The 144179-nt window shown below is 35.8% G+C and overlaps 7 protein-coding genes across 8 annotated transcripts in view; 6 read left to right on the forward strand and 1 right to left on the reverse strand.

Annotated features, from left to right (window-relative positions):
• LOC142338586 (sodium-dependent glucose transporter 1A-like) overlaps positions 1–20908 on the forward strand; it is a 79247-nt gene extending 58339 nt beyond the window's left edge. Inside the window, exons 1-8 of one of the 2 annotated variants that reach the window (XM_075388402.1) lie at positions 7151–7290; positions 7464–7631; positions 9894–10052; positions 10190–10387; positions 16904–17131; positions 17681–17908; positions 20026–20201; positions 20585–20907. In XM_075388402.1, coding sequence (XP_075244517.1) covers positions 7263–7290; positions 7464–7631; positions 9894–10052; positions 10190–10387; positions 16904–17131; positions 17681–17908; positions 20026–20201; positions 20585–20791 — 1392 coding nt within the window. In that variant the 5' untranslated portion in view covers positions 7151–7262 and the 3' untranslated portion in view covers positions 20792–20907. Of the gene's footprint in view, positions 1–7150; positions 7291–7463; positions 7632–9893; positions 10053–10189; positions 10388–16903; positions 17132–17680; positions 17909–20025; positions 20202–20584 lie in introns of those variants that run through there. The other variant, XM_075388403.1, reaches the window with a different exon arrangement.
• A 10996-nt stretch (positions 20909–31904) lies between these two features.
• LOC142337802 (sodium-dependent glucose transporter 1A-like) lies at positions 31905–81081 on the forward strand. Its single transcript, XM_075387324.1, has 8 exons — positions 31905–32029; positions 32308–32475; positions 35528–35686; positions 35973–36167; positions 38109–38342; positions 79745–79975; positions 80208–80383; positions 80779–81081. The coding sequence occupies exons 1-8, from the start codon at positions 32002–32004 to the stop codon at positions 80983–80985; spliced, it is 1398 nt and encodes a 465-aa protein (XP_075243439.1). The 5' UTR covers positions 31905–32001; the 3' UTR covers positions 80986–81081.
• A 3253-nt stretch (positions 81082–84334) lies between these two features.
• On the reverse strand, positions 84335–88588 carry LOC142338587 (uncharacterized). Its single transcript, XM_075388404.1, has 5 exons — positions 86813–88588; positions 86162–86479; positions 85655–85868; positions 84818–85025; positions 84335–84556 (listed from the first exon to the last, which is right to left on the reverse strand). Exons 1-5 carry the CDS (start codon positions 87396–87398, stop codon positions 84458–84460), a joined length of 1425 nt encoding a protein of 474 aa, XP_075244519.1. The 5' UTR covers positions 87399–88588; the 3' UTR covers positions 84335–84457.
• A 3616-nt stretch (positions 88589–92204) lies between these two features.
• On the forward strand, positions 92205–104356 carry LOC142338588 (mitochondrial inner membrane protease subunit 1-like). Its single transcript, XM_075388406.1, has 2 exons — positions 92205–92470; positions 102540–104356. The coding sequence occupies exons 1-2, from the start codon at positions 92270–92272 to the stop codon at positions 102831–102833; spliced, it is 495 nt and encodes a 164-aa protein (XP_075244521.1). The 5' UTR covers positions 92205–92269; the 3' UTR covers positions 102834–104356.
• Positions 104357–115483: 11127 nt separating this feature from the next.
• LOC142338126 (uncharacterized) lies at positions 115484–116650 on the forward strand. The gene has a single exon (XM_075387761.1). The coding sequence runs from the start codon at positions 115484–115486 to the stop codon at positions 116648–116650; it is 1167 nt and encodes a 388-aa protein (XP_075243876.1).
• An 11007-nt stretch (positions 116651–127657) lies between these two features.
• LOC142338589 (uncharacterized) lies at positions 127658–130541 on the forward strand. The gene is made up of 2 exons (XM_075388407.1): positions 127658–129201; positions 129994–130541. Exons 1-2 carry the CDS (start codon positions 128318–128320, stop codon positions 130436–130438), a joined length of 1329 nt encoding a protein of 442 aa, XP_075244522.1. The 5' UTR covers positions 127658–128317; the 3' UTR covers positions 130439–130541.
• Positions 130542–137474: 6933 nt separating this feature from the next.
• LOC142338590 (rab-like protein 3) overlaps positions 137475–144179 on the forward strand; it is an 8879-nt gene continuing 2174 nt past the window's right edge. Inside the window, exons 1-3 of the mRNA XM_075388408.1 lie at positions 137475–137707; positions 138091–138227; positions 138572–138733. Coding sequence (XP_075244523.1) covers positions 137522–137707; positions 138091–138227; positions 138572–138733 — 485 coding nt within the window. The 5' untranslated portion in view covers positions 137475–137521. The remainder of the gene's footprint in view (positions 137708–138090; positions 138228–138571; positions 138734–144179) is intronic.

Here is a 144179-nt window from a genome sequence, read left to right on the forward strand (position 1 = left end):
GAAAAACTATGAGAAATTCCCGAACGGATTTGAGAAAATGGTAAAAATAAACGAAGATAAATTAACCATTGATTGGAAAACAATTAACAACTATAATTAAAACCTCAATTCATTTATTCGGCTGCCTTTCTCCAAGCAATAAAACTTCTTATTAATCTCTTTAACTACAGTTTTTATAAATTTATTCTTCAAACCTTTAACTCTGTAACTTTTAACACTAACAATTATTTAACATTTCTAATTCTTGAATAAATTAAAATCTTTGACTTTAAAAGTTTTAACTAGCTCACACCCGAGAAGTAAAATGCTTTAGAAAATCCCCAGCAAAACAACCGTATCAGCATAAAATGCAAGGATATTTTAGTATGTGGTCCCTGTAGTTTCTCAGCTTTAATTTCCAAATAAAGCGGAAACAAGATGTATAGAACAGTAACAAAAGCGTGCAAATTTCTGGATTCCTAACACTTGCGATACCAGAAATTAATGCGTAAAGCTTGAGACACCAGATATCTTTCTGATTACAGTTTATCACGAGTTTCACCATCTTTTAAATCTCAACGCAGAAAGTGCGATATGAAACATCCTGAGACTCGACGGAGTATGAAGCGTCCTAAGTCACCTATTCGGAAACGAATTAATCCTTCAAGATACTGAACTAAAAAGGGGGATAATGAATATTACCACACAGTTTTTTTTGACACCAAGACGTTACACACCCACGTACGCACACACACACACACACACACATACACACACACACACACACATGAGGACGCACACACAAAACACATCTTACACTCACCACACACATTTACGCACGCACACAAACGCACGCACACTATCACGGTTGCACACAAACACACACACCCACGAACACACACATAAATACACCACACACACCACACAAACATCACACGCACCACACCACACAGCACACAAATTTTTTTAGACTACACGTTAATCAAACTGTTTCCATCATTAGACTACAAGTCTCACCACTCTTTTATTGCCAGTGTTTTCGTAGTAACAGTGGCGATAAAAGAGTGTGATAAACTCGTAGTCTAATGATGACGTAATTTTCCAGTGTCGATCGGGCATTAAAATTTATTACAATAGCAGTTTATTTAACGTCCAATAAAAGATATGTAGTACCCTTGACGCAGCTTCAAACACCCAATATCGTGGACAGAGCCGCCATCAGTGTGATGGAACTGAATGAAATGCGAGGCAAAATTGAAGAGCAACAGAAAAAGATAAATAACAGCGAAATGCTGGGAACTGCTGGGGCTCTGCTCGTAGAGGAGCTTCGGCAGTTAAAGCTAGAACGTCAAAGGATACATGTGCAAATTCTAAAGACGAAAAGGTTACTTGTAAACTCTGAGAATCAGCGGGAGTCCTGCAGGAGGCAGGTTGAAATGTTGAAGGGACAGTTGGAGGATGCAAAAAGCGAAGCAGAAAACAAAACAAAGGAATGTGTCGCCCTAGTATATGAGCGGGAGTGTTTAGCTTGAGAGCTGGAAAATACCAAGGACAATATCAGAAAGATTAGGAGCAGGGTGAAAACTGAGCGGATGTAAAGAAATGTCATCCATCTATAAATGCACAAAGCCCTTTCAGTCGACCACGCAATCTATACGAGCTGCTGTACCTGCCGCAGGTTCAACAGCCACCACAATTTTGAAATAATACAAAGCGTTGTCTTTGCTCTGTCATCCGGACGAGGGTTGCCGGGATGACTTCTTCAAGAATATTTTGCAGGCGAGAAATTTTATGGAGGACGAGAAAGCCAGAAGTATTATGATAAAAACGGAAAACAAAAAACAGGAGAAATTTTGATCTCAAAAATGGACTAATAAAAAGACTTCTGAGTGAGTGGAACACTAATCTTTGTTAGAAGGAGGCAGTATAATAAGCCCTACTTAGAACGTATGACATGCTTGTAAATTACAAAATGCAAAAACCATTCGAAATTTTCCTAATTTATTTTAAACAACCGAAACAAATTGAAATCGACAATAAACGGGATTTTAAAAGAAAAGCAAAGGCATCATAAATTATGATGGGAAACATCACAGATTTAGACCTTGACGGGATACATCAAGGAATCTTTGTTCTTGGCGGGATTTTTCAAGCTGATAAACCTTTTACCTGTTAGTTGAACTAACAGGGACCCATGCGGTTAAGAATAACTATGAGAAATTCCCGAACGGGTTTGAGAAACTGGTAAAAATAAACCAAGATAAATTAAGCATTGATTCGAAAACAGTTAACAACTATAATTAAAACCTCAACTTCATTATTCGGCTGCCTTTCTCCAAGCAATAAAACTTCTTATTAAGCTCTTTAACAACAGTTTTCATAAATTTATTCTTCAAACCTTTAACTCTGTAACTTTTAACTCTAACAATTATTTAACATTTCTAATTCTTGGATAAAATAAAATCTTTGACATTAAACGTTTTAACTAGCTCACACCCGAGAAGTGAAATGCTTTAGAAAATCCCCAGCAAAAAAAAACAGTATCAGCATAAAATGCATGGATATTATAGTATGTGGTCCCTGTAGCTTCACAAGTTTGATTTCCAAACAAAGCGGAAACAAAAAAAGACGTATAGAACAGTAACAAAAGAGTGCAAATTTCTGGATTCCTAACACTTGCGATACCAGTTATTAATGCTTAACGCTTGAGACACCAGATATCTTCCTGATTTCAGTCTATCACGATTTTCACCATCTTTTACTTCTCAACGCAGAAAGTACAATATGAAACATCCTGATATCTTTGACTCGACGGAGTATGAAGCGTCTTAAGTCACCCACTCGAAAACGAATTAATCCTTCAAGATACTGAACTAAAAAGGGGGATAATGAATATTACCACACGGTTGTTATCGCCACCGAGAAGTTACACACGCATGTACGCACAGACACATACAGTCACACGCTCACACAAACGCACGCACACCACTAACACACACCGGCACACACACGAACAAACACACACAAGGAGGCACACACAACACATCTCACACTCACCACACACGCACGCACACAAACGCACGCACTCAAGCACGATCGCACACAAACACACACACCCACGAACACACACATAAATACACCACACACACCACACAAATATCACACGCACCACACAGCACACAAATTTTTTTAGACTACAAGTTTATCAAACTGTTTCCATCATTAGACTACTAGTTTCACCACTCTTTTATCGCCACTGTTTACTTAGTAACAGTGGCGATAAAAGAGTGTGATAAACTCGTAGTCTAATGATGAAGTAATTTTCCAGTGTCGATCGGGCATTAAAATTTATTACACTAGCAGTTTATTTAACTGCTATTAACGCAACAGGTGTTGATTAAAAGTTTTTGAGCAGGATCATGTAAGTGTTTAAGCCTAATTAAAGGACAAACTCTCGAAAGCTACTTCAGTAAAACTGAAGTTTGACGTACTACAGAGACAGAATCCAGTACCACTTCTGCTGTTACTAGATCACAAACACTTAATATTTACTTTTCATCTTTGGTTTAAAAAAGATTTATGTGAGATGCTTTTTTTATATATAAACTCTTGTACAACCAGCTTCAGCATGTCTCCAGCTAACAGCAATTCAAGCTGATTTATTAGAAAGATTTGTTGTCACTTAGACAAAATTGGGAACACATTTTTGCGACGATTTTTATTTCATTAATTTGCTTTTCCTTGGCTGCATTTTTGACTCTTCGACACAGAAAGGGTATAATTTGATACGGCCCGTTGGCATTAAATCACGGGGAACTGCTTAGAACTTTACTGGTCTCTAAATCTATGTAGTATGAACTTATTGGATCTTTATGAAAACAGTGTACCGTACCACTTCTATGCAGGTTACTAGGCAGTTCTTTGAACTTACCCTTGGTGAGAAAAGTTGCCGTTTTGAAAAAGATTGAAGATTTATGCGCACAGCTTCACTTAAGCCAATTTATTGCAATTTATTGATTGTAATAAATTGGCTACCGAACTACAAATTTGAGATGTGAACCAACAATTGACTAGATTCTAATTAATTGCAATCGTCGAAATCAAATTTTTTAAAATCAGAACATAACAGTAGTCAAGTCGCATGTACCTCATCATACTCCTGTGCTGTAGACGGAAAGTAGAACCGAAACGTTATATTGTATTCAAGGATCGATTCTGTTTTGCTTCCCCCCCTCCTTGCTTAGTTAGCATAAATCTTTTATGACTCCCAGGCACACGTGCTATTGTCTTACATAGTAAAGTGCCATATAAAAACATGTAATTTGTAACGGGGGGTCATAAAAAACACCGGGGGGGGGGGGGACAGTATAGATCCGTAATCAATAGTGAGCTTTAGTCGTTTCAAAATAATTGATCGGGCATTTTTTGACAAATTTTGTTGGATCAGGTGTTAGTTCTCACGATATAGTTTAACTATTAGCTGTGAAAATGTCAGTTAATTGGTGTTTTGCCTATAAATTAATGGTTTTGGAAAGGCCTCACAAACAATTAATTGCTAGCCATAATTGTTAATAATTAAACATAACTGGTTTTTGCCGCTCAATACTCAGTCGGTCTAGACTGTTTGTAGTTAAAGTAGCTTAGTCAAAAGAAGGCATGCTTGATCGTTTAAGAGCATTGCGTCCGACGTTAGTTTCTAGTTTTCTTTGAATACATCATTCAAATTAAGAAACATGCCTTTGATACAATTGACCATCACTTATCATTAATAATTTAATTCTCAAGAACAAAGTTGGACTTACTGGTACTGTGAATTGTTTTAAGTCATACCTGGAAAATAGAAATGTGCAAGTCATGGTCGATGGGAAATACTCCAGCAAGATCTCAATTGGAACTGGAGTGCCTCAGTGATCCGTTGGTTGAGCCAATATCCTGTAGCCTGTACCTATTGGATTTTTTTAATGAAAGCAGTGTACCTTACCACTTCTATGCAGATTACTCTCAGAAGTTCTTTGAACGTACCATCGGCGAGAAAAGTAGCCGTTTTGATAAAGGTTTAGGAACTATGCTCACAGCTTCACTTAAATTACACTGTAGTAATTTTCATCGGAAGACAACTCACCGATTCCTTCTCGATTTTGTTTAATGCTTTTGTCTGAACTTTCACCCACAATTTCGAGCAAGATTTTTGGAGCTCACTTGGATTATAAAATGAATTCTGAGAAACAATCCACATGTATTGCAAGTTATGTTATCTAGAGCTTAGGAGACTCTACAGCCTGTGTCGAGCAAACGTGTGTTACCGAGTTTTCTTCTCTCCTGACTTGATTACTGCATTTCCTTATTCCTGAAATTAAAAAAAGCTTGTTGGTAAACTGCAAAGTTTTCAAAATGCTGCGGCCAGATGTTTGAGGAGTTCGCCGGAGCTTTAAGTCATCCAATGGACTTCTGAAGAAATTGCACTGGCTACCTATCGAGCAAGGAATAAAGTTAGAGTCGTGCTCTTTAATGTTTCGTGTTTTTCGCAATTGGACCTGTGCAGATTACCTATTTGAACTGTTTACAAAAATTGCATCCTCTGTTTACCCTCCCACTGTAAAAAGTTTGTCGTGCCGAGATCATGAACAAAACTGGGAAGAAGAGCTTTATCTTATCAAGGCGCTGTGTTTTGAAACTCGCTTCCTTCTTTTGTGACTTTCATCAATGATTTTTCAGCTTTCAAACGTGCTCTGAAGACGTTTCCCTTCTCTCAATCCTTCTGAAATTTTCGCACTCTTGAGTTTAGGAAGGCTTTTTTGAACAAATCAACATCACTGTAGGGTTAAACACGTTTTTTTTAAATAAAGCAATTATCAAAAGGTTTTAAAATTAATTGATTTCTCCATCGACGTTTATGCGCCTCATTGATGTTTTACAAGAATGTTAGCTTTCGGCACTTTATAGCAAGCTGCAGCCGTTATATTGTGGTTTGTTTTGTTGTCCTCAATCATTGTACGATTCGAAAATGCATATTTTTTTATCAACCTCATGTCAAGACTCTTCGTTGTGTCCACTCGTTGACACCAACGTTTACATCAACTTTCTTATTGAAAGGCTTTTTTGACTTTTCTGAAGATTGCAGCATGAGCCCAGTGCGCTTCGTCAAAAGTATATGCTTAAAAGTAATTATATTCTAAAAATTTTCAAGGCTCATTCAGTCTCTTGAAAAAGGCGTTCATATTACTCGTGTAAGTGGACAAGCTGGGTAGAGCAAATATAGAGCAAATATCATTGATTCAAATGTTAAATTCTTTCAACCAGTCGGACTCAAAAATCGAATCTTAAACTTGATGTGGAAGTACTTCAATATTTATTTCAGCATCGAAAATTCGTGTTCCATAACATTTATCTGTCTCTGCGAAAAATGTCGGTCCTCCAACGAAATAAACTTAACAAACTTAAACTAGTATGACTCATCTATTTATATAAATTTTGCGGGAGCAGTCCCTCACGTTTGTGGAAGCCATAATAATAATAATAATAATAGAGGGAGGCATCCATGACATTCATGTTTTGCCTTTTTAAATTATACCGCTAAAATTATGTTAACCGATAAATAAAACAATTTTTCGTTACTTGATGAACGTTTGACTTAATTAAGTCAGTGAAGTTCTTCTCAATGTTTACTCATTTTGGTTTTAAGTAAATTGAGAAGATGTTATGAGCTATTTGATCCCTGGTATGAAGATAAAGGTATTAACTGTTACCATCGGTGCGAGGTTCACTTTTTGGCCAATTTGTTTAGTTTCTCCAATACTATGAAATGATGTCAATGACCCACTATTTCAAGGACACGATAATAGTACCCGACTCAACTGGTGGGTATTCTTTTGATAAAACTGAGGGATTTGAATTCTCAAAATTAAAACTGCTAAATGGAAGATTGTATATGCTTTTCTCCAGCGTTGCTTGCGTGCTCATAAAGTTGTGTGTTCTAGCTGAAAGATTGTGGTGCTTCATCTGCTTTGAGATAGGATTTCTTAGCCTTAATCCGTGATTTTATCGCAAGATAAACTTCGTAGTTCACTTAATAAATGTACAATAGCAGTCATATGTTGGTGTTACTCTAATGTTTGACTGCATTCTTTTGGGCTAAAATCCCTTTCCGCCCAAATTTAGATGGTCTTTATTATTGATAAGAAACATCTTGGTGTTTGTTCTTTGCTTATTATACGAATTTCTGAAACGAGCTTCTTTTCGACGCTAAACCTCTCAGCGTTCAGTTGACTACAACTTTGATATCGATGGATCCGAAGGAGAAATATTACATAGGTAATCCAATTGTTGTTTTTTACAGTGTTGTTTGGTTGTCAGTGTAGCATTAACTTTTTGTATAACCTCCAAATAGATTGAAAAAGCTATTGTAGAAGTTGAATCTGCCATGTGGTTCTTGCTGATATTTAATTGAAAAATTGAACAATTCCATGTGTTAAATGTTGTTTCAGTTTTGTATGTACCGATAACATGGTGCCTACATATCGCACATGGGATGATGAATACGGTGATTGGACCCAGTCAGTTGTACCTTGCCCAGAATGTAGGGCTGGATCTAAGCCAGATTAACTTTGTCTGGACTTTTGGATTCATTGGATTTGTCGCGGGAAGCTTCACAGGTTTGTTTATTACCTAAACTTGAAAAATCCTGATGTATTTATGGTTAAAAGGATCAAGGGGGTTTCACGTTATGTATATATGTTATATATGGCAAATCATAATTTATAAATGGTTAAAAAGATCAAGGTAGCTTCACTTTGCGCTTTTTTGGAGATTCACTCTATCGATGTCTTTGGAGCATTGTTACACACTAAACAAGTCCATTTATTAACCTATTTATCAGCAAAATTTAATGCGGATCTTTTTTGAAACTTGACTGTTTGCTCAGTTTTAAGACTTTTGGCCTCCACAAAAACGGAACGGAAGATTTTTACATTAGTTGATCCCCATTTTTGAACAGTTTGTCTTTATATTAATTTTTTGTTGTTCTGATTTTCATTCAGTGTTATACTCTATTGTATTGCGTGCTAATTTAGTTACAGAATGATACAAAACAAATTTTCCTTAACTTTGAATTGAAAATAACACGAATCTGTTGTCTATTTTCCTCGTGCTTTTGAATGTCTTCACTTTCAATATTGAGACTGGTCATGCGACCTTTTTTCGTCAATCGCAAACTTTTTGTTGCTACTGATGATCTTAAACTGATTTATCAAAATGACATGTGCACTTTGAAGCTTTAAATATACAGAAATTCATTGGAGGTCAGCAAAGTCCAACTGCACTGAGTTGGACATTTAAATAAAGTACTACTGACAGTAGTACTTGAGAATGTTTAACATATCTATTACTCAAGAAATTTGAAGTTAAAATTGTTTAATTACTCTCAAACGAGCTTTATATCAATTATTTGGGTCACTGTTTGTCTGCCTCTAATGCTATGTTTGCTTGATCTTTTTTTTTCGTCTGAGTTTTTGAAGTCACAAGATGAATAGGAAAAGTACGAAAGTACGAGGGTGTTACATTGTTTTCAGTGGTCTTAGAGATTTAAATCCGAGTGTACGTTCCTTCAAAACTACCGAGGAGCCATCAATATGGTGTATGAGTTATTTTTTAGTTTTGGACTCCCCGCGTCCATTTTTATTCCGCTTCCCTATTTATCCCCCCCCCCCACTTTTTGCGAGTTTTACCCTGTGAGCAAAATCTCCCCAGTAAGTTATCTAGAAACAATGACAGTGCCACACCAGTCGTTTACGAGCAATTCGTCCGAGGTTTTTAAAATTGGTTTGGTAATTTTTATAAATTGTTGATGAGGCAAACCAATTGTGTAGAAACACAACGGTCTGGTGACCAATTTTTTTTCTCAGTGGAAAGGTAGAACCGTTAATTTCTCAGTTTTATGCCAATGTCTCGATTCCCAATAATCGGTTTACCAAATTGGTTCTCTTTTAGAATTTCACTATTGTTATAAAATATTATAGCAAAGAACAAAGATTTGAGTTAGTCCACCAAGGCGAGCGCAATGGAAGCCGAAGTAAAAGTAAGCCGACAGAAAAGCAAGCCGAAAGTTATGTAATAGTTATGTAATCTATCAGAAATAATACATTGGTAGACGTTACAATCAATACTGCGCGTAGTATTATTGAATAATGTATTCCAACGCACCAAAGAAACAAAAATACGTCAATTTTTAGACATCTAGTGGGTACGGGCCTCAGCAGACCGCTGTCCATTGCCATGCCGCTCATCCGCTGTGGGATGTAATCCGAAAACCGCGGGCCGGTTATCGCGGCGAGAGCCCACCGGCCCGCCAGGGGCAACTTAAAATACGGGTATCCCAAAATTTTTCGGCTTACTTGACCTCATTTTCAAAATTCGGCTTGCTTGACCACCACCGTCCACCAATGCCTGATAACTGTCCTAAATATTACATCAATTCACTGCTTAAGGTTGTCACTCACATCTTAGCAAAGCAATTTGAAGCGAGAAAAATTGTAACATTTTCCCCAAAAATCTAAACTATTTTCTGCAACGCAAAAGTTTAGAAGATCAATTTACCGGTTTTGTCTGTAATTACGATATGTGATGCGATTATTTTTTAAAATTAATGTAAACTGTTCGTGAGGTGAAAAAACTGTCTACTTATTTTTCTCATTTGTTTTCTCTCACTAAGTAGCATGCATTTTTCTGTCTGCATAACTATAGTTTTTATATTATTCCCACTTCAGAAAACTTGGTTATCACCGTTTCCGATGTGAAAGAGTAAAAATGGAATTTTAAGGCCCAAAATTGGAGAAATTTAGCTGCTTTCAAAAACCTTCAGCGGCCCATTCCTGCTTCGTTTTAAACGCTATTGCGGTCATGGATTATCTTATTTTTAGCGGGGGCTGTGATGAAGACGTGGTTGAAGAAATCATGGATGAAAGTGTCAGTAATGGTAATCTGTGGCCTTGTCAGTGGCACCTGCATGATATTCCTGCCCTTCATTACAGATGCAACGTTGCTCTTCGGATGCAGGCTCATACAGTTTTTCGTTTTAGGTTAGTAAAAGGTGGCCATTTTCCCCACACACTTTTTTGATTGTATTAATGAAAAGCATGCTCTTCCTTAACTGTTGTAGGTAAAATGGTCAGGATTACTTTCCATTTTCAGTTATTTTATAGAGTTTTTGTTCTAGCCGCCTTGATCACCGCGGACACATCTATGCTGGTATACATGTTGGGCGCTGTCAAGGCTAGACCCTTCATAATGGCGCTGCATGCATTCATAGGAGTAGGGTTTTTGATTGCAACCCTGCTTGTGAAGCCTTTTCTACCAGAAGCTAGGGGTACTGTCTGTCACGGGGACGCTTCACCTCAAGGTCACAATTCTAGCAGTAAGTTGCGGTTCTATACTTGTTATAGCTATGAGATGAAATTTAGCTTTGGTTAAATGGTTTTAATGTTCTGATCCGCATGTTAAATGTTTTTCTGTGCAACCAGACCAGGAGAGGTAGTCAAGTACTATTTTATTATTGTCCAAAACTTGAAAGTATTTAATTGCTTCTGTCTTTTTGATAGTTTTTAATTGCTCTCAAACGAAGTATGTAGCAATTATATTAGTCCTGTCGGTCTTTTTGTAATGCGATTTTTCGCTTGACTGATTTTTCGTCTGACGCATTTGACTTTTCGTCCTCAAAAACGGGATAATCAGGTAGCGCCCAGTGGGCCTTATGTATTCTTTGAGTCTTTCAGCTGTTTCAGCTCAAACTCTTTTGGAGGCTCTTACTTATGGTGTGAAGAGCGGTTCTTAGAGGTTGAAGACCCCCCCCCCCCCCACTATTGCCCCCAACGCGTTTTTCCCACCCCACTGTTACCCCCATCAGTTCCCCGGTGCATCCCCCCTGTGGCTATCTACTGATGAACAACCGCTCGCTGAAAACACGCAAATTTATAATTTTCACAATTTTTTTGTGCACTAGGGGCCCAGGGACCTGATAGTTTCTAGAGTTAATGGAATGGTTATCAATATTTTAATGACTCGAGTTTTAGCAATTTTTTTTAAGATTAAATTTAAAATTTTTTAAAAAAATTTTGTTCCAACAAGTTTTTGGATCTTTATGAATCAGTGAAATTGTTTAAGGCTTAAAAAGGGATACTGGATAGTCTCTTGAGACAATTAAAATGGTCTAAAGATATTAATATCACGAATTTCGTCAAGATTTTGTTAAAATGTGCAATTGTTTTTGATTTTTGATTAATTTTGTCCTTTTCTTATCATTACTGGCCAACGAAGCTTTATAAGTCTTGCAGATGGGTTACATGATAGAAATCCCGAGTCAGACAATGTTTTTGAACTTTGATGAGTTTTGCACTTTCAGTTTTTTGTATATGATTTATTTAGTAACAAGCCATGACAACTCAAAGTTGCAGAGTCGAATCTCACCATGGAAAATATTCCTAGCTCTCTCTCTCTCTCGCTGTGTTGGTTGGGGTTTAGTTTCTTCTGTTCGTCGTTAGCGTTTTATCTCTAGCACTCTCTCTCTCTCTCTCTCTCTCTCTCTCTCCTTAACTCTTGTCGATGACGCGCTTCAGCGGCTGTTATGTGGCGTCATGTCATCGTCTCTTACCCAAACCTAACGCCCCTTCAAGCTAAAGCTAGCCTCACTAAACAGTGGCTAGGTACTGACAAAGCCAACCTCTCGCGGGTCTTTTGAGAGCCATTCGCACAACATTAGTCGGTTACGTTTTTTAATTGATCGAAGTTCGAAGCAATTTTTGTTGCTGTGTGTGGTTTTGAGCAAAATTTTCGCTTGACTGTTTCGACTCTCCGAGTAACTTTTTTGGCGCTTAATGAGTTTTCAGGGCTCTAAACTTCCCTCCCATTCACAATTTTAAGCAGCCGAAATCAATTGGCGGAAGCTTAGTACAAAAAGTCAATTAAAAGATGCATCAAAATTGGCGTCTTTTTTTCACTACTTAATTGTAGTATAATAACAAGTTTAATAAGTCTTGATAGTTGTATATAACATCTAATGAAGAACATTTGTGAATTTCTTAGTACCTATCTCCTTGGCTAACACCCAACACCCCCACCCCCTACTGAAGCAGGCTGCAATAGATAAGTGCTCCCTTTACTCATTCTATTACTTATTAATATGCTATTTCTTATTAATAGCCACCTCAGCCGTCTATTATACCGCTCCATTTTGTTACAATTCAATCAATTTGAATTGTATTGGGGCGATTTTTTTTTAAAAGATCTGTTCTTACATTTTCATGATTGTTGAAGTCAGATTGGAGTAGTGATTTTGGTCTCGCCGAAACAGGAATTGGAGCGAAGAAGCGAGTGGTTTTGCGGAGTGGAAATTTTTCACTCTAATTTTAAAGAGTGAAAAAAGGGTGTTTGAACAAAAATTCGCTAGTGATTTTTTGTTCACATGTGGCAATTTCACTTTAATTTTAACTTTTTTCGATTTTTTTGGATCGGATTTTTTTCTTAATGGTTTTCCCAATCCATTCATAGTCATATGATACGAGCCTCTGTAGTGTCTCACTATGAAACAGGAGTGTTGAACAACAGAATGTCATCAAAATAATTCGCACTTTAAAATTGTTTTTCTACAATAATCATGTTGTCCCTTTTTTTCTTTCAATCGCAATCGTGTTTATGGGAATCAACGGTGGCTATTTTCCGGCAATCTGCCGGGTATGTTTTTAATGTGCAAATCTTTCAGAAGTTCGAATTTGTTGATATTGATTTTGACAACGTATCTCTTGAACTTGGGAGTTTTACCTGCTTCTTTTGATATTTTTGTTATTTTGTTTGTAATATTTTTATTTGGTGGAACTGATTAAGGGTTCTCAGTTTTGCTGATAAAAGCTGCACTGCCTTCTTTGAAAAGCTGCTAATAAATTTTTTGCTTTCCATTAGAAACAGTATGGGTCATAGTTGCAAGTGATTTTGAGTCACGCTGTAATACTAAATGGGGTGAAAAAGTGAGTAATTTAACAAGCGTTTGAACAAATTTTTGGTTTTGAGGTTATGAAATTTTTTCCAGGTACGGCTATTTGGCTTTGTTCTCAATGTTTCGCTTTAGTAAAAGTATCCTATGTTCTAATTGTTCCTATTTGCAGTTTGGATACCTTAATAGACAACTGATGCTATTTATGAGTTTTTGGTTTATGCGCATCTTTTTAATTGCTGCGATAGTAATCTATTATTGAACTTCTCTTTTTTACGTACTTCATTTCTGTTGCGACCGTATGACGCCCCGCCCTCTTCAGACATGATTTCTGTTCATTCCTTCATCAATTTCAACTGCTGGATTGCGTGCGTGACGTCAGTTTTCACTCTTTGTGGAGCGAGTTTTTCGGTTAATTGCGCAATTAAATTTTGGTCAATCGTGACATACATAACTCTTGCGTTTTTCTCAATTGAATTCAATGAGATTCTCTACTAAATATGGGTCACTCGAAGTTTATTTGAGGGCAGCTGATACAAACAAAGCTTAAGTTGTATAATTTTTTCCTCATTGAAATTCTGCATCTCATCAATTAATCAAAAATATTGAATTTTGTTTCTTTGATCAATTTTTTTTATCGTTTTGAGACTGCAGTTTTTCGAATCTTTTGCCGCTTTTTTCTGGCAACCTAACAGCTCATGAATGACAGGTCTGATTGATCGGTAATGAGTCATAACTAGGTCGAATTAATCGTTTCAGTCTAAAGCTAATGGTTTCTTTGATGCTAACTGTTTTTTTTTAAAAATTAGTAGCGAATTTTCGAGTTTCACCCCTTTTTGGTGTTCGTTTTGTGGTCTTTTTACTTGGTCTCATGAATGACCGGTCTCAACTTTGCAAATGAGGCCTGCGTGGATTCAATTAAACGTTTCAGCTCAAACATTTTAGATTGCGTCTACACTATTTGCCTTCAAAATTTTTATAAGTATTTTATTTTTGTCGTTTAATGGAATTTTCTTATTTAAAATGGCTGTATTGGGCTGCTAATGAGGCATAGGAAGTTATATAATAGTTTCAGTTCATAGTAGTTGTTTTTATTATTAAAACTATCTGTTCTCGAAAAGATATGATTGACTTTTTGAGTTTCTGCTGTTTTTTTTGCTTTTCTTGTGATTTTGGTTATTTTATTTGCTTCTTAGCTTACATTTTGACTTATATATCATTTGTTTTTTTTTAAAGTTTTTGAGTCCTTCATTTTTCTTGTGTACCTTTTTCACCATATGAAATTAAAAAAGTTGTTTCATAACTTCTAAAGCTCTATGGTGATGTGTTTCTGGAGTCTTGGTATGTAATTATGTGTTTGTTCTTACATTGACGGCCCCTAGTTTTCAACAAGTTTCTGGTTTTTGTCAAGTTATATGTTTGTTTTCTTTTTTTTCCTCTCCTTGATTTCCACAAGATTGTATGGTTACATGGTGTGCTAACCTTGAGGACTTACTTTCGTTACTAAGTGTGGTTTTTATTATTGACTTTTACCAGTTTTACTAGTTTTTGATTTTTTTGAATTCTCAAGTTTATTCACTGCTATAGGATAGCGTGCTTTGTTGACTCAATATTTGATGTTGGTATAAGTTCTTATCATTAGTTGATGTTAATGTAATATGTTAATTCAATTCTTGGACTCTAATTCAGGACATGCTTCCCTATGTTTTTATTTCTTCGTCAAAATTTTTGTTGTGCGTCGTCACGTTTACTTGAAATTTATTTTCATTTTTTCTACGCAATTGTTTGACCGAATTGCGTAATGACATTTCAAACTTATTGGAATAGTTTTATGTTCATGCGTGTGAATATTTGTTTTTTGACTTACAATTTTCCGCACCCATAGAGAGACTCGTTCTTACTTTAATTGAAGGAGAGAAGGTCAATTGACAATAACCTACTCGAATTGATGTTTACGTGAGGGCAGCTCAAAAGACGCCAGTTCACCGAATTTTACTGTTTATTTTAAATTTCAAAAGCTTATAAAATACATAACATGATAATAGAATAATTTTAAGTTTCCAGAAGTGAAAAATTGATGTTTCTCGCACCGTTATTTAATATGTCCCTGATTTTTTAAGGCTCAATTAATTTGGTTGTTGCTGCTAAGCGAAGTGTTCGGACGTCAAAATTTTGATAGCAAGTCTATTCTGATTAATTGCTCTCAAAGAAAAGCCGTTGCAATTATTTGTCTTGTTGGTCTATTGTTGGCCGATTTTTTTTGTTCAATCCAAAAAAAATGCATTGTACCTGGACGGTGACTCACAATGAAGAAGCGACTGGTTTTGCCGCGTTTTATTTTGTTCTCTTTTTTAAAATTAGTGATCGAACGAGGATTTCGTTTTCTCAAAATTTTGGTTTTTGGTTGCGTGCGGCCTATTTTAATCTGACTTCTATTTTAATCTTTTTAGTGCTGTTTTCGCCAGTTTTTTCCATATTCATTGCTGGCGACCTGTAGATGTAATTTTTTGTTCATTCAATGAAAATTGTTTGAATTGTGATTTATGAATTGTCTCCCTATACTTTTGTGGTTTTAGACGTTTACGATATGTGAAGTTATGCCCTATCAAAATTAGCTTTCCTTTAATCAGGGAGTTTTGTGCGTCAACTCATTGTTCACCACTCTATTTGCACAGGCTTTGTTCAAGCGCGGGACTAAGTTTTTGGTCACACATGACTTACCTCACTCTTAAATGAGTTTCCTTACTCTCAATTACTTTTATTTGAAGTTAAAGAAAATTGAAGATTTCTGTCTAATTGGAGATTACACCAGGGGAGCTTATGTAAAGAAGTTTCAAGTCTTAGTCAAACTGAGACGCCACATTCTTTTGATTTTTCATAGATTTTCATATTTTTTCAGTTCGGATTGACTATACTTCTGCTAAGCTATTTTCTGCCAATCAGCCTGCTTTGTTTCTGTAGGTTTTTGCTTGGCGATTTTTTGTCGGATTGACTTGACTCTTCGCGCTTGAGTTCTTGATTTTTGCGTGATCTATTTTGCTCTCTTTTATAACCCAATTGGTGGCACTTTATCAAAAGTCAAATAGGAAGTGTTCTGAAATTGTTTTCATTTTTTCTATTGTTTCTATTTTTCGGCTTTTAACCCTTAGTCAATGAAATCTTACACTCCTAGCACTTGGGTGAAGCAGGCTACAGTTGAGCCGCCGTAGTTTGAAAACATTTACTCCGACGTTAGTCAATTAATTATCACAAAGTCGTTAAGATAAGATTTGATTTTTTAAATTGCTCTCAAACGAAGTTTGTAGCAATTATTTTAGTGCTGCGGTTCTTTTTTTGCGATTTTTTGCTTGACCGATTTTTCGTTGGAAACATTTTACTTTTCCTCAAGAACGGGATAAACAGGTAACGCCCGGTAGGCAATCAGTTCTCGTAGAGCCTCTCGGTTTACTAGTATGCGATTCACCGAAACTATTTTTGAGATTTATTTTCAATGGGTGAAGGGTGGTTCTTAGAGTCTGACTGCTAGCTTTTCAAGCTTTCCAATCGTTTGGGAGCCATTGGCCGACTTTTCGTCTTATAGTTATTCTTCTGAAAATTTGTCTCTTTGTCCACAAAACGGTATAAACAGGTAAAGTGCGGAGGTAATTAAGTCGCCGTGAAATTTTCTTTTAGACTTACGCCTCAATAGTCTAAGTATGCGATTCGTTGAAACTGTTGAGGAGATTCAATTCTTGGTGTGAAGGACCGTTCTTAGAGTATGAACTCCAGTCCCAACCTCCTCCTACAGCAGTATAGGAGCCGAATAATCATTGGCACTTTGTATCGTTGTTTTTTTTAATAAGCAAATAACTGTTAATGCCTCAGTACTGATTATTTCGAATTGGGTTATAACATGTCAAAGGTATCAATTGATCTTTCTTTTGTGTGAACTATTCATGATTTTTTCAGGCTCAGTTGTGGACGCCAGTGGAGAGTCAGAAGTAATAGACACTAGCATGATCCATTGGCCATTTGTGATTGTGGGCTCATTCTCAATATTTGCTTCTCTGCTGTTGGCTTTCCTGCTTTGTCTTCCATTTCACATTCCAGTTTTCGAAGAAACACGCAAGTCGCAGGTACTCAAAGAGGTAAACGGAAGTGGAGATTTCAAGGAGTCGAAGTTGGCAGACATTGAAGGTCAGTTAGACGTTTTCTCAATTGGCAAAGTCAAATCGTACTCATTTGAAGTTTTAGTTGAAAGATAGATAGCAAAACCTTTGACGTTGTTGACGTTTTAAAAATTTTCATGTTCAATTGAATACACCTAATCTTAGTCAATGGTTTCTCTATTATGTGGAGAAATATTTATGGCTTCTCTCTGCGTAAAATTGTTTATCCTTTTATTGATGCTTTTAGGTAAATAAGTCAATCTTTATTCTTTCGTTTTGAAACCACGTTTTGAGCATTTTTAGCCTTTTCAAGTTTTTGTCGAATACTTGAAAAGTATAGGTGGGATTTTTTGGAAAAAACGCGCTAATTATCCGACTTTTTGGTTTCCAATGATCAGTTTTGACTTGCTTTGAATTTTGTTTAACTGTTCTAGGATAAGTCCTGAAAATTATATCTAAACACCCAATTCAGATCAATCATTTTTTGTCAGTTTATTGATTTTTATTTTTTCAAATATGTGCATTGATAGGTTGTGGCAGTGCAACTATATCAGAATAATTTTTTGTTTTTTTTCAGACGATGAAGCACCACCTGAGGCGACGAATGTTAAGATCCAAGCTATCTTCATAGTTCTCATCTTTGCATATTACGTCACGACCTGTGGAATCGAAAGGATTTTTCAATCAATGACATACTCCTTCGGGCTTTGTGGACCCTTGAAGTTGAGTCCTTCAGCGGCTGTCATTACAGACAATGCTTACAATGGTGGATTCATGTCTGGACGTATTTTGAGCATTCTTATTGGTAAGATATTGATTCGAAGCGAGCCTAATTCTGGCTCGGGCTGTGCTGTTCTTTCAGCGTCAAAAACAACTTAGGAAAAGTTCTTGTTGCTTTCTAAGAGCAGCATAAAAATGCAAAGCATTGAAATCATGAGGCGTAATTTGGGCAAATTTTGGCTGGGTAAATTGTAAGTTATTACGTTGGAAACTGCGAAGTCTAATGAGTGGGCAAAAAGTTTGCTTAAATTTACTGTCCATCAGTCTGTAGCGTTGATACATAGTGATCAGATGTTTTCAGAGAAATTCTATAAAATGTAACAACGTTTTAATGTATATGTGAATATTTGTTCCGACTCCACATTTGTCCGGAGGGTGGGATTTGAAGTATATGCTCAACCTCAACTGGATTTTTGTCCACTAAATTTTGGCCCTTCTGTGTATTTATTGTACAGAGGTGTGTGTGGTATAATCGGAGAGCCCGTCAAGCGTAGAACATAGAATTACAAGTTTTTTTCAAGTTTTGCCTATTAGAGGCGTTATCGAGGTTTTGAAGTTTTGAAATTCGGCTGATTTTCACTATATTTGTTCACTTTGTTGTGTACTGTCTTTTTTAAGATTTGCTCACAATCACTCGATTTTTGTCTATGTAAAAAATTAGTAGAGATTTTAATCACGATGAAAAAGTAAATCGAGATATGAAATGAGTAGTTCTAAAGCGCAAGTATTTCAAACTCCTGTTGAAGTGAATCAAGAAATTGAAGAATTTTGTTTTTCTCTTCATTTGCGCGCAAATGTTGCTAATTTTGGTATTCGTGTTCTTAAGGTGCATGTTTTTCAAATCGATCAACGAGCTGCTACTAATTTTATGGCTTGAATTTGAATCGTATTTTTGTTTGTTTTTTAATAGCCGCACAGCGATAGCTGAGGCTATTATTGGCCTTCTCTTGGTTTTTTTTTTTATTTCGTCGTCATGATTTTTGTTACGACCATATGACGTCACAGCCATTTTTTGTTCATTCGTTCATGCAATTTCAACTGAATTGCATGTGTGACGTCATTTTTCGCTCTTAGTGGAGCGAGTTTTTTTGTTCATGCGCGTGATTAAATTTTTGGTCACACTTGACTTACCTCACTCTCAAAAATGACTTCCTCACTTTGAAATTGACTTTTATTTACTTTAATTCAAAGAGATAAGGTCAAATGGGTGTGTATCACTCTAAATGAAGGTTATTTGAGATCAGCTAATAGAGGCAGCAATAACTTTTACAGATTTTTAGTCAAAATATAACAGATCAGCCTTCAATGAAAAGACGAATTTTTTTGGTCTGTCTTTTTTACTTTTTTTTAGACTGCCGATCTACGAATCTATTGCGGCTATTTTCTGGCAATCTGCCAGCTATGTTTTAAATAAATATGGTCTTATAACTGGCAGGTGGCTCTGAAGTTTGAGGGACGGTCCCTTTGCCTGAGAAAAAATTTTAAATGTTTTGAGTGGCTCATGGTTTTTATGGCTTTAACACTATTTTATGACTGTACCTTCAGTTCTGATCTTATTGGTCCCTTCTGTTTTCTTAGGAATTAAAATTGAATCCGTATATTGGTTTTAATTTTGATCTAGCTGCCTTTGACTTTGATAATAATCCTTATTTGAAAATAGCAAATTTTAGGTTTTTACCGTAATTGTTGGTTTTGTTGTGTAATTGTTGTTATAAGTAGCTTGAGAATAGCGTAATTGTTGGCCCACTAATATGACAATCGTCAAATTATTGTTTTTAGTTTAATGTTAATTACAAAGAGAGTTTCTGCAAATTTATTACAAAATGGTATCTTCTATTTAGCAATGTAATATAGCAATGCACTAGTCGTTCGAGAGTGGTAACCTGAGTGGTATACACGTCTGTCCATATTTGAGAATCCTTCAAGTATCCTTGAGAACCTGTTACTCTGTATTGTATTGAAGTTATCCGTCTCTATTTCATTTGTAAAATGTGCCAAAAATAATGAGGAGTGAACGCACATTGGCGAGCCTCCATGTATCATTATATATTGTGCAGATATTTGTATCGCCATGGTAGAATTTCGATGAAATCATAGTCAAATGAGTCAATGTCAAAATCGAAGTCGTTTTGAATGTTTCAGCCAAATTCATTGAGCCAAGTCGCCTCGTGGTGATCAGCCTGTCAACTTGTCTATTGGCTTCAATCTTTCTTACAATCGTGAGTGACTTCTCTGCCATTGGACTGTATTTGGGAACATTCGTAGTTGGATTCTTCCTGGCTTCTGAATTCGGTGGCTGTGTTAACTGGACTGCAAAGGTAAATTAACCTTTTTATGAATCACTTAATATTGTTAAATTGTTGCTAGTTGATCATTTCAACCCAGCAATAATGCGTATTAATGACACGCATTCGTTGCTCAATTTATTTGGACTTTAGCTCGCCCCCAAACTGCAACTGATTTTCAATCGGAGATAATTTTCAAAGCGCCATGAAACGCATATTGTTGTCTGACGATAATTATGAATAGAAATATGCCATCAAATTCAATTTAATTAGTATGCATAACTGCTGTGAGTTAAAATGTCTCAACTTTTTTCTTTTTTAGTTATTTATTGTTAGTTTGTACGTTCTTGTTCGGCTGCTTATGACCACTCAATCGCCTTTCGAAAAATTATTATTTTGTTTCCTTTATTATTCAGAAGATCGACATCACGGGAAAAGTATCTTCGGCCTTCTTTGCTGGTTGTGGTGTGGGAGGAGCGTTCACGCCTATCTTGTGTGGATACCTCTTCGACTCTTCTCTGGGACCCATGTCCATTATGTATCTCGCATGTTTTTCTTGTGTTCTGCAGTGTGTCATATTCGCGGGAGCCTGGACTGTTGCAAGATACAACCAATTGAAGTGAAAGTACGACTCCTGCGACAACTTAAGATGGCTTTATTTCGATTGTAGTTTGTGTAACTTGTTTGGTAGTGTTTTTGAATTCATTTTTGTATAGCAAACAATGTTTTTCTATATTTTGAATTGTGTCAGACAGTGTTTGTAGCAATTATTTAAGTCCTGTCCGTCTTTTTCTGTATGATTTAAGCTACCATTTTTTTTTTCGCTTGGCTACTATTTTAATTTTTTCAAAGTTAATAGCAATTAGTTGGGTCCCGTGTAACTCCTCTCCAAGAAGTATTTAGCAATTATTTTCGTCCTGTTGGTTCTTTATGCTATTTTTCGTCTGATCACCGATTTTCGGAGAAACCGGATAAACTGTTAAAGCCCGAACGCATGAAGCTATTGACCAGTTCTCTTAGAGCTTTTCTAGTTTCAACGAAGCTGCTGGGGAGACATAGATTCATGAGGTGAAACGCAATTTTTGGAGTTAAGACCCCACAATCCAGCTCTCCCCATACTCTGCTGTATTTGCGTAAACTGAAAGTGTAAAAACACAATTTTGGTGCTTTGGATACCCCCTCACCAAAGACATCACAAGTAGTAGTACAGAAAATTTTGTATTTAACTATCTAAGTTTTTTCTTTGCTCCTTAAGGCTAAAGATCTGTAAAGCTATTGCAGCTTTTTCTCTTAATCTGCAAACTTTTTTGGGTCTTTGCGAAAGCTTGGTTTTGTTCTTGGTTTGTGATGTAGTTTTTATTTGTCTCTGGTAACTCAAATTTTTAAGGCGAAATTTCATTGTTCTGTCCCACTATATTGGGGGGAGGAACTATATACTCAAATGGGTTTATTTTGTTAGTCAATTTTGGCCGATCGATATACTCATCTTTAGAGGGTTGTTAGTGGTATCATTAGAAAGCCCCTCAAGCGTAGAATGTATACTTATAAATTTTTTCAATTTCCTTTTTTCCACGGAGTTATCGTGGTTCAAACGTTTGCAAACATTTGACTGATTTTTATGCAATTTTTTGTCTAATTTCGCTGAAAACACATTAAAATTGTTAACTGTTGTGTTGTTGGTTAATAGCCGCGTCCTCAATTCCAGGTGGCTATTATAGCGCTCCTATTTTTTTTTACAATTCAAATAATTTGAATTGTATTGGGGCGCTGTGTTTTAAGATCTGTTCACACATTTTTCAATGACTTTGATCTTTCAAAACAGGATAAACAGGTAAAGCAGAGCGGGCATTAAGTGTCATTAGAGGCCCAAAGAGGGCTTTAGTAGTCATTCAAGTGCTTAGAGTGGTACAGCTGCTGGGATGGCTTTAATTTAAGGTCATTTTTTGGTGTTTTTGGGCTCAAAATGGTGCAATTTTTCATGTTTTTTTGTGATTTTTTTGTTTTATTAGTTGAGGTTGAAGTTTTTAAAGGTTGATCAAGGTCTTTTGCGAGGGAAATTTACTTGTTATGACCATTTTATGGGCTATATGTTTTGGTACGCCAAACACAAACACGCAAAATGATACTAATTTTTTTTTCAAGTTTTTTTGACAATTTTTGTCATTTTTTGAGTTTTCCAGCCTCTGGGGCCAGGGAATCTCCTTTAATATTTAATATTAGGGCACTCTATAATTGTCTAGATATTCTAGATGTAATGGAATTTCAACATTATAATTTTTTTTCCGAATTTTAGCAAATTTTTTTGATAAAATCTGCGATTTTTTCCTAAAAATTTTCCTAAAGTTTTCCTAAAAATTTTGTCAATTTGATATTTGTCCATTCTCAAGTGCTAGAAAACCTGTTCCACGACCTGACAAAAAGATACTGCTTGGTTGTTAGTGTCAATGGAATTGTTTTCAACAATTTAAAAATTCGAATTTTGGAGTTTTGATAAAGAAAACGTTTTTTATTGGGTTTTTTTGCCTCAGTTGCCAGGTAACCTCCTCCAGGGTTTGATAGTATATAAGCACCTAGTTGTTAGGGGGCAATGGAATGGTTTTCAACATTTAAATAGATGGAATAGGAATTTCAATTTTTAATGTCGAATTTTCTAAAAATTTTTGTAAATCGATCTTTGAGCCATTGAATTAGGGCCTTTAAGCCATTAGGGCTTGGAATAGGATTACTGTATTGCCTCTAGAGACACAGAAATGATCCGGAAGACAATAATATCACGATTTTCAGCAACATTTCATTAACATTTGCGATTGATTTTTAAAAATTTTTCTCATTATCTGAGTTAATCGATCTTCAAGGGCCAGTGATTTTTTTCATGTCTTGCAGATATAATCTTGAAGTGATTCAAGATCAAAAATTGGTTTTGTACATATTTTTGAAATAGGTATATTTAAAGGGATCAGTTGCCTTCGGAGTAAAAGCTTCGTGAGTTTTACTAATGAGTATATTTTTGTTTAGTTTATTTGCGTTTTAACTTCTCAACTTTTTGATGATTTTGTTTGTGTCCGGCTGGCGTTTTTCAATTGAGCTGCTGATCACGCAGAGTACTTCTAAGTTTTTCATTCAATTCTTTGAATTGTATTTCAGGACTTGTCCTGCTATGTTTTTTACTTCTAACAGATTTTTGTTTTGTCTTACTCTGACTTCTTGGAATTGACTTTTTCAATGACTTACATCACTCAAAAAATGACTTCTGAAATCATTTATGGAAATTTTATGAACCTTTACTTGTTAAAGGTCTAGTGTGCTTCTATATAGTACCAAACATATACGCCCTAATTCTTGATTATTAGAGTCTTGAGTTTTTGATTTCGAATTTTAATTTCGGGATCTTCTCCGTTTTTGCCCCAATACTTTATGCGCCCCCCAGTTACAGAGCACGTGCCATTACATAGTAAGTCATTGTGTAAAAAATATTGCACGTGCATCTGAGGGGTGCAAATAATAAGCGCCCACTAAGCTGAGGGGGCCCAAACGGAAAAGATCCTATTTTTGAGAAGCCCTATTAGGGCTTTCTCCTTTTAGAGCTTTTGTGTGTCCAAAGATTGACAGTCCAAAGCTAACCCAAAAAGTCTAGTGGTATATTAAAGGACTTGTCGTCGATCTGTCTATGTAATCTCTTTAGTTGTTTCATTTCATGGAAGGCCCCAAGCGCCTATCGCCGCTATTTTCCGGCAATCTGCCGGCTATGTTTTTACCTATAAAGACAAGATTTTTGTTGAACTGTTTGATCTATATTTTCGGCTAAAATTTTCGTTAATTTTATTCTCTTCGTCCTTTTGTCACAAGTGGCACGAAATAAACTTCTTTAGTCCACTTTTAAAGTTGCCCGATTAACACACCTGAAAACTGCAGACACGACTTCAAAGCGAACTAGTTTTCCTTGAGCTTCCTATGAGAGTGTTTTTGAATTGAAATCATCGTCGGCTTTTGTCTCATCTTTGTTTTTTTACAGTCGTTGTTTTTACAATTAAAAATAAATCGGATTGTAATCAGTCGTAGAACAGCAATTTTAATCGCAGAACAGAACAATTCAAAACAAGGAATACTAATTGCAGGTCCAACAAAGCATACTAATACAGTGTCTTCGACTCCGTCTTCTGTCAAAATTCAAGGAAAGATTTGGTTTTTGTAATCTATTTCTCGTTTTTTTTTGTAGTCGTATAAAAATACTGGATAATTACAGGTCTTAATAGCTTCCCATCGCTAAACAAAGTAATTTACCTGCTGTTTTCAGTTGAAAGCTGAAGTCTTCCATGACTTTGTAATCAAATGTTTTTAATTGCTCTTGAACGTAGTTCATAGCAATTATTGTAAACGTGTCTTTTTTATGCAAAATTTTTCGCTTGACAATTTTGACTTTTGGAGTGACTTTTACGCCCTTGACTTTTTGCATTTCGCGTGATCTAAATTTCCCTCTCAATCACAATTTGAAGCAGCTGAGCTCAATTGGCGGCAATTTAATACTAAAATTCGAATGAAAAGTGCGCCGAAATTGGTGTCATTTTTTACTGTAAATCTTAATAGTGGTATATGTTAACCTCTAATGTGGTTATTTGAAGTCCACTATAGAACTTCTTAGTCCCATTTGCCCCCCCCCCCGACTGAAGCAGGCTGCAATTGATTAGAGCTCCCACTTGTCGTTCAAGAGCAATTCTTCCGACGTTTAGTCGGTTATGTTTTTTAAAAAACACTGTTTTTAAATTTTGCTCTTCGCTGTTCTTTTTTTCTACTTATTACTCAGTCCCATTAATTGTAGGTCAAATATTGTAATTTTGGCAAGGAACACCTGTGCTTATCTAGTATTTTTAGTGCACTGCTTATTGTTTTAATTGCTCGGCGAAAATTTAATTTGATTTTGGTCTCTTTATCGTTTTTTAGACGTATGACGAATTCTGATTGATAACAGATCTGAACGTTTTTGTTTGGAGAAATAAAAGAACCTAAATAGTTGTTCTGAGTTGATAGCTAATTAGCTAATGTTTTTATAACTTTGAATTTAATTGCTTCGAAAGATTGTCCTTTTTGTTTTTGTTCTCTACTTGTTACCTAATTTCATTATTCAGAGGTCTTATATTGGTGTTCACAATCACAGTATTGGTGTTCAAAGAAGGCGCAACTGTTTATACCTTGTCTTTTACCGAATAGATTGTAGTTTTCGACACCGTTTTCTCCCAAAATTTAATTGAATTCTGTTTTTCGTCTGCAATTGTGGTTTGTTTTTTGTAGACGCTGGATATTGACAGGTCTCTGTGACGTGTCACCATATGTAGGAATGATTGAAAGTAAACTTATTCTATGATTTCTGTTGATATCTAATGGTTTTCATTATTTGAAATTATTTGTTTTTAAAAAATTTATACGTTTTTTTTCAAATTTTGTTCTTCTTTGTCTACTTGTTACCGAGTCTCAATAAAGGCTGGCATTATGTTTTTTTGCTGTCAAAGTTTGTTTATTGTAGATTTTATTTCACGATGTTTTTCCTTTGTTCCAGTTTTTTTTCAAAAAAGACTTTTCCTTTTGGATTTAATTAATGCTTGTTTTTAATTGCTCTCAAACGAATTTCTATTCAAGGATTCACGCAATGTAGTGGATATGTTCATGGTCGGAAATCTAATCTTAGGAAACGGGACGGAAAGATAAAGCCTGTTCATTTAGTCATAGTGCATTAGGTCAGCAAATTTTGTTTTGCTTTTGAATGAAGCTTGAGGCAATTATATTGTATCTTTTATCTTGTGTCTTTTTTATGTGAAATCTTAGTAGTATCTTTATTGACTTCCGTCCTTTTTGAGTTTAATTAGTAAAACTAATGGCGATAGATAGAACTAAACCTAGTGTCTTAGTTGAGTGCCTTAGTTGATATTCGCGTATTCAAGTAAGTCAGTGAGAGTACAATTTTGCAAAATATATGGCGCCGATAGATTAAAAAAGTAATTGGGCCACCACAAGGATCAATCAAATCCTAGAACAACAAGGAGGCTCGGTAATGTGCGTTTGCACATAATGTTCCGAACCCGCTCATCTTAATATTTCACTTAATTGTCTACCAAATGAGGAAGAGATTAAAAAAGTGACATATCGTTCAACAAACTACTAAATTAATAAAACAATCTACCTTAGAGGGCCGATGAGACCTGTCATTAATATGACTACCAGAGAAGACGGCGATAAAATCAAATATTTTTTTAATATTAATTACGACCAAAAGTTGTCCATTTTTTTAAACCATTGATAATAAAATCAAAATGGCATCAGATAAAGAAGATTAACCTGTGCTTCATTAGAAAACGATATATGACTTTTCCTCAATGCGACTTGGTAACAAGTCGATAAGAATTGTGCAAAAGAGCAAAGTCTGATAAATCGTTGCTTTTTTGAAACGATTTAACGTCAAACTGATTAGAAACGTTATGCATCCACTGAAGTCGTTGAGAGATTCAATTTTTCTTCCATAGAAGTCAGTGAGAGCTTTCATTATCCAGCATATGATACGGGCAAAAAGAAAAATATTCAAAATTTGCACAAAAAACGTTGTCCCAGCAAATTAGACGTTAGGCTGTTCACTAAGGACATGAAAAATTTTTGATTGCGTTTTTTTTCAAATGGCCAGAGGACCGCTCGTTAATGTGATACTGTGAAAAGAAAACATAAACCTACAAAATTAGCGAATATGCAAACATTACTAATATTTTATATAAAAAACTCGTATCAAGAACAAATATATTTTTGATATTTTGAAGAAACGAAAACCCTTATAAAGTGCAATTTTTAGTTCAATATATAAGGGATGTAACTTGTCTATAGAGATATTAAGGTACAACTTAACAGAAGTAAGATTGGCAAAGCTCAGAAATCCATCGTCTTTTTAAAAACATTTTTTCAAAATTCATGGCCAACATAAGCTTTCGATTAAAAAGTAAACAATTTTTTTTGCAATTTCTTGGAAGGCTAATTGAAACTTTTCATTAATGGGACTAAATCATAAGACTATAAAATAACATTAAATACAAGCAGAACTAAAAAAATCACAAATAACTTAAGAAAACCACATTGTTGAAGCCATTATTTATAGGTACAACTTAGCAGAAGTAAGATTGGCAAAGCTCAGAAATCCATCGTTTTTTTAAAAACATTTTTTCAAAATTCATGGCCAACATAAGCTTTCGATTAAAAAGTAAACAATTTTTTTTTGCAACTTCTTGGAAAGCTAATTGAAACTTTTCATTAATGGGGCTAAATCATAAGACTATAAAATAACATTACATACAAGCAGAACTAAAAAAAATCACATATAATTTTAGAAAACCACATTGTTGAAGCCATTATATATATTAACCCCGGAAAATGAATTCTTCAGTTGCGTCTCCTTAAAGTCATAAAGATTTTTGTAATACAACTTTTTGAAAACGACAAAAAGAACCACAAAATTTAAAAGGTTCCTAAGCTCACAAAATTCTTCTGAAACAAATTGTCTAATCCCTAATGACATCGGTCAAAACGTTTAAACAACAGAAAATTTGTTGTTTGGTTCCACAAAAAATAAGGAGATCTCTTAATAATGACGGTAAATTGCAAAAGTGATACAAAATTGTTAACGAAAATCAGAACAAAAATTGATAAAATGAAAAATGCTTTTACTTTTTTTCAAATAATTAATTTGAAAGTCAATAAAACACCAGCTATATACTGTTATCAGTTATCAAGTTCATTTATATATCCATAGTTGGTCATTGAGACCTTTTAGTACACAATAACAGACATATGAAATCAAAAATTACCAACAACAGGGCAAAAGTAACAAAAAATTATCAAATTCATGCAAGAGAACGGTGTGGCACAACTTAAAACACTAAATATATTCAATTACGACTATTCTAACTCTTTTCTGATTTAGATTGTTAAGTAATGTGACAATTAACAATGAAGCAAAAGGAACAGCAAAAATTGGCAATTGAGCACAAAAATCACAAGTTTTTGTATAAAAACTCGTAGTACCAAAATCAAGAAAGCGATTTAAAATAAAATACGCATCAAAGATAAGTTTTTGTTTTATATGAAAGATTCTTTGACTTGTGTTTACTGAGAATAAGCTAAAAGTTTACAGAAATAAGATAAAAATTTGACAAGTTCTAAAAATCACTGAAAATTTCTTAAAACGAATATATTCAATGTCATAATGCCGAATGCATGTACCGAATGCATTGTAGAGGTTTCCACTACACCTCTTGAAGAAGAAATTTGAATTAGTAATCAGACTGCAAAAAGAATAACAATTGAAGGCTTAGCTCAAGAATATAGTGGAAGTTTTACTAAACTCTTCTTCGAGTAGATATAGTATTGAGATATAGTATGTTTTCAGAGAACTGTTAACATATGTTTACATATGGCCTCAATTTTACGTAAATTGGAGCTCTCATTAATGAAGCTGTGAATTTTAAAACTTTTTCAGTAATCAGACATACAAAAACAAAAAAGTTTTTGAAAAAAAAGCAGCACCAAAATAAAGAATTAAAAAATCCAATTTTAAGGATCCATGGTGATATCAAAACTATCCCTGATATTTGCGCGCGTCCATTAAACTACCCAAGAGTTTCAAATGTTTGCGAGTTAGACCAAGAAGTAATTGAAATTTTTCAAATATCAAAAAACAATTATGCGTTTTGTTTAATTATCGAATTAAATTTGCAAAAAGCGGCAAAATGTTAAATCAAGAAGACTTATGGCGCCTGATTTCAACTAGTTGTTTTGGAGATTACGGAGTCTCCAATTTCGGCAAACTTAAAACAAAGTGGACCAAAAAAGCATTTTGTGCAATTTTTGAAAAGTGTCTGAGTTTTGCAAAAGTTTGATACAAAAGATCTCCAAAGAAACAATTTAGCAACGCACTTTTATATCTAATGGTAACAATAACACTCTACCCTTATTAATTTGAACTTATTTAAATTATATTAGCAAAATTGAACCAAATTTAGCAAAATTTCGGAAAGTGTGAAAACAGTCGAATATTCACAAAATTTTAAACCTCCATAACTTCCTGTAAAAAACAAAATTCGAAATAATCTTCTTAATTGCATATTCTTGAATGTACTTGCTTTTTAATGATACCACTCACAAATCTCTACGATGAATATATCGATCGGCAAAAATTGTCTAAACAAAAAAACCATTTCAGTATATAGTTCCTCCCTCCCCACTAAAGTCGGGGTGGGAACAATTAAATTGTGGGCAGAAACATGCAAATGGATATATAAGAACAATAGGAAAATTATTGTGCGTCTAATGCATTGTTTGATAGCAATTCAAACAAACGTAATCACGAACTTGAAATACCAATTGCTTTTTTCACTCTCAGTTCCATTACAAATCATATTACTACCATTAGAATAAGATTTAAAAAACAAACTGAGATAAAAAAAACCTGTCTCGTTGAATGAGATAAAAAAAACCTGTCTTGTTGATGTTTTTTCTGACATAACTGGCTTTCTCTTCAATTTGAAAAAAGTACTCGTTCATTCACAGTTGAAAACTTTGAGAAAAGGGATATTGGAAAGTGTTCATTGCTTAACGAACAATGTGGCATTACTACTTGTAATGCACAGTTTTTATTTCCTTCAAATTAGTTTTTTTTTGAATGAGATTGTGAGAAATCTATGGGCATACCTGGCGTCAAAATTCAATTGTTCAACATTTTGAATTTTTTTTAAGCCAATTTTGGCTGATTGATGTCTTCTGCCGAGAGATACAAATGTGTTACCATTAAGAAGCCCTCAAAAGGCTGAATCGATTGCTGATTAGTCTTTCTGATTTTTTTAAATTCTCGTAGTATTGATTAGAGTTTTTTAATATAGTTTTCTACTTTTCTGGCTTTTTCATGTCCCCATATAAGCTTAAGTACTGAAAATAGATACCAAATCAAGCATAGTGTATTGATCACTGGATGTATGAGATTTCAAACGAAGAAAGAATTCAAAATAGGTCCAATTAGCAGAAAACATTTTAGTCTGAAGATTTCACTTGCAAGGTGAAAACATTTGAAAAATTGAATTATAATATTTTTATCTAAAAACCTTGTTTCCCGCAGTTGTCTGTGACCAGTAGAAAACACCTGATTTTTTTTTAATTCGCAACGAAAATTGATTTTCAGAATATTTGATTTAATTTTTCACCGAACAATTTTATTGGGATCAAATTTTGGGATTTTTTCGAGCAATAATTGCAATTTTTTCTGATTTTTAGAGCATCAAAGTAGGGGTGATTATAACTTAGCAGTCGCCTTGATTTAAATTGAAATTTTGGTTTTGAAATTGATTAAAATTGAAATGTAAATTTTTCATGAGAATTTGTTTCAAGGTCTTTATTAGGATTTTGTCATATAATGAGAAGTTAGTGATCGGAAGACCTCATATGCTACGGTCTCTTAAATTTCAGTTTTAACTAGAAACTACCTGTTTGAGTCAACTAGTTCTTTGAAACAGTTTTCTGATTAAGTATCAAATTCACTTGAAAAGCAAACAGCTCAATCTTCTCTCAAAGTACATTTGTTCCTCGTGAGCAGCAAAATTCTTTATCTATGTGTAAACGATAGAGGAAACCCACTTTTCTGCTCCAACCAATGAGTCTTTCTTCCATTAGCATAGGCTAGTTAATCATAAAGTAGCGAACTCCTGTCGTTTGAGAGAAGTTGGGCCGACGATAGAAAGCTATGCCCTCTCCTAAATTTTTAATTTTGACTTTATCTGACTTCAATATTTACATAGAACAGTTTTTCTCTCAAAAACCTTCTGTAATGATTTCTTGAACATTGATGATAAGGTGTCAACGATGGAGCCTAAAAAGTGCATGCGGTCGTAACGGTCGTAGTGCATGCGGTCGTAACGGTCGTAGTGCATGCGGTCGTAACGGTCGTAGTGCATGCGGTCGTAACGGTCGTAGTGCATGCGGTCGTTCTATGAGTCTAGGAGTTGTAAAATTCTTCGCAAGTAGGTCTTTCTTGTTAACTTAGGTTTAGAGAAAATTTTGTTGTTTTTTTTTGTAGATTGGCTATATAGATACTGGTCAGCACGCTCTTTTAGTAGGCGCAATACTATATTCGGATCAGTGTTTTTAGATCTGCATCTTAGTTAAACCTCCACAATTTTTTCACATTTTCATAAATGTTATGGCATATAACGGGTTGGAACTCAAGGTGAACGCACATTACCTATTCTCTTTGTGCAAATATTTACCCCTAAGTATCTTCAAACTTTCATTATATAGACTTGTTTTTAAGCATTAGGCAATATATTAGTTTCTTTTGATCGCTACATACGAGCGATTCTGTTTTTTTTTGACATTGGATAATCGTTACACTGATATAGTGTCTATGGGGTACTGTGATAATTCTATTGATTTAGATGGACATCGAAACAAATTTCTTGTTCAAACTTTCAATTATTAACTTTGAAGTTTTAGTTGTTATAGTGGCAAGGCTGTGGTAAATCAGCTGATTTTGAGAAAGGATTGATATTTTGAGAAAGGACCCATAATCCTCAGATATTTATATCTGAATAAAACCTATAGTTCGGCTAATAAATTCGCAACAGTAGTCATGCGATGCTGCTAGCCTGACCTCAAGATGAATTTCGTTACGATCCCTTTTCGGGCCAAATTATGATTACTTTGCTTCTGATAAGACAGATTTCTTTATTTGTTCTTTGCTTGTTCAACGAACTTCTTAAACAAGCTTCTTTTCGACGCTAAATCTCTCAGCGTTCAGTTGGCTACAACTTTCATATCAATGGATTGCAAGGAGAAATACTTCATAGGTAACGAAATCTTGCAATTAACTTTCCTTTTGTTTTCTGTCAGAGGTTTCTTAGAATCCGTTGTTTAATCCCCCCTAGCATAATTTTGTGATAATTAGCTGGATTGAACCAAATAATCCGTGTTCCTTTTATAATAATAGGTATGGTGTAGATCGCCTAATAGAAAAGTCTAGACTCCATAGCAGTTTTTATATAACTTTATGAAGAGGTAAAATAAATTAGACATTATACATTTCAATTTGAACAATCTCGTGGACTCACTGTTTGATTTATTTCAGTTTTGTATGTGCCTATAACATGGTGCTTGCAAATGGCCCTTGGTATGATGAACACGGTCATAGGACCCAGTCAGCTCTATCTGGCCCAGAATGTGGGACTGGATCTAAGCCAGATTAATTTTGTCTGGACTTTTGGATTCATTGGATTTATCGCGGGAAGCTTCGCAAGTAGGTCTTTCTTGTAAGAAAGATCTTTCGTCGACTAAAGAAAGGTGGCCTGAATATGATCGTCAAGTTATTGCTGACCAAGTAGCTTTCCTTCCGTAGTTTTATTTTGAAGTGCCAGCCTTGAAGGATTCTCTTTGGCTGGCGAATTATCTCTTTAGGAATGTGATTTTCGTACGTTTTGCTAACTATAATTCTTATTTATTTTAATAGTTTATTTTAATGATAACTGTGAGGATATTAGGAACAAAAAAGATGTGTCAAGAGAAGCAAACTTGACTATAGAAACGCCTGATTTGCATATATCGTTTTGAGAAAATGTTGGCACACTGAAAGAAAATTGTTACTTGCTTGGAACGTTCCCTCGTGCTTAATTAAGGTAACCTGAAAATTTATAAGTGTGGGACAACGCTGTGAGTAGCTCACCTTTATAAATTTTACCTAGATGTGAAAAACAGTTTTTTTGTTGGGTATGCGAATTCCGTAAGCAATTTTGTATGTTATTGTTCGCAGAATCCTTTGTCGATTTATACTGTTATTATTCCAACCTACTTTATTTGGGGGAGGAACTATATACTCAACTGGTTTTTTTGTTCAACCAATTTTTGCTGATCGATATATTTATTCATTGTACAGAGTAAATAGTTGTGTATGGACATTGTGCATAATTATACATAGTGAATATAAAGATATCATCAGAAAGCTTGTCAAGCGTAGAATTTTATTTTAAAACGATTTATTGCAATTTCGTTCTTTACGAGGAGTTGCGGGGGTTAAAAGTTTTGTGAACGTCATCCTAATTTCCGTTGTTTTGTTCACTTTTTTTGTATTGTTTGCTGAAATTTTGATCAATTTTTGCTATAAAATGATAATATTGTTCAAGAACCTTGGCAAAGTCTCCTTGGATTTACGTTGAAGATGAAAGAGAGCTATTGAATTGCTTGAATCATCTGTTTTGGCTAAAATTTGGCTATTTTTTAAAAATTCGGCATTTTCTTTTATGAAAAATGGCATTAAATATGCTTTTGTCCAGTTGGATCAGTAGCAACCATACAAACTGCTGTTTTAATTGCCATTTTTCGCTTTCCTAAGAAAAGATTCTGGATCAACGTTTTTGGGGTCTTTCGCTAATTTCTAGAGCAGTTTGTGTAATTGCATCATACAAATTCCCTATTTATTGTTGCATTTTTATTTTTGATTTAAGATTTTCGTTTCACAAGTAAATTATTATGCAATTATTTGGCGGCAAATTCTGGTGAAGTGATAGCAAGGTCGGTTTTGGTCTCATCGTTGTTTTTTGCAATGAAAAAGATTCGGATTATACTTTGGAACTTTCTAAAACCGTTTTGGCATATTTTTCATCCGAATTACAGGTAAGTCTGTTTAATGCCTCGAAACAATGTTTGTAGCAATTATATAAGTCCTGTTCGTCCTTTTCATGCAATTTTTTGTTTGATTGATTTTTGCCTTACCCATTTTACTCAAAAACGTGTAGGAACAAGTAGCGCTAGGATGAAATGAAGTGATTGAGCTGCTCTCCTGTTAGTCGCTCAGTATCCGATTCACCAAAACTGTTTTGAGGAGATAATTTTAATGTTGTGAGAGGGTGGTTTTGAGTCTGAAAAGTTTGACCTCTCATTCACCACTTCCGCCTCCCAACATCACCGTACGCTCGCCTCCATCCTGGCTATTGGGACCCCCTCTCGTCAAGCTCTTCCGCGAGCCTACCCCCCATTGCTTGACCCCCCACCCTTTCTTAACCCCCTACCACACACACACACACATACAACTCCCAATGCTAGTAGCATCACTAAGCAGCAGCTGGCTATTACCAAAGCCAACCAATCACCCGTCGTTTGAGAGCAATTCGCCGGACGTTAGTTGGTTGTTTTGGGGTTGCTATGGGGTCAATTAATGGCCTGTCCCATTCATGTTCAAATGAGTTTTGCCATCTCTTTTTCCCATCTTAAGACTGAGTCTGATTAATCAAATGTTTGAGTCTGTAGCTAAAGAGCCATTAGTGAAATTATCTAATGCTTTTAGTTGATACATAATGGTTTTTCGCTATCATAACTCGATATAATCCACATTTTATCATTTATTTTTGATATGTTTACAATGTTTGTCCACTTAGCTATTCCGGTAATATTTGTAAAAATTGTTTGCTTCAATGGACGAGCTGCAATATCAAGACCAACTTTGGTATAAGTGCTGAATTATACAATTCAAAAATTATACTGATTTTAATGTGGCTCTGTGTTTTTCGAAAATGTTTTTGCCTTTTTTGTTCTTTTATGTTGATCACAGACCAGATTGATTTCAATTCAAGGCTCATTTTTGAAGGTCAATAAAGTTATATGGTAATTTCTGAGAACAGTTTATGGCTTCTTTTGTCTTGAACACCGTTGACGCAAAATTTTCCTAATTTTTGAGTTCTGCCTGTATGCATTGATTTTTGTACTCCTTTGATTTGCCTCACCAATGACCAACAGGCTTCCTATGCAATAAGAGGTAATCTGTTTACTATTTTTGAGTTGAAAATTTTTGATTGCTAATTGTTTTGCTACTTTTAATGTTATTTCTGCCACCTTATGGCGCAGTCTCAGCAAAACGAGGTCGCATTCTCTATCAAGTAACTTAGAATTTAGTCTTCATTGCTGATTTATCATTTAGGTTTTTGGCGTTTATACTACTAGTTTTCATGACTTATTAGTATGTAGACGTTTTGCTGTCTGGTCCGATTATCACATGAATGACAATAACATATCAAGTTAATGGCGATAAAAGATGGTGCAATTGATTTCATATAATTTTTTCAGTTAACAGATTGATTTTTGGGCTTCGACACCTTTGCCTTGCAAAATTAATTGACTTTTGCCTCTATTCGTTCTTTTTGTATTCGTATGACGTCCTGGATAATTGAAAATATGTATTTCTTCATCATTTGGTAGACAATTAAGTAGAAAACGTGATTAAACGGGGTGGGAACTTTTTTTGTGAATGCACATTACCGAGACACCTTGTTATTACTGTGGTGGATTGTTGTAATGTTTAGCTGGTGCGTCCATGAAAACTTGGCTGAATAAATCGTGGATGAAAGTGTCTGTCATGATAGCCTGTGGTCTCATCAGTGGAGTATGCATGATCATGTTGCCTTTCATCACAAATGCTACGCTACTGTTCGGGTGCAGGCTTTTTCAGTTCTTCTTTTTAGGTAAGGAGCTCGGTCACGAACGATAATTTTTTAGGTCATTCAGTATTTGAATTGTTTGGCATAACTAGAACGGTTTAAAAAGAAGTCGGGTAAACCACCTGCAAGTCCGGACACCTGCAGTGTTTAGCTGATCTAAAACTTTTAGTGATTGTTGAGTACTTTCTAATTACTCCTATCGTTCATCTTCAAAAATTAAGTTTTACAGTAGACACCATTGCGCTACACGAAAATACGTTAGTTTTTAAATGAAAAACCGTGGAATTTTTTTTTCTAAATAATGTTTTAGCTGCCTATGTTACTGCTGATACGTCTTTGCTGGTGTATATGTTAGGGGCTGTCAGGGCACGACCCTTCATCATGGCTCTTCATGCCTTCATAGGGGTTGGATTTCTCATTGCCACATTTCTTGTGAAGCCGTTTCTACCAGAGGCAAGGGGGACAGTCTGCCACGGGAGTGGCGATGAACGTCAGGATGCTTCTAGTAAGTGGCCATTCGATATTTCAGAAACCTCGTTCTTAGTTGCTTTGTTCATTTAAACTGTTTAATAGCCGCGAAATGTTAATTTTGAGCTGTTTTACGACTCCAAATGGAAAAGTAGCCTCCTATTCGTCTTTTGAAGTCTCTATGCATAGTCAAAATTTGCAACTGAGAAAGATTGCTCTGCAGAGTAAATGTTAGCTGGATAGTGAGTTTTTGTTGTAATAAAATGTTAGTTAATTTATTTATGCGTATTTTTTAAATTTTGCTGTCTTGTCAATTTTTATCATTATTGACAGCTGTCATTGGTTAGTAACGAGTCTTGAAATAATCTTTTTAATACTTTAAGTTCACAGCTAGTGGTTTGCATCACTTTGTCACTATTTTTTTTTTCAAAAATGAATTTCAGTTTGATGAATTTTTGAGTTTGCGAGAGTTGTTCCACCTTTGTTGTCCTTTTATTTAATCTCAGTATGGGTCGGTCCCATAAGTTGCTAATACGGGTTGAAATGTTTGATCTAATTGTTTCATCTCAACGCTTGCATTTTTTATGACTTAACACTAATTGTTTTCAATAAACTTTATTTATTGAATTTATGAGTTTTGCGGTTTTTTATCATTAGCGTTGTTGTCCGATCTCGTAGTTCAATCATGACAGGTCTCCTCTGTCGCTAACAAAGATAATTCGATTCGAAATACTTGTTTCAGTTTAAAGCGGATGCTGTCTGCGACTAAAAACAATGTTTGCGAATTTTTTTTGTTTTGCTGGTGTTTTTTGTATTTATTGCTGTAGATTTTTTGCTCATAGACTACTGGTCTCAATTGTTGATAATGAGTTTTTAGACGATCCAATTAGTTGTATTGCTAATGCTTTATTTGACTTTTACACTATTTGTGTCAAAAAGTATTAGAGAATTTTCGAGTTGTTGCGAGTATTGATTTTTTTTTGTTGTGTTATTACTCAGTCTTATCAATGACAGGTTTCTTTGATTTCTAAGTAGAGTTGAGTAAATAATTTGCGTAAGTTAGTAGGTGATAATAAGCATAAATGAATATAATTAATTGTGTGAGTACGTAGCAAAGTATAATTTCGATCCCCGAATCCATCATCACTCACCCCGCGCCCAAGCTCACACTCATTACTGCATGGCTCCTCTAGTCTCACTAATTGAAACTTGACTGTGGACTTGAGATCTAATTTTGAGGATATGTGGCGCACTCCTTATAGGTCCTAATTACTTTTCACTTTCCCGGATTTTCAGAATTTTCTAATAAACCTTTTCCCATTTTCAATCATCTTGTGAGAGATAATAAGGACTCTGTTTACAAGGAGGTTTCATTTTCGTTTTCAATTTTAAATAGTACGATGCTTCGGTTCGTTTCCGATATCTGCCGAATGTTCTCAAAATTATTTTCCGGTCTCGATTTTTGGATTTTTGTTAAAAACATTGTTCATACATAAGACCGAAAAGATTTTTTCCAAGGACGGCTACCACTCAATAGCTAAATTTAGGTGTATGATGGGTGTATGAGGTCAATTTTCACCTAATAAAATGACTTTAGCGCTCATTCTTTAAATTTAATTTGAGAACGTAGATTTTAATTGAGATCACCATTTTGAGATTACCACTGCTAAATTTTTATGAGGCCATTTTATTTGAAAGATGTTAGTTTTTGAAGTTCGAGTTGAAAAATTAAAATAAAGTTTGAAAGCATAGTTGTTTTTACATTTTTGACTTTGTGCCGAATGGCCTTTTTTTAACGTAGCTTCTCAACAGTTGGCTATACGAGAGTTATTATAGAAATATGAATTTTTAGTGGTACTTTTTTTCAATTGTCTCAAATTTTGATTCAAATTTTTTTAGACGGAGCCTTCAATGCATTACAATTGTTTTTACAAATTGTGTCGAAATTTTGGCAACAATGTTAGAATTTATGTTTCAGTTTCTGCTTCTGACACATCGCATCAAGTTGAGGATGAAATTGTTGACACTAGCATGATTCATTGGCCATTTGTGATCGTGGGCTCATTCTCAATATTCTCCGCTCTTATCTTAGCTATTCTGCTTTGTCTTCCCTTCCGAATTCCAGTTTACGAGGAGACACGACAGTCGCAGATTTCAATGGAGGCGAATGGGAATAGTGACCAGAAACAAAAAAGAGTGACTGTCGCTGAAGGTCAGGCTTTGCTTTTTAGATTATGTTTCAACCTGCAGACCTATAAGGCTCATAGCAGTTCCAGTACAATTTGTGCTAGGCATGTTTCCTGGTTGAATCGATTCTCCTTTGGGGTCGAAAAATATTTTGTTCGTAGTTATTTTGTTCGAAAAATTTTTTGTTCGGCGAGAGAAGTTTTTTGATCATGCGCTGCGTTCAGTGAATGACTTTTGGACTTCGAAAAATATTTTTGACAGAATGGTGCATATAGATAGCTTTTTTTCGAAGTCTTGCCGAATTGCCCCTGGTTTTCTTGCTTATAATTTGTTAATAGGCTCGTCCTCAATTCCAGGCGGCTATTATAGCGCTCCTAATTTTTTACAATCCAAGAATTGGATTGTATTGGTGCTCTGTCTTTTTTTATTTTTGTAAGATGTTTTCACACCTTTTTTCATGACTTTGAGCTTTCAAAGCGGGATAAACAGGTAAAGCTCACTGGGCATCAAGTTTCATTAGAGGCAGTCGCTTTTAGTAGTCCTTCAAGTACTTCAAGTGGTGTAGACCTTTAAGTGGTGAAGCTGCTGGGAAGGCCGTAATTCAAGGTTAAAAGGTCATATTTAGGAGTTTTTGAGCCCAAGATGTGGAAATTTTTGGTATTTTTTCATTTTTCAATTTTTTTTATTCGACCTGTCTATAATTGAGATTTGTAAAAGTTGACAAAGGTCTTCTGCAAGACGTAATTACTGTTTATGGCCGTTTTGAGAGCTATATATTTTTGTACTCCAAACATAAACACTCAAATCTATACTAATTTTTAGGATATCTCGCAAGTTTTTTTGAGAGGTTTTGTCATGTTCTTTGTTTTTTTTTTCAGGCCTTGGTGTCAAGAAACCTCACCATGAGTTTACTAATAGGTCATTGCATAGCTTTTAACATCACGAAGTTCAGCAATTTTCTGATAAAACTTTTGTTTTTATCAAATTGTCTGACATTAATTGTCATTATTCAAGTTTTTTCAACCCCGTCAAGAAACGTTAGGATTTGATAATAGGCTATTAAAAATTTAAAATTGGTCATGGAACTGTTTTCAACTTTTTATTATCACAAATTTTTAGAATTTTTTTTATTTAACTTGCAATTTTTTGAAATTTTTGTCATTTTTTAGGTTTCTCTAACCTGAATGGCCAAGGAATCTCCCAGGTTTTGTTTTTAGATTACTGCACAGTTTGTAGTATTAATGGGGAATGTTTTTCAAAATTTTAATCTCTGAAATTCAGCGATTTGCAATATTTTTCTGAAAATTTAGTATTTTTTCCTCAGTGGCCACGGACTCCACTATAACGTTTGGTAGTATATTACTGCATAGATGTTAGTGGCAATCAAATGTTTTTCAATTTTTAATATCACTAAATTTAGCAAATTTTTGCTATAAAACTTGGAGTTGTTTCAAGTTTTTTATAGCTGCGAAGCTGTAAGATGAGCGAAGCTATATTGCGGTGCTCTTGGTTTTTTTTGTTTCGTCGTCTGACGCTCTTTTTTCGTTTTACATTTGTTCACACAGCAAAGCTGAAAAAGTCAAATTTTGTGAATGAATTCTTCCTCTCACAAACGGCATTTGCGCGCGTGAAGTCACTTCTCACTCGCTTTAGCAAAGGTTTTTAGGTTATTTGCGTGATTAGATTTTGATCATACGTGACTTACCTCACTCAATAGAATGACTTTTGCACTTTAAAACTTAAGTTTGCTCAAGGTCAAAGGAACTCATTTGTGCAGTTAAGGTCCCTAATAAGAGGCTTCTGCGGAATGAATTTTAACAAGCTATATTAATTTATCGCTGAATGTTTTTTACTTAGTTTTTTGAGCGGCGTCGATTTTTTTTTCAATTAAGATCTGTATCTGTTTCTATCTCTATTATATGGCACGCAGGTCTATTCTTTCGCAGCTATTCCGGCAATCTGCCGGCTATGTTTTTCTAATTGTTTATGTTTTTTGAGTTTTTTCCTGCATCAGGGGTCCAGGAACCTGCTCCAGGGTTTAATGACAAGTTACTGCATTGTTTATAGATGCAATGCAATGGTTATCAATGTTTTAATAACACGAGGTTTTGCAATTTGTCGATAATTTTTTTTTCAAATTTTCTTAAATATATTGTCATATTCCAAGTTTATGGATCTTTGAGCCATTGGAACTGGTTAAGGCTTAAAATAAGGATACTGGAGGGTTTTTGGGGACACTAAAATGGTTCTGACTATATTAATATTACCAATTTTAACAAGATTTTGTTAAAGTTTTTGATTTTTAAGATTTTCGAATTTTTGTCTTTTTCTGAGTTTTACGTTATTTATTGGCCAAAAAAATGTATTTAAGTCTTGGAGAGGGGTTAAATGACGGAGCTTCGGAGACAAAAAAGAGGTTTTGATCATTTTATACAGCAGATTTTGGAATTTTTAAATTTTACACTTCTCAGTTTCTTCGGAGCAATTGTCATATTTATCAAGTTTATATACTTTGGTGGCAAAATAGTCCCTTTCAAGGCTTTTGCGTGATTAAATGGGTATATTGAGTTATGTCATACATGGCTTTCAGGTTATAGTCTTCAAGGGTCTTAGCAATAATTATTTCAGTTCTTCAACTTTTGAGATTTTGTCTTTTTGGCTGCGATTATTCCATTGATCTCCTGGTCAGGTACATAAGGTCTTTTTCATTCAATTCTTTGGATTGTATTTGAGGACTTTTCCTGCTACGTTTTTTACTTCGTCTAACAGAGTTTTGTTTCGTCTCACCCTGACTTCTTGGAATTGACTTTTCCAATGACTTACCTCACTCAAAAAAATGACTTCTGATTTCACTTATGGAACTTTAATTTTTATGAAAGTTTACTTGTTAAAGGTCAATAGTGTGCATCTAAGTAGTGCCAAACATATATGCCCTAATTCTTGAATATTAGAGTCTTGAGTTTTTGATTTTGAATATTAATTTTGGGATCGTCTCCGTTTGTGCCCCCCAGTACGTTATGCGCCCCCAGTTACAGAGCACGTGCCATTACATACTAATTCAATATGTAGAAAATATTGCACGTGCATCAGGGGTGCAAATAATATGCGCCCACTAAGCTGAGGGGGCACAAACGGAAAAGATCATAATTTTGAAATGCCCTATTAGGGCTTTCTCCTTATAGAGCTTATGTGTCTCATAACAAATGACAGTCCAAAGCTAACCCATAGTCTAGTGGTCTATAGTCTATTTCTTTAGTTGTTTCAATTCATGGAAGGCCCCAAGCGTCTATCGCGGCTATTTTCCGGCACTCTGCTGGCTATGTTTTAATAGCCGCACAGCGAAAGCTGGGGCTATTATCGGCCTTCTCTTGGTTTTTAATAACCGCACAGCGATGGATGGGGCTATTATTGGGCCTTTTCTTGGTTTTTAATAGCCGCACAGCGATGGCTGGGGCTGTTATTGGCCTTCTCTTGGTTTTTTGTATCGTTGTCGCGATTTTAGCGACCATATGACGTCACAACCACTTCAAATATTCCTTTTGTTCTCTCCTTCATGAAATTTTAACTGAAGTGCGTGTATGACGTCAGTTTTCGCTCTTTGTGAAACGAGTTTTTTGTTCATTTGCGTGATTAAATGTTTGGTCACATTTTCACAAAAATGACTTCATCACTTTGAAATTGACTTTTTTTACTTCAATTCAAAGAGATGAGGTCAAATAGGTGTGTGTCACTCTAAATGAAGGTTATTAGAGAGCAGCTAATAGAGGCAGCAAAAACTTATACAGAGTTTTAATCAAATTATAACATATCAGCCTTCAATGAAAAGACGAATTTTTTGGTCTATCTTATTGTTCTTTTAGACTGCAGATTTACGAAGCCATTGCGGCTATTTTCTGGCAATCTGCCAGCTATCTTTTTTTTCGTCGTCGCAATTTTTGTTACAACCATATGACGTCACAACCACTTCAAATCTACTTTTTGTTCATTCGTTCATGCAATTTTAATTGAAGTGAGTGCATGACGTCATTTTGCACTCTTAGTTGAGCGAGTTTTTTGTTCATTCGCATGATCAAATTGTACCACATTGTTTTTGAGAGCTTTATAATGCCTTTCAAGTTCCCTCTGCACAAATTTTATTTTCTGTTCCACTTTTGGCTTTTTTCGTGAATTCTTTTTTTGCATCTTAAAGTGGACTTTTCAAAAAAAAATCAATGCATATGGCAAATTTCATTCGGAAATTGATGCAATGGATGCCTAGGTATAGAGGTATCTTTTTTGTAAAAACCAATTTATCTGTTTTTTGTGTCGGTTATGATTTTAGATACAAAGAAATTGTTTTTGTGCACCGTCAGAGATTTTAATTTCGTTTTTATCAAAATTGAATCATTCTTTTGCATCTTTAGCTTTATTGTTGAGTTCTTCATAAGCGCATTTTAAGGAATATTTTGACATTTTTTTGCAAAATGGTTTGTTGTTTCGAATCTTTAAATTGTTCTTACTTTCTGATCTAAACGCGAGGAAGGCATGTGAATTTTTTAAAATTTTGAATGGCAAATAATGATTATTTTTCTCTACTTCTGTTTTTATAGCTGCAAAGCTGTAAGTTTGTCGGAGCTATATAGCGGCACTGCTGGTTTTTTGTTTCGTCTTCTGGCGTTGTTTGTCGCTTTCCATTTGTTCACACATCAAAGCTGAAAAAGTCAATTTTTTCGAGTGAGCTCTTCCTCTCACTAACGGCTTTTGCGCGAGTGACGTCTCACTCTCTTAAGCCAACGTTTTTAGCTCATTTGCGTGATTTAATTTTGATCAAACCTGACTTACCATACTCAATAAAAGGACTTTGGCTTTTTAAAATTTAAGCTTAATTTGAATTAGTTTAAAGTCAAAGGAACTGATATCTAATATAGGTCCCTAATCCCTAATGGAAAGGCTTCTGCAATGAATCAGCTTTATAAATTTATCGCTGAATGTCTACATAACTTTTTGAGCGGCGTCACGTTTTCAACTTGCATCTGCATCTGTTTCTTAGTCTTCTTTCGCAGCTATTCGGGCAATCTGCAAGCTATGTTTTATGTTTTTTCAATTTGATTTTAACTTTCAAAAGTCAACGAGAGTTTTTTTCAATGTTTTTTTTTACAATGTAACCTTTTTCTTTATATTATAGCATGTATCACTGTAGCATTTTCTTTGCTCTTATCAGTTCTTAAAAGAGCATTTTAGACTTTTTAGTTTATTCGATTAACATTGATTTCTTTTGATGTAATGCAGCATTCAGACTTTTTTCGAGTTACTTTTAGCAAATTTGACTAAGGATTTATTCCCGCGAATAGTCTTGGTGCCTCGGTTCTGATTTGAAACGATTTTTTGACCTTGAATAATGTTCTGTTTCCTTTTTCCTTTTATTGATCAATTTTTACACTTGTTGGAACTCTTTGTGATATCTTCAACAAGAGAGAAATATGTCTTATTTCTGCCTTAATTGCAGTGACTCCAAAACAAAAGTTTTCGGTTTTTGAGACCGAGAATTAAGTTCTTTTTTCGGTTTAGTTTACGAATGATATCTGCCTAATGCTTTCACGTGTTTTTCACGTGTCTTTGGGTCGAAAAGTTGAAACCGATGTAAGCATTTTTCAGACTAGTATTTTGAGCTATTTCATTACAAATGTTAGACCTGTCAGTTTTTAGAGCCTTTCAATCTTCAAAAGTCCTAATAACCTTGCCAAATCTTTTAATAAAATGATATTTAGTGTTGTCAAGATTTCTGGATTTTATCAAAATTATGTCTTGTTTTAAATCTGTTTCGTGTTTCTTTTTGTTTCTGAACGATATAATTGTATTTATTTTAGCTTGCTCCAATGATGCCTATGCTCGAATCATTTTTGGTGACAGCGGTGAAAGTTTTTAGTTTTTAAATCAAATCTGTAAAAAGATTTTTTCTTGTTTTTAAACAAAAAGTAGTAGTTTCAGCTGCAATTACTGTTTTGCTTGCAAGGTTCGAGTCACTTTTGGATTTCTTCCGGCTATGTTTGTTCAGAATGATTTTCGTTACAACCATATGACGACTCAATCGCTTCCAATCTGCTTTTTTTCTTTTGTTCATGCAATTTCCTCTGAACTGCGTGCGTTTTGTCATTTTTCACTCTTGGCGGAGAGGGTTTGTTGTGCATTTGCGTGATTAAAATGACTTGCCTAACTCTCAAAAATAACTTCCTTTCACTGAAATTGTTTTTTCTATACTTTAACTCAAAGAGACAAGGTCAAATGAGTGCGCGTCACTCTAACTAAGGGATATTTAAGGTCAGCTCATACAAGTAGCAATAAGTTAAGATCCTTAGTGAGAATATAACATCGCAGCATTTCTAGAAAGCAGAATTTTTTTGGGTCCGTTTGATCTTTCTTTTTTAAGTCTGAAAGCCAATGTAGCTCAGTGGTTACGTCGTCTGACCGCTGTCCTGGAGTTATTGTGTTCGAACTCTATGAGGTCCTAATTTTTGCACGCATCCATAAAATTTTTTGAAGCTGATCCCCTATATTAAATTGTCCCCGCCTGTCGTGCGTGAGCAATTCATCTGACGTTAGTCGATTTATGTTCATTAATTGGTGTCATTTATTACGAGGGTCATAGATTTTCAGTTAAAACAAAAGAACTTTTATTGTTGCGGCTAATATTAGTTATTTCGGGAAGATTTGTTCCTATTAAATGGTTGTTGCTTGAGGTTTGGCGGTGCTTGTTATTCTACTTGGGCTCTAGACTCCTCAACTGTTTTCTCAGGTCCCATTGGCTTCCTATTGAGACCATTTTTAATTTTTTAATGGTTCCAACAGTTTGTTGTTTCGAATCTTTAAACTGTTTTTACTTTTATCTAAATTGGAGGAAGGCTTTTTAGTTTTTTTAAGCCTCCAATGCTAAATAATGATTTATTTGTTCTCTATTTGTATTTTTTATAGCTGCGAAACTAAGCTGTTGGGAGCTATGTTGCGGTGCTCTTGGTCTTTTGTTCTGTCGTCCGACGCGCTAGTTGCTTTCCATTTGTTCACGCATCAAAGTTGAACAAGTCAATTTTTCTGATTGACTTCCTCTCACTAACGGCATTTGCGCGCATGGCGTCTCACTCTCTTTAGCCAACGATTTAGACTCATTTGCGTGATTTTAATTTTGATCATTCGTGACTTACCTCACTCAATAAAATGATAATTGCGCTTTGAAATTTAGAATTTGCTTGAATTAGTTTAAAGTCATAGGAACTGATCTCTCTAATATAGGTCCCTAATGAAAAGGCTTCTGCAATGAATTTAAACCATTTTTTTAATTTATCGCTGAATGTCTTTACACATCTCTTTGAGCTTCGTCTGTAACTTTTTCAACTTATATCTGTATCTGTTTCTATCTCTATTATACGGCACGCAAGTCTATTCTTTCGCAGCTATTCCGGCAATCTGATGGCTATGTTTTTCAATTTTATTTTAACTTTCAAAAATCAACCAGAGATTTTTTCCAACGTTTATTTTTTTACAGTGTCACCTTTTCCTCCACATTAAAGCATGTATATCGGTAGCCTTTTCTTAAGACCCGCTGTTTCATTTGTTTTGCATTATCAGTTCTTAAATGAGCATTTTTGGGCCTTTTTTGTTTTTTAACCTTGATTTCATTTGATGTAATGAAACATTGCGACTTGAGTTTCTTTAAAAATTTTTGACTGATAATTATTTTCCGCGAATATTCTTGATGCCTCGGTTCTGATTTGAAACGATATTAGAGTCCTAATAAATTTGGGCATTTTTCAACGTTGCCAAACGTTTTTCATAAAATAAAATTTAGTGTTGTCTAAATTCCAGGAGTTCATTCTATCAAAATTTTGTCTTATGTTTTGAATCTGTTTCATTTCCTCTTTTTGTTACTGAACGGTGTAATTATGTTTAATTTAGCTGGCTCCAATGATGCCTCTGCTCAGATTATTCTCGCTATTTTTAAATCAAATCTGAGTTGAAGAGTTAACGCTTTTAGACAGAACGTAGTGGTTTCAGCTCCAATTACGGTTTTGCTTGCAAGGTTCCGATGCTTCGAGTCACTTCCGGAGTTCTTTCGGCTGTGTTTCTTCGTCAAAAGGGTTTTTGTTACTACCATATGACGACTCAATCAATTGAAATCTGCTTAAATTGACTTTTCTTCGCTTGAATTCAGAGATAAGGTCAAGTGAGTGCACGTCACTCTAATTGAAGGATATTTGAGGGCACGTAATAGAGGTAGCATTAGTAACTGATTCCTAAAGAAAATATTGCATCGCAGTTTTTCTAAAATGTTTTTTTGTTTCTTTGTTTTTTATCTTTTTCTTTTAACCTTAAAGCCAATGTAGCTGAGTGGTTACATTGTCTGACCGCTATCCTGGAGTTATAGGGTTCGAGCCCCCATGAGGTCCGAGTTTTTGGACCCTTATAATTTTTCCAAGCTGAAGCCCTAAATTAAATTGACACCACCTGTCGTTCGTGAGCAATTCATCTGACGTTAGTCGGTTTATGTTTGTTAATTGGTGTTAATAAGTACCAGTGTCACATAATTCTGTTAAAACAAAACTGAAAATATTTCATGGTTGCACTTAGTCGCTGATTTTAGTTTTTCGGGAACATTTGTTTCTAATAAATGGCTGTTACTGGAGTTTGGTGGTGCTTGTTATTTGGGCTTCGTTTTTATTTTTTTTAAATCAAATCTCCTTAGTTGAAGAAGAGTTGATGTTTTTAGGACCTCGGCTGTTTTGTCTCAGGTCCCATTGTCTTCCTTTTGAGACCATTTTTAAATCCTTTTAATGTTTCTAATCTGTATCCTACATTTTTTACCTTTAGAATAATTGCTTTGTAATTTTAGGTCAATTTCGATTGCTGTCTTTTTTGCTATCAGTTTTTTGCTGTCTTTTGATTGTATTTTTCGAAAAGTTTGCTTCTCTTAAATTTTTGTTTTTTTTTCGATCCAACGGTTTAATGCTTTAGTTGCGTTTATTAATGTCTATATTAGCACTTCTTTTGAAGCCTTTTTGAAAAGAATTTTGAAAATCGAAATTCGTCAAGTTGTCTTACTTTTTCTCTCGTTTCTGTTCTACAGAGTTGTTTTATATTTAAAGTCCTATTGTATAAACGGTTACCTAATTTCCTTTAGCTTTTGAAATTTCTCATGAAATAACTTTGCTGAGAGTTATTTTCTTTTTGTGGCTGCGACGCCGTAAGCTGAGCGGAGCTATATTGCGGTGCTCTTTTTTTCGTCATCGGACGGTCTTTTTCGCTATACATTTGTTCACACATCAAAACTGAAAAAATCTCAATTTTCTGAATGACTTCTTCCTCTCACTAACGGCATCTGCGCGCATGACGTCATTTCTCACTCTCTTTAGCGAACGTTTTTAGCTGAATTGCGTGATTGGATTTTGAGAATACGTGACTGACCTCACTCAATAAAGTATTTATTGCCCATTAAAGCTTAAGTTTAATTTGATTTAGTTTTAGTTCAAAGGTACTCATATGTGTAATAAACGTACCCAATAAAAAGGCTTTTGCGGAATGAATTTTAACCATTTTCCTTATTTTTGAACGTAAAAATCTCGAGATTCTTTGAATGTCTATAATTTTGCACCCGCGAGTTCGAGTTCAAACAATTTGAACAAAGTGTTCATTGTCGTAGAACTCATATTCATTGCTAATATTTCAGAGCTCCTGGAGCAACCGAGCCTGTCTTCTGAGCATTTTCTCTATTGTTCTAGCCAGAAAAAGGGATGTTTTTGCGAAAATTCTTCGATGATCGTAATTTTAATTTTTTGATCCAAAGCTCTTTTAGCAGAAACTTATTAAGGACGAAGCGCTACATGTTGGTTATGATACTTACATAAAAATTTGGAACTTGAAAACATTTTTGTATTATAATTTAATTCAGTCCCAATCAACATGTTAGTTTTCGAACAATTAGCAGGGGGGGGGGCTAATCCCTCCAAAAATAATGCTGTAAATTATAACACGTAATCCGCTTGAATTGCTTGGTTGTTTTTGGAAAATAGAAAGAAAAATTAAATTCAAATTATGATTTTATCTTCGAACGAAGCTCAAAGCAATAATTTTTGTAGTCCGTTGTCTTTTTTCGAATTTTTTTCGTGACAGTTTTGATTGGTCTCTTCATTCTTGAAGCTCTTCGTGAATTTTGAAAATAAGAAACTTTTTTGGCAGGGGTTTACTACATAAATTCAAATGAAAAATGGACAAAATTGGTTTCTATCTGCAATTTAAACAATTTTGGTGGGTCTATAATAAGCTCTAATTACACTACAAAAAGAATAAAGTCTGCTCTTTCATTCGAGAGCAAATTGTCTGACGTTAGTTGATTGTGTTTCCGCCTTACGCCGTGTATCCGTTTCTTCAACTTTTTTTGCTCGAACCTACAATATTTGGGGGCTAGGAGCTCTATGATACCCCACCTTTTTGTTCAGTCAATTTTGGCCGATCAATATCTTTTCCGGAGAGATGCAAAAATGGTACCACTGAAAAGCTCTTAAAAAACTTTTTGGATCTTTGAAGAGACTTTTTCATTCGTTGAGGGAAAATGAGGCTTAAAATTAGCAAAATCTTTACTTTTCTTGACCTATCGTGTTACCAGAAAGCTTAAATGTTTGATATTTCTGGATGTAAGCCTTTTCATATTTTTCTGTATAAATTTATTTGGTATCTGGATACTTACTTCTGGAAAACCTTTAAATTTTCAATCAAGTCAAAAAACTATTAAAAAAGTTGGGCATTAAATTTCATTTGAGGCACTTAGCCGCGTTTAGTAGTCCTTCAAGTGCGTATTTCGATGAAGCTACCGGGAAGGCCGTAGTTTAAGGTTAAAAGGTCATTTTTAGGAATTTTTGAGCCCAAAATGTTGCAATTCTTCGTGTTTTTCGTCATTTTTTGATTTTTTGGACCAGTCTAAAATTGAGGCTGGTTAAAGTTGATTTTTTATGAATATTTTAAGAGCTATATGTTTTGGTAATCCAAAAAAAACACGCAAATTTTAATTTTCACAATTTTTAAAGATATTTGAAAATTTTTGTCATTTTGATTTTTTTCAGCTGTCAAGGAACCTCCTCTTGGGTTTGATAATAGAGTACTCTATAGTTTCTAGATGTATTGGAATGTTTTCAAGACTTAAATATCACGAATTTAAGCAATTTTTTTAAAAAACTATTTGCACTTTTTAAGTTTTACAAAATTGTTTGTCATATTTTAGGTTTCTCAAGCCTCAAGAGCCAAGGAACCTCCTCTAGGGTTTCATAATAGTTTACTGCATAGTTTCTATATGTAATGGAAAATTTTTAATTTTTTTTTAAAATTTTTTTGGCAGCAGTGGCCTCCTGCGAGGTTTGATATTAAGCTGCTCCATGGTTTCTTTAATGTAATGGTTATCAATATTTTAATGTCTCGAGTTTTAGCAATTTTTTTGATAAAATTTATTATTTTTTCAAAGTTTCGATAAATTATTATCTTCAATTTCAAGTTTATGGATCTTTATGAGCCAGTAAAACTATTTACGGCTTGAAATACGGACACTGATTAGTATCTCGAGAGAATGGAATGGTTCTGAAGATTTGCAGAATGGAATGGTTAAAATTTGCAATTGACTTAATGTGTAATTTTTTTTGTCCTTTTCTGAGTTTACCGATGGTTACTGGCCAACGAAAATTTTGTAAGTCTTGCGGATGGATTACGTGACAGAACTCCAGAGACAAAAATTGGTTTTGGACATTTTTTTACTGCAAAATGTAGAAAGTTTTGCACTTCAGTTTTTTTTATATGGTTTAATTACTAAAGGCTAGAAAACTAGAAGTTGCAGTGTCGAATCTCATCATGGAAAAAATTTCTAGCGCACGCTCTCTCTCTCTCTCTCTCTGTTGGTTGGGGTTTCTTTTTTCACTGTCTAGTTCACGTTTTATCTCTTGCACACTATCTGTCTCTTTCTCTCCTCTCTCTCTCTCTCTCTCTCTCTCTCTCTCTCTCTCTCTTCGCTCCCTCTTTCCTTAATTCTTTTGTTGATGCTGCACTTCAATAGCTGTTATGTGGCGTTATGTCATCATCTATTACCATCGCCTCTGATCTTCATTAACAGTAAGTTATAGTAGAAATTTCTTTATCATAAATGACTGAACAGGCACTTTTCATGAAATCGTTGTTAATTGCATTCAAAAGCAAATTGTTGGATATATATAATACTGTTTGTCTCTTTTATGCCATTTTTTGCTTGGGCGATGTTTCGTCTGACGCATTTGACTTTCGTCTTCAAAAACGGGACAAGAGGTAGCGCCCATTTTGCATTAAGTTCTCTAAGAGCTGTTCAGCCCATGTTTTAGAGACTTATTGTGTCAAGGGCGGTCCTTAGAACTTGATACCACACCCCTCTCACCCCCCCCCCCACATCAGTCCCCCCAATCCACTTTTGCACCCCCGCTGCGCTCACCTTACGCCCCATCATTTAATTAAGCTAAAACTAGCCTCACTAATCTGCGGCTAGCTACTGACAAGCCAAGCGCTCGCCGGTCGTTTGAGAGCATTTCGCCCGCTCTTCTATGGGTTTGGACCCGGGCAGTGGGGACGAGCGCGGAGTGTTTTGACGTCAACGCCAAGCACGAGCAAAGCCACACCAGGTGGTTACAGGGTCCGGCAGTGGATTTAGCTTAGGCGACACTGTCGAACGTGAAACTCTCGTCAATAAACTTTGGGGTGTAGCCGACCCCAAAGTTAAACCTCAGGCGATAAATCTCCCTTACGAAGGCAAACGTTTCTGCACGATACTTGTGGAAACCTGGTTGCTGAAAGACATAGAGACAAACCCGGGGCCTAGGAGGTGAATGTAGGAAAAACATTGGCCCTACAGCATGGTCAGTGAAATTCAACAAGTGCAAGCATTGGATACACTGATGCTGCTCTGACTTAGGAGAAAGTGGATTATGGAGCTGCCAGTTTATTGGCCCCTGTTGCAAAGCGATTTCTCTCAGCGCAGCCGATGCCCTTTCAGCCCTCCGAGGTACCCAATAGAGGGTCAAACGGAGGGATGCAAAAAACGCGAGAGACGTCGAAGGCAGAGGAAAGAACGTAGACGTAGACGCCAAAAGCTAAGAGATGAAAAGTGGAACGAGTATGCTAGTAAGAGAGGTCACCTATCTGGACCTGGAACATAGAGAGCAAGAGTGTCATTTCCGAAGAGGAACAGATTCTCCGAAATCCTCAAAGTTATAGCTGCCAACAAGGCAGAGATTATAATGTTCTCTGAATTGCTTGGAGTCGGAACCAGGAATAAAATTGGTGAAAGCTAAAGATTTCTATGGAGTGTTGATACATGGAAAGAAAAGCGGTATCTTTCTCGAAGGGGAATGGGCAGTCAGGTGGAAAGAGCAGGGATACAGAAAAGAATGTGGAAACAAGAACACCGCCGTCAAAATAGATGGTTGCAAATTCATAGCCACTTACCAGCCACTATGGAATGGCGACCCCGAAGAGTTCGATGAATACCGGGAGGAGCTGCAACAGTTGCTAATCTACAAAGGGAAAACTGTCGTCGGCGGGGACTTCAACTCAAGCGTTGGGGACACCAGGGAAAGGGAAGTGTCAGGCACCGCTGGCCCACACGGCCTAGCAAAAACAAATGTAGCAGGTCGAAATCTCTTGAACTGGTGCGCAAGCGAAGGTCTGGCTTGGGTCAACTTCTTCCGGGAACAGAAAAGAGGGACGTGGTGTCACCCGGCTACGGAACAATGGCATGAGCTAGATGGCTTCTTGGTGAAACAAAAGGAGCAAAGCCGTTGGGTGAGAGCTTTAAAGATGCTACAATTAGACCAGAGACTTACAGACCACCAGCCAAAACAGTTAATAGCAAACCTCTGTTTTGAAAGGAACAGAAAGATAAGAGGACAGCTAAAATCAACTGGGATAGGCTGCAAGATGAGAACTGCTATCGCGTTCAGACAGAAAACTGACGAGATGTTCACGGAAGCGTCAGAAGACCTGCCCTGGACCGATTTAATGGCTATTGTTGAAAAGGCTGGTAAAGCATGCTGTGGGACAAAGGAGAAACAAAACCTGAATCCTTGGCTTGAGAACCACTAGACGGAGCTGGAACAATTCGACGCCTCAAGGAAGCCTTAGCTACCGAGAAGGTGACCGCAAAGAGAAGATCTAAGGAAGAGAATAAAGAGAGCCAAACTTTTCTGGAGGAAGAATGGTGGTTGAGCATTGTGGAGGAAGCCAAAGATGCGGAACGGAAGGGTAACATCCGGAAACTATACCTAACCCTGAGGAAGATAGGAATAAAGGATGCTAGCTCAATTGAAGATGAGTTTGTCAGCCCAGAACAATTCGAGTCGCACTTTAGCAAAGTGTGGGAGAACCGTTTCGAACGACCTTATGAAGAAGTTCTGGCGACTGCAGAGAACACTGTTGAAGGGACTGACGAAAAGACGCTCCTGGCGGCACAGGTTGAAGAGAGAGATACATTGGACAGAATTCGAAGATGAACTGGGGAAAATTAAGGACGGTGCACCCGTAGTAGAAGACGTCAGAATTAGCGCCGTAAAGACCGCCAGTCAAGACGTCAAGAAGCGCCTCTTCAGTAGTATCTTAAATCTACTTGAGAAACCTGCCGAAGAGTGGCCAAATGAAACCAAAGAAGGCTGGGTCATCCCCCTCCACAAGAAAGGAGCCAGGAACGATCTAAACAACTACAGAGGCGTCTGTCTCCTGCCACTAGCGAGCAGGATCATTGCTCGGATCTTCGCATCAAGAATCCGTACGTGGTTGGAAGAAATCGGAGCGCTAGATGAAAATCAAAAAGGTTTTCGCAATGTCAGGTTGACTGCCGATGCCACTCAACTGATAATAAGAGTAGAAGAAGAGACCCGAACAGTAATGGGGAGGCCCAATGAGTCAGAAGAACAAAGAAGACCCGGCGCTGTCCTTCGGGATATTAAAAAAGGCATACCCCAGGGTAAACAAACCTCTACTCTGGAAAATTCTGCTCAGACTAGGAATGTGAGAAGAAATTCTAAGAGTGCTGTGAAGAAGCAGCATACAGAAGAGTAAAGGGCAGGAAGGTCTGAGTGATCTGTGGCACCTGGCACGAGGACTACGAGAAGGATGCGCAACGTCACCCTTGCAACGTCATCTACCATGCCGAAGCCATGCGATCCGCACAAGAGAAAACAGGCGGCACACGCTAAGGGCCGAGAATGTGGTCTCAAGTGGAGTTGGACGGAAGGAAGCAGCCTCCCCCGAAAGACGTTGAAAGAGCCTCGCGGAACCCAGTCAGAAATTTGAAATCACAGACAGCTTGTTTCTCAGCAGATGACTCAATGTTAATAGGCTTGAATGATGAACTTTAGCAGGGAAAAGGGTTGTCAAAGCCGCAATGGCCGAGTATGAAGAGAAATGCCACGACGGCAAAGAAGAAAGTATGGATTTTGGTAGTGAGGCTTTTGATAAGACCAGAATGCTCAGGACCTTGGTAGGAAAAACAAAGGACCTAAATGCAAGGATGAGCAGGGGCAATCAAGCGTGGTTCAAAGCCAAAAAGTGGCTTTGGAAATCTAATTGAACGAAACGGACACGCACAGTAGTTGTCCAAGCCACGGTTGAATCCACACTCTTGTTCGAATGCACAGTTCAGCCGTGGTGCAAATCCGACATTGATAAGCTGCAAAGAGTGGTCGATAAGGCATACAGATTGATATGGAATGATGGAAAAGGGCTTACACGACTAAGAATGCAGAGAGAACATGTGAACTCGTGTCGAATCAGGAAACAGCTGCAAATAACATCCCTCAGATCAAACATTGAGCTCAGAACATTAGCGAATCGGACACATCCTCCGGATGCCGAACTGTCGAGCAGTGAAAAGAGTGGTGTTGGGGAACTGGGCGCAAACGCCCACAACCAATGGATGTCTCCGAGGCGGCACAATCTCATACTGGCGCCGGATACTTTTTGAGGCCGGGATTGACTGGACCAACATAGAAAACCTGGCCCGGAACAGGAAGACATGGAAAAAGACATTACGCACGAGGGAAGAATCTCTCACGGATTGGGAAGACCTGATGAGCAATCGAAGGAGTACAGAGACTATTCCCACGCGTATTCAACTGGTCAAACATGAAGAGACAATTGAAATGCAGGTGGGATGGCTGTGAGAAGGTATGCAAGAGCAAAGGCGGCCTGAGCCAACTTGAACTTCGGATGCACAAAGACGCAGGAACCCCAATATAATGCCGCAAATGCAGTCAGTTTGCAGAGCAGCGCTCATTAACGAACCACATGAAATGCTGTGACGGAGCTCATCTGAATGAGTGTGCGGACTGTGGACAGAGAATAAGCTCAAGAAATAAAGCAAGGCATAAGAGAGACTGCTGTCATTTCCGCCCGTCTTGATGTGCCCCCCAGAGGTCCAGAGATAGCAGCACATCTAATTGAAAGCTTCTATTCTTTCTTTTTCGAGGCATTTGTCGAGGTGGCACAATTTGTCTGATAATGTTTGAGACGTACCGAACAGAGGGTTAACCTTGAACTCGTTTCAGATTCCTGAAAGAGAGATAAGTATAGGAGAGGCGTGAAAAAAGCTTCCCGGAGGAAAACGTCTCGACAACCAGCCGGAGAGAGTAGAAAAGACGCACTTACGAGGCATCTTCGGGAGAACAAGGTGCATGTTGATCATGATACTGACCCATACAGGACAATAGTAGGGACCAAGTACAAGAGCTCGTACGATTTCGCAGTGCTGGGAGATGTGTATGGAGTCTTCCTAAGCGACGGTATTGTCATGAGTTGTCCTGTGGCCAGGCTGGAGAGAATGGCTCGACGCTCCATACGCAACTACCTTCTAGATCGAGGAGTGAGGAGGATTGCCATTCTTGGAGGGACCAATGATCTTGTAACACGAGAGAGGCGTGTCACCCAGTATGTGACATCAAACCACGCCCGGAATACATCAGGCTGTATCAAGATCTGGGACAAAAGTTGCGGTATGTAAAGGAGCCTGGCAGGAGTCGTTACAAAGAAGCAGTGAAAGCACTTAACAAAATGTACCGACAAACATGCAGAGAAATGAACGCTCTCTTTGTCGACTACAAAATGTTCACGTTTGTGGGAACGAGCGGAGACGGGCTGCACCTAGATCCCAACCACCTGCAAGTCCTATCAAAGGACCTGTACATGGGTCCCGAGGCTGTGCTACTAACCCAATAGGGGGTAAACTGAAGAGCAAGAGATCCCATCAAATATGGCATGTATACAACCAAGGCAACCGAGTAAGTATCTACGATCGATCGCAACCAAGGTAACCACTTTGACAAAGCTTGATTCTTTTGTTTTTTTTACTTATTTCTTTTTTTAATTCTTGCTTCTGTTAGTAGTACATGCTAGAGTCATGCACCTAATACAGGGGGGGACATTTTGAAATTTCAAACTCAGAAATACTGCCCCCTCATAATTAAAGCTAAAAGGTCCTTTGCGCGCGATGAGTACATGAAAGGGACATCATGCAATTGAGAAAATCAATCGTATTTGAGTTACAATGGGGAAGCGAGCTCTGAAAATTTGATCATTTTCCTGTTTTACACGTTAACAAACAGTAGCCCAGAATTGATTGAAAAAACCAGAATGACAAACCGCGTTGTAAGAGATGAAATTGATGGGGGTATTACAAACTTAGTTTTCGATGATGGAAACCGAGAGAGACCTCCATGGCGCTGCTGTTCCAATACTGTGGTCCCTCGATCAGAGATCATATTTTTTGTTCAAGTGAGTATTATAGTGCTCATGATTAGTCTTTTTTCGCCATGCGTTTCTTGATATCGGAAAGTTGTGAGGAGAAGTCAATTTGGATCGCGCTGCTTTCAAGTCTAGTTGGTTATATTTTGCCAAACCCTAAACTATGAACAAAGTCATTCTTACAAACGATAGAATCTTCATGGCAGTTGTAGGCCCGAGTGGTTCTGGGAAAACCGACCTAATATTCAGTATGTTGCAAAGTTCGTCTTTTTACCCAAAATTTCCCAAAATTCATTACTTCTACAAAGAGTTCCAGGATACATTTACAGCTATGCAACGTAAAATACAACAAATTGAGTTCATCAAGTATTCTGGATTGGATATAACAAAGAAACTTTCAGATTGTCTGCTCGTTTATGATGACTCATGCGAGGAAATTTTTAACGACAAAGAGTTCGTAAAAATTGCAACGTCAGGAAGACACAGAAAACTTCATGTGATCTACGTCAAACTCAACTTATTCCAACAGAGTAAATGGTCGCGGACAATTGATCTAAACACAACTCATATAGTTTTATTCAAATCATTGCGTGACATTCAACAAATAGAATACCTCGGAAAACAGTTAAACTGTCTCCAATTACTCAAGGACGCATACAAATTAGCAACAGCTCAACCCTATGGACATTTAATCATTGACCTGGATCCTAAAACAAGTCAAGGCTTACGATTTTCTTCTCAACTCATTGGTCCCGAACCATCAATATTCTATATTCCTTCGGAGGAAGCTGTTATTACACCAATTACGAATGAAAAAGAGACATTTGCTTATGCTGAAGCGTTGGTGCGTTAACAGCAACCCCAAATCGAAAAGCAAGAGAATTTTTCTAGCCCAAGATATTGAATTCATTTGGTTCCTAAGCGATTGCGTAATGAACGTGCTCTCTGGTGTTGTCCCAATCAACAAGAAAGAACTACAACAATTTGAACCTCAACTACGACAACTTTCTGAAAAATATTTTAGTGCTCTAGAAAGAAGTAAATTATTCCAGACAACGAGAGGGCATTCTCTGATTCAACTAATTGCCAGACCTTGTCTAGAATATCTACAGAAAAATGCCAACTGAGGAATTTGTGCTCATTCCTCGCAACATGTTTACAACTGAACAACCCCAAGTTTCGCAAATATTAAACAATCCATTAACAAAAAACAAGTCGAAACAACTATCGCTTCTACAGAGAACTTCAAAACAAGAGCCACCAGAAGCGGTCATACAGCAGAACACAGAGCAACAGACAGATGACGTCATGGTTTCGGATGAAGAAGAAAAGCAACAAAGTATCCCAGACAACACTAAACGGAAAGAGTTTGAGGAAATCAGTCAGAGTGTGATCGATGATATAGACTTTCTCGATAAAGACAAATTTGGAAAAGCAAAAATAATTTTGAAGAAAATCAACGGATCACGCATTTTTTCACTGGACTTTGAAGGTAAAATCCTGATTAATGGAAGGAACACCGACATTCCAGCATCAACTTTCCTCTACGCATTACAACAAACATCATCAAAACTTTTGCCTGACGATTATCAAGTACTGAATTATTTGAACCTTGCGCCACATCTCACTTGTAATACTTACGCAAAGAAGTTCATAAAAATTTCGAAAAAGAAAAAAATACGTCAGTTTCCAGATGGAGCAGCCAGTGAACAGAAACCTGCTATCGAGAGAGCAGAAAAAACAGACTGCTAGCTTTGATGAGGAAGGCTTCGCAGACGCGGAAGAAATTAAAACTCCAACAGGCTGGAAAAATCCATTCAGCGGAAATCAAAAAACTAAATAAAGTTTACACGAAAGGAAAAGCAGCATTTGGAAGTGTTGCTAACATAAAAGAGGAAAGCGGCTTTTCCCACAAAAAAATTGAAAAATTCCTTCAATCGAAGAACTCATACACTAAATATCGTCAAGTCCGGAAAAGTTTTCCACGATTGAAGGTAGCTGCTTACAGAATAAACGAAATCTGGTCCATGGATGTAGCCTATATGGACAAAATTGCCAAGCACAACAATGGGGTCAAATACCTATTGATTGCAGTTGACGTTTTATCACGCTATTTACGTGTTCAACCTCTCAGAACGATGTATTCAAAGGATTGCGTTGAAGCCTTCAAACAAATGATAAAGACGAAACAACCAGAGAAAGTGTGGACAAACAAAGGCACCGAATTCAAGGGCGAGTTCAAAACATTCTGTGAAAACAAAAAGATTCATTTGTATACAACCAAAAACGAAACCAAATCGGCGTTTGCGGAAAGAAATATTCCATCACTTAAAAACATTATATACAGATACTTGGAAGAAAAATGGACTTGGAACTATATAAAGGAGCTTCCCAATTTCGTAAATATCATTAACAGTCGTGTTAACCGCGTCACAAAGTTAGCCCCAAATAAAGTTTTCAAAAAACATGAACCATTTTTAATTTCGATTGCTTTGGACAACAATAAATATAAACCACGCTTTGAAGAGGGGGACCTGGTACGAATAGCGAAACCAGACGATACCTTCAGAAAAGGTTATACTCAGAATTATACAGACGAAGTTTTCACAGTACTACGATTGGCTACAACAAGTCCACCTACCTACAATCTGATTGACGCGAACAACATTAAAATCCTGGGGAAGTTTTACGAACCGGAATTAGTACAAATTAATGTGTTAAACACTGAAGAGGAGCAATGATTTCTAACAGCAATGAGTTTGCAATTGACTTGTTATCAAATGCATCAATGGACGTTTTCAATGAAAATACTATGGCAGCATTTCGGAACCAATTATCACAACCAATACACTTACAGGGAGAATGGCAAGTAGCATTGACTTCTCTATCTTTTCCATCAAACATCAATAACGTCAACTCTGGAGAAATAGTTATTTACAACAAATCAATTACCGATCCAAATGAGTCGATTAATCGATCAGGACAACTCAGAAAAATTCGGACTGGTATTTACAACAGCTGGGAAGATCTAGTCTCGGAGATTGTTCGCATTGCAAGACTAAAACAGTTCGATCGTAAGTTCGACAAGATAACGCAAAAGCTTGTGTTAACATTTGGGGAAAATGAAGGATTGTCATTTCAAGACAATGAAATTCCCAGCATTCTTGGTTTCAAGGGGACCCCGGACCCTGCACACAATGGTTTTGTTCACATTGGTTACAAGACAAACTTGGAAAATGGGGCTCCGAACACTCCTAACAGACATTTTGGTATTTTCCCCGTTGATATTACATGTGGGTCGCAGCTTATTTTTGTGTACCTTGATATTATTGAGTATCAACATGTGGGTGACTCACGTGCACCCATTCTCAAAATCATTGAATCGGAGAGACGTCTGAGAAACGGTAGCCTCAACACAGTAGCACCTATTCACCATAAAACCTATACAAACTTGGACTACAAGCGTTTACTTTCAAACAATATCCAGAGCATCAAAGTTGAGCTGAGAAGTGAGACTGGGAAATTGATCCCTTTCACTGGAATTGGTAAAGTTGTTATAAGTCTCAAATTCCAGAGAACACGCTAACTGATGGAAGCCTATTATAATAATCAAGCATCCAATTCAATGCCCCATTTCTCAGGACATTATAGACAAAGAGGAAGTGGATTCGGCGCATTAGCTGCTGGCATTGGTCGTGTTGCATTACCCCTAGCCCGACTACTTATTTGGCCAGCAGCAAAAACAATTGGAAGAGAATTGCTAGTGCAAGGTGCACCAGAGTTATTAGAATTTGCAACAAAAAAAGAAATCAGCGAAGCAAGCTCTGAAAAGTACAGTTGCCAAAACAGCGAGAAAACAAATCGGAGGAGCTCTTCAACGAGGACGAAAAGCAATCTATCGAAGGAGGTCGAAGAACAAAGCATACAAAAAGCAGTCTCCATCAAAGAAAAAGATCATTTCGCGAAAAACGAAGCCACAAAGAATTCGATCAGATTTCTTCTCAAAAGTAAAAAATGCGTACTAACATTGTTATTCCCACAGAGGCAACACATAGCTCATTGGACTTGTTCGAGAAACCTCCCCTTCTTGTAACATTTGATCAATCGTTCGAGCAAAAAACAGGACCTTTGTACTCGCCCACTGGATCTTCGTTAGAGTTTGAAATAGTCGGTGACAGAAATAACTTCATCGACCTACAGAAATTTTATCTGGAAATCAAATTTCGAGTTGTTCGAAATAATGGAAACGATTTACGCTTCACCACGGGAGATGCCAACAACAGTGACACGCCACATCTGGTCAATAACGTCTTACATTCGCTTTTCGCCGATTGCACAGTGTCAGCAAACGGCATCAAAATTTCTTCTGCGAATGGTCACTACGCACACAAAAGTTTCATTGAAACAGAATTTTCTCATGGATCGGACGCAAAAAAAACTTGGTTGAAATGTCAGGGATATGAATATGAAGCAGACCCAACAGGCGTCCCAGCCGCTACAATCACAGCTCGACAAGAAACTGTGAGAAGATCAGCTCAACTCACAATGTACGGAAAAATTGCTACCGATTTCTTTTCATGCGAGAAGCATCTAACGAGTGGAGTAACGCTGCGAATTTCTTTCAGACGATCACAGGATGACTTTACGATTGTGAGGGAAGACGGAGCTAAACACTATAAAATCAAAATCGATGAAGCAAATTTGTTCGTGCAAAAAATGACAGTCTCAGATAACGTTCTGGGTGCAATCGAGAAAACACTACTCAAGACACCTGCAATGTACCGCTATAATGAAGTGTTTTCAAAAGCTTTCCTAGCAACAGCTGGGCAACAGAGCTGGAAGCAAGAGGACATTTTCACGAAAGAACCCAATCGTAGACTGATAGTTGCAATGTGTCGCGGCGATGCGTTCATCGGTACCAATACGCTCAATCCGTTTTCATACAGGAAGTTTGACTTGAATGAGATATTAATTTACCGTAATGGTTTGGCCACAGCTGGTACACCAATGTCAACAACCGATAATAAACGACTATACTACAATTCAATGGCTGCACTAGCTTATGTAGAAAATGGTCACGGAATATCTCTATCCGTCTTCCCCCATCACTATATTATGGTGTTTGATCTCACCAGTACTCAAGAAGCCACTCATGATTTTATTCATCCCGAGTTAACAAACTCTTCATTATCTGTGGAACTCAAGTTCGGTGCAGCGTTGCCGCGCAATATTGAAATTTTATTTCTCGGGGAGAAATGTTCAACAGTTTATATCGATTCTTCGAGAAACGTTTCCGAAAACACTCTTCCTATAATCTAATGGATGAGGATAAAATATTCAAATTGACCCAACAAAGCGGGCACTTGATGTTCAAATTCAACGGTGTTTATGCAGCTGACAATTTCCCCTTGAACATGCCCACCAATTCATTTGCCATCGTAAATGCTTCGCCAGCATCTTCACCTGGATCTCATTGGGTTGTGCTGGGAAAGAGATATGGCTACCCAATAACTTACTTTGCCGACCCACTGGAATTACCCATTTATTCATATAAACACATAACAGACCGATTTCGACAAAGCACTACTGATAGCATAATAGTAGACCTTATGGAAGACCGACGTGACTCAAACAAACCCTTGCAAAGCGAAAACTCTCAAATGTGTGGACTTTACTGTATTTATATAGCTCATTATTTTCTCAATGATGGTTTCCCATTCATTCCCGATATAAATGAAGTTCAGCTTATATCATTCATTAAACATATGAAGTGAATATTCTAGAATTTCCGTTTTACTTCAAGAATGTTTGATGACTCATTAGATCTTGAACCTTGGATTAGAAGAGGAAACATTTATAGCTTGTAAACAAATTCAAATGTTTGTCTAGACTTTGGAATGTTAGTTGGACAAATAACTAAGATTACCGCATCTTGACATCAACTCGACTAGACATGAGTAAATAAACAACTTTTTCGCATCTGATTGGTTGAGCAAGCCTCACTAAATCTGGTCCCGGGGACGTGAAACTTATTCATTGCTTTCTGCCTTTCCTCTTACAATCAGTTGATAAACATTTTTCTTATTATTGAACAAAAACACTCAGATCGTTTACTTCTAACATCAGATTCGCAACGGTTTTCATTGAAATGCCTCAAGTCAAGTGTGATATTTGTCAAAAACATTTGGCTGACAAAAGAAGCCTTCGACGTCATCGAAAGAGCATTCATAAAATCTATCCGCAAAGTAATTCTTTCGAATGCAACGACTGTGGTTTTTCTACAAAAAGTCTCTACGAAATAACTGGTCATATGACAGTTCAGCATGATGCTCCGAACCCCCGCTACTGCTTGTACTGTAACATATGCTTCCCATTCTACCCTGATTACCTGGATCACATGAATACAGTTCATGGTTTGCCAGCTTGGAACATTGACGTGGAAAACCTACCACATTCGGGAATTTTGCCGACAGAACGCGCTTTTGGCGACACTCTGAGAACCTTCGAGATTAATGTTGACGCACATGACTTCGACCTCTTCCATATTATGCAAGTCAAGAGACAAGAAATTGAAAACATCGTTCATATGAGCGTTCAACAGCATCCGCAAAAAGTACAATTCAGATCGACAATACAATTGACAAAACCAGCTAAAGATGATGATGAAGAACCGTCCAGCCAGCCAGATAAAATCTCAGTACATGTACAGTCGAAAATGGAGCGGGTTGATTTTGGGGGCCTTGCTGATAAAACTTTCCACGCAATGGTAGAGCAGATGCTTCTATCTTTGAGTAACTTTGCTTCGCACGGTAGCGGTTGGACGTTAGATCAGATTGTCAACATAGAAGTCCGACTAGCAAAAGCTAAGCCAATAACCGCATCTTCATATTTGGCACTTGATGAAAACTGCTTCCTCTACTGCTTCACAGCTGCATACCATTTCAAATATGGTCCCCGACTTGTCCCTGCCGGTGCATCTTCACGCAGAATAACCAGTCCGGCAACATATGGACCAACTAACCCAATCGCAAAACAAGCAAATGGAGTGTTCAGCATGCCAATGGGCTTCCATCAGATGACAAAATTTGAGGACCTCAACGATGTTCGCGTCAACGTGTTTCGGTAAGAAAAACTTGAAATGCTAACCCAATAGAAGTAAAAGCTGATAAAGATCATGAGAGAAAAACAAACTGTTTGAACAAAAAAGCTTTAACACAAACAAGACTCATTAGATCAAAACTGTTTCAGCTATGCTGGTAGTGGATTAACACCATTCCGGGTATCGAAAAAACTCAACTGCGACTTCAACTTGGATTTGCTTCTACTAAGTGACGGTCAAATGCATCATTACGTTTTGATACGCAATTTGCGGAGTCTGGTGCACAGAGTGCGAGAGCGGGTATTGAGGACTGATAACCATCTATGTCGAAATTGCTTCCACGTTTGCTCCTCTAAAGAGCGGTATGACAAACACATTGGTTTCTGTCAACAAAACAGGCCAGCAGTTGTCAGAATGCCTCAGGAATGTACCTTCAAATATAAGAAAATCCAATCAAGGTGGTTCGCGCCAATAGTTGGGTTTTTCGTTTTGGAATCGATCATTGAATCAGTCTCTGGGTGTGGTAACAATCCGAAACAAGCAGAAACAAGGATAATAGAAATTCACAAGCCTTGCAGCTACGCATTGTTATTTGTTGCTCAAGATGAGGTAGAGCCTTTTCATTTCGAATGTGTGAGCGGTCTAAATGTAATGTCACAGTTCGTGGCATCTCTTGAACAATTAGCTAGGAAAATATACAGCGTGAAGCAACGAAACAGATACTTCTCTGCTGAAGCCCCCATTGCCCGAGAAGATGTGACAGATTGTTGGATATGTGAGGAACCGCTGGAAAACACTGTGGAAAATCCCACAGTGCTCGACAACTGTCATTTCACCGGTCAGTTTCTCGGATGGGCACACAACAATTGCAACATCAATCGGAAATTTCTCAATTACACGCCTCTGTTTGCTCACAATCTTTCCAACTATGATCTTCATCATGTCATTCTTGCTCTTCAAGGAAGCAACATGCGGAACACTATTTCAATCATTCCAAGCACTGATGAGAAATTCATAGCCTTGGAAATTGGAGTCCTGATTAAAATGCGTCCTAATAAGAACGGAGTTGACAAACCAGTGTATGAGCATATAAGACTGCTCGACTCCTTCCGATTTATGCACTCATCGTTAGACGCTCTCGTCAAAAATCTTCCAGCAAATAGTTCATCCATCTCGAAAACTACTTCAGCGACTGGCCAAAATCTTCTGTAGACATGTTAAAGCAGAAAGGGCACTTCCCTTACAACTACATCGAAAGTTTTTCAAAGCTAGGAGAGGCTCGATTACCACCAAGAGAAAAGTGGCCAAACAGTCTTCAACAGTACGACGTGAGCGTAACAGAGGATGAATACAAGCACGCGCTAACCGTTTTTGAAACCTTCAAATGTAAAACAATTGGCGAGTATTATAACCTGTACCTGAAAACGGACGTCTTTCTCTTGGCTTCAGTCGTACTATGCTTCCGCAAGGTATGCTACTAGACTTACGGACTTGACTGTTGTCAGTATTATACAGCCTCAAATCTATCAGGTGATGCTATGCTGAAAATATGCAAAGCACCCCTTGAGCTTCTAACAGAGAGAGAGCAATTGGATATGGTTGAGGGGCTCATTCGTGGTGGAGTTAGCTCCATTTATAATAAGAGACTCGTAGTTTCCAACAACAAATATCTTCCGAACTTTGATCCGAAGCAGCCTTCAACATTCATAGTTATGATTGACGCAAACAACCTGTATGGGGGAATAATGGAAAAATTTCCTTTGCCTCTCAACGACTTTGAATTCACAGACCAAAAATGGGAGCCTGAAGTTGAGCCCCAATTTATCCAGAAAGTGCTTGACACTTCAGATGAAAGCAACGTTGGGTACATAGTAGAAGTCGACTTGTCTTATCCAGATGAGCTTCATGATCTACACTCAGATTTTCCCCTAGCGCCAATGAAACAAAAAGTTGAATCATGCTGGCTAGGCGATTATCAAGAAGAACTCCTATGTGATATGAAAATGAACGCGCCTCCCTCAACCAATAAACTGATTCAGACGCTATTTCCAAAAAAAAATACATATTACATTATCAAACGCTGAAGCTATATGTACAGTTAGGAATGAAAGTAGAAAAGCTACATCGAGCGCTAGCTTTTAATCAGTCGAAGTGGTTGGCTCCTTATGTGAAACTCAACACACAGAAACGGAAGGAAGCAAAAAAACAAATTCGAAGAGAATTTTTACAAACTAATGGTGAACAGCGCGTTCGGTAAAACTTGTGAACGGAAAAGAAACCGCATTAAATTGAAACTGGTCTGCAGTGAGGAAGAAGCTCTCAAGTGAACTAGCGTTCCAGAGCTCAAGTCGTTCAAAATCATTGGAGAAGATCTTGCAACTGTAAGCTTGAATCAAACAGAAATTGTGTGGGACAAACCAACAATTGTTGGTGCATGCATTCTGGATCTAGCCAAGAAAGTCATGTTCGACTTTCACTACAATACCATGAAAAAGAACTTCATTTGTAACTTGTTGTATTCGGACACCGACTCCTTTGTCTATGAAATCAGGTCGAACGATTTCTATGCCGACTTGCAGAAAAAACCAGCTATCAAGGACCTCTTCGATTTCTCCAACCTTCCCGCGGAACATGAGCTATACGACGGCAGCAATGCACGAGTAACTTTAAAGTTTAAAGATGAAATGGGAGGCAAACTCATCTCGGAATTTGTGGGGCTCAAACCAAAACTTTACTCCATCAAACTCTCAGATGTTAAGTATGACCAGTAATAAATTGTTTTCGCATTGAAAATCAGGAAACAAGGTTAAAAGTGTTGAAAAACAAGACTCATTAAACAAAAAGCTAAAACAAAACTTTTTCAGGATTCTCGAAGCAATCATCAAAGGGTGTCACCAGAGATGCTAGGAGGAATATGACCCATGAGCTGTACAAACAAGTGCTTACTGGTGGCGAGACGGTCCGACTTGTCAACACCAGAATTGCTTCTAGCAAACATCAGTTGATGACAGTTGTTTGCAACAAGAAATCGTTGTCCGGATATGATTACAAACGTTACATTATGCATGATAAAGTCACTACTCTACCAGATGGCCATCATGCGTTGCGAGAGGAAATGTTTATGCGTAATATGATCTGTGATCCTGATTGGGGTTCGAGCGATAAAGAAGAGACCAATGTACACTTTGCAGAATCGACTATGGAGCAGAGTCCACCAGTGACTCCGCACACACAGGTACAGGAATCTTAGTCACCTCCTGATCCAGGTTTCAACCAGCGTGCGTACAGCGACGATGAGATTGAAGCGGACATTGCAGATTTTGCAAATCTGACTGAACAAGTGATTGAGGACGAAATTGAAAGATGTTCCTTTATAGACGATCAGGCTGCTGAATCAGGTTCGTCGCCTAGTCTTCTAGATCTAAGACCCGTATCCCCCATTCATGTTTCTACTAGCTCTTCAACACAAGAGCAACCCTTCAACCATCCCGGACCCTCAAAAAGGACGAAAAAGTGCGCAAAACGAACGCTGGAGCTGATATCAGACAAAGAATCTATCAGTGTAGATAGAATAAAGAAATGGAGAGTAGTACAAATTGACACTGATAGTGACGACAATTAATTTCAGTGAAATAACTCTGCTTTAGTTTTCGTGACTTGTGTTTTGTTTTCCCCGTTTGATGGAAATAAAAAATCTTTCCAACTCGAGTTATAGAAAAATTGTATTGTATAAGTCTTTTAAAAGGTCCCGCATAGGCAGTTGATTATTTAATATCTGAGTCATTTTTGTCCTCAGTACCTTCAATCCATTGTATAAGTCTTTTAAAAGCTCCCATATAAGCAGTTGATCAATTTATATCTAAGTCAATTTTATCCTCAGTACCTTCAATCCATAGTATAAGTCTTTTAAGAGCTCCCCCATAAGCAGTTGATCAATTTATATCTAAGTCATTTTCATCCTCAGTACCTTCAATACATAGTATAAGTCTTTTAAAAGCTCCCATATAAGCAGCTGATCAATTTATATCTAAGTCATTTTTATCCTCAGTACCTTCAATTCATAGTATAAGTCTTTTAAAAGCTCCCCCATAAGCAGTTGATCAATTTATATCTAAGTCATTTTTATCCTCAGTACCTTCAATCCATAGTATAAGTCTTTTAAAAGCTCCCATATAAGCAGTTGATCAATTTATATCTAAGTCATTTTTATCCTCAGTACCTTCAATCCATAGTATAAGTCTTTTAAAAGCTCCCCCATAAGCGGTTGATCAATTAATAACTAAGTCATTTTTATCCTCAGTGCCTTCAATCCATAGTATAAGTCTTTTAAAAGCTCCGCCATAAGCAGTTGATCAATTAATAACTAAGTCATTTTTGTCCTCAGTACCTTCAATCCATTGTATAAGTCTTTTAAAAGCTCCCATATAAGCAGTTGATCAATTTATATCTAAGTCAATTTTATCCTCAGTACCTTTAATCCATAGTATAAGTCTTTTAAAAGCTCCCCCATAAGCAGTTGATCAATTTATATCTAAGTCATTTTCATCCTCAGTACCTTCAATACATAGTATTAGTCTTTTAAAAGCTCCCATATAAGCAGCTGATCAATTTATATCTAAGTCTTTTTTATCCTCAGTACCTTCAATCCATAGTATAAGTCTTTTAAAAGCTCCCATACTAGTAGCTGATCAATTAATAACTAAGTCTTTTTTAACCTCAGTGCCTTCAATCCGTAGTATAAGTCTTTTAAAAGCTCCCATACTAGTAGCTGATCAATTAATAACTAAGGGTTTTTTAACCTCAGTACCTTCAATCCATAGTATAAGTCTTTTAAAAGCTCCCCCATAAGCGGTTGATCAATTTATATCTAAGTCATTTTCATCCTCAGTACCTTCAATCCATAGTATAAGTCTTTTAAAAGCTCCCATATAAGCAGCTGATCAATTAATAACTAAGTCTTTTTTAACCTCAGTGCCTTCAATCCATAGTATAAGTTTTTTAAAAGCTCCCATACTAGTAGCTGATCAATTTATATCTAAGTCATTTTTATCCTCAGTACCTTCAATCCATAGTATAAGTCTTTTAAAAGCTCCCCCATAAGCAGTTGATCAATTTATATCTAAGTCATTTTTATCCTCAGTACCTTCAATCCATAGTATAAGTCTTTTAAAAGCTCCCATATAAGCAGTTGATCAATTTATATCTAAGTCATTTTTATCCTCAGTACCTTCAATCCATAGTATATGTCTTTTAAAAGCTCCCATACTAGTAGCTGATCAATTAATAACTAAGTCTTTTTTATCCTCAGTACCTTCAATCCATAGTATAAGTCTTTTAAAAGCTCCGCCATAAGCAGTTGATCAATTAATAACTAAGTCATTTTTGTCCTCAGTACCTTCAATACATAGTATATGTCTTTTAAAAGCTCCCATATAAGCAGCTGATCAATTTATATCTAAGTCATTTTTATCCTCAGTACCTTCAATCCATAGTATAAGTCTTTTAAAAGCTCCCATACTAGTAGCTGATCAATTAATAACTAAGTCTTTTTTAACCTCAGTGCCTTCAATCCATAGTATAAGTCTTTTAAAAGCTCCCATACTAGTAGCTGATCAATTAATAACTAAGGGTTTTTTAACCTCAGTACCTTCAATCCATAGTATAAGTCTTTTAAAAGCTCCCCCATAAGCAGTTGATCAATTTATATCTAAGTCATTTTTATCCTCAGTACCTTCAATCCATAGTATAAGTCTTTTAAAAGCTCCCATATAAGCAGTTGATCAATTTATATCTAAGTCATTTTTATCCTCAGTACCTTCAATCCATAGTATATGTCTTTTAAAAGCTCCCATACTAGTAGCTGATCAATTAATAACTAAGTCTTTTTTATCCTCAGTACCTTCAATCCATAGTATAAGTCTTTTAAAAGCTCCGCCATAAGCAGTTGATCAATTAATAACTAAGTCATTTTTGTCCTCAGTACCTTCAATACATAGTATATGTCTTTTAAAAGCTCCCATATAAGCAGCTGATCAATTTATATCTAAGTCATTTTTATCCTCAGTACCTTCAATCCATAGTATAAGTCTTTTAAAAGCTCCCATACTAGTAGCTGATCAATTAATAACTAAGTCTTTTTTAACCTCAGTGCCTTCAATCCATAGTATAAGTCTTTTAAAAGCTCCCATACTAGTAGCTGATCAATTAATAACTAAGGGTTTTTTAACCTCAGTACCTTCAATCCATAGTATAAGTCTTTTAAAAGCTCCCCCATAAGCGGTTGATCAATTTATATCTAAGTCATTTTCATCCTCAGTACCTTCAATCCATAGTATAAGTCTTTTAAAAGCTCCCATATAAGCAGCTGATCAATTAATAACTAAGTCTTTTTTAACCTCAGTGCCTTCAATCCATAGTATAAGTCTTTTAAAAGCTCCCATACTAGTAGCTGATCAATTTATATCTAAAACATTTTTATCCTCAGTGCCTTCAATCCATAGTATAAGTCTTTTAAAAGCTCCCATACTAGTAGCTGATCAATTTATATCTAAGTCATTTTTATCCTCAGTACCTTCAATCCATAGTATAAGTCTTTTAAAAGCTCCCCCATAAGCAGTTGATCAATTTATATCTAAGTCATTTTTATCCTCAGTACCTTCAATCCATAGTATAAGTCTTTTAAAAGCTCCCATATAAGCAGTTGATCAATTTATATCTAAGTCATTTTTATCCTCAGTACCTTCAATCCATAGTATAAGTCTTTTAAAAGCTCCCATACTAGTAGCTGATCAATTAATAACTAAGTCTTTTTTATTCTCAGTACCTTCAATCCATAGTATAAGTCTTTTAAAAGCTCCGCCATAAGCAGTTGATCAATTAATAACTAAGTCATTTTTGTCCTCAGTACCTTCAATCCATAGTATAAGTCTTTTAAAAGCTCCCCCATAAGCAGTTGATCAATTAATAACTAAGTCATTTTCATCCTCAGTACCTTCAATCCATAGTATAAGTCTTTTAAAAGCTCCCCCATAAGCAGTTGATCAATTTATATCTAAGTCATTTTCATCCTCAGTACCTTCAATCCATTGTATAAGTCTTTTAGAAGCTCCCATATAAGCAGCTGATCAATTTATATCTAAGTCATTTTTATCCTCAGTACCTTCAATCCATAGTATAAGTCTTTTAAAAGCTCCCATACTAGTAGCTGATCAATTAATAACTAAGTCTTTTTTAACCTCAGTGCCTTCAATCCATAGTATAAGTCTTTTAAAAGCTTCCATACTAGTAGCTGATCAATTAATAACTAAGTCTTTTTTAACCTCAGTGCCTTCAATCCATAGTATAAGTCTTTTAAAAGCTCCCATACTAGTAGCTGATCAATTTATATCTAACTCATTTTTATCCTCAGTACCTTCAATCCATAGTATAAGTCTTTTAAAAGCTCCCTCATAAGCAGTTGATCAATTTATATCTAAGTCATTTTTATCCTCAGTACCTTCAATCCATAGTATAAGTCTTTTAAAAGCTCCCATATAAGCAGTTGATCAATTTATATCTAAGTCATTTTTATCCTCAGTACCTTCAATCCATAGTATAAGTCTTTTAAAAGCTCCCATACTAGTAGCTGATCAATTAATAACTAAGTCTTTTTTATTCTCAGTACCTTCAATCCATAGTATAAGTCTTTTAAAAGCTCCGCCATAAGCAGTTGATCAATTAATAACTAAGTCATTTTTGTCCTCAGTACCTTCAATCCATAGTATAAGTCTTTTAAAAGCTCCCCCATAAGCAGTTGATCAATTAATAACTAAGTCATTTTCATCCTCAGTACCTTCAATCCATAGTATAAGTCTTTTAAAAGCTCCCCCATAAGCAGTTGATCAATTTATATCTAAGTCATTTTCATCCTCAGTACCTTCAATCCATTGTACAAGTCTTTTAGAAGCTCCCATATAAGCAGCTGATCAATTTATATCTAAGTCATTTTTATCCTCAGTACCTTCAATCCATAGTATAAGTCTTTTAAAAGCTCCCATACTAGTAGCTGATCAATTAATAACTAAGTCTTTTTTAACCTCAGTGCTTTCAATCCATAGTATAAGTCTTTTAAAAGCTTCCATACTAGTAGCTGATCAATTAATAACTAAGTCTTTTTTAACCTCAGTGCCTTCAATCCATAGTATAAGTCTTTTAAAAGCTCCCATACTAGTAGCTGATCAATTTGTATCTAAGTCATTTTTATCCTCAGTACCTTCAATCCATAGTATAAGTCTTTTAAAAGCTCCCCCATAAGCGGTTGATCAATTAATAACTAAGTCATTTTTGTCCTCAGTACCTTCAATCCATTGTATAAGTCTTTTAAAAGCGCCCCCATAAGCAGTTGATCAATTTATATCTAAGTCATTTTCATCCTCAGTACCTTCAATCCATAGTATAAGTCTTTTAAAAGCTCCCATATAAGCAGTTGATCAATTTATATCTAAGTCATTTTTATCCTCAGTACCTTCAATCCATAGTATAAGTCTTTTAAAAGCTCCCCCATAAGCAGTTGATCAATTTATATCCAAGTCATTTCTATCCTCAGTACCTTCAATCCATAGTATAAGTCTTTTAAAAGCTCCCATATAAGCAGTTGATCAATTTATATCTAACTCATTTTTATCCTCAGTACCTTCAATCCATAGTATAAGTCTTTTAAAAGCTCCCCCATAAGCGGTTGATCAATTAATAACTAAGTCATTTTTATCCTCAATACCTTCAATCCATAGTATAAGTCTTTTAAAAGCTCCGCCATAAGCAGTTGATCAATTAATAACTAAGTCATTTTTGTCCTCAGTACCTTCAATCCATAGTATAAGTCTTTTAAAAGCTCCCCCATAAGCAGTTGATCAATTAATAACTAAGTCATTTTCATCCTCAGTACCTTCAATCCATTGAATAAGTCTTTTAAAAGCTCCCATATAAGCAGTTGATCAATTTATATCTAAGTCATTTTTATCCTCAGTGCCTTCAATCTATAGTATAAGCGTTTAAAAAGCTTCCGCGCTATCAGATGAAAATGAAAAAAGTAGCTGATGTATATATTACCAAACAAAAATTCCTCTTTGTCTCGAAAAAATTAGGAATATGTTCATAGTTACCTCCGTAGATCATCTGTGTCGATTGTAGCAATCTGTCATAATCTACCCTACAACTGATCTAAGTGTCTAAGTGAACTCAGTGAGTGTTTGTGAATGGTGGTGCGTGTTAAAAGTTTGTGAACTGGTGCCGTCTAATTTTCGCAATGGGGTTTCTCTAAACCAGCAAGGTCCGCTTCTCAATCATTGGGGTTGCCAAAGTTAAGAAGGCAAGGAGTTTACTGACGTCAGGCGAGTACAGTTCCTGCTACTCTTCAGACTGTTTATCTCAAGACTTTGTACTCCAGACAAGATATTAAAATTAATTCCCAATATATAGAATTTATCAACAAACAAAAATATAAAGGTGAGCAACATCAGAAATTGGTGATTAACTAAAATGTCATGAGACAAAGAGGAGAGTTTTGAAATAAAAAACCCAAAAACTGGTCAAAAAGTAAAAATTAAAAGGACTAACTGAATTATTCCTTTTCTGTAGTCGGTTTCCAACTGGCTCTCCTCGTTGCTCTCCACCTTGCACTCCCTTTTGCTCTCCACACTACTTTGTTCAGCCAGAAAAATGTCACCAATACCCTTAATATGTACAAGTTAAAACTCGCTTAGGTAACCAGCAGGTAGCTTAGGATCGAATACACAAGTTATTTTTCACCAATACCCCTGATATGTACAAGTTAAAACTCGCTTAGGTATCCACTAGGTAGCTAAGGATCCAATACACAAGTTATTTTTCTCCAATACCCCTGATATGTACAAGTTAAAACTCGCTTAGGTATCCACTAGGTAGCTAAGGATCCAATACACAAGTTATTTTTCACCAATACTCTTGATATGTACAAGTTAAAACTCGCTGGGGTAACCAGTAGATAGCTAAGGATCCAATACAAGTTATTTTTCACCAATACTCTTGATATGTACAAGTTGAAACTCGCTGGGGTAACCAGTAGATAGCTTAGGATCCAATACACAAGTTATTTTTCACCAATACTCTTGATATGTACAAGTTAAAACTCGCTTAGGTAACCAGCAGTTGGCTTAGGATCCAACACACAAGTTATTTTTCACCAATACTCTTTCGATGTACAAGTTAAAACTCGCTTAGGTAACCACTAGGTAGCTTAGGATCCAACACACAAGTTATTTTTCACCAATACTCTTTATATGTGCAAGTTAAAACTCGCTTAGGTAACCACTAGGTAGCTTAGGATCCAATACACAAGTTATTTTTCACCAATACTCTTTATATGTGCAAGTTAAAACTCGCTTAGGTAACCACTAGGTAGCTTAGGATCCAAGGCACAAGTTATTTTTCACCAATACTCTTTCGATGTACAAGTTAAAACCTCCTTAGGTAACCAGTAGGTAGCTTAAGATCCAATACACAAGTTATTTTTCACCAATACTTTTGATATTTACAAGTTAAAACCTCCTTAGGTAACCATGGTTATGTTTTTTAAAAAAGTAATTGTAGAAGTCAAACAAAATATGTTAACACCTGAAGATCAAAACAACAAACGAATGAAGTAAATTTCCGAGCATTATTTGTAATGTTACAAAAGCAGAACACATAGAAGCATTCCTTCAAAGCAGCTATTTTATGTTTTTGAGAAGTCTTAAAGCTTCTTCTTTAGCCAGACGTGTCTTCAAGTAGGTCCGTCTGTGGTTCGACCGTCGCCGGTATTTATTGCTTTGTACCACTATGCGATCAAATGCTGCACGATATGCGTCCCTCTGCTCAATTGCTCTGTCGAAGCAATCTTTCAATTGCCACATTTGATCATTCAGACGTTGAACATGAAACTGCGCTTCAGTGTTTTGTTGCTTCACTCTATCAAGCTCTTTCTGCAATTCGATGATAGTCCTTTCATAGCCCAGAACGCAAGCAAAGCACTCTCCACATGGATCCGACAAATCATTTACACTATTGAGCCCACATGGTTCATCTGAGTTCGATTCTTTGACATAAATAAAGTACAATTACAGTATGAAGCAGCTAAAATTGCAACAGCCTTACTCAAAAAAGCGCACTGTAAGTCCTGTTTATACTTACACTGTGACCATTTTCGATATTAGAACGGCTTGAAAACTTAGAACGCAAAGAAAAGCAGAATGACCATACAAAATGTACAACTCACGTTTGTCTGAATCCACAGCTGCGAATCTATCAGCTGATGAAGACGAAACGTCGGATTGTCCATTCCCATTCTTCATAGTTGCCATGATTTCACCTAGTCGTACTATGATCAAGCAGTTGACAAAGTGTTATAGTTTTCCAAAAATTCAAAAGCCGTGTTCAGATTGAATTTCTGTATGTTCTGTCTTCTCTTGTGGTTTTTCATGTCTGCTAACGTTTCACCAATTAGGATGTCTATTGAAATACCTTAGAAAATTTTTGTACAATTTCTCTCAAAACTTTCAAAAAATTTGGCAACTTCTTGATAGCTCTGGAGCGAACGTAGAATCCTCTTGAAAATGAAAGTTTTCGGGTGAGATTACCGTCACCGTAACAACAATTTTGAAAGAATGAAACAGGAACAATGAGCAAAACTTAAATTGCTGTTCAACTTTAATAGACATAATTAATGTGCCCGGTTTTATCGTCTGGCAGGTGTCTTTGGATTGGATAAAAATTGCTTTGATGTTGTCCTGGAAACTGTACATTAAACAAAATCCAAATAAACAAATTTTGAAATTATTCTGTCCAGGTAAAAAATATTTATGAGCGTTTTCTCTGAAACAAAAGAAAAACTGAATACAAAATTTGTCCTGACATTCTTAGTCAGTTGAGAGAGAGTAATTATTAATCTAAAAATGCGTACTTTAATAATACGCTTTTGTTTTAAAGTAAACAGAATTATTATAACCACGCTGTACTGTCTAGCTTCTTACAGACTACACGCTTGCTATTGTAAAGTGAACTAAATGAAGTATTGTCTCAAGTAGCCTACTAAGGCTACATCTACTATTGGTCGAATATGAGTATGAGGATACAATAGTGTAAAGTTATCACATATGTACTAACAACAAATTTAGCTTGTAAAACTAAGCTTACATTGAAGCTTACATAAAACTAAGATTGTATACACCTTTGGTCCAATGGTATGAGATCCGCTTCCCACGCACTAGACCCGGGTTCGAATCCCACCCATGGCAGAAGTTTTTGGAAATGTCCCCCCCCCCCTGTATTAGGTGCATGACTCGAGCATGTACTACTTCTGTTTCTTAATGAACTACTATTTTTTTTCAATCACATGAGACGTCGCAGTAATTCAACATCAATTCCAAATGAACCCCATTCAGGAAATCAACAGCTGTTTTCACAAAAGGGTTCGTCCTTTTGATAACAAAAGTAAACTTCTTTTGCTTTCTTGTAATTTGGATTAAAGACGATTCAGAAAAAGTTTGTAGTGATTCGGAAATTTAATTTTGTTAGCAGTGCTTTCGCTTCCCTGCAAAGTCAATGATAACTGTTTTCTCAGATTATACAGAAAAGCCTGCAGTTCTGAGCTAGGTTGTAGAAGTGAAATCGTGACAAGCAAGTCGTTTGAATAAATGATTCAGCTTTTCTCGGTTATGTTTGACATTAATTTTATTCTTACAAATTGGAACAGACTGAGTGTTTTTTTTATAGTGAGCTAAAGTAATCAAGCTAAAGCTGTCCTTCTGTCAGCTGGGTTTTTCATGTATAATTTATGAATTACGTGCAATTTTATTTGCCTATTTTTACTCCAAAATTTTGAAGTGATTCAACGAACACTTTCTGGTCATTAGCTACTTGGTGAGTCTACGTGACACCTACAAATGGCATTAAACGTCTGCAACTGATGATAGCACATTTTTTTGTTTTGCTTTGAAAGGTTCCGAATTTTGCAAAAAAAATCTCAAGCAGATTGTTTTTATCTTGACTTTTCTCTTGACTAAAATTCGAACCCATAATAGAACAATTCATTATAAAAATTGTTGATAGTAACAATCACAAATGAGTGTTTTTGTCTTCAGATCTAACTACTAAAAGAATGAGAATTTTTAATTGAGCTTTGTTTCAAACATTAACTGATTTGAAGTAAGGTGTTCTGCTTTATGCCTTTGTTCTCAAAATTGGTTGGCGCTTCATCTGAAGAAACTTTAGCATACAATCAACGTCCCTAGTTGGTTGTTTGATATTAATCTGGCTTTCAAAATAAATTTGTAATTTTTTGGTAATATTTGTTTATAACATTTGATTTAGACTAGATTATTTGATTAGAATAGAATTTGACTGCTCAGTTGAACTTAAAAAGTAGTTTTTGATGAATAACTGGTAATAAAGTTTGACCTCAATGCCTATTTTTCTTGTTAGCTTTGATAGAATTCTTTTCTTTTACAACTCTTTTGGAGCTAGCCTGAAAAGTTTTAAATCAAATTATGGTGGCTGATGGTTTTCTAGTTAATGCTTTATCAAGCGCAGTTTTAAGTGTTTCCAAACTTCTACAAATAACGGATATTTTTGTTCCGACCCCGCTTGAGGGGGGACGAACTATATACTCAAATGGGTTTTTTTTGTGCAGACAATTTTGGCCGATCGATATATTCATCGTAGAGAGTTGAGACTGGTATCAATAGAAAGCTCGTCATTCGTAAAATACGGAATTACAATATTTTTTGATTTTTGTTTTTACAGCGAGTTATCGAGGTTTAAAATTTTGAGAGAAGTAGAGTGAATTCTGTTGTTTTTATTCAGATTTTCCGTAATTTTTGACCAAGTTGTCATTTTTGCTAAAATATGTAAAAATTGTTGATATTAGTATTGTTGATTTTAAAGTCAAAAAAGGATTGTTGACCATTTTGATTTAACTTTTCGGTTAAGATTTTGGCCTAATATTTCAAAATTCAGCCGTTTTCATAAAAAATTGCCCGAAATAAGTTTAGTCCACTTTGATTAACTTTACCGGAAGTACACACCCAAAAGCCATTACAACAATGATTTTAAACTACAAAGGGAGCCATTCCTACTTTCACTTCCCTTTAGAGTAGTCTGGAATTCAAATTTTACCGTTTTTTTGCTAACTTTACTCTAATTATCAAAAACGCAGCATTTATTTTTGATCTTTTAACTAACAAATTATCTAGATGTATAACATTTGAAGCAATTGAGTGTTCTTAATGAATGAAAAACAATAGCAAGGCTAGTTTTGATTCAATTTTGGACTGTTACAATCCAAAAATGTTTTGTAGATTAATCAGTCGGTCTTTTAAGAAAAATTTTGCTCTTAATTGTGAATTAAAGAAAGAACAATTCAAATCACAGCTCACTCTTGATAGGTCCATTTGGCTTCCTAAGGAGCGACAAATCAATATATCTAGTTTCTTTTCTCGAAAGATTATGGTCGTTTTTACTTTTTTGTTTGATATTTAAATAAACAATGGCTTATTGAATTTTGCCACTCTTTTTCTCTTAATTTCGTCAACTTGTAGCTTACCGTTAGTAAAGAAAGTATTTTTTCCTCTCTTCTCTACTGAATGAAAATTTAATCTTTTTTCGGTTTTATGAGTTAAGTTATAGTTTTCTGGCTTTGATACTACTAGATTTCACATTTTTTTTTAAGGCATTAGCCCATTTATCACGTTTTTTCGCCTTTTTTTCACATTATCACATTATTGACAGTTCACAAATTACATTATTGACGTTCAAAATAAGGCACAATTGGCCACATAAAAGTCTCTAACGGCATGGATTATGGTTTCAACGGCTTCGACGCCCCTTTCTCGAAGAATTTAATTGAATTTTTTACAATTGTCTTTAACTCTCGCTTTTGTTTTGTGTTTTTAGTCGTACGAAATTTCCCGGTTATTTACAGGTCTCATTGGTTTTTATGGAGGAATAGATGAGCCTATGTTCTGATTTGAGTAGATAGCTGATTGCTTACTTGACTTTGAAAACAATTGTTAAACCTTTTTAACGTCGCATTTTGTGATTATTCTTTGTCCATTATAACTTAGTCTCGTTAAATACAGGTCACATTTAAACTAGCGTTTTTAAAGAATTCGTTATTAATTTACTGGCTTCGACTCAGGTTGCTGGAAAAAACTTCTTTTTGATTTTTGAATGTATTTGACGTTCTTTTTCATCATGACTTAGAAAATAATTGTTTTCGAAAAGTACAAAAGATTTACTTATTTCTGCCTTTTTTTCTTTTTTTGTCTGCTTGATTCCTATTCCCATTAATGAAAGATCGCATATCACATGATCGGCGTTCGAGGAAGGCTCAATTGAACATTTTTTGAGGGGCAAAATATGGCTTTACGGCCCCGACATTGTTTTCTCGCAAATTTTGATTGAGTTTTTGTTTTTTGTCTGTTTCTTTTTCTTTTGTAACCACATAAAAAAATGAATAATGACAGGTCTCAATGCCCTCTTATAGAGGCGTCTGTGGTCTTAAAACATTTGGATAACTTGAATTGATATCTAATTTTTTTCATTAATTCGAAATAAATTTTTTTTAACTTTGCTGTTTTTTTGTTCTTTTTTGTCTAATTGTTACCGCTAATAAGGGATTGGTTCATATCTTTTTTCTGGTGAAGTAAAAATTATTTTGTTTAGTTTCAGTTTTATCTGACCCTCTTTCGACTTTGGTAATAAGTATGTTTTTTTTTTAATTGGACATAAAGTTTTGGATGTAATTAAAGTTTGTTGTTATTTTTGTTTGCTTTTCTTGTTTGTCTTGGTTCGCTTTCTTTGTAATTGCTGATTGCTGATCTCATCAATCTAACGCGGCATTTTTCACTTCACTGAGTCATTTGCGTTGGAGGTGAATTTGTTGTTCATACATTTTTTTTTTAAAAAAAGGAATCTTTTGGGGTTTTCTATCTGTTCTTCATTTCGTAGAAATTTATGCCAAAAATGCGGATGAGCGGGTTCGGAACTTTATGTGTGAACGCACATTACGGATCCTCTTTGTCTATTATAAATCTGTTTGTTAAATAGCAATTTTGAACAGCGATTGTTAATTGAAGACTAAATACATATATCTGTAAGTGTGTTTGAATTGTAGCTTTTACGCTTGATTATAAAGTATAACGTACGCTGGGTAGAGGCTTATTGTTCGGAAGCACATTACTGATCCTCCTTGTTTAATATCTTTATCGAATAAACTTCTTATATCTAATAAACTTATATCACGGTAGCTAATTGATGGTAGTGCCTGAGTTACTGAAAGTTTGGGTATTTGAAGATAAGCAATTAGATTTCAACGTCATGCATATTTGTGACAATTATGCAGTAGCCTTCATTACTAATATATTTAAAGAACACTTTTACTTAGTTTTTAGAAAGGTCAGCTGAGCTTTTTTGACCGAGTTTAAGTTTTGATTACTCTTGGTACAATTGTTTGGGTTACAATTAAAGCATGTGGGAAATGATTTTCTGTTTTATCGTCGTTGCGTTGTTTTTAGATGACATTGAGGGCCAGCCTGATGCCGGAAACATAAAGATCCAAGCACTCTTCATTGTTCTTATCTTCGCGTATTACGTCACTACTTGCGGAATTGAGCGCATCTTTCAATCGATGACTTACTCATTCGGACTGTGCGGACCTCTTAAGTTGAATCCGGCCGCGGCTGTCATCACAGACAATGCTTACAATGGTGGATTCATGTCTGGACGCATTTTGAGCATTTTTATTGGTGAGACCTGGCATCTGTTTCCACACTATGCTTTTTTCCGACTAATTGAACCTTTTGCTGTCAAGTAGATGTTTGCTGTCAAGGAACCAAAAAAATTTTGGGTTAGCAGAATTGAAATTCCGTATTAAAACAAAACGTTGCAGATTTAATTCTTCAAAAATATCTGAAAGAAAAATGTTTTTGTCCTAATGAAATGAGCTGTGGTAAAAAACAATTGGTTTAAATGCTTCAGCCAAATTCATTGAGCCAAGTCGCCTCGTGGTGATCAGCCTGTCAACTTGTCTATTGGCCTCAATTTTTCTCACTATCGTGAGTGATTTCTCTGCCATTGGATTGTATTTGGGAACATTCGTAGTTGGATTCTTCCTGGCTTCTGAGTTCGGCGGATGTGTTAACTGGACTGCCAAGGTTCGTTTTTGTAGCAAACCTTCTTTTGAAATTATACCAAAATTTTGAACATAATAACATAATACTAAACAAAAATTTGATCTTCGAACAAAGCATGTTTTAGCTGTGATTTTTGGAGCTCTGATGTAGCGTAATTATCACAAGTCACCTTTTTTGGTATGAGTGTGTTATATTTGTTACAATTCTTGAGCTTCGTTAAGGCTGTTCAGAAACATCAGTTGAGAACACAGCATTAACCTGTTTCCGGAAGCTTAAGAAAGCACAATCACAAAGTTAAGTACTAACTTGCTTAACATTTGTTCAAATCGATTTCTGTATTGGCTCAAAATTCCGCTCAAAATTACTTGACTTTAAAAATGCTAACTTTGAAAGTCATCCTTGACAATATCTTTTAGAAGATCGACATCACGGGAAAAGTATCTTCGGCCTTCTTCGCTGGTTGTGGTGTGGGAGGAGCGTTAACGCCTATCTTGTGTGGATACCTATTCGACTCTTCTCTGGGACCCATGTCCATTATGTATCTTGCTTGTTTCTCTTGTGTTCTGCAATGTGTCATATTCGCAGGAGCCTGGACTGTTGCAAGATACAACCAATTGAAGTGAAAATACGACTTCTTTGACTAATGAGCACGACCTCATTGTAATTATACTTTATGTAACTTGTTTGATAGCTTTATTGAATTAACTTTGTAAAACAAACTTTTTGCTTGCATGACCACGACAATCTAATATCGCCTTCAGCCTAATATTTTTTGAATTGTAGCAAAAGCTGCAGAGAATCGCTATCTCAATAAATAACAAGAAAGGTTTTATATCGAATTTATCTTGAGTAAATTTTACTGTTTTTAGGTAACTGTAATCATGATACTGATAATTCACCGAGTAGACATAAATTTCTATTGCCGAAAAGAGGAGAGTGTGGTTGCAGAGTCCACTTTGTTCAACTTTGCGTGCCGAAGTGGTTCAACTATACTGTAATGTATATTTTCAAGGCGTTTTGTAGGGGTTTAAAGTTTCTTTTTGATTTTCATGCGTTTCTTTTTTTCGGCCGATCTTTTTTTCTGTTCAGTTTTGATTGAGCGCCAAACATATTTTATGTTTTGAAAAACCACATTGATTCTTTTTTAGTTACTCTCAAACTATGTTTGTGGCAATTATATTAGTCCGGTGGTATTTTTAATGCAATTTTTTGCTTGACCGATTTTTTGTCTGACCCATGTGACTTTTCGTCCTCAAGAATGGGACAAAAAGATAGAGGAGACAGTTTCAGGGTGTGTGGGGGAGGTTCTTAGTCTAAATAGTCTAAAAATTTGACCCTCTAGCTCTTAATCCCCTTCTCGGCTCACTTCTAATGCTAGCATCTCTAAGTCAGTCGGTTATGTTTTGATATATTAGGCAACGAGAACTTCACAAAAGCAGCAGGGTTTAAGAAAAAAGTTTTGACAGCGTTTATTATTTTTCTTCCAGTACCTCACATTAAGCAGATGTTTTGTTTATCAAGGTGGTTTTTCTAGCATTCCTATTTTATTTTACAGCAACTAATGTCTGTTGAAAAGAAAGATTGTCAATTTTTTTCTCATTTAATTTTTTTAGTGTTGTGCTGTTTTCTGCCTTTTGTGACGCTCAGTATATTTGAAGATCGCCTTCAGTTTAAGTGCTGAAATGGCAGCGGTCCTCGGGGGTATTTTTTTAAAATGTTTATTGTTCATTAAATTTTGAAGCAATATATTAGGAATTTTTCATTGTTTCTTATTTTAGGTCTTTATTCACACATTTTCATGATTTTTAAAGTCAAATTCGAATAGTGATTTTGATCAAGCCGAACCAGAAAGTTTAGCGAAAAAGCAATGGGTTTTCCAGCGTTATGAAAAAACGTCGTCGGGACAAAAAATGTTTTTCTCCATTGTGATTTTTTGTTTACGTGCTGCAGTTTAACTCCTTTTGGCTGTCTCTTGGGTTTTTTTTGTTGCGACCATATGACGTCACAATCACTTCAAATCTGCTTTTTGTTCATTTGATCATGCAATTTCATGAATTGCATGCGTGATGTCAATTTTACTCTTATCAGAATGAGTTTTGTTTTGTTCGTTCGCGTGATTAAGTTTTTGTCACACGTGGCTTAGCTCAATCTCAAAAATGACTTCCTGGCTCTGAAATTGACTCTTATTTACTTTAATTCGAGGAGATAAGGTCAAGTGTGTGCGTGTCACTCTAATTGAAGGTTATTTGAGAGCAGCTATAAATTAAACAGATTCCTAATCAAAATATAATATCTCTGCGTTTAATTATTAGAATTTTTTGGTCTTTTTTATTATCTTTTGAGACTACAGATCTACGAAGCTATTACGGCTGTTTTCTGGCATTCTGCCAGCTTTTTTTACGTTTTTTCTAAATGCGTTACTTGTTTGTCTTTGGCTATGTTTGTCTTTTTTCACTGTTTGGTTACTATTTGGCATTGGATTAGAGGGCACCTATAGAAGCTCTTTCTTGGCATACGTATGAGCATAGAACTAACTTATAAGGTCATTTTTATTTTAATTGACTACTAAAGATTTTTGAACATATCATAAACACTCCTAGTCAAAGTTTTGAAATATCAGTTCAAAATATACAATAGTAGAGTCGAAAAACGAATGTAGAGCGCGAAATTTTGTTACTAATGAATTCCTTTCTAATAAATGATTGTTAGTTTTTGATCAAATTACATTTCGCGTTTCGACCTTTAAGGGGTATAGCTAATTTTGGATGTTGACATTGAATTGGAAAATTTCTAGTCATTGGCATCACATATTGTGTTCAGCAACTACTTCGAGTCGTTTCCAGAATTTTATGGGCTTGTTTTTTTTAGTACGAGCAAGCAAAAACATGTTGGGAGAGTGAATACAGTTTTAAAAATTTGAACAAATTCGGAGGTCAGAGTTTGATTGAATACGTTTTTTGTAGTCTCTTTTGACATGGATCAGAAAACAATCTAGTGTCAGGATAAAGATATCAATTTAGCACTTGAAATAAATATGTAGATCAATACGTCGAAACAATTGAAAATTAGGGTACAAAGGAATGAATTGTCTTCCTTCAATTTTCTGAAAGAGTAAGAAAAGTAGGTTAAAAATTTTCGCTCAGCGAGGGAAGTGTTGTTCTTGTGCGATATTTTCAAAAGTGTTTTGATTTTGTTTTAGCTGCTGCTTTCTGCTGCTTTTGGTCAGTTGTTTTTCTCTCAAATTTCATCAGGGAATTGCTGAGTTAAGAGGAGTTTTTGTTTCGTCTTTCAAAGCATTATTGACTTTTAGATTAATATTAGGCCTTCTTTTCAAATCATTTTTAGCGTTTCATTAGCTTGAACTTAGTCGGTTTTCTATTGCATATTGGGGCATTTTGGATTCATTATATTGTTGTTAGCGTATTGTTGTGTTTTCGGTTTGATTACTGTTTTCATTTCTTTTTACAGAAAATATTAGAAAAATCTGGGCCGGTTTTACAAGGGCTTTTTGTAGTTCAGTGACTATCTAGAGTTGTTCGATGTTTTTGGTACTGAGAGTATTGATTTGATTTTTTTGATGAGGCAGTGTTTACTGAATTTACTTTTTCTTTTTGTTTTGTAGGCTTCCTTTCTGTGTGATTTCTGCTGTGTTGCTAGGTTATTTACGGCAATCATTGTTTACTTAGCTAGTCTAGCGGCAATGTTTTCGTTAGCTTTTTGTATGCAACTTGTGATGTCATTACTCAAATTAGCTTCTTTTTTTTCAAGTTGACTACCTTTTTGTTGTGTTGACTACAGATCTACGAAGCTGTCTCAGCTATTTTGTATTAAAACTACCAGCTATGTGTTTAGTAATTGGTCCGATCATCTAGAGAGAATCGGCTGATAGCTATCTCAGGTTTTGTTCAAGAAAAGCGTTGCACTTTTCTGTGCCTTCGATTTTCTCAAGTGAAATTTTTTGATAATGAGAAATTGAAATGGTAGCAAAATTATAAAAGCGCGCAAAGAGCATTATACAAATTAAACTAGCATTTAGTTTTTGGCAGTAAACGATTGTTTTTTCAAGCTGATGAGGGTCTCTTTGTGTGTTTATGGTCAATCGAAAGTGTCGCCTCTGTTAGTTGTGCCTGCAAACTTCATATGAATGGCTTTGATCTCTTCTTGTGGCAAATGTTGAGTCAAATTCACTGTCGTCTAAAATGTAATCAATTCATTTCAAAAAGTTTTTTCCTCAAGTGTTTTTAATAACGATATACTTGAATATACGTGAATTATTCATTAGCAGTGAGCTTCAGCCATTGTCAGTTGCGCTGCAAGTTTGTACTATCTTTTTGCAAGAAACTTTGATTTTAACATATAACTTAATGTCCGATATCTGGCTTTACTTTTCAGTTACCACAAGGTGAAGTGATGTGTTTATAATATGGCTTCTTTTTAATGATAAAGATAGCATACACTGATATCAATTGGAGAAGGCGAGCTCACTGGACTGCGATCATCGTTAGCGGAGGTGCTACAATCAAGCAATTGGGTCCCTGGTGAACTGCCATTGTTGTTGTTCTTGTTCAGTTGCTGTTGTTGAACTGCTGCAGTGGCGGCCATTCCAATCATGAGCTGGGTCGCTACTTGCCTTTCAGCTTCACGCTCTTCAGTTGTTTGACGTCTAAACCCAATTTTGGAAATTGAAGATTAGAGAACACAAACAAAGGTTTTCCTGCAAAAATTGATCATATGCTCAATATTGTCATAAATAGTCCATCTATAGTTAATAATTCTTTTGAGCAATTCGCTGTTAAATTCTGATAGGGATGTCCTCGTATTTGACGTTCCTTGAGATTTTGTCACTTTTTTTTCAACTTGAACTTTCTCAGCCGGACAGAATTAGAAGTGTTCTTGACAAAGTTGTGCTGAATCGTGATTACAAATGCATTTGCGCTCTAACCGAGCATAGATAACCGGGACTGAGATGAAATGTTCGAAGTATCTTCTACTATAACCCAATATCAGAAATAAGCGCATATCTTGGCAGCGTTAAAAAATAAGATTTAACTAAATATGTATTTTTCTGGCAGAAGCATATTGTGAAACGACCAGTAGAAAAAGAAGTATTTCTGGATGGTCATTTTTACCCCCCAAGAAGAGTAAGCATTTGCATCGACATTGATGTAGTATAGAACTTCTGAGTTTATAGTAGAGGAGTTAAACCTACTTTGATGATAAAATAGCTGTTTGCAACGATTCACAAGATGAGAACAGATTATGAATATTTTGGGCGAACTATTGATTGCGTACCTCCATTTTGTGCGTCTGTTTTGAAACCAAGTCTTCACTTGCGAGTCAGTCATGTTCAGTTTTCCAGCCATGGTGGCCCTCTCCCCACTGGCCAAGTACTTCTGCTGGTGGAACCTCTTCTCCAACTCACAGATCTGCAGTCGAGTGAAAGAGGTGCGAGGCTTCTTTCTTTTGATCAGAGCTGCTGCTGCCAATGAGGCTGATTGGCTCGTTCCTGAAATGGTAAAAATTAGTCTCGATTTTTATCCATGAAGAATTGAGATCATAACAAAATTGTAAATGAACGGGCAACTTCATTGGCCTTCCTATAAGTGTACGCATAACGATGATTATTGTCTTTGTTTGTCGTTTGAATGTCCGCTAGACGTTTCATCCTTGTAACTTTTCATATTAAAAATTGTTGCTTTTTCAGTCATTAACAATTATTTTCCATTTTTGGCCCTGGGTTCTATTTAGTTGATGATAAGAGATAATAGCGGGAGTGAGTATTGAAAATTAGGCTTATACCTGTGAAGTCAGGAGGAGAAATCATAGGACCATTTTGAACCATTCCTGCTAGTGACCCATGTTGCGCTCTCATTAAGGAACCCAGTATACCCCCGTTTGTCCCTAGACTGGACCCTGGTACCCCTGACTTGTATATACTGGCCAGATGGGCTAAAAGAGCCTGTGGGTGACTGCAATTTGTTGCAGGTGGGAATTGGGCAAAGGGGTGATTGGGAAGGTTGTTTGGGTAGTTGGCACTTTGTGGGTTGATGTTATTGGGTGTGGTCGTTGTATGTTTCATGAGATTTGAAGGGTTGTTTTGAGAAATTGGGGAAACCACTGAAACAGAACTGAGAGTCCACATGGTTTCAAAGTTCCATCTAGTTGTGTTCTCATAATAAAGTGTAAATATTCAAAATTTGTACAGAAAGACATTGTTTTTGTTTTAATTTAAGACTTTGACTCCAGAAAGGAAATTTGCGGCGAAATTTTTGTTATCACCAATATATACTAATAGCGAATGATGTGGGTAAACTATCTTTTTTCAACCTTTTTAAACTTTGTTACAGCATTGCATAACTGTTACTATTAGATTTATTTTTGAGTAATGGTAGAAAATTTATTAGAACGAACACGCTCTCAACAAAGTTTAAAACTGTTTGTTATACTAACATGATAGAAGTTTTTCTCGGACTGTGTTTTGATTGTAAACTGCTGTGGCGGGGCTCAAAAACCCATTATTTGAGTTCAAAGGCCACGAGTTTGTAATATTTCCGTTAAAATGTTGACCTGCTGCTTGTTGGTGAGATGACGGCGATGAATTATTTGTACTGGCTAAGTCAGTTTTGTTTACATATTGAAGTCGTTGCTGTTGTTGGGATTCTAACTGGTAAACTTGGGCTAAATTAGTCAAAAATGGGTTGTTTGGCAGTTGAGAAATTTGATGAACTTGTTCTGTGTTCAAAGCTGCAGTTGCGGGTGGAGTATGAGTTTTATCGTTGTCCGAGTTTTTGGGCGAAAATTGTGGTGATCGTTTTGCTTCCCCGTTTTGATCGTAGATTTCTCGCTTGAACTCAGGAAGTGGATTGATTTTCTGGGTGTTTTCCGAAGAGTTACTTGGAACTGTTTTGGCATCGAAGTTGTCAGTTTTCTCAGAGTGGATATCAATGTCATTATTTTTAACGTCAACGTCGAGTTTACATAATCGCGGTGGCTCATTCTCGTTGAGGAGATTGGATATACCGAATTTAAGCGGCATTATGGTTTTTTTTAACTGAATAAGATGTCGATAAAGTAATTAGTTACTCTTTAATTGGTTAATTTTTGAATTTTTGTGCTGGGAACAATTATGTTCGAATGGAAATAATAGCGGTGTTCTAAGCAGACATGAAGTTTTTTCTATTTCAAGATAGTGTGTCCAGTTAATGAAATGAGTATTTTCAAAACAATAATTCCGATCTTGCAAATTTTGTTCTTTATTGAAAGAGCTTGAGTATCAGATCTAACACAGGTAATTTTAATGGTTTATAGAAAATGTTTTGAACCACTTTTTGCCAGAAGTTAAGTTTGTAAGATGCGAACTGATTTTTAAAATCTGAATCGTTCTCTCCTCAAATTTTGTAAAGTATGATTAAAGTACAGTAGAAAGTATTTTAGAAGTAGAGTTGAATGAATGTGAATTGTAGTTAATAAAATTTATTGATGTGGTATTTAACAACAAGGAACAATCGCAATTAATGACCGAGTTCTTAAGGCTTTTTCAGGCGAAAAGGGGAATTTATTTCACCCCCTTCAATCCCCCAACCTAGTTCAGCTGCTGCTGCTAATCGAAATAAGAAACGGGGTCGAATCAAATTGCTTTTTAGTCGATTAAGCCAATCAATCTGTCTAAATTATTACTGCTAACCTGTCTAGTTAATTAGTGACTAGAGAGATAACCAGGTTTATTGTTGTGCTTTTTTAGACGCAACGGGAAATGGCAATTAGGAATCGTGTCCAGATATATTTCACTGATGTATTCCAGAGATGGATTGATATGGGGAAGTTGTGTTGTTGTTGTTGTTTTGAGAAAGTGAGAAATAGGCAGCTGGTTTTAACTTAACATTAGATGATTGATTTTGGCCCACAATTGTAAGTAATGAGACTTTGATTGCATCGCACCCCAATTGGAAGATGTCCCACTTTGCAGAAAATTTTCAAAGTTCTTGATTAATATAATATCGTTTGTCGGTTATAACGCATGACAGATACTTTTTTCACAAAAGGTTTTTGACCTTTTGGACACTCATTATATCATATTATTGCATCAGAAACAATGTCATTGAGCGCTACTAGTCCAAGTTTTTATAAGAGAATAAAGCTCACCATCTTTGGGGTTTCCATGCAACTCAGCAAGATTTCAGGGGTGAGATATTTTCTGATTGTGTTGGCTGCGAGAACTTACATTACCACGCTGATCTTCTGAGCACCTTTTTTTTTTGCAAAAATGAGTTTTTAATTCAAAAGTTTGTGATAAAATGTTTCCCATAATGACTCATTGTCCAAAAAGAAATATAAATTATAGTCGCCAAAGGAAAGATTGCAGAGAAAATCTTTTTCTGTCCGGTTTTTCTGTTCGTAATAGGAAACTGATTGGTCATAAAGTCTTGATATAGGTCTGGTCAAAATTAGCGTTATGCCACTGTAACTATTCGGCTATGTGGCTGCTTTTCCACATGATTGATGCTGTTTAATTTGTATTGTAACAGCAACAGTTGCGGAAACGACTCTCCCAGGAATTGCGGACGAAGCGAGAGAGAAAAAAGAGGGATAAGCTACATTGAGTACCTGTTTGATCATTCTCATCTCATATTAATACAAAATCGACAACTACAAACAAAAGTGAGTACTGCTCAGTGGAGGAATGAAAAAGTACTCATTTAGTGATGTAATTATAGATATCTTTTATATCACTTGAAAGGAATTTAGGTGTTGTTGTTGTTTATTGTTATGGATCATTGAGACATTGTTTGAGCTCTGTTAAGATTACTGTCTGATTGTTTCCGTTAGCCTACAGGATTGATTAATCGATTACTTAAAACTTGTAGGTTTATATCTTTCAAAATCTAAATCGAGTTTTCCGCCGCAAAAAGTGAAATTTGTCTAGAGACGCTTTCTCTCGCCTTTAAATCGTTGGAGCGTTTTTACGGTGGGAAGCGTTTGTTCTAAATATAAAATTTGTACCATGGTGTTGTCCTTTTCATTGGTTTAAGTTTTGTCCTCTTAAATGTGTCGTGCAAAACTGCTTGACGGATTTGTAGAGAAAAAAATAGGCATATTTGATTTTTTTTGTGTTAAGATCCATGCGACAAAATGTCTTTGATAAGAGTTGCGCCTCATTAACTGTGGATAAAAACAACATGACTTCCGCTTTCAAAACAACAACTTTTCAGGAGGAAATCTCAACTTTCAAACATCGGATTGATTTGCTTCCTGAATTTTTTCAGCCTGTTTCAAATCCTCTGGTGCGTGAACAAGTTATAACTTATTATAACCTGGTTAATAACTGCAGGTAGTTAATGGAGCGCGTAAATTGTCGCCCTTTGATTTCAATGACCCCTTGAAGAGGTAGTTCTGTCACACTTTTTGCCTCCTATTGGCTTGATGTTGGCGCCAAGCTACAGTTCAATTGAATTAGGTGTTAAATTTGTTTACAAAAAAGTTTGGTCGAAAATCGAGATAAATTTATGCGAGGTAAATGCAACTTAATCATCGCGTAAAGCTTAAAAATGCTTTTGACGAATATTTAGACAAACGATGGTTTAGAACGTCGTTCAATCGACATCCCTGATTCTGTTAATTCTCTACAGTAATCGAAAGCAAAAATTATGCAGCTTTCTGAAAGCTATATCTTACGTTAAACCCAGCATGTTTTTTATAGTAGGTGTACTCACAAGGAGCATGTACCCATCATGCGCGTCACGATTATGTAGACGAGTTTCTGATAATTATTTCATCATTATTTCAAAGTGTAGTTAAGTTTCTACTGTTTCATAGATTCGAATCAAAGTTTCGAAGTGTTAAAATATCCTGGCTGCTTTCTAGTAGTCGAGGTCGAGCGATTTGATTTTTGTACTCGCTCTCGAATGAAATTGGAATTTATTGTAATAGTCTTTTTGAATTGACTTCTTGAGTTTTGCGTTATCTCAATAGCTCTTATTCAAAAGTCAAGCCGCTAAATGACTACGCGGTAGTTTACTACTAAAAGTGCACCGAAATTGGTTTCATATCTCCTTCGAAATTTAATATCTTTAGTATGCGGTTTACTTTTTATGTGTAATAAATAGCCGCCCTCGTCTTCTTAGCAGGCTGTTATTGTGTTCCTATTACTTTTCGTCGAATTGAAATTTGTTCCGGTTTTCCTCGTTTTGCCACTTCTTCGACATTTTGCATGAAATCTTTTTGACATGCTAGTAATACAGTAGTTGCTCAGCAAACAATCTAAAATGAACAGAATCATAAAAACGAAATCAAAAGTACAAAGGGGATTAACTCATCCCAATTTAAGATGACCGCTACTTTAACTTTGTTCCTATAAATCTTAGTTACCATGTCTAATGCTTATTATTATTATTGATACTACCCCCGTACCCTCTCATTAAGAAGCAGGGGATGTCTAACAACGAAATGAAATCAAAATAGTTCGAACTTTAAATGTTGCTTTTGTACATCATTTTTCTGTTCTTTAATTTCTAATCGCGATTATGGGAATAAATGGCGGCTATTTTCCGGCAATCTGCGGTGAATGTTTATTAATTGCTCTCGAACGAATTTTGCAGCAATTAATGTCAGACTGACATCCTGTAGGTCCGGGGATTCAAACCCTATGAGTAATCGAAACTAGTCGTCTTACGTTTTGAGGATTTCAATATAGAATAATGGGATGTTTGTCACACGAGCCAACTTATATAAATGCAGCTCAATAAATTTGAAGATTTGACTGTTGAAGTGAATTGAAACAAAGTCTTGAAATAGTTTTTTTTGTGATGAATTGTTCTTAGGATCTTGCAATGCCGTTTGTATACGTATTTAAATAGTGTTTAATAGCCGATAGCTGAGGCTAATGTTGGCCTTCTCTTGGGTTTTTTTTACAATTCGAGGAGTTTGAATTGTATTGGGGCGCTGTCTTTTTTTTACGATCTGTTCACACATTTTCATGACATTGAAGTCAAATTGGTGCAAATTGGAGCAAATTGTTTTGCGGCGTGAAATTTTTTCACTCTAATTTTAAAGTAGAATATGAAATCGGTGTTTGAACAAAGATTCGATTTCTCGCTGGTGGTTTTTTTGTTCACATGCGGCATTTTGACTTTGATTTTCTGTTTTTTTTTTTGTTTCATCTGATTTTTTGAAATGGTTTTACCAATTCACTCAAAGTGCATTCTAGGTCTAGTATTTCGTTTAGCCAATGAAAATTCTTTGAATCGTACCTCAGGACTCGTCCTGCTATATTTTATTTTTCATCAAGATTTTGTTGCGAACAAATGACGTCACAATCACTTCAAGTCTGCTTTTTATTCATTCGTTCATGCAATTTCAATTGAAGTGCGGGCGTGATGTCATTTCTCACTGTTAGTGTGGGAAATTTTTCACATTTATTTGGCGTGATTAAGTTTTTGGTCACACGTGACTCTCAAAAATAATTTCCTCACTCTAAAATTGGCTTTACGTTTCTCTACTTTACGTTTCTCTACTTTACGTTTCTCTACTTTAATTCAAAGAGATAAGGTCAAGTGAGTGTGTCACTCTAATTGAAGGTTATTTGAGAGCAGTGAATAGAGGTAGCATTAGGATAAACAATTTTTTAATTAAAAAATATAACATCTCATCTGCTTTTTGAGATCGCACATCTACGAAGCTATTGCGGTTGTTTTCTGGCAATCTGCCAGCTATGTTTTAAATGTGCTAAGATTGCACAATGATGCCATACTGGATGACGGGTTCACATAAATTTAAACTAAAGAATTGGCTGAACTAATCATTTGGCTGAAAACGGTGGTGACTAGCATGCCTTTTCAATATAACTAGTGGTAATACTACAGCAGCTTTTTGAAAACCGAAGGGTGTTGATTAAATTCTATTTTAGATGAGATGAGGCTGCGAATAAAAGCGTTTTCTATGAAATTGATACGAGATTCAACCTTGGTGTTTCTATCTGGCTTTGCCCTAACTGATATTGTCTGGCACAAAGTTGCTTTCTTTGAAAAGTGCAGCGGACATTGTATGGAACCAACTATTCGTGATGGAGATTACGTTGTTGTCTACAGAATTGCAGATCCCTTTAATTTGAAAGTAAGTTTAACAAAGTGTATAAGAAGTTGGTTCCTTTGAACGTAAACGATTCGTTTTGTGAGACTTCGTGCAAAATACAAGTGTTGCACTGGTGATGTTTCGTAATGAGTTTTACCATGTGGGTTTAATTGCCATCGAAAAGTTATATAGCTCTGAAGCGAAGCCGAGATGGCCTAATAACATCAAAAAAAGTGGTGAGAACTGTGTGGTATTGTTTTGAATCAACTTTTGTTCCGGTAATAACAGTTTGGTTTCATCAGGTTTTTACACCGTCCTTTTGTAATCGGGAAGCAAATTTCGGCACTCTTTTCTGGTCACAATTGCGGCTTGTTCTGGTCTAATTGCAAGAGAGATTTTCCTTTTGTTCTGTAATCTTAAACACAATTAATTCACCCCAAAAAGTTATCAACAAGGTTTTTTGTGCTTCTGTGACTCTTTTTCCTTCGTTATGTTCGTTTTGCATAATAATTTTGCACTGATATATGAAGTAATTATGATAAATGCATTTCTTACTTTCATCAAATATTGCGATAGGTGGATGAAATTTAATTTTACAACTCAAAATTTATAGTTTTAAGACACACTAATTCATAATGTTAATAAAATTTAACTGAATGTTAAAAATACATTAAATTGTTATGCAACATAAACTATCAACCCTCAGTAAAGACAAGAAACGCGATGCACTTGAAGGGTTTGTTGTTTACTCGAAATTAAGACCATCTAATAGTTTTTAATCATTTTAAGAGAGCATTACTTCTGACACTGATATCATTTTAAAACAACATCAAAAAAGCTATCGCAGAAAAAAAGAGAAAAATTGAGATTTGGAATTTAAAATGGACGTCTAAAATCCTGTGAAGAAAATTGTCGTCTTCTGAATTTCTGCAAGGCTCAACAGTGAGGGGACTCTGTCGCCCAGAAGATCGATCAAATAAAATAAACCAAAGGTTTTGAATTGGCGAAGCAAGCGTTACTTTGTTACTCTTCTACTTCCCCTCATCCACTCTTGTATGCTGTTGCAAATTAGATTGCCTTAAAATAAGTTAATTCACAATGGGGCTCGTAATATCAATTCTAGTTATTTGGATAAAGAGGTAGGAGAATTACTTGCACATCAATGAAAAAGACAAATTCAAGACAATTTATAATAGTAACTACAATAATAATACCAATATCCGTGGTTCACTTCCCAAATGAACTAAATCAAAACAACTCACAGTATCCCAACTGGTCTTGCAATTACAAACTTCCAGAGTTCAGTCTCACTAAACTCTCAGTCTCCTCTCTGCTTTTCACGCTAGCTTCTAAAGTTTAGTCCCACTAAACCAACTGCTTTTTCTCACTTGTGCAAATCCAAACGCCTGAAGTTCTCACAAAAACCTCCAAGGTCTGCCTCTCTCTCTCTCTCTCTCTCTCTCTCTCTCTCTGCGTGTCACTTCAATTTATACTCAACCAATACGCTCTTATCTTAAGCAAACAAACCTTAATCTCTTAAGTAAACATTGCAACTTACACTTGAAATCTGTCACATTCAGTAGGAGGGCTTTGTTTGCTATGCAAACAAACCAAAATTAAATTATGCTCTGTCATTCAACTGCTACCAACCATTGTTCAACTTTCTCCTTATCTTAAGTACACGACCTTTGGACTCTTATGTAAACAAACCCATTTCGCTTTTTCTCAAATATGCACTTGACATTTCAATCAATGTTTGCTTAGTAAACATTGAACGTTGCTCTGAAAAGTTCTTATTCCTCTATTTCCTCTATCAAATGAACTAGCTGTAATAAATCACTTTCAAACATCGTGTATTGATTAAATAACTAAACTCAACCCCAAAAGCTAAGAGCAATTGTTATTTCCAATCGTGAAACCATTTTATGCAATTCACCAGTTAAAAACTGCACAAAGGCTAATATTTCTAAAAGCCCAAAAGTTGAACTCTAGGGGTCATTCAAATGTCACCCCTTCAAATTAGGGGTCAAGTTGATAAAAACTAACTATTGTCATGAAAAGCCCTCTCACATTTGCACCTACCCGCAAAATTTCATAGCCTAACTCACGAGCAATGACCGCGCACACTTTTCATTGACCTCCCGGATGCCCCCTATAATTCGAGACATAGTGGTCAAAACGTCTTCGGGTAAAAACTTCTAGTAACTATAGGGTGCCACCAACTTGCCTGCCACGTTCATGACCAACGGATCAGCCCTTGCGAGTCGTTTGCAATTTCAAAATTTTTTAAGGAGTCGTGGGTGCCGAAACCTGAAAAATCTGAGTTCGTCAAAACTGACCGGGGTGGTTATTTTTAGTCACTAACTGTCTCAGGTTATCATATTAATACCATTTCAAAGTCATTCAGCCGCTCAAAAAGGTCAATTTCCGGTTTTTGGCACTCGGATTAACCCGAAGCACCAACTTCCGGTCGGAATCTGGGATTGAAAATATCACCAATCGAAAGCCCTTGAAAAGTTACACTAACCCTCAAAAAATCATAAGGCTAATACCAAGACTCCACGAGCAATTCAAATTTTACGTTCCGCAGCACGGGCGTGCACTAGTTCCGTGAAGGTTGGTGTGGGGTCAGATCTGACATTAAAATTGGATTCCTCGTACCCAATTTAGTCTATCCCCAAAATTTCAGCTTAATCCGACTCCAACTTTTTGAGAAAAACCAATTTCAATTTAGGTGTTAACTACATTCCTGTTATAATTACCAATATACTCAAAAATCGCCATTTTACATCCTAAACCCTTCCCAAGATCATGCAAAAACCTTAATTCATACATGCATGCCATTATGACTGATTAATCCCATTATTTCTTACTCAACAGTCATATTTCACAGTAAAATACCTAAAAACCTTCAAATCACGCTACTTCCGGTGTTAATAACTGGGGGGTGGGTGGTCGGATTCGCCTGAAAATTATACTCGCAATAGAGGACCATTAGTTGTTCCTCCCATCATTGACCTGTTATCAACCGATAACTCCTTCCCATCCCAGGGGAGGTCGGACAACTTTTTACCCGAGGGTATTTGGAAAGACTGATAAATTGTCTTTTCTTGCTTCCAAATGCAAATAATTTTCTCCCACAACCTTCTAAACCATTCCCATGATCAACCAATACATTGCTGCACAAGTACATGTTGGTACGACTGGTTTATAGCGTTATTTCATCCATAAACTATCAAATTTATACGGCAAAATATTAAAAATCTTCGAATAACACCACTTCCCGTGCTAATGAATCAGATCGGAAAAAGTATAACCGGCCCTTCATCCCTATTATATATGGACAATCATCAGAGGAAATTCCCCACAAAATTTCAAAATCCAATGACGAATAAAACTTACAGAGTTGAGGGTACAAGGTTTGGGGATGCCCATTATTTTGTAAATTCGAAATCACACTTTTAGTTACTTCAAATTGAAGTTCCAATTCTGTTCAAAGAATCTAGTTCACTTCTAATCTTAGTTGTCGCTCTCTAGTTTACTTCTAAACTTAAATCACTCATTTCGACTTTGGCCTGATGCAGAAATACGACTTTGCTAAGTAAACGAAATATCGACAGCTCAATATGCCTTTGTTCATCAATTTGTTTGTTTAAGATATATCACTCAACTCTCCTCTCTGGCGCCTTCGCAACAATAACCCTTTAAGAAAGAACGCTTACTTCAAACACCTACTTAATTTTTGTCAGTTGACCTAAATGATCAATTTACAATGTCTGGTAACAACAATTCCCTGCATCCTACAAAAATATTTATTAAAAATGAGTTTGCCTTTCAACTTGTTGCCGCAAGCAAATTTGCAGAAATTATGTAAGTTTTTATAGAGAATCTTAAAAAATCTTTTTTGTTCGCTATATTGTGAAATGGTTTTATTCCGGAATAAGTAATTTTAATTTGATGATATTTGACATCCAATATAACATTGACTTCAATGAACGGGGGTGATGTCCTGACCCAATTAAACCATTCAGATACGACTATGGACAATTAGAAGCTTCTGCGGTAAACAGAGTAGCACTCCTCTCAGTCGGATAAGAATCAATCAGTTCTGCAAATGGATGTTCGGTCATGTCAAATGTTGCTGATTTGCCGATGCTATCACTTAGTGCTCTTGGTCTCCCGCTAGCTTTCTCTATGTTACTGTAGGCTATCTAATAGTTTAATTTTTGAAGTTTTCATATTTTTGTTAAGCTTTTCCGGGTCCGACGTTTGAGGCAAAAAGTTCTGATTTCTGCTGAGTTTAGTTCTGAGTTGTTTTACAGTGCTCTATGAAGCCAACTGCATAACCTAGTGATAGTATTAACAGCTCAGTTTTTGAAATTTTACATTCTGCAATTTTTTCCTGTTCCACATTTATCAGTCAATTAAGAGCTAGAGGCTTGGTACTTTCGGAATTGAATAATGGAAACTTTGAAGTATTGGTCCTTTTCATACAAGAAAAATGATAACACATATTAGCATTGCTATTTTGCAAGGCAAAATTTGCTTTGGTTGTCGCAAAGTTATGTTCAAAAAGAATCAGGTTAAGTTTTCCTTGAATGCTAGTATTTTAGAAATCAAATCTGAAAACGTGTGTCATCGCTGGGTTTCTTTTTTAAATCAGAATCTTTTTTATTTACAGCTGCCATCAGCCTCTGAGCGGGCTATTATAGCGCTCCTATTACAATTCAAAGAAATTGAATTATTGTGGCGCTGTCTTTTTACGGCCCGAAGAGGAGTATTGGAGAAGTCCTTTTTTAAAATCAATTTTATTGGATTGATTTTTGAAGCGAGAAATGAAAAACTGAAAAGTTTTGGAGTGATTTTGTTGTTGAAAAAAAAGAAGAGTGGAGCGAAAAGAGAGCGGTTTTTTGTTCATATCTCAGTCTTCTAGAGAGCGAAAAGAATTTTTGCTCACGTGCGGCATTTTAAAGCAGTTTTTTTTCATTTTTTGGTTGAGGTTTCGTTATGATTTTGTTTTAATTTTAGGCTGGCTTTTGTAGTGGTTTGAGGGTTTCTGGAAATTCATATGATTTTTATGCTAAATCGGAGGTTTTTCAGGTATTTTGCTGATTTTCGGGCTAATTTGCCCTTCTACCTGAGCAAATTGTAGATAACAATTAGTTACAGTTTTGTGGTTATAAATCATTTTTTTGTTGAGAAATATGACAAAAAATGGCGAACATTGGAACTATTTTTCTCAATTTTTTGTAGTTATTCGTTTTTAGACAATTTTCTTTGCCTTTTATGACTTGTCTATTGTTTTGCGAGCATCTTGATAACCCATTGGCTGAAAGGAATATTTCTTTGGATTTGTGTTCTTTTTTTATATTTAAAAATTTACTAACTTTTTCCAGTCTTTTAGTGCAAGTTGTTTTTAAGAGCTTTTTTTTCATAACTTGGTCTCAAGTATTTTGGTCTCAAGTAAGATCTGTTCGCACTTTTTCCTGGTTTTTGGAGTTAAATTTGAGTAGTGATTTTGGTCACGCTGAAACAGGAAGTGGAGCGAAAAACCGAGTGGTTTTGCGGAGTGGATTTTTTAACTCAATTTTTAAAGTAGAGTGAGAAAACGGTGTTTTAACAAAATTCTCTTTCTCGCTAGTGGTTTTTGTTCACATGCGGCAATTTTACTTTGAATTTTACTGTTTTTTTTCACTTTTTTGGATCGGAATTTTTTAAAATTGGTTTTCCCATTCCTTTCATAGTTCATTCTAGACCTAGTTTTTATTGTACCAATTGGTCATTTGTCGCTAGTGGTTTTTTGTTAAAATGAGGCATTTTGACACTGAGTTTTTTAATATGTTGATCTGATTTTTTCGATAAACGGTTACTGCTATGTTTTTTTTACTTCATCGTTCTAATTTTATTTTGGTTTACCTTCTTTCACAGCTTTTTCAACATTCTTCTTGAAATCTTTTAGACTTCTCTAGGCTAGTTCCACTCTACTCTCATTCTGCCAAAATTGTTTGTAGACAGCAATAAAAATCAGTAATATAATCACTAAAACGTCTTTGAGACAACTATTGGTGACTTGGTTTAGTTGTAGTTTTTGGAAATTAGTTTTTTTTGGGTTCTACTTTTTACGCCGATTTATTTAACCCCTGTATTATAACACCGTTTAGACTCTGTCATTATACGCTGCATAATAACCCCCTGCCATTTGACCCTGCAATTTTTTCACCTCGAATTCAATATGAATCTCGTCTAATTCGGCGTACAAATGAACAATTAAAAGGACTTAGAAACTACTTCTCTTCAAGAGTGTAGCTGTAAACAGCATGATTTTGTTTTTGAAAGCGCATGGTATTGAGACTGTTTTTCAGACGCAATAATTCGCTAAAGGTTAAAATTTTGCTTTTAGTCTTTTATTTATTAATAGCCGACTCAGCTTCTCAGCCGGCTATTATAGCCTTCCTATTTTTCTCAATTCAAAAAATTTGAATTGTATTCGGGCGCTGTCTTTTTTTAAGATCTATTAACTCATTTTCATGAATTTTGTAGTCAAATTGGATTAGTGATTTTGGTCACGCCGAAACTGGAAGTGGAGCGAAAAAGCGGGCGTTTTTGCTGCGTGAAATTTTTTGCTCTGATTTTAAAGAAGACTGAGAAAACGGTGTTTGAACAAACATTCGCTTTCTCGGTAGTGATCTTTTATTCACATGCGGCAATTTCACTTTGATTTGTACTATTTTTTTCAATTTTTTGGATCAATTTTTCTTTTTAATGGTCTTCCCATTCAATTCATAGTTCATTCCGGGCCTTGTCTTTTTGTTTGAACCAATTTTCCATTTGTCGCATGTGGTTTTTTGGTCACATGCGGCATTTTAACACGGATTTTCTGTTTTTTTTTACTTTTTAATCTAATTTTTTTGAAAATGGTTTTTTCATTTCACTCATAGTCCGTTCTAGATCTAGTTTTTTTGTTAAGTCAATCAAAATTCTTCGAATTTTTTGTCAGGACTTGTCCTGCTATGTTTTGTTTTACTTCGTTGAATAAAATATTTTCGCTTTACATTAGTTCACAGGTTGTTCAACATTTTGCGTGAAATGTTTTTCCCTTCTAGGCTACTTTCATTCTTCTCATTCTGCTAAAACAGCAGTGTTTTTAGACAGCAGTTCCGCAACAAAACAATACAAATTGAACAGGTCAGCCTTAAAAAACGAAATCGGGAATAGAAACGGGATAAACTCATAAAGCCCATTTTTAGATGCCCGTAGCTCGAACTTTGTTCTTAGTTACCAACTCTAATGCCTATTGGTATTGATACTAGCCCTTGTGTCGTCTCATTCCAAAACAAGAGTATATTCAGCTCCAAATTGACATTAAAATAGTTTGCACTTTAAAATTTCTTGTGTACAAAAATTATTTTTTTCAATAGTTTTTCTCTTCTTTCAATCCCGATCTTGGTTATGGGAATCAACAGCGGCTATTTTCCGGAAATCTGCCGGGTATGTTTTCTAAGCCATGAATAATAGTTTCAAAAATTGATTTTTGTTGCACTGAGCCATGCTGAATTATGCTTTTTTTTAATAGCCGCACAGCGATAGCTGGGGCTATTATTGGCCTTCTCTTGGTTTTTTACAATTCAAAGAATTTGAATTGTATTGGGGCGCTGTCTTTTTTTAAGATCTGTTCACACATTTTCGTGATTTTTGAAGTCAAATTGGAGTAGTGATTTTGGTCACGCCGAAACTGGAAGTGGAGCGAAAAAGCGGGCGTTTTTGCTGCGTGAAATTTTTTGCTCTGATTTTAAAGAAGACTGAGAAAACGGTGTTTGAACAAACATTCGCTTTCTCGGTAGTGATCTTTTGTTCACATGCGGCAATTTCACTTTGATTTGTACTATTTTTTTCAATTTTTTGGATCAATTTTTCTTTTTAATGGTCTTCCCATTCAATTCATAGTTCATTCCGGGCCTTGTCTTTTTGTTTGAACCAATTTTCCATTTGTCGCATGTGGTTTTTTGGTCACATGCGGCATTTTAACACGGATTTTCTGTTTTTTTTTTACTTTTTAATCTAATTTTTTTGAAAATGGTTTTTTCATTTCACTCATAGTCCGTTCTAGATCTAGTTTTTTTGTTAAGTCAATCAAAATTCTTCGAATTGTTTGTCAGGACTTGTCCTGCTATGTTTTGTTTTACTTCGTTGAATAAAATATTTTCGCTTTACATTAGTTCACAGGTTGTTCAACATTTTGCGTGAAATGTTTTTCCCTTCTAGGCTACTTTCATTCTTCTCATTCTGCTAAAACAGCAGTGTTTTTAGACAGCAGTTCCGCAACAAAACAATACAAATTGAACAGGTCAGCCTTAAAAAACGAAATCGGGAATAGAAACGGGATAAACCCATAAAGCCCAATTTTAGATGCCCGTAGCTCGAACTTTGTTCTTAGTTACCAATTCTAATGCCTATTGGTATTGATACTAGCCCTTGTGTCGTCTCATTCCGAAACAAGAGTATATTCAGCTCCAAATTGACATTAAAATAGTTTGCACTTTAAAATTTCTTGTGTACAAAAATCATTTTTTTCATTAGTTTTTCTCTTCTTTCAATCCCGATCTTGGTTATGGGAATCAACAGCGGCTATTTTCCGGAAATCTGCCGGGTATGTTTTCTAAGCCATGAATAATAGTTTCAAAAATTGATTTTTGTTGCACTGAGCCATGCTGAATTATGCTTTTTTTTAATAGCCGCACAGCGATAGCTGGGGCTATTATTGGCCTTCTCTTGGTTTTTTACAATTCAAAGAATTTGAATTGTATTGGGGCGCTGTCTTTTTTTTAAGATCTGTTCACACATTTTCGTGATTTTTGAAGTCAAATTGGAGTAGTGATTTTGGTCACGCCGAAACAGGAAGTGGAGCGAAAAGGCGAGTGGTTTTGCGACGTGAAATTTTTTCGCTCTAAATTTAAAGTAGAGTGAGAAAACGGTGTTTGAACAAAAATTCGCTTTCTCGCTAGTGGTTTTTTGTTCACATGCGGCAATTTCACTTTTTTACTGTTTTTTCAATATTTTGGATCGGATTTTTTTTCTAAATGGTTTTTCCGATCCATTCATTGTCCGTTCAAGGTCAAGTTTTCTGTTTAGTCAGTGAAAATTCTTTGAATTGTCCTGCTATGTTTTTTTATTTCGTCGTCATGATTTTTGTTACGACCATATGACGTCACAGCCACTTTTTGTTCATTCGTTCATGCAATTTCAACTGAATTGCATGTGTGACGTCATTTTTCGCTCTTAGTGGAGCGAGTTCCTTTGTTCATGCGCGTGATTAAATTTTTGGTCACACTTGACTTTTCTCACTCTCAAAAATGACTTCCTCACTTTGAAATTGACTTATTTACTTTAATTCAAAGAGATGAGGTCAAATGGGTGTGTGTCACTCTAAATGAAGGTTATTTGAGATCAGCTAATAGAGGCAGCAATACCTTTACAGATTTTTAATCAAAATATAACAGATCAGCCTTCAATGAAAAGACGAATTTTTTTGGTCTGTCTTTTTTACTGTTTTTTTTAGACTGCCGATCTACGAATCTATTGCGGCTATTTTCTGGCAATCGGCCAGCTATGTTAATTTATTGAGTTTGGTTTATTTTTTTATTTTTGTTATTAATTTTTCTTGATCTGTAACGCCTCTATCTATAATTATAGAGCAGAAGAGCACACGGGCTTCAATAATTTAGTCAGATCATAAAGGTTTCATTTTTCAAAACGTTTTAGTTATTTGTCAATGGTGCTCAGGACATAATCCATGCAGGAATTGTAGCTCTGCTATTTTTATCTTGAGTTTTATCATTTTGTGTGACATACAGACCTACTTGAATCGTGTTGATTTTGCTGGTCTGTAAGTTTGTGAATCATTTAATGGAACTCCGCTGAATTTTATCGGATTTGTGATTCTCATCGGTTTGTTTTGTGATCGTCCTCATTTTGATCATTCAATTTGAGAGGCTCAAGGTGGAGCCCAAAGTGTACTCAATATAAAGTATTAAAAGCTTTTCTTTTATTAAAAGCTTTTCTTAAAAGCCCAAAAGTCTGGTCCAAACAATTGAGGTGCTAACTAATGTTTTAGGGAGGTGAAATTGTGGTGTTTACAGACCCTGAGTTCCCGAAAGAGCAGTCATGCAAACGAGTTATTGAAAATGGCCTCATTAACAAAAACCGTCTCTCCAAATTACATTTCGATTACTGGGATCAATTGAAAGCGTGGAAAATTAAACTCAACTCTGGCTACGTTTGGGTTGAAGGTGACAATTCTTTGAACTCTGTCGATTCTAGACATTACGGTCCAATTCCAAGAAATCTGATTGAAGGAAAAGTTGTTTGCCGATTCGCTCCGAAGTTCTGGAGTTTTCAGTTTTTGTGAAAAATTATAATGAAGGTGATACTTTGAGAGATCACTAGACGTTTCGTTCAAGACAAAAACTTGAACGCTATTTCATGTCGTCTGTGTTAATTCAATAGACACAATTAGTGAGATCCTGCATTACGGCAGTCAACCGACGAATTTTTCAGCAGAGTAGAATGAATGAAAACCTTATGTTCGAGGTGGAAAGTTTCCCGAAGATTCACTTGGTTGCAGTTTAACCTCGATATACAAAGCAAAAATGGAATCCTGGTATTTGTAGTGGAATCCGAAGGCCTATTCTTCACGCATTAAAGCTGGCGAATTTGATGTCTTTTTAACCTGAGCACGTATTTTGCATCGTTTCATTTCTTTCTAGGCCATGTTATCATCAGGATTTCTTATTGTGCTTAAAATTTCAACGTTTTAGATGACGAAAAGAGTTTTATGATTTGAAAATGACAACGAATTATAATTTTTAAACCATTTTTTCAGATGGAATGCAGTCAATGGAGACCAAAGCTTTGAACCCGGGCGTCTCCGTCGAGCTTGCGACTCTTCTGGAATTCATTCAAACTAGAAAACTTTCAGAACTTGTTCATGATGCTCTAACTATAGTGGCTAATCGCCTGTCGGCGAACGTTCCTGAAAGGTTTGCAACTGTGCTGAAATCACCCTATTTTATATCGTTTGTCTTATCGACTATCGATTTGCAGTTCCTGGTGGCCCATGATGCCACATTTGCGGAGAAATTTTATGGTTTACAAAAAGTTTCGAGCAATGGTATTTTATCAAAAACACGCGTGCTGTTGGCTTATTTAGTTTTCGAGCGTATTGTTCCATTAATAAGCGATTGGCTACAGAACGAAAACTCCCAGCTTTTAATGTCACGAATCAGTGATCATTTAAATTTTGACTTCAAATTTTATTTACTCTATCTCAAATCTTCAGTAGTTGTAGCAAATTCTCTTTTTGCCCTCACATATTTATTAGAGTCATCGAATTATCCATCGCTAAATTTGTTTCTCAGTCGCTTTTTCTTGATTACAAGTATCCAAAATCAGAACCATTATCTGAGAAATTCAAATAAATTTCGGACCGTTTTCTCTGTAGCTCACTCGACGTCTAAAGTAATTCTAAAACTTCATACAGTTATTTCCTTTTTCATTCAGTTTCGAGATTTCTGGTCGGCTCAAAAGGCGATTGAAAATGAACAGAAAGATGTTACAGCTGAACGAATTCCACCTCTTCCAATTAAAGAAGATGAGATAAAAAGAAGTGAAATTTCGTGCAACTCTTGTGGGAAAACTGGTGGAAATATCATCAACCCAGTGGCCTCTGAATTATGTGGTCACGTGTTCTGTTTAACATGTGTGAAAAATTACTTGATCAGGTTTAGCAAATGTCCGAAATGTGCTTTAGGTTGTAACGTTAAGAACTTGGTGAAACTTATCGACTTGTAAAGTGCTATTAGAAACTTAGTATTTATTTGGTGCTCATTTTGTATTTTAGTCAAAAGCAATAAAATAAATCATCTGCTTCTAGTTTTTGCGAACTTTGCAATTCAGTTCACATAATGTTCATCGAAGGATACTCAGCATTGAAATTCTGAAGTCTTTCTAATAGCCGCCCTCATCTTCTCAGCCGGCTATTATAGCGCTCCTTTTTTTTACAATTCAAAGAATTTGAATTGTATTGGGGCGCTGTCTTTTAAGATTTGTTCACACATTTTCATGATTTTTGAAGCCAAAGTGGAGTAGTGATTTTGGTCACAACGAGACGGGAAATGGAGCGAAAAAGCGAGCGGTTTTGCGGCGTGACTTTTTTTTGCTCTAATTTTAAAGTAGAGGGAGAAAACGGTGTTCGAACAAAAATTCGGTTTCTCGGTAGTGGTTTTTTGTTCACATGCGGCAATTTCACTCTGATTTTTGCTGTTTTTTCAATTTTTTGGATCGGATTTTTTTCTAAATGGTTTTCCCAATCCATTTACAGCTCATTCTAGGCCTAGGTTTTTGTTTGAATTGAGTTTTCATTTCTCGCTAGTGGGTTTTTTTGTTCACATGCGGCACTTTGATTTTGGTCTTGTTTTTTTCTCATTTTTTGTTCTGATTTTTTTAAAAAATGGTTTACTCAATTCATCCATAGTCTGTTCTAGGTCTAGTTTTTCTGTTTAGTCAATGAAAATTCTTTGAATTGTACGTCAGGACTTGTCCTGCTATGTTTTTTACTTCGTCGAATAAAAAAATGTTTCGCTTTAACTCATTTTGCCGCTTTTTCAACATTTTGCGTGATATCTTTTTGACTTCTCTAGGCTAGTTTCTCTCTTCTCTCATTCCGCTAAAAGTGAGTTTGAACATCAGTTGCTCAGCAAAGCAATTCAAATTGAACAGAGTCAGTATAAAAAATCGAAGTCAGAAGTAGAAACGGGATAAAGCCCAATTTTAGATGCCCGCTATTTGAACGTCGTTCCTATAAGTCTTAGTTACCATCTCTAACGCTTATTGGTATTGATAGTAGCCCCTGTAGCCTCTCTCTAAGAAACAGAAGTACGTTATGTTCAACTACGAAATGCCATCAAAATAAATCAGACTTAGAAAATGTTTTTGTACAAAAATCTTTTTTTTCAATATCTTCTATTCTTTCAATCCCAATCATGCTTATTGGATTCAACGGCGGCTATTTTCTGGCAATCTGCCGGGTATGTTTTCATTTGAACTGCACGAAAGGTTTTCATTTGAACTCCACGAAAGGTTTTTGGGTTTATGTTATTTAGTTTGTTCTTAATGTAAGAATGTTCCCAAACATCTTCCATTTGGTTTTGAGTAGCTCTGCCTCTAATTTAAATAATGATTTTTATGCGTCAATATGTGGGAATTAATATGCTAAAACGTACTAATGAAAAATGGCAGTAGTTATATACCAGCCTCTAGTTTTTCCGGAAAGTACTGACTTTTTTTAAACCTTAGAGGGATAAATGAGGCAACCTCTGGAAAGTTCCTTTAAGTGTAAATCCCACCCTTAAAACTTCGTACACCAATCTGCAATTTTTATTTTACTGAAATGGTCTATGGAAAAAAAGAGAAAGCAGTTTCATTGAAATATTGATAAAAATTTGCGTCCAGGCTTTGCAATTATTTGTGTTACTAATTTCAATACCATTATATTGTTTCACAGAAAGTGTTCGTGTTTCGCTTTTAGTGAATTAGTGTCACTAGTCTATGGTACCATATTATGAGCTGTTTGGTGGAATTTTGGTGTTTTTAATGTTAAAACGGGTTTTTGTGGCTGTATCATGCATTTTAAAGAAAAACTGTTTTGATAAGTTCAGATGACTTTTTAGTGTTATTTCATTTCTGGGTTTCTGTAATTATATGAGACTTGTTGCTATCTTTTTGAGCTCTTTTCAATTAATCTCAAACGAAATTTAAAGCAAATATGATACTCCTATGTTCTTTTTATGCGATTTTTCGCTCGACCGATTTTCGTCCGAGCCATTTGACTTTTCGTTCTCAAAAACGGGATGAGCAGGTAGTGCTCGAAGGGGCATTAAATGGCCGAGTAGCTCTCTTAGAGTCCTACGCCTCATTTGTCTCTAAGTATGCGATTCTACGAAGCTGTTTTGAGGAGACAATTTTAGGGTGTGGAGGAGACATTTCGGTTTAGGTTTGACCCCTCGACTCAACGCCACCCCGACGCCCTCCTCCAACCTGGCGATTTGGACGTCCTCTCATCCAGCCCTCCTTCAACCCTATCCCCCGCTCTACCCCCATCGCTTAACCGCGGTAACCCCCCATCGCTTATTGCTAGCATCCCGAAGCCCTAGCTAACTACTAGCAAAGCCAACCGACTGTTCCACGGTCATTTTAGAGCAATTCACCCGACGTTAATCGGTTATGTTTGTTCTCTTGGTGATAGTTAATTAATTTTAGATGATTCTGGCAAACTCTTCATCAGATTTGAGGGAAAAGTTTGTTTGCCTGTTTTTTTTTTCTTAGATTTCTCTTCGCAACCGGGATAAGTTTACTTCGCTATCGCAGTTTTTAACGGTAGATTATTTTTTGTTTTTGTGGGGACCCTGTTTGGGGGGGGGCTATATGGGGGCTATTTGTATGTAATATGTTAAAATGTTAACTATAACGTTATTGGCTGCACTTTTTAAGATTAAAGAAGGTCGCTGAATTGTTTGAACCCACTTTTTAGTCTATTAGTTTTGTCTAATTGTATGAAAATTCAACCTCTCCTGGCGAAAATGTATACAAGTCAGCTTTTGTTGGCCCATTTTGTCCAAACTCTGCTGACGCCATCTTTTGGAACTCGCACAAAGGCTTATTTTACTTCCGGTTCCTAAGAAATTTTTCAGGACTTGGAGTTTTGCCAGTTTGCAATTTTAAATCAATTTTCATCCAAAATGGATATAATAATCTGATGTATTTCGTTCTAAATTGTATGAACGGTCTCCTCTGTTTGCTTGGCTGGTAATGTGGTCAGTTCAAAGATTTTCATGTTTTTCTCAAGTTTTTTCCAGGACCTGTCCTGTTATTCTTTTTTCATGGCTTTCAAGACTTACAAAATTAAGTCTTGTTCAGGGTTTCAGCACTTCGATATTGCTGTTAAAGTAAAGTGAGAAACTGGTGTTTGAACTAATTTTTCTGTATTAGAGAGCGTTTAAATTTATTTGAGGCAATTTGACTTTTCTGCCTTTTTTGGGGTCCTTTTGGCGGTCATTGAAATGTTTTAATGGTGAATAGATGCTTTTGTTTGAGTCAATCAATCGTCGGCTAAGTTGAATTTTGCCCTAGCGTATTTTGAAGTTTTTGAAAAATTGAATTCTGGTTTTTTGCAGATTTTTATTGTTTTCATTTGTCTTGTGTCTTAGTCTCACTATTGAAATATCCCATTGGCGTTTTAATGAGGAATTTGTTAATCTTTACTAGTTTCAGATAATGGCCTTTTCTTTAACGGTTTCATGCTAAGTTTTCTTTTTATTTGTTTTTCTTTTGAATGTTTGTTTTTTTGTTCTTTTCACTAAGCCTCAAATTTGACAGCCACATCATTTTTGTCAGAAGGAGTGGATGATCATTATCGATGTTTTGAATGGCTAATTATTACTTTTTAGTCTTAAACTTATTTTTTAATGTTTTTAATTTTTTACAGTTTATGTCGTCTTCTTGACAACTTGTAACTTAGTCATAATAATGTAAGTTCCTAAAGGGTTTCATTGAATAATAAACTACTGTTTATCAGTTTCTGTTGAGGTCTAACTTTGATACTATCAATGATAACAATTGTAATGACAATACTGAAATAATGACAATATTAATGACAGTACTGGAAAATTTGCTCAATAAATTTTTCATTCTCAAAGCTTAAAGGTCTCATCAACTCTCCAGCGCTACTATAATTAATTGTTGAAGTGGCTCCTGATTGCACCTAATGTGTTTGGCAATGACACCATTTCTTTTAGTGATTTTCCAAGTTTTTTAATCCACTTGCCTCTTTGTCGTTTGTGTCGCATTGTTGCGTATTGGAGATTAGAAACACCACTGGCTGGTCTCATAAGGCGGGGACGGATTATATTATAAGGTTGCTAGTGTTTTGGAGCCATTAATTTTCTAAGATGTTGATAGTTCTTATATATCCTCTTTGCTTTCGTTGTTCCTTTAGCGTAATTTTTTAACGCTTTCGAAGAAATGGGAGTTTCCGATTCCTTACATTTTTGTCTATTTTGGCGAGCGCAGTGTCATCTGTTTTGATGACTATCAAAAGCTGTTTTTTTGTTATGAAGCTTGGCAGTCACCTCTTTAGATTAAAATTTTGGATTGTGGTTCTGGACTTGTCTTCACATTTTTTAAATCAAAGGGTTTGCGTTGCTTGGCGGCACTTTCTTTTCTGCAGTCTCTTCACGACTTATCGACAGGTTGTAGTGCTTTTAGTCACGTCGGAGTTGAAAGGAGAGTGAGAAAATGAGTAGCTTAGATTTTGAAGTATTTCAAACCAATATAAAATGTCAGCGGACAGCTTATGGTTTTTGATCTTTGCTATGTCTTCATAATCTATTAGTTGAGTTTTGGTTCTAATTTTTCATCTTTTGTCATTTCCAGTTGATATCTTTTGATTTTTTATAATTTTGTAACATTGTAAATCTCCAATTTTGGTGGTTGTTTTTAGTCCCGTCCTTATTTGTCGATCTTTTTGTTATATTATCTTTTTGAACTGAAAATTACAGTCCCAATGTTTTTCTAATGAGACATAAACAGGTTTATTGTTCCGACCCCACTTGTGGGGGAAGGAACTATATACTCAAATGGGTTTTTTTGTTCAGTCAATTTTTGCCGATCGATATATTTATCGTAGAGAATTGTGAGTGTTATCATTAAAAAGCTCCTCCAGCCTAGAATTTGAAATTTAAAAGTTTTTGAATTTTATATTTCGAGGAGTTATCGAGGATTGAAGTTTTGTGTGAACACGTGATATTTGGTATGATTTCAACACGTGATATTTGGTTCATTTTTAGTGTAGTTTTTTTTTCAAATTATGATCTTTTCTGATGATCTTTTTCGAATCAGTTTTGTTTTCCTAATACACTGAAGGTGAGAAAAAGACTAGTTCTGGTCTCATAGGAAAGTTTACTATTTAAAAAAATCGAATTCTAAAAGTAAAAACGGGTTTCGTATTGAGCATCAGTGAATCTATTCAGTGCTTTGATTGGACAGCTAATGGCTGTTAAGATTTTATATATGATTTTTCGAAAATTTTTTAAAAACATTAACCGATCATAAACTTATTTTTGTATACTGTAAGTCAGCCTCACTATTGACAGGATCCCCTTCCTTTCTACGGCGACCAAAAGCAATCTGTTTAGCGGTTCTACCTTCTAACTATTGGTTTTATGACTTCAATGCCACAAGATTTCAAAAAAAATTTTTGTATTTTTGAATCGTTTTGAAATTATATCACATTATCCTAATCTAGATAGCTACCGTTGGTTTAGATAAGACGTTCATTGCATCATCGATAAAGAATCCAGAGAAAAGCTTTTAGTTTAAAGGGCTTCGAAACTTTCTTCTCGCACTTTTCTACTTATTTTTTGTCTTTTGCCAGCATTTGTTGTTGTTTTCATAGTCATAGGACTTATTGTGATATCTTAATAATTACCCATGCTTGACAAACATTTTTGTCCTTCTATCGATTCATGACTGAGCGTATTTGTTGACTTCTGTTGAAAGCAATTAAATTTAATGGCTGTTAAGACTTCAAAAATAATTTTTCGAAGAAAATTTTTGGACTTTAACCAATCCTAAACTTATCGTCGTGAACTGTACGAACGTCTCAGTTATTACCGGAACTCCTACTTTCCTACTTCAAAAAATAATCTAATTTGCCGCTTTATAGTCTAAAAAAATAATCTAATTTGCCGCGAGAAATAAACAGGTTTATTGTTCCGACCCCAATTGTGGGGGAAGGAACTATATACTCAAATGGGTTTTTTTGTTCACTCAATTTTTGCCGATCGATATATTTATCGTAGAGAATTGTGAGTGGTATCATTAAAAAGCTCGTCCAGCCTAGAATTTGAAATTTAAAAGTTTTTGAATTTTATATTTCGAGGAGTTATCGAGGATTGAAGTTTTGTGTGAACACGTGATATTTGGTATGATTTCAACACGTGATATTTGGTTCATTTTTAGTGTAGTTTCTCTTCAAATTATGATCTTTTCTGATGATCTTTTTCGAATCAGTTTTGGTTTCCTAATACACTAAAGGTGAGAAAAAGACTAGTTCTGGTCTCATAGGAAAGTTTACTATTTAAAAAAATCGAATTCTAAAAGTAAAAACGGGTTTCGTATTGAGCATTAGTGAATCTATTCAGTGCTTTGATTGGACAGCTAATGGCTGTTAAGACTTTATATGATTTTTCGAAAATTTTTTAAAAACCTTAACCGATCATAAACTTATTTTTGTATACTGTAATTCAGCCTCAGTATTGACAGGATCCCCTTCCTTTCTATGGTGACCAAAAGCAATCTGTTTAGCTGTTTTATCTTCTAACTATTGGTTTTATGACTTCAATGCCACAAGATTTCAAAAAAATTTTTGTATTTTTGAATCGTTTTGAAATTATATCACATTATCCTAATTTAGATAGCTCCCGTTGGTTTAGATAAGACGTTCATTGCCTCATCGATAAAGAATCCAGAGAAAATTTATAGTTTAAAGGGCTTCGAAACTTTCTTCTCGCACTTTTCTACTTATTTTTTTTTGGTTTTTGCCAGTATTTGTTGTTGTTTTCATAGTCATAGGAGTTATTGTGATATCTTAATAATTACCCATGCTTGACAAACATTTTTGTCCTTCTATCGAGTCATGACTGAGCGTATTTGTTGACTTCTGTTGAAAGCAATTAAATTTAATGGCTGTTAAGACTTCAAAAATAATTTTTCGAAGAAAATTTTTGGACTTTAACCAATCCTAAACTTATCGTCGTGAACTGTACGAACGTCTCAGTTATTACCGGAACTCCTACTTTCCTACTTCAAAAAATAATCTAATTTGCCGCTTTATCTTCTAACTATTGGTTTGATAAAAATATATGCGCGAGTTTTCTTAAATTTTATGGACATTTGGAAAGTTTTTGGATTTATTTTTGGTTCTTCTGAAATCTCATGACATTGTCCTGTAAGTTTTAGTTCCAATTGGCTTAGAAAGGATGTTCAATTGATTATAGATAAAGTTTTCAAAGAACACCCTATGATTTAAATGGCTTCGACACTTTCTTCTTTCACTTTTCTACTGAATTTTTGGTTTATGCCTGTATTTAATGTTGTTTTCTTAGTCAATGACTTATTGTAATGTCTTTTCGTATCGCTGACTTGTCAATGACCAACATCCTTGTCGTCCCATGGAGGCGTAACTCATATGCTCCCAACGAATGTTTTTATTGCCTTTCGCTGAAAGCAATTGAGTTTAATGGCGTTGATACTACCGGTCTTCTCAGAAATTTAGTGGTTTTAGCGTATTTGTTCATATTGATTGATATTTTGAAGTCATATTTGAAAACAAAAAAATCTCATACTGTTAAAAACTTATTGGGTGATAGAAAAGTCATAACCGAAAAGTTGTTTTTTAATGGCTTCGACACTTTTCTCGCTCAATTTTTTTTTGATTTAGCGGTTTTTGCCTTTTTTAAAATCTTTAGGCAGGCGTAAAATGCTGACCGTTCTCAAAAACTTGTAATGGAGTATTGAAGGGTTGATGTTACCCGAGGCAGTCATTTTATAGCGAAAAGTCTCAAAGTATATGATATACATTTTGAATGATTTTAAACTTCTCAGTTTTTGTTGTTTTTTTCGTCAACTTGTAGCTTATTCTCATCATTGAGAGGTCTCATTCAATTTCTTGTTTTCAAAAAATTTAAATGTCCTGTGATATCTTGTCGTAACTGATGTTTTGTTTGTGGACAATATGCGTTTAAATAAAAGTTTTAGTGGTGTACTTGTGTTTCTTGTGTCGGCTTTGTTACCTAGTTTCATTAAGGAAAATTGCCATCTGCTGTATAGTATGGACAAAGTGAATTTGTGCAATTAAGGTTTTATATGATTGCATTTTGGCGTTGTTACTTGGTACGTTCAATTTTAGATACTTAGTTTTTGCCGTGAAATTTTTGTTTTTGCTTCTTTTGTTGTTTGTTTTTTTCTCGTAGTTTTTTCAATGAATGATCTCGTCTGCGTTGTAATGAGGCATGGCATTATGTAATTCAATAGGTAGTTAGGTTTTTAAACGTTTTTTTAATCTCAAACATCTATTTTTATTATCTCTTCATTTGGTTGACAATTAAGTCAAAAGTGTACATGAGCTCGGGTCGGAACATCATGTGCGAACGCACATTAACGAGCATCCTTGTTTAACGTTTACATTTGAAAGCTTTTAGTTTTCATGACTCAAACTATGTAACCGCATTAATGTAAGTAGATTTTTGAGTTTCGCCCGTATTTGTTAGTTAGCTTGTTGTGCTTTACGATAAGCTCAATAATCATAATCATTAATGGTAAGTCTATTGGATCTCTATTGAGGAAAATTTCATGTCTTGGAATGGTTTCCGCTTGTGTCTATAGCTTTAAGCGACTTTAGGACTTCTTGCATCAAGTATATCAGTGGTATTTCTAAAGTGGATGTCTAAAGACGTATTATTTGAGATTTTAACGGTTTCAAAATTTAAGCAACAGTTTTGGTGACTGTATAAACATATAAATTACTCAACGCATGTAATGACTTTTGATGTTACTCGCTAAGCCTGATTTTGTTCGATTGTGTAAACATACGCAAAATTTCCCGCTTAAAATTCACTCGCTTTGTTTAGCTACTAATTTCTCTTGATTCACAAGCCATTCAATTCAATATTTAATTCAATCCTTTATTTACATAGTAAACAGCTATCGCGAACGTACATTATTCTGGTCCGCCGACAAAATGAGCCAAGCAGCGTCTACAGAGACAAGTTCCAGAAGGAGGCGTGCCAATTCACGACAGCTCAACAAGATCTTTGATGAATGGGATAGGCTTAGCCAGCCATTTAACGAAGACGAGCTCAGATTGGCCCTCTCCGAAGCTACTGAATGCTTCAAAATTCAACAGCAACAAGACGAATCCTATTTGGAAACAGTGCAGGATGATCAGTACGATACAGAATTCGATCTGGTTCAAGACAAGCACACAGTAGTCCGCAAGAAACTATTTCAAATGGGAAAAGCCATAGACAAATTTTAGCTGCAAAAGGTGGACGAAAACGTGACTATGAATACGTCTTTCGGAGTTGCAACACAGCACCAGCCGCATGTTGCAAAGCTACCACAGATACAGCTGCCCAAATTCGATGGCAAATTCACTGACTGGATAGCCTTTATCGACCAATTCGATACAGCCGTGCACCTCAACACGAAATTGTCAAACAGCCAGCGACTTGTTTATCTAAAAAGTTGCTTATCAGGTCCCCCTGAAAAACTAATAAAAAGCCTATCATCAACTGACAGCAACTACGAGACTGCAAGAAATCTACTCGAGCAGCGATACAAAAACGATCGCATAATTCTACGCACATGGCAAGCTAGGGCTGTTGATTTCAAGCCTGTGAGAGCAGAAAGCAAATACCGACTCCGTCTGCTACAAAGTACTTTCAATGAAGTAACTCAGTCGATTCACTCACTTGGCCGACAAGTTGAAAACGACATGTGGCACTATCTTCTTTTCACAAAATTGGATGTCGACTCTCAGAAAGCATGGGAACTCAAAAATGAAGGCACTGAATGTCTTAAATGTGACGAACTGATGACCTTTCATGACAACAGAGTGAGATCGATGGAAATGCTAAACGATCCTATTCCCCCCAAACAACTGCACGTCACTGGACGGGATGAGCGATCGAAGCAAGGCTTCAAACATCCTTGTGTCGTGACTCAATGCAAGGAATGCCATGCTCCGTGGGCTTGCTCAAAATTCAAGGACCTTTCAGCGAAAGATAAGCAGTCTGCCATAGCCGCCAGTAAGTCCTGTCAAAATTGCTTGAGACTTAAGCGACTTTAGGACTTCTTGCATCAAGTATATCAGTGGTATTTCTAAAGTGGATGTCTAAAGACGTATTATTTGAGATTTTAACGGTTTCAAAATTTAAGCAACAGTTTTGGTGACTGTATAAACATATAAATTACTCAAAGCATGTAATGACTTTTGATGTTACTCGCTAAGCCTGATTTTGTTCAATTGTGTAAACATACGCAAAATTTCCCGCTTAAAATTCACTCGCTTTGTTGAGCTACTAATTTCTCTTGATTCACAAGCCATTCAATTCAATATTTAATTCAATCCTTTATTTACATATTAAACAGCTATCGCGAACGTACATTATTCTGGTCCGCCGACAAAATGAGCCAAGCAGCGTCTACAGAGACAAGTTCCAGAAGGAGGCGTGCCAATTCACGACAGCTCAACAAGATCTTTGATGAATGGGATAGACTTAGCCAGCCATTTAACGAAGACGAGCTCAGATTGGCCCTCTCCGAAGCTACTGAATGCTTCAAAATTCAACAGCAACTAGACGAATCCTATTTGGAAACAGTGCAGGATGATCAGTACGATACAGAATTCGATCTGGTTCAAGACAAGCACACAGTAGTCCGCAAGAAACTATTTCAAATGGGAAAAGCCATGGACAAATTTTAGCTGCAAAAGGTGGACGAAAACGTGACTATGAATACGTTTTTCGGAGATGCAACACAGCACTAGCCGCATGTTGCAAAGCTACCACAGATACAGCTACCCAAATTCGATGGCAAATTCACTTACTGGATAGCCTTTATCGACCAATTCGATACAGCCGTGCACCTCAACACAAAATTGTCAAACAGCCAGCGACTTGTTTATCTAAAAAGTTGCTTATCAGGTCCCCTGAAAAACTAATAAAAAGCCTATCATCAACTGACAGCAACTACGAGACTGCAAGAAATCTACTCGAGCAGCGATACAAAAACGATCGCATAATTCTACGCACATTGCAAGCTAGGGCTGTTGATTTCAAGCCTTTGAGAGCAGAAAGCAAATACCGACTCCGTCTGCTACAAAGTACTTTCAATTAAGTAACTCAGTCGATTCACTCACTTGGCCGACAAGTTGATAACGACATGTGGCACTATCTTCTTTTCACAAAATTGGATGTCGACTCTCAGAAAGCATGGGAACTCAAAAATGAAGGCACTGAATGTCTTAAATTTGACGAACTGATGACCTTTCATGACAACAGAGTAACATCGATGGAAATGCTAAACGATCCTTTTCCCCCCAAACAACTGCACGTCACTGGACGGGATGAGCGATCGAAGCAAGGCTTCAAACATCCTTGTGTCGTGACTCAATGCAAGGAATGCCATGCTCCGTGGGCTTGCTCAAAATTCAAGGACCTTTCAGCGAAAGATAAGCAGTCTGCCATAGCCGCCAGTAGGTCCTGTCAAAATTGCTTGAGATTCAATCACGAAAGTGACCAATGTTCGTCACAGTCTAGATGCAAAACATGTCAGGGTAAGCATCATACATTTTTTCATGAGGCTTTCAATGCTACACTAGGCACACATGCTTGTAATTTGACTCAAAAATCTTCCCAAATGACTATTTTACCAGCTGCTCGTGTTCAAGTAATTGGTAGAAACAAACAAATACACAATCTAAGAGCATTGTTAGACACAGGAGCTCATATCAATGCAGTTACAGCGAAAGTCTGCAAGACACTGGGATTAGAACCAAAACCTTCCAATGAAAGAATCATAGGTGTCAATCAGAAAGACTCAATGCCTGTTGACGGTTCTCTCAAACTTAAAATTATTCCCAAAACAGGGGAAAATATTACTCTCAACTGCGTAGTGCTGAAGACAACTACAGCCAGTGAAAATCCAAATCAGCCCCTTTCAGAGACTGACTACGCAGACTTGGGCAATTACGATTTGGCTGATGATCAATTTCGGCAACCAGGCGGAATAGACATACTACTCGGTGTTTCTGCATACACACAGATAATAAAAGGACGAATACTGAAACAAGGTTCCTTATGCCTCACAGAAACTACGCTAGGCTGGACAGTTTCAGGATTAGCTAACCTAGAATCAGAAAATAAACCTGATGTAAATTTGAATGCAATATGCCTGCTTGACAACGAAATCAAGTCCTTTGCCAAATTTTGGGAAATCGAAGATGTTCCAGCACTTCCCTCAGCCATGTTCACTCCCAAAGAATTGGCGTGCATTAATCACTATGACACGACAACAACATATGGCCAAAATGGAAGGCCTCAAGTTTGACTACCAATTGGCCAACATGAAGCCATTTTTGATCCAGACGGTCAGGAATGGTTGCCCGACATTGGAGAATCATCTCGAATCATCCTCAGACAATTTTTGGGTAACGTAAACAAGCTTTCACGAAACGCAGATGCCCAAACTCAATAGACAGAATTCTTTCAAGAGATGATTGAGACAGGACATTTAGAACCAGTGCCTGAAAGCTACCATAATCTGCCATCCGAGAAACACTTTGTGATGCCACATCACGCAGTATGGAAATCAAGCTCTACGACTACAAAATGCAGAGCAGTTTTCAACGCATCAGCAAAAACAACGAACGGAAGAAGTCTCGACGATTGCCTCCTGGTTGGTCCGAAATAGCAGCCCGACTTTTTTGAGATACTGATTCAATTTCGTCTCCATCGCATTGCTTTATCAGGTGATATCACAAAAATGTACCGCCAAATCGAACTAAACGAAAAGGACCGTAACTTTCATCAGATGTATTGGCGAAGTAGTCAAAAGCAACCAATAAAGAAGTACCGTATGACACGAGTCATATACGGCGTTTCTTCTAGCTCATACCACGCCATCAGGGCACTACGTGATACAGCAAAAGATGCTCCATCAATTCATTGCAAAAATTCATTACTCAACTCATTTTATGTTGATGACCTTCTTGGTGGCGGTGACACACAAGAGCAAGTCATTGGCCTGTTCAAAGACATTAGAACTACTCTAGAACTCGTTGGGATGTCTATTCGCAAGTAGGCAAGCAACTCACATGAGGTTATGGAAGCCATTTCCCCGGAGCTACAAGAAAACAAAGATCTTTTCATCGGTGAACATGACCACACCATCAAAACCCTTGGTCTCAACTGGCAGCCCAAAACCGACACTTTCTACTTCAATAGACCCCAAAGTCAGTGCAGCGTTGTTACAATGAATCTGCCCGAACACGAAGAAACAGTTATTGAGTGTCCATCAGTCGAACTTGACGAGTTTCAAAAATCGGACTTTCCACAATTAGTGGTCAACTTTGACTGTAAAAACTAAAGGAAATCCATTTATTGGACTCTCACGCTTCTAATCATGCAACTCCCCATGTTTGCCCGATTAATTCAATGCAATTTTTAACAGGGTTTAATCAAGAAAAAAACATCAAAAATCCCACAAAAAGGCGAAAAAACGGTCAAAACTGGTGTCGACAAAAATCTGCAAAAAACGCCCATTGGCGATTTCCGAGATGTTGTCTCACTGATAGCTGCCCGAAGTCATCCGAGCTTTCAGAACCTGAAAATAACTACTCAAACACAGAAAACCAAAAAACCGAAAAACAAAAATTAGTGGTCACGTTTGAGGACAAAATTTTCGCAAAAAATGAAAAATTTGGTAGTGAAAAACAATACCATTCGAAAACTGGACCATGCCCGATACTTTTCGGTCAAAAAGATTCCAGGTCCAACAAACGTATGTTCGACAAAAGATCGCCGAAGCCGCAGCCGAATCAAAAAACTGGTCGAAATAAAGAAGGTAAAAAATCAACTTTTACTTCATCTAACAAAAGAATGTTGATAGATTCAGTTAACAGCAACTTGCCCCATCCTGAAAATGTACATATAACCACCAGAAGAGCAATATCTAGCAATATGGGTAAAATATTTGACCCTATCGGTCTCCTAACACCAGTAACGCTTCAATGCAAAATTCTTTTCCAAATGACTTGGAAACATGAAATTGGATGGGATGATGATAATGGGGCAACCATAACTGACCAATTTACAGATTGGATGATTGGATTACATCATCTATCTGAGCTACGTATACCACGCTTTGTGGCCAACTTCGCTATTGAAAAAATACAATTTCACTCATTTTGCGATGCTTCTGGAAAAGCGTACGGAGCTGCTATATATGCCCGATCACTGGGAGCATCTCAGACCAAGTCTACCTTGCTATGTTCCAAGTCCAGATTAGCGCCCTGAAAAACACTCAGCATACCGAGACTTGAACTGTGCTCAGTGGTTCTAAGAGCGCAGATGATACAAACAGTTCAGACAACGGTAAACCAAAATGGATTTACAACTGAAATATATGCTCGGAGCGATTCAACAGTTGCCTTAGCTTGGATTAATTCTACCCCTAGCCGATTCTCAACATTCATAGCTAACCGTGTGGCCAAAGTCCAATAATAATTCAACCAAAAAAATTGAGATACGTGCCGACAGAAGAAAATCTACTACGCGCCGATCATACTACGCGCCCGGTGCCAGCAAAACAGCTTTCATCCCTTAGAATGTGGTGGGAAGGCCCACAATGGCTCTCTGATGGAAAGCTGACTATCCCAAAACAACCAGAAATTCTTTAGTCAACAGAAGTAAAGAAGGAAGTAGTGCGGAGCCAAATATTAACAATAGATTCGGGCACTATTCCCGAACCTGTGGGGGAGGAAAACGACCCGCTCAATGATCAAAACATAGAGCAGTCGAATCACCAAATCGACCAATTATTCCCTATTGAACGTTACGGAAGTCTCGACAAAGCAATAAAGAGTAGCAAAGCAAGTCCTAAAGTTTGCTTACATTTCGCTTAAAAAGCCAATTGAGAGAAAAGAATTCAAGCGACAAGCATTAAATATGCTTGTTAGAGATGTGCAGAAGCAAAACTATATTGGTGAAATATACAAATTGCAGAAAAGCCAAAGCATAAGCCGAAAATTGAGAATCCTTCAACTTTATCCCTTCATAGATGAAGAAAGAGTTTTGAAGGTTGGTGGACGTCTAGTAGCAGCAGATTGCTTGAATGAATCTGCCAAATTTCAATCAATTTTGCCTTACAAAAATCATCTTTCGAGGTTAATCGTACTTGACAGTCATCAGCGAGTGTTACATTCAGGTGTAAACGCAACAGTTGTTCATACGCGTCAGAAGTTCTGGGTAATTCGAGTGAAAACGCTGACAAGGTCTATAGTTGGAAACTGCATCACATGTTTTCGGTTTAATGGCCGTAACCTTTCTCAACTCCTAGGCGACCTACCACAAGAACGAGTCAACCCAGCTCCACCATTCAGTAACGTGGGCATAGACTTCGCCGGTCCAATGCCTTACAGATGTGACAAGACTGAAGCCAAATGTTATTTGGTAGTCTTCGTATGCTTCGTTACAAAAGCCATTCATTTGCATGTCACTAAAGCATTGGATACACAGGAATGCATGAAAGCTATTAGACGGTTTATTTCTCGACGAGGATGCCCAGCTCGCATATTTTCAGATAATGGTACAAACTTTATAGGATCATTGAATGATCTCATAAAACTCTAAAGGATACTGAAAGAGAAATACGGAACTGATTGTTTACCTCAAGCTGTTCTAGATTTAGGCATCAACTGGTCAACAATTCCAGCCAAAGCTTCACATTTTGGTGGACTATGGGAAGCAGGAGTCAAATCGATGAAGCTACTGCTGTTCAAAACAATCGGAACAGCAGCTAACCTCTATTTGGATGAAGTATATACAATGCTATGCCAAGTCGAAGCTGTACTTAACTCGAGACCGCTCACAGTTGTCTCAGATGATGCAAAAGACAGTTATCCCTTAAACCCTGCTATGCTATTAACTGGCTTTCATAATCATCAATTGCCTTTGGTTGTTTCCCCAATCCCAAAAACAAAAGATGAGGAAGATCCAAAAAAGCGCTTTCAATACTTGCAGAAACTCATAGCAGAATTTTGGAAGAAATGGACAACTGAATATTTATCCCAATTGCAGACCAGGCCAAAGAACATGGCCGAAAAGCAAAACCGGACAAAAGGAGATTTAGTGTACAACAGATGACAACAGTCCTCCCTTATCATGGCCTCTGGGAATTGTGCATGAAACATACAGGAAATGACAATTTGGACAGAGTAGCCAAAATAAAAACAGGAAATGGCAAATTCTCAATCAGACAGACCCCTAGTAAAACTCAGAAAGATACCAATCAACACAAGCTAACCTCAATCCAGAAGCTCTGGAAAATGGTCCTGCAGAAAGGAGCCAACTCGATCCCGCCTGCCGTCCTTCCCACGAGCACACTTTCGGTACCTGTGTACCCGGACACGGGAAGACTTGACAACCGGAAGTTGGATTCTCACAAGCCGCACTTCGCGAGCACTAAACTTGGTCCAAATATGATTCTTTTTGTAATATGAGGTTGAATAGCGGTTGATGCTATCAAAAACTGACATATGATCTGAAGTAATTTTTCATATTTTTTTGATGCCATACATCAACGGGGGCGGCAATGTATAAACATATAAATTACTCAACGCATGTAATGACTTTTGATGTTACTCGCTGAGCCTGATTTTGTTCAATTGTGTAAACATACGCAAAATTTCCCGCTTAAAATTCACTCGCTTTGTTTAGCTACTAATTTCTCTTGATTCACAAGCCATTCAATTCAATATTTAATTCAATCCTTTATTTACATAGTAAACAGCTATCGCGAACGTACAGTGACTTTTACACTTCTTTAATTGATAAAATGTCAGTAGTATTTATGTTTTCCACGTTAATTGTTCTTTTTGTTTACCTGTTACTTAGCCGTTTTATACTTTTTACTTGGTCAAACAAACATTTTTTTCACTTTACTTTATTTCATAGCTTAATGAAAGTTTTGCGTTGAATGAATTTTGTGTAATGAATTCTTTTCACCTGTTCAGGCAAATTTTACGCTTTTATCACTCTGCTCAAAGTGCTTTCAAACGGAATTTTTTAACAATGCGTTCTAAAGGGTACGGAGTCTATATTGAAAGACGAAACCAAAAATGAACGAGATAAATCTATAATTACCTGTTTTTACATGCCAAGAATTTATAGCCCATGTTAATCGATATTGATATTACTCCTGTATCATCTCTTCGAGAAACAAGAGTATGTCTAGCTAAAAAAATTCCAGTCAAAATCGCTCGCACTTTTTTGTACAACCAATTTTTTCTCTTTCAATCTTGGTTATGGAATCAATGGTGTCTATTTTGCGGCAATCTGCTTGGTGTTTTTTATAATCCTGCTAATCTTATAACTTTCTTTAATCTTTGCACTAATCTTTATGACTTTCCTTCAGATGTACAAAAATCATCATGACTAAAGCAAGACAAATTACATGTACATTTTGATTAATTTTAGTGCTTTTGCATCTTCTTTATCTTCTTTTCAATTTTAATCGATGTCAGGGGAATCAATTGCTGTTTTTTTTTTCGACGATCATTCGTCTTTTTTGTGTTTTTTGGCTTTTTGATGTTAGTTTAATGAAGTTTAACTTTCAATAAAGAAAACACCCATGAGGGAAGCAGCAAAGTCAGCAAAAAGACTACAAGGAAAACAACGTTTTCAGTGAGTTTAGACTTTAAATTTTGGTGTCGTTAGTCGCAGAAGATTTCACTTTGTAACATCTTTGAAAGGTAAATTTGGTCGCTAATGTAAACCATTATCGTACTTACTATACACAAACGAAATGCTCTACGTTTTTGGTGTTTTCAACTTTTGCTGTCACTATTTATGCAAAATTTGATTCCTCTGTTTCAATTGTTTTCGGTGAATTCCTGATTGTAGTCAACTCTGCCTCAGTGCAACTTTACTTGATGCACAATTCAGTTCATACATCGAAAATTTTTAATTAAGTGGTTGTAACTATGCATTAGAAAATATTCCTACGACGCCTAGTATAATTAGAGAACCAAGCATGAACAATAATTTTACGCTGGAACCAAGAGGCAGTCGAAACGAATAGGTAGTTTGTAGCGAAATGAGAAAAAGGCAAGTGGGTAGAGTACGGCAATTTCGGCTCAATTGGATACCCTACTTAGCTGAAGTGTAGTTGGTATGTGCTGCTAATCTATATTTCACAAAAGTAATCCGAAGGATTTTGATCAACGAGTTGCGATCCAATGATAGGTTGTGGTTGCACTTGTACAACTCAGAAGGCGTGTTAACTAAAAAATTTTCCTATACTTAATGCAATTGTTATCGCAACAGGAGTCAATTAATTAATATTTCCACATTGCTAGCGAGAAGATAACCAGCTCAAGTTGACTAACAACGACTGGGCGATAGCAATCATTTTGTAATATTTTTAATCAACTCGTTTTATGGCTCTAACAGTTGAGCAACTTACACCATTTGGTTGATTAGAGTACCCAGGGTAAAAAATAATCAGACGCTAAAAGATGAAGGCAGGTCCAACTTCTCATTAATCTGGAGATGTTTGGTAAAAACGCTCGTGAAGCAGTATGTGGTATATAAAATTTTTCTACCCTTCCGCTATGCTTTCAGCTCTAGCTAATTTTGCATTCATTGTTTTTAATTTCTCTCGAACAAAGTAAACGTGTTGATCTTTTTTATGCAAAATTTTTGCTTGGCCGTTTTGAAGTTTCGAGTGACTTTTCGAGCGCTCTTGACTTTAAGTTTTACGTGATCTAAATTTCTCTCTCATTCACAAATGCCTGGCTGAACTCAAGTGGCGACAGTTCACTACTTAAAGTCAAATGAACGGCGGGCCGAAATCAGTGTAATTTTTTTACTTCAACTTTCATTAGTCATTGTGGTATATAATAACCTCAAACGTCATTTGAAGCACCTTAGTGAGTTGAGTTACCCAATTCCATCCCCCAGACTGAAGCAGGCTATAATTGATTTGAGCTCGCACTGGTCTGAGCTATTCTTCCGACTTTAGTCGGTTATGTTTAAATGAGAATTTGTTGCAAATAAGATCACCTCAGAAATTTCAATATAGATTGGAAGTTTTTGAATCGAAGATTGGGGACGGCAGTGGTATTTGAATGAATATATATAACTTGTATAGCGCCGGAAAACCACATAAAGGTGTATCAAAGTTTCCTCAGTTTTGTAACACTGAGTGGATTTTGATGTGTTTGTACGCTCCTGTTCTCTTAAGAAGTTAGATAATTCTTATCCCCTCTCGGCACTTGTATTCAGTTCTTGGTCCCAAGCGCTCTCGTGTCGGGCAACCATATCTCTCTCTCTCTCTCTCTCTCTCTCTCTCTCTCTCTCTCTCTCTCTCTCTCTCTCTCTCTCTCTCTCTCTCTCTCTCTCTCTCTTCTCTCTCTCTATCTCTCTCTCTCTCTCTCTGACCGCTAACCTTTGTGTTCTGATATATACATAGAGAATCAAATGGGTAAAAATAGACAGGCACTCAAACTTCGAGGCAGCTCAGCTTAGTCAATTAGCCAAATCTTGGAAAAACACGTGAAAAACACGTAGACAATGTAATTATGCTTCTACCGCCCATTTATTGCCCACTTATTGTTCCGAACCCCACTTTAGTGGGGAGGGAGGAACTATATACTCAACTGGGTTTTTTTTGTTCAGTCAATTTTGGCCGATCGATATATTCATCGTAGAGAATTTTGAGTGGTATCATTAAAAAGCCCGTCCAGCGTAGAATACGGAATTAAAAAGGTTTCGTCAATTTTCTTTTTTTACAGGGAGTTATCGAGGTTTAAAGTTTTGTGAACATTCGACTGCTTTTGTTCACATTTTCAGTAATTTTTGCTAAAATTTGGCACAATTTCGCTAATGTAATTCAAAATAAATCAAAATTTCTAACGGCAGAGTGTTGTTGTTACCGTTAGAGAAAGAAAAAGGTTGCTGAATTGTTTGATTGAAGTTTTTTTTGGCTAAAATTTTTTATAAAATTCTCAAAATTCAAACTTTCATCAAAAATGGCACAAAATATGCTTTTTTGGTCCACGTTTTTAAAGGTGGCCAAACTTAGTGACCTAGAAACCTTAACACAGACTCTATAATCTCAAAAAGAGCGCTAGTTGTAATTAGGTGCCTTATGAAAGTCTTCTGGAATTAAAACTTTACCGTTTTTTGCAGATTTAACTCGATAATTATACAAAATGCATCGTTGTTTTTTTAATATTTGAAGAATTCCACTCAACAATTGATCTAATCCGCAAACTTAGAACACTTGGTCGTTTTGCTGGGTGGAAAACAAAATCAGGGAGAGGTTCGATGATATCATGGTTTTTGGTTTTTATTTTGGTTTTTATTTTGATGCTGCCTTTTTTCAAAATATTTTGCTTTTGTTTTTTTAATGTTAATTACTGACAATATTTTTTATTCACGGCTCCGTTAATGACAGCTAAATTTTACGAAAATTTGAGGTCAAATGTAGATACAGTTTGTTTTAAGGAATCCAATGGGTTTTTATAGCTTTCAGGAGGAGTTTTAGTAAAAATTAACTGAATTCTTGTCTTTCTTTTGCCTTCAATTGTTGTTCTTTGGCAGTCTGATTTTTAAGTTTAACAACTCAAAGATTTAACTTTCTTCCTCAAGAATTGCAAGTGAACCTTTTTCATTCTTTCGGTTGTTACCTAAAGTCTCTTATGTTATTGAATGTATTTGTTTTAATGAAATTTCTGTGATTTTTTGAACTTGTCAAATTTTTGTTATTTTAGTCAACAGTTTGCTTATTGTCAGGAAGTTCAGTTCACCTTTTCTTCCTTATAGAATGAAAACTAATTTCGTGGCCGATTGTTTTAAACGAAGGTTTTCTTGCTTTTGGTACTACGAGTTTTCATACAAAATTTTCCGACTTTTGTGCATAATCGCCCATTTTTGCTGTTGTTTTTGTTTCTTTTGTAAATTATCATTTTATTTAACAATCTAACTGAAAAAAGCTTTACAACATTTGAAACTGAGCATATTTCTTGTTTTAATAACATATGGTTTGAAGGGCTGCGACGCCGTTCTCTTGTAGAAATTGGTAGAGTTTTTTGTTTTTGCCCTGTTTTCTTGTTAATTTTTGTTGTCATATGCCAGATATTGTTTAATTAAACGTCTCAGTGGCCAACTATAGATGAACAAATGAACTTAAAAACTGATATTGGTAAATAGCTAATGGTTGTTTTGACTTTCGAATTAAATTTCTAAAAAAAAAGAGTAATAGTATTCTTCAACTTATCACTTTGTTCTGGTTTGCGTTTTTTTTTCGTATTTTACTTTGTTGTATCATTTCGTAAATTAGCCTCATTATTTAGAGCTCTTTTTAATGTTTTGTTGAATCAAACAATAATTTTTCTGTTCTTTAAACGTTTTAAATGATGTCTTCAGGGCTTAGACAATTTGAATCAGAAGACTTATTTGAAGTTTAGTTACTTTTCAGTTTTTGTGGTTCTTTTTGTTGTGATTTTGTGATAGTCGTTTTACAAAAAGACGTTATGATGATCAAAAGAAACGCAAATGAAGATGTTATATTCTCGCGGTTAATAACTTATAAATTTAATGGCTTCAAAACTGTGGTTTCGTAAAGTTGCTTGTGAAACTTATTAGTTCAGATTGTATTTAATGTGATTTTATAGTCTTATGGTTTACTCTCATTAAAAACAGTTGCAATTATTTTTCCGAGCAGTTGCAAGAAAACTGTTTACTTTTTTAGTCGAAAGCTTTTGTTGGCTATGAATTTTGAAAATATTTGTTTTTAATAAAAAGGAGATTTTTGAGATCTGCCAATTTTATTTAAGATAAATTGTAGCTAAGCATCTCTATATACAATTCATATCTTTTATCTATTAAAATACAATTTGCTCTTAAAAACAGTTTTATTTTCCTCAAATGGTCTTTCTTCTTGGAACAACCAGTTTTCATAAAACCAATTTTCGTGATTTTGATATATTTGCACCTTTTGTAGGTTTTTGTTTTCTTTTCACAGTATCACAATAATGGGCATCGTTTGATTTACAAATGTTGTAACCTGCAAAAAATGCAAACGAAGATTTTGTTTTTAGTGATCAGCGTAATATTTAATTGATTGGGGGACATCGTTTTTGTGCATAATTTTTCGTGCAAATTTTTTGTTTTTTGCCTGTATTTGTCGTTCTTTTTGTAGTCCTATGGAATATCCTGGATAATGAAAGGCCTCCGTCGCGCTCTATTGAGGTATAAAATACTCTCTCAATGATTTCATTTGATGCGTAATGTTTCTAATCAGTTCGAATTTAATTCTTTTTTTTTAAAAAAAAAAGCATTGTTTTAATAAACTTTGCCCCTTTTGCTTATTTCTAGTCGACTTGTTGCGAAGTCGCATTGAGGAAAAGTCCCATATTTTGTTCCAAAAAAGTATCGGTTAATCCTCTTAGTATAAATTTTATCTGATGCCATTTTGATTTGGTTATTAGTGGTTTTCAAAAGATGGACAAGGAGTTTTAGTCGTAATTAATATTTGTAACTATTTGATTTTTATTGCTGTCTTTTCTGGTAGTCATATTATGGTAGCCACAGGTCTCATAGGCCCTCTAGAGTAGATTGTTTTGTTCTTTTAGACATCTGTTGAACGATATGTTGATATGTTAATTTTTTTGTCTCTTCCTCATTTGGTAGACAATTAAGTGAAAAATGTAGATGAGCGGGGTCGGAACTTAATGTGCGAACGCACATTACCGAGCCGCCTTGTTTACTCTCAGGTCAAGTTTGCTTGCCTTTTTCAGTTACCTCCTTCACTCAGTAAAATTTGGTTCACTTTTGAATCATTATCAGTGTCGAGACAAAGCTGCTTGTTTCTTATGCTTTGATTCGCTATATACATTAGAGTATAATTCATAGTCCCCCTTGTGCCTTACGTAACTTTTGTTCTAACGTACTCGAGGAATCAAATGGTGAAAAATTACGAGTTTTTGTTAACACTTGAGAAACAGTCAAAATTATGTTTCTGCTAGTGCGAGAATGCGTTGAGGGTAACTAATCGGAGCAAGAAACTTAAACCAATCCGCCGTAAAGACAATTCCATTGGTTATATGTTTTCTACCTGCATTTTATTTGACAAGTTGATTATCCTTCTTGTGTTTTTTGTTAAAAATACACATAAAGCAGCGCGTACGAAAAAATCCTTGCATCATGCATTGAATTTTCTGCTAATTTTCCGGTCCTAACGTAGCAGCCCTCTCTATACTTGTTATCGTGGTTTTTGAATCAGATTTTCATGGAATGAATGAACTCTCATGAGACTAAGTGATAGATTAGATATACGTCAATTATTCGCCTAGAGGCCACATAAGGGTAAATCAAAATTTACTCCGATTTTCAAATACTGCGGTTAAACTTGATGTAGTTTTCGCGTCTGGTCCTCTAAATAAGTAGACCATAATTGCCCCCTCGGGCTGTTAAGATTTATGTTCTGACATATACTTAGACCGTTGGGATGAAAACAGTGAGGATGAAAGGAATGGCATCAAATCGTTGTTTAATCTCGAAACATACTTTATTTGGTTGTATTCATTGGGAGCTGCCTATTTTGAACGAGCTTTTCCTGTAACATTACGAACCCGTAAGTTTAGTTCGAGTTATATCTTTTAACTTGGTCTTGCTTACATCCTTTGAAGCAAGTTTTGCGTTGTGAAATTATGAATTACCATGATCAATTTGAACAGATTTTACGCTGAACTCAACGTACCCGTTTTATGGAGAACTGGCAAGCTTGTATCTGGATTTTCTCGGTAAGTTCTTGGTCACTTTGCTAGAATTTTTAACAATTAAAGTTATATCGATTTGCAGTTTATTCACTTAAAGTTTAAGGAAAGGGAGTTCGGATGTAACGAGTGTTGAGAAAGTAGTCTTTGTCAGGTATATTTCTATCAAAACTTTTTTCAGAATTGGATTAATTCTCACGCGTCAGATTTATGCAATGTTTATTTTTTCTGCAAGTTTTGCAATAGCTGCAAGTGTAGAAAATCTGCCAACCGCGGAGTCCGAGTTCAATAGTCAGTATCACAACAGAAGAAAGATATTAGAGCCAATATCTGTTGCTCAAAACTACCTCTGGCCTCAGTTTGGTAAACGAAATTCCAAGATTTTGATTTTGGACGGTTCCGAAAATTATTTCTTATCATACCTCATACCAATTGCGAAGTACTCCAGGATTTCTAATGTTTGCTTGAGCTCTATAGTTGTTCTAACAGATAGATTCGAAGATGCGGAATTAATTTATGACAATATTTCAAACACATGGAGTCAGAAAGAAGATACTTTGAACTTAAATTCGGTGCAAAACACTTTTTCGGTCATTTCGGCTACTGAATTGCTTGAGGAGCAAACTTTTGCATCGAAAAAGGAAACGAATTGGAGGGACAATGTTATCCGTATAGTTTATGCTTTAACACACGATTTTCTGTACCACGGTTTGAGAAATTACAAATGCGTCATATTTGACGTCAAACAAGTTTCAGAAGATATGAAAAGCTTCATTGATCGATCGGAGGAAGTGCTTTCTAATGCACAAATTCTCACGTTTTGTCGGAAATTCAATAAACAGTTGCTTAAAATGTCTAATTTTGAGATTTCGACTAAAGTAGAAAACGTTTTAAGTCTGACTGTGATAACGGAGCCGCGAAATGCTTGTCTCGTGTCGCCTACAAGGCATATAATGTACATGGTTGATGGTATGACCAAGCATTGGTATGATTACATGAAGGAAGTTATTCAGTGCACCGAGTGTAATGTGGCCATTTTCTGCAGTTCTGATAAAGACGTTCACATGCTGGAGGAGTTTTTCACGTCTATGTGCATTACGTGAGTCTTTTTAAATTTAAATTATAGCTTGCCAAAAAAATTATTGCTTGTCAAAAAAATTAAGAAATTATAGCTTTTCAAAAAAAATCAAAGATGTTTGCGGTTTGTTCAAGAAGAGAGTTGCACAAGTTGGTTGCATCAATGCGTTAAAATATATCCGTTGACCTTTTGGAAAGTAATCAAAGTATAGGAAGATATTTAACTGCATTTTTTTTTTGTTTTAAGCTCTTCGTTGTGTTAAAATTTTTCTCCAACCAAGTTAATTGCTCTCAAACAAAGTGGCAATTATATTAGTCCTGCTTGTCTTATAAATGCCATTTTGCGTAGCTCGCCTTCAAAAACTTGATAAACAGGCTAAGCCCGGAGGTGATTGCAATAGTTCCATAACTTTAATCACACTTTTGCCCAGTAACAGTGGCGATAAACGAGTGCAGTAATCTCATAGTCTAATGACGAAACAGATTTCGTAGTGTTAATGGGCTCCCGCATTTTTGAAAAACTTTGACAGAAGCTTGCAATATAAATAATTCAAGAAAAAAAAGAATTTATGTCTTGAACATGATTGAATGTATACAACTATTAGATATAGTTATCATGAGACAAGAAACTTTAGCAAGAGCAGAAAAGACGACCGGCATGCCACAAAAAAGCTAACTAGAAGATGCCGCATGTGCTATATAATATATGCTAATTTTTAACTCGGGTAGGTGTCATAAACAGCCGTGGGAGTGAAACAGAAGAGGTGCCCTGATATTTCGATTTTGAATTTACTCTGTTAAATTTTTGTTTCAGGTCTTCGGTAGTTCCGAGCACTGTTTCCATTTCTGATGCTTGTCGAATCGCGAGTCAGTTTTCTGCTCTTTCCGATAGATGCAATATTATGATAATAAACGATGAAGCAGTTATAGCTCCTGATAATACTTTGCAATATGAAAATGAAAACTTAATCACCATATTCGAGAAAGTTCACGCCATTCAAAGAGTGATCAACTTTTCAATACCTCCGTGTGAAGAAGCTTTAGCGAATCGGATTTGGACGATGAGAGATAACTTCAATCAGAAAGCGACCAGTAGAAAGGCTGAACTCCTCATGTTTAATTGTTACTATTTCGTGCCAATGAGCTTGAGATCTGATGTTGAGTTGAAACATTTGAAAGATATCATTTCCTATATCAAATTGTTTAAAAATGAATCACATGCAACTGTTAAATCTGTCGAAGAATTTTACAAGCTGTAAATTGCTAATCTAATCTGATATCTAGCATTTTTAATTCTTTTTTATTCGTTTTGATCTTGATTTAAAATGTATAATTACGGCCAAATTTACTTTATCTTATTGGTTTTACTTTCAACAAATTAGAAACAAGGAGCCCCTTTCACCGAAAACATAATTTTTTGTTTCTACATTCTTCCCTGTTTACAATCAATTAGGTTTGAAATTGCACGTTGAAAGCAAATTGTACGATCTACTGACTCGTCGCCAGCTGAATAATTGTTCCAATTTCCAAAATATACGAAAGATAATCTATAAGAAATTTGTATTTTCGTTGACTTTGAAAACTTTAGAATTATAAAAATTGTAAGGAAACATGGGGTTTAGAAATGAAAAAATGGCCTTTATAGTTGAAAAACAGATAGAAATTTTTTCTTTGCCGTGTGTTAAATTAATTTTCAAATATAGAGATCGAGAACTGTTTTTAAGCTGATATAGTTATTATGAAACTCCTGGTCTCATTTGTCCATTCTTATAGACAATTGATCGTTTAGATATAAAAGAAGTTATTTCAGCGTGCTTTTCTTTAAATGTTTTGATCATTTTTTGGACTAGGTGAGGTTAGGAAAATTGGTCAGTTGATCAAAAGGATAACTAATGTTTTCTTCATTTTTCATTGAGCTTTTGCTAAAATGATCAAAGAAGACAACTAAGGAGAAGTTAAGTTAAATTTAGAGAACAAGAAGTGATTTTCAGTAAATTCAGGTACAAATTAAATATAAAAGATGCCTGGAGTCTATATGAGGTTTTTATTTAGCTCCCTCTTTTTATGAGATTTGTTTTGAGTTTTTCTCCAGATACCTGCTGTTGCAATCCAAAGAATTGTAATGGATCTTTTCAGCCAGTTCTGGAAACGGGATGAACAGTTGAAGACCAATGCATTAATTTGCAATAGAGGCACTGAGCTGGATCTGAAATATTTTTTATTGCGAAGTGTTCTGAAGTTGCTTGGATTTCTTAAGCTTAAAAGTCAAGGTTAGAATTTCAATGAACATAATTTTTTGTCTAATAAAGGTTGGTCAAATCTGATTTGGCTCATAGGCTATAAGAAATGTATCTTTAATAGCCGCGAAACCATATTGAGGATATAAGTGTCTTCGTGATTTTTCGATTGTAAAGAATTGGATTGGTTTGTTTTTTTATATCAGTGCACAATTGTTTGGTTTTTTCTGGACAACGAGAATTCATATTTTTTTAAGTCGAGTTTTTCTGTTCATCCTGGAGTATCAAAGGGATCGATAAGCGAGAAGGTTTGAAGCGTGAATTTCGAACTATCTTACAAGTTGAGGGAGAATTTGGTGTCTGAACAAATTTTGATTTTTCGGAAGGAGTTTTTCTCTTGAGTGAAATGTCACCCAAGTGCTGAGATTTTGCCTATTATCAATTGTCATTTGTCTTAATTCTTTAATGGGCAGATACTGTATATTATGACTTTGAAACCAATTGTTGTCATACGATATTCGTGATTTTTTTATTTTCCCCATACTTTAATAGCTATGACAGTGAGCTATTGTTGGTCTTCATTCGTCCCCACTAATGTTGAGATTTTTAAAATCCATTGGACCGTATTAGGGCGCTGGTTTTTAAATCTTTTTACACATTTTCGAATTTTTTATGTTAATGAGAAGTCATATTGAATTCTGATTCGATTCACTTGGGAGTTGAAACGAGCCCGAAAAAGCAGGCAGTTTCAAATTTTTCTTTTTACGTATGTCAAAGTTCAATGGGCAGCGAATGGTTTTTGATTTTTATGATCTGCCTTCTTCAATTATTAATGATTTTAAGTTTTGCCATTATTTGCTGATCTCAGTGTTGTCATAGTACTTGAATTTATTGATGATCGTTCAGATGATCTTTCTATTGGAGCATAACCATACCTGTTTATTTTCTGGAGATTATAGCCTACGGTCTTTATGACTTCTTGAATTTTTAAGTTTCGTGTAATCTTAACAGTTAATGGTTAATGATTTTAATTTGGACGAGGTGGTTTTCATAAAGTGTTTGTGAAACCCTCATTTGTTGTTGTTTTGGCGTCATTTTTTCTCTTTAGCATTAGTTCGACGTAAGTTTTTTTAACAGTGCAAATGTGAACCTATTAATATATTGAGCTGGTTGTGAAATTTTGCGTGACTTTGGCATTGACGTTTTTTTGCTGTGTCACTCTGTCTCAAAAATGACGGATTCCATCTGCGCTCCATTGCAATAAAACGTGATCCCTTTAGTTTCTTTTGTTGACCGGCATTCTTTTTGTGCTTAGACACAGAAAGATTTCCGTTCCAATCACTTGCTTTGATTTTTGTTTTCATGTCACTTATTGTAATTAATAAAGAAGTTTGTGGGTAATTTACGCTAGATACTTTTTTTGCTGAACGGACTTCACTATTTTGTAACGTGTTTTGATGATTTTGACTTTAAAAAACTGGGAAACATATGTTTCTTTTAATTTGTTTTTCTGTTGTTTTTTGTTTGATTTGTCATGTGCTTTTTTTGGCCATCAAAGGTTTTTTCATGTTAAACGGTTTCTAGTTTGTTCGATCCTTTGAATTGTAGTTCAGGAGACTTCTGCAATGTTTTTTAATTCGTCAGCTTAACCTAATTTTGTTAAAAATATTTGAAACCAGTTTTTGTTGACTTCTACCACTCATTAATTACTTTGAGTGCGTGAAGTCATTTATTAGGTTAACCGTGTGATCACAGATTACTTATATCACTCATGAAAATGAATTTTGCCCCCTTGGTTGTTTACCGACCTCTATAACGCAAAAGACGGTCTCGGCTTCTGCTTTTGACTGTGTTATATGACTGATGTAGTCTATTTATAATGTAAACTCTTAAGCAGTTTTCATTAAAGGTCACGCAAACTAGATAAGCACAAGCCATTTTGCATTGACCGTAGAATATTTTTTGAAATTTGGTTCGAAAATAAGGATAGAATTTGAGACCAGAACTTTGTTTGCTTAGCAATTTTTTTCGTCTTTGCTCTAAGTGATCCATTTCTGGCGGCAATGATTTATCTTGCGGGTGTTTTCCGACAATATACCCGTCATGTTTAGGTTGTTTTCTGGTGTATATCTTCTGTTTATTAGAAGATTGTCCCCAAAAATTATGTAGGTTTTGCATTTTTCCAGTTTTTTAATTGTAGTTCTCTTTGAGCTCCAGGTTTTTAATTGATAAGTGATTAAGAGCCGAGCACATAGAACGTATACAAAGGATTTCACTTCTAGTTGCTTTAGAATAATACGAAGAATAATACGAATACTTCTGATATCACTTATAACGCTTTTGACAAGATTTTAGCTTAAAGTATGTTGGTATGCTACGCACAGAGTCGCCGGAGCCGCCTTGTTACGTTTCTCTTTCGGTGTCAGTTGTTCTACCCGAAGTGAACTGTATCGAAATTGCTTAGAAAGCTTCTGTGCATAATATGCATATTTTTGAAGCAATTGATCATTTTTATGCATTTTTTAAGAACTGTTTTGGCTTTTATTCTGAGATGTATTCCACTGTGAATGTTGAACTTGAATAAGGAAAAACTATTGATGTATGGGAGTATCGGCAAAAAGCGGCTAGATCCCGAAACAAATTTGTTTTCAATATCTTTGTGGGATGAACGCTATATTCCCTTATGCTCTATGTCAAGAGCAATGGATTCAATTTTTGCTGGTCTTAAAATTGAAAAAGGTATTTGTTCATTTTGAAGTTTAGTCTTGTTTAGTCATCAAACGGTTTAAATTTATAACTATACATTGCAGTCTGAGCGCTGAAAGCTGGCATTTTTACTGAAAATATCTTTCTAAAGACAACGGTAAATCGTTTGTTCTTTTATATGCTCAATGAATTTTCGCTACACTGTTTTACTTCAAAATTGAGATGCTTCTATAAAACTTAATGTAATGTATTGTTTTACATTGATGTTTGTTTTAATTTGTAATGTTTGTTTTAATTTGTAATGTTTGTTTTAATTTGATTCTCATGACTTCATTTTGAAGATTTACGGGTTTTCGGTGGTAGTCATTTTATAAGTTTAAAACTGTTGTTTTCTTTAAAAAAATTAGGATCTAAGGAATATATGTTATTACAGTTTTGATTAATTGCTCTCAAAGTTTCGAGCAATTGTTTTAATTGAGTTGTTTTTTTTCTGGAAATTTCTGGCTTCGCTGTTTTTTTAAAGCTTTGTTGTAAAGCTTCGGTGATTTGGCTTCTCAGGTGACTTCTCCGAATTATTTATTGATTTGCGCGTGATCTAAATTGTTCTCTCATTCATAATTATCTAATTTAATTTAAGTGGCGGTGAGTTAGTAAGAGTCTGAGGAGTACCTCAAAATTTTAGTTGTCGGTCTAAATGTTATGAAATAATGTGTAAAATAAGCTTTGATGACACCATTTGAAGCTCCATGATGAAAATATATAGCCTACTACCCTCACAGCTTAATTAAATTGAACCGTGGCCTGTTTTTATTTTTCTTAATTGATATTTGTTTTGCATTATTATTTTTTGCCAGTAATAATGTTTTTGTTGTTGTTGTTGTTGTTGTTGTTGTTGTTGTTGTTTATTTAAATTGAATCAGCGTTGTTTTCATTTGTAAAAAATGGTTAGCTGATGGGATCGATATGCTTGATTCCCCTGGAATGTGTTGAATAACCTATTTGTTTGCAAGCAGAGAGAGAATCTTCTATCCGGGTACAGCAATAGCTTCAGATTTCTACATTCCCCTGTATTGTTTTTTCCATTCAGAGACCAGATTTAAATGATGGGCGAGCAAGAATATCGATGCATATATCATCGATCAATATATCAAGCATATTTTCAAGTTTTCACATCGCTATTTTTCAATTATTTTTTGAAGCTGTCAATGATTGTGTGGTATAATTTATTGAGAAAACCTCTTAGAATCCTTGAGGATTGATTCTTGATTGGTTTAAGTCTCAATCAAACCATTTTCCAGTAGCTCAAAAGCTCAACGAATCGACTAATAATTGTCGTCTGCACCTTGAAACGGTTTTCATAAGATAAATTTTTTTGTAAATCGCTTGCTCATTTGAGCTCTGAGCACCTTAAACTTCACGAATCTCTGTAGTCAAATATTACTTAGTGATATTAAAAAATCATTTAAGCTTGGCACCAATCGGTTCATGTGATACCTGATCGACATCATCAAAGACATATGAGAGATATTGTAGTAGCTTAGTAGCTTTTGACGAAACTATTAGTACGACAAAAGCGAATATAGTCCACATTTTTGGCCGGTATCATGCATAAAAATACTGACGGCTTGCTACGTTTTTTGGGACCAAAAGTAGGAAGAAAACAGCGCTTCTCACGGTCAAAGTTGACACTGTCAAGGACGAAGCTTCAGGGTCAAAAAGGACATTTTCGGCAATGTCATTTTTGGCCGTGAAAAAAGTCTTTTTCCTATATTTTTGCTAAAATATTAGCAAACTATCTGTAGTTTTGGCTTTCCGAAAAAAACTCTTATTAAAGACTGAAGAAATAAATAAATTCATCAAGTTGTTTCAAGTTTTTTGTTGAAGAAAATATCAATTATTTCGAATAATTAATCGGAATTTTTGGCCCGTTAAACTGGGAAACAATTAATAAGTTCTGTCACCATGTTACGCACTAACTTTTTTGGGCATTGTCCTGATGTTTTAGAGGGTAATAATAAGAGTATTTAACTAAAAGTATCTCCATTGTACAATGACATATGGTTGTTTCATAGTGCGATTTTAGCTGATATAATTTCAATGTTAGTAATAGCCGTTTATTGAGCGGTTGGAATCCGTGATATATCCACTGATTGCCTTGTTTTTTAATAGTTTTTTATTGCTATATTCAAGTTCTGTGAGTGTCTACTATTACTTAGGAATTTAAATAAAGTTTTCTTGTTCAATTATTTTCTCGGAAATTAGATAGTATTTTTTGAAGGAAGAAATATGAGTTTCAAGAGTATTTCTGAGTTTCACTATCAACTGGTTATCAGGCTGGTTCTCCGGTGTTCTGGTGATGGTAGATTCAGCAGAATTTTTAACCAATTATACAAATTCATCTTCACTGAACTCAAAAGGTAAATACTGAGGCTCTTGGGTACGTAATGTTTATCAGTAATCTATCAGTATGCGGTTATTTTCAATTAACATAAACAACTAGAGATTACAGTCCTAGATAGAAAAACGGATTAAATATGGCTTTGAAAACTATCTGAATTTGAACTAATTTATAGCACTCTATATGGATATTTAAGGGAAAAACATCACGTAGCTGTGAGGCACAAAATTGGGGCGTTTTTCGTCTTGAGAAAATTATACATCAAAGAACTATTTTTCTAAAGAGCGCATAGAATACACTAAAACGCTTATTAATTTCAAGAGCCTAGCAGGATAAGTCCTCAAAATACGTTTGTAATAAATTGAATGAAAAGCTTGAAAATCATGGACTTGAATAGTAGAAGACTAATTTAACATTACAAGCCCAACAGACAAAAAGTTCTCTTGAACTCAACAAACTGAGAAAACTTGAAATAAGTAGCAGAACTTATTACTTATGTGTTTAGCCTTTAATAATCATTTTTTTCAAAAAGTCAACTGAAGTTTTTGACGAAAAAAAAACTTGGGGAAAAACTAAACTTTTTTCACGGTTAAAAATGAAACAGCCGATAATGCTGTTTTTGGTGCTGTGGTTTTTGACGGGGAAAAGCGTTGGTTTTTACTACTTTAGTGCAAAAAACGTAGCATGCCGGCTATGCAAAAAAAACGACAATACTCAAGCTTTCTCATGCAAGATACCGAATAGAAGACGAAACCGACCAAAAGATATGGCTACATATCGTCCTTTTACCGGCCTTCTCTCAAGTTTTAATACAAGAGTTTTTAGGAGTTGGCGAAACATAGCAAAGGCAATCTCCAAGTCTTTAAAGTCATTACATTGTCACCTCACTAATAGTCTAATTCCCTGCCTTCAAGTTGAAAATTCAATATTCGTCGAGTCCTGAATTTCAGAAAAATATATGGATTTAGATTTACTCTTTTGAAGCTCAATTGGGTTTTGCCATGCTGAGGTCTAGTGCTCACATTGGCTCCTCGTCCTCAGGGACTGCAGCTTCTCTCAGCAGTTACGACTGTCTTCGAATCCTAGTGTTAGGAGACAGCGGAGTGGGCAAAAGTAGTCTGGTCCACATTCTGTGTCATGGATCTGTGCTGACTAACCCTACATGGACAATTGGGGCTTCGGTTGAAGTAAGGCCCTCAGATAATAGATTTTCACCAGTGTTATCTATGGAATCGAATGAATAATGCGTGCAGAATAGAAAGCCTTAGTGCCTAAAATAAAATTATTGATATCCTTTATTAGTCTCCGCATAAATATCTTCACTGAAGTGAAGTCTTTTGATTTAACATTTCTTTAAAATATATCATCGCAAGGAATGTTCCCTGAATGGTGTAAAGGGAATTAACTTTTCCAAACTAAAATGCTACGTTTTTTGATTTTGTGTACTTTGTGCGTTCATTATATATGCCGCGGTGAGGCTTTTTGCGGGAGACATTTTTTGACAGCAAATAACATTTTTTTTTGCAATCCTCTGAACGTGCCAGTGAAGTGATGTAGTTTAATTTGTTAGGTGAAGCTGCACTTTTACAAAGAGGGCAGTGATCTACATCAAGAGAGCAGTGAACAACAGAAGCCAGTGATCATAGAGTTCTTCGACATAGGGGGATCTCTGCAACACAAAACCAGCAGGCACATTTTCTACCAGAAGTCGGTTACTTAATCGAACGACAGACTACATCTTTGTTATTTTTATCTCTGTCTTGACTCTAATACAGTAAATCTAGTACGTCCGCTACTGTTGCGCCTTTTCTGAAAAATTTGTTACCTTTGAGATTTTCGGAACGATTATAGTAAAAATGTTGGATATTATGCATTCGTTCTTTGGTTTTTCGGTAGAACTTACGTCAAACCTAAATTGGCTATGTTTGCATTGCTTTACAACTGAGGAGTATAATGAATAAAATATTGCCATCTTATCTTGAATGGTTTCACCAATTGATGAGTTATTGTTCCCTTTTTGTCAATGTCTGCATTCTTTGTTTCTTTCGCAGCTTCCACGGAGTGATGTTCGTGCATGATTTGACCAACAAGAAGTCTCTTCGCAATCTGCTCAAGTGGAATGATGAGTTAGTCTATAGGGACCAGGAGAACCCAGGTGGTCCAATATCGTACGAGAGCCTGATGAGAGGGTACACAGATTACAGAACTGACAGGTTAACTAATCAAGTCTTGAAAATATTTTTGTTTCATTCGTTGTTTCGACTCCAATAAGGATGGAACTAGTGCAACCTTCTTTTTTCTTTACAGGCCTGTTACCGATCGAAATTTGTTGTATCTGTGAAAATTCCTTGGAAAACTGTGAAGGCAGGTTCTAATATTCTTAGTTTAGAAGGGAACGAGTCTGTATTTTTCTCAATGTTTGTTTTTAATATAAAACTTTCATTAATAATAGCTGCGTAGCCATAGCTGAATGGAGCTATTGTTAGTCATTTCTTAGTTTTTGTAACGTAACCTGGAGTGTTTTTTTTTCAGGCGGCGTTTTGACCTACAAGCAAATGATTAAATTTGCCGTTTGAACTAATTTTGGCTAAGCGAGAGAAGTTTTCGCTCATGCGCTGCTTCGAGTGAATAAATTTTGGACTTCGAAAAGTGTTTTTGAGAGAATGTGGCTTATAGATAACCGTTTTCAGCCGTTTTCGCCCATTTGGCTTCTTAGTGTACCCCTTCTAGTTAGATTTTCGGAGAAAAATTTTGATCGACGCTATATCAATATGTATACCCTCTGTAATTCATTTACGTTATTTTTCAGAGCATAGAAAACGCTTCATGTGCAAAATTGGCTCATGTTTTTCTTTGTTTTAATTATTTTTTGGCTTTATTAATTTTGGAGAACTGAGCGAATAGTTGTACTCAGTGTATGTAGTTTACACAGATGTCGCCACCAAGGAGGAACTATCTGTTACGTTTTTAGAATGCTGCAACCCCAAAACAAAAATGTAGTTGTTTTTGAGACGTAAAATTTAGTTTTCAGTTTATTTAATTCAGTTCAATTTCTAAGAATGTTATCTGTCTTATAATTTTCTAATAAGAGTTCGAAAGTTTAAAGGTGGAAGCTTAAGTGGATACTTGTTATTTAATGTGGCATTACCGTGGTCAGTTATTTTATTTTATTGCTTTCTCTTCGTCTTTTAAAATTTGGCTATTTTTCAGCGTTATGTTACCAATATGTGGTTTCAAGCTTCACAAATTGAGCTCTCTCAGTCCTTTCATGCGGGAAATATGTGAAGATAAAAGTCGTTGTTGTTTTTGTATGTTTTGTATGTTTTCAGAATTATGTCGTTATTCTTTTTGTTCATTTTTAGTATGCAGTTGTGACGAAAGTGTTTGAGTTGCCTCGTTTTTCTCTCTTAAGGGAGCATATTTTTTTTAATAGCCGCACAGCGATAGCTGGGGCTATTATTGACCTTCTCTTGGTTTTTTTATTTCGTCGTCATGATTTTTGTTACGACCATATGACGTCACAGCCACTTTTTGTTCATTCGTTCATGCAATTTCAACTGAATTGTATGTGTGACGTCATTTTTGCTCTTAGTGGAGCGAGTTTTTTGTTCATGCGCGTGATCAAATTTTTGGTCACACTTGACTTACCTCACTCTCAAAATGACTTCCTAACTTTGAAATTGACTTTTATTTACTTTAATTCAAAGAGATAAGGTCAAATGGGTGTGTGTCACACTAAATGAAGGTTATTTGAGATCAGCTAATAGAGGCAGCAATAACTTATACAGATTTTTAATCAAAATATAACAGATCAGCCTTCAATGAAAAGACGAATTTTTTTGGTCTGTCTTTTTTACTGTTTTTTTTAGACTGCCGGTCTACAAATCTATTGCGGCTATTTTCTGGCAATCTGCCAGCTATGTTTATTTTTTTAATCATCGCATTGTTATTGGTCAAAATACCAACTGGGCGGCCGATGCCAACTGCGCAAATTATAACAAATTTTTTCCAAATCAGAATGACATCTCGTTCATTGGTAACAAATTTACCTTGAATGCTTCTGTTTGTGACAAAACATGTTTTTCTGTTATTAAAGTTTGCACATAATAATTCGATTCTGAGTTTGTTGTCCTATTTCTCCATTTTTTTGCTTGATAAACTGAAATAAATTTTTTCGCAGTTTCTTTTGGGCTGGGTTTCCGTAGTTTTTTTTTTACTATTTTGAATTTTGGAATAGATCGGTTTAATCTTTGCCATATTTACACAGATGTCGCCACCACAGAAGAATACGTTTTTAGAATGCTGCAATCCCTAAACAAAAATTTTGTTGTTTTTTGAGACGTTAAATTTAGTTTTCAGTTTATTTAATTCAGTTCAATTTCTGAGGATTTTATCTGCCTGATATTTTTCTAGTGTCCTTGGTTCGAAGTTTAATACCGAAGCTTAATTTTTGGATACTTGTTGTTTAATGTGACAGTTATTAGCTTGGTCAGTTTTTTTTGTTTTTTGTTGCTTTCTCTTCGTCTTTTAAAATTTGCCTATTTTTCAGCGTTGTTACCAATGTGTGGTTGCAAGCTTTACAAATTGAGATTTCTCGGTCCTTTCATGCGCGAAATATGTGAAGATAAAAATCTGTGTTGTTTTTGTATGTTTTGTATGTTTTCAGAATTATGTCGTTATTCTTTTTGTTCAATTTTAGTATGCAGTTGAGACGAAAGTGTTTGAGTTGCCTCATTTTTCTCGCAATTTTTGTTGGGTTTTGTGCGTGCTTGTGAGTTCCTGTACGTGTGTGTAAGTGCTATGCATAGGTGTTTGACCGTGAGAGGGAGCAGTTGTGTGAATATTTGTGTGCGTGTGCATTCTACTTTCATGGTAGTCTGTCTTCATAAATGCTTAATTGGTCGATATGTTCATAGACTCTACCATATTTGGATCTCGAAGTACTTTTTTGTTAGAAACGTCGGGGATTGAACGATTGCTCTGTTTTTGGCATTAAACCAAGCCTCAGCTTGTTGCCTTTTATGATTTCATGGATTACTATATTTTTGGCTGGTCAGCCAAATTATTTTGATACTCCTGTCTGAAATTTAGCTTGTTGTTCCTGCTTTCTGACGCTTTTTGTTCCGACTCACTTTAGTGGGGGGAAGAACTATATACTCAAATGTGAGTAGAATCATTAGAAAGCTCGTCCTGCGTAGAATACAATTAGAAAGGTTATCTTAGTTTCGGTTTTTAAAGGGAGTTATCGAGGTTTAATTTTTGTGAACATTTGAGTGATATCCTTGATTGATTGAATGATTTTGCTCACATTTTCCGTAATTCTGCTAACAATTTTTGTCATTTTTGCTAGAATTTTAGAATTATGCAACGATTTGAAAACAGTTGTTTTTAGAGATGTAGAAGTACTTCTGAACTGTCTTTAGCTAAAACTTTGGCATAGTATTGTTTTTTTTTTAATTTCAACCCTTTTTCCATCAAAAAAGGAACCAAATATGCATCTTTTGCTCTCTTTGGATAAGTTTGCCGTAAATGCAGACAAAAAACTGCTTTCGAAATTGTGAATCTGTGGCAACTCCAGATTACGCAAGCCTCATGTGAGAGAGTTCTGAAGACAAAATTTTGCCGGTTTTCCGAAATTAAAAATGGACTTTTCAGCTTTTTCCACTTTTGAATCTTATTTTATCCACCAACTTGTTGCTTAGTCTCAGCAAAGACCGGGTGTATGTTTTCTATTGGAACAAAATTTAATCATAATCGCAAATTTATGTTTTGTAAAGTTTTTTGGCTTGGATACTATGAATTTTAAAACGAATTTTGTTGATTTGTGGACATTTGAAAATTTTTGATGTCCTTTTTTCATCTTTTGGCGCATTATGACATTAATGAGAGGTCTTATATCACATTATTGGTGTTGAAAGCAAACTCAATTTCAAAAATCTAATATTTTTTGTGAGAGTAACAATTAGATTATCTAACAATTAGATTATTGTTTTAACGGCTTCGACAGCGTTTCTCCGAAAATTTATTTGAATTTTGGACTTTTGTATTTATTTGTCTTTGTTTTTTGTAGACCTATGACGTTTTCCGCTAATGGCAAGCCCTAATGGCTTCCTCTGAATGCATAAATAAAATATTTTGGTATCTCAGTTTCTATGGCTTTGTACTAAATTGTTTTCAAAAAGTATAAACGTATTTCATATCTTTGCTTTTCTCTTCTTTTTTGTCTCTTTTTTAGTCTCATGAGTTACCGTTCACAATTCACATTATTGATCGCATGCTGCTGCAATTGATCTTTTTAAAAGATTATGACTTTAACTGCTTCGACCCTGTTTTCGCGCAAAATTTAATTATGTTTTATTTTTTTTGTTCCCTATGTAATCTTATGACATATGCTAGATTATGATAATTCCTAATCGCTTTCTGTTAAGACATACGTTTTAAAGTTTTCAAGGAAATGAAACCATTGATTTAGCAGATTTTGCTTTTTGTCCGTTTCTTATCCAGTCAATAATGAAGGGTAACATACCAGATTATTGCTTTTAAAAGGATGCTAAATTGAAGCTTTCTGATTTTTTTTGTGAATAGATGTTTTTAACGGCTTCGACACTGTTTTCTTGTAAAATTCAATTAGGTTTTTCTTTGTTGTTTAGTAGTCACAGGGCAAATTCTGGATAATTACAAATCTCAATCGACTTCAAAATTAACTGTTTTCAAAAACATTTGTATTTGCTAACTTTGTTCCTTTTCGGTCTTTTTGTCCATTTGTTAGCTATTACCATTAGTGGAGGGTCACATATTACTTCATTGGTGTAGAAAAGTGGCGGAATGAAGGCGTCTAATGTTTTAATGAATGGATTATTGTTTTAACGGCTTGGGACCACGTTTTCTCGCAACATTAATTTCGCAATATTAAGGTTGGTTTCGGCATTTGCGTTTTTTGTTGTGATATAGTATATTCTGGAATATGGCAAGTCTAAGTCGCTGCCTATGGAGGTGTAAATGAATCCATCTCCATCTAATGTATTCAGCGGTTAGCTAAACTTGTTTTATAACTTGACCCTTTAATTTTTTTCTACGCGTTACCTAGTATTAACTAAGGGTAGGTCCTATATCTTTTCTAATGAAGTACAAGTTAATTAGGTTAGTTTGTTTTTTCTGATGCTTTTTGGACTATGTTATTAAGTATTACTCAAAGTAGACATCGAAATTAATTTGGCCGTAATTAATGCTTGTCGTTAATATTTGATTTTGCTGTTTGTTTTGTCTCGCAGCCTTATTAATGGCAGATTTCAGAGGCCCTCTAATGTGTTATTTTTAAAAAACTTTTTTAGTAGTTTGAATTGACATTTTTTAAAAATTTTATCACATGAGTTCTCATCAGAACAAAATGTGAACTTTTAAAAATTGTTATTTTGTTTCCTTTTTTGTAGGCAATTAAATGAGGTTGAGTGGGGTCGGAACATCATGTGCGAACAAACATTACCGAGCCTCCTTGTTTCAGAAGAATTAATGACCGTTCAGACGTTTAAAAAAACGACAATATTAATGCTTTCCTTATGTTCATTTTTGTTGAAAATGTTTTCTTACATTGTTAAGAGCAGATCTTTTTGTCGAAATCGCTATTGCCGTCATTTTATGTAACTACGGATGTACATATTG

This window comes from Convolutriloba macropyga, chromosome 4 (assembly GCF_964194025.1).
Source record: "Convolutriloba macropyga chromosome 4, txConMacr16.3, whole genome shotgun sequence".
Lineage (NCBI taxonomy): Eukaryota > Metazoa > Xenacoelomorpha > Acoela > Convolutidae > Convolutriloba > Convolutriloba macropyga.

Excerpts from the sequence above, each read along its gene's own strand:
- LOC142337802 (XM_075387324.1), top strand. The coding sequence starts at position 32,002 with ATGGATTGCAAGGAGAAATACTTCATAG. Across the intron at positions 32,476-35,527 it reads TATCGCGGGAAGCTTCGCAA|CTGGTGCGTCCATGAAAACT; the intron begins GTAGGTCTTTCT and ends TGTAATGTTTAG. Across the intron at positions 36,168-38,108 it reads TGAACGTCAGGATGCTTCTA|TTTCTGCTTCTGACACATCG; the intron begins GTAAGTGGCCAT and ends TTTATGTTTCAG.
- LOC142338587 (XM_075388404.1), bottom strand. The coding sequence starts at position 87,398 with ATGCCGCTTAAATTCGGTATATCCAATCTCCTCAACGAGAATGAGCCA. Across the intron at positions 86,480-86,812 it reads CCGAGAAAAACTTCTATCAT|TGGTTTCCCCAATTTCTCAA; the intron begins GTTAGTATAACA and ends GTTCTGTTTCAG. Across the intron at positions 85,869-86,161 it reads TTCTCCTCCTGACTTCACAG|GAACGAGCCAATCAGCCTCA; the intron begins GTATAAGCCTAA and ends TTACCATTTCAG.
- LOC142338588 (XM_075388406.1), top strand. The coding sequence starts at position 92,270 with ATGAGGCTGCGAATAAAAGCGTTTTCTATGAAATTGATACGAGATTCA. Across the intron at positions 92,471-102,539 it reads CAGATCCCTTTAATTTGAAA|GGAGGTGAAATTGTGGTGTT; the intron begins GTAAGTTTAACA and ends CTAATGTTTTAG.
- LOC142338126 (XM_075387761.1), top strand. The coding sequence starts at position 115,484 with ATGTGGCACTATCTTCTTTTCACAAAATTGGATGTCGACTCTCAGAAA.
- LOC142338589 (XM_075388407.1), top strand. The coding sequence starts at position 128,318 with ATGTTTATTTTTTCTGCAAGTTTTGCAATAGCTGCAAGTGTAGAAAAT. Across the intron at positions 129,202-129,993 it reads TTCACGTCTATGTGCATTAC|GTCTTCGGTAGTTCCGAGCA; the intron begins GTGAGTCTTTTT and ends TTTTTGTTTCAG.